The sequence below is a fragment of the Myotis yumanensis genome, unplaced genomic scaffold (assembly GCF_028538775.1).
Source record: "Myotis yumanensis isolate MYYU_CA2020_CCGP unplaced genomic scaffold, mMyoYum1.0.hap1 SCAF_1, whole genome shotgun sequence".
NCBI classification, from domain to species: Eukaryota; Metazoa; Chordata; class Mammalia; order Chiroptera; family Vespertilionidae; genus Myotis; species Myotis yumanensis.
This window is the reverse complement of record NW_027223752.1, coordinates 147,522,779-147,666,957: the sequence shown is the minus strand read 5'-3', so window position 1 is coordinate 147,666,957 and position 144,179 is coordinate 147,522,779. Positions and strand designations below refer to the sequence as shown.

At 41.1% G+C, this 144,179-nt stretch overlaps 2 protein-coding genes and 3 pseudogenes across 3 annotated transcripts; 4 read left to right on the top strand and 1 right to left on the bottom strand.

The window, feature by feature from the left end:
• The first annotated feature begins 5,881 nt into the window (after nt 1–5,881).
• Nucleotides 5,882–6,813, top strand: LOC139019455 (small ribosomal subunit protein uS5 pseudogene; annotated as a pseudogene).
• A 45,718-nt stretch (nt 6,814–52,531) lies between these two features.
• LOC139005983 (tubulin alpha-1B chain-like) lies at nt 52,532–54,096 on the top strand (annotated as a pseudogene).
• Nucleotides 54,097–72,797: 18,701 nt separating this feature from the next.
• On the top strand, nt 72,798–101,149 carry LOC139019367 (polyadenylate-binding protein 4-like; annotated as a pseudogene).
• A 7,485-nt stretch (nt 101,150–108,634) lies between these two features.
• THNSL1 (threonine synthase like 1) lies at nt 108,635–117,070 on the bottom strand. Of its 2 annotated transcripts, XM_070432929.1 has the most exons (4): nt 116,916–117,070; nt 115,870–115,941; nt 112,345–112,405; nt 108,635–110,987 (listed from the first exon to the last, which is right to left on the bottom strand). In XM_070432929.1, the coding sequence occupies exon 4, from the start codon at nt 110,931–110,933 to the stop codon at nt 108,702–108,704; it is 2,232 nt and encodes a 743-aa protein (XP_070289030.1). In that variant the 5' UTR covers nt 110,934–110,987; nt 112,345–112,405; nt 115,870–115,941; nt 116,916–117,070; the 3' UTR covers nt 108,635–108,701. The 2 variants fall into 2 exon arrangements, with proteins under 2 accessions (XP_070289030.1, XP_070289021.1); XM_070432920.1 differs by lacking the exon at nt 115,870–115,941.
• A 334-nt stretch (nt 117,071–117,404) lies between these two features.
• ENKUR (enkurin, TRPC channel interacting protein) lies at nt 117,405–143,846 on the top strand. The gene is made up of 5 exons (XM_070408373.1): nt 117,405–117,852; nt 130,263–130,408; nt 132,008–132,231; nt 138,346–138,492; nt 142,789–143,846. The coding sequence occupies exons 1-5, from the start codon at nt 117,776–117,778 to the stop codon at nt 142,960–142,962; spliced, it is 768 nt and encodes a 255-aa protein (XP_070264474.1). The 5' UTR covers nt 117,405–117,775; the 3' UTR covers nt 142,963–143,846.
• Nucleotides 143,847–144,179: the final 333 nt, after the last annotated feature.

Below are 144,179 nucleotides of genomic sequence, written 5' to 3'. Positions count from 1 at the left end.
CAGCTGGTCGATGTTTCTCTCTCATCGATGTTTCTAACTCTCTATCTCTCTCCCTTCCTCTCTGTAAAAAATCAATAAAATATATTTTTTTAAAAAAGAACATTACCCATTAACACCCTCTGTATATTGGATGCAAATAAGATTTTTCTAGTGTCAGAATAATATCAATATATAAAATAATTTGTGCAACCTCCATTTGGGAGTAGAATCCCAAGTTTAGGTTAAAAGCTATTTTTATTTTTAGAAAAATCACTGTTCTTGCCTATCAGTGTAAAAGTGCGTATGTCCTAACTGGAAAATGAGCAGAATATATTAACAGAAATTTCAAAAGAGAAGAAACATATGTGGCATATGAAGAAAATGGTCAACCTCAATAGTGACTGTGGAAATGCAAATCAAAACATGAGATACAAGTTAAATCTATATGATTGGCAAAAATTAAAAAGTCCAATAATGCTAAGTTATTGTCACTAGATGTTGAAAGGATGAAAGAGATGTGGATCCACAAATTTTCTTATGCACTGTTGGTAAAATTGTAAATTAGTGTGATCATTTTGGAAAATAATCTAGCATTATCTTATAAAGTGAAACATTCACCTCGCCTATGATCCAGCTCTTCCACGCTTAATAGATACACAAAAGAAACTCTGGCACATGTATACCCTGTGATATGTACAAGACTTTTAATAACATCACAGTTTAAATAACAAAATCCTGGATAAACCTAAGTGTTCATCAACATGAGAACAGGTGAATACTCACACATATGAAAATGAAAGCAAGGAAATTATGAACACAAGATTCAGGGAGATGGCTGAGCTCCTTAGGTTGGGTGATGTCTGAGAACAGAATAGTGGTTACTAGGTGGCAGATTCACAAGTGGCTATTTTAAATAATTAAGTAGATGATCGGGCCTTCCATTGACTGAAGATATAAGGGTATTGAACAGAGGATTATGGTAGATCCTATGCTCTAATAAAGAAGCTGAAGAAAGGAAAGGGAAGGGGAGGGAAGAAAATAAATAACTATTAATTTTCATTATGTCTATGGCCTTGTCCCCAATTGAATGATCCTTGTGGGCTATAAACCCCCTCACCCTTTACAATTCACTGGGCTGACAAGTCTGACAAAGCAATGGTGCAAATGCTCCAGTAGTGCCAATATATTACTCAGAACACAGTCATCTTTTCTGGCTGACTTTCCCCAATGGTCAACAGTCCACTTGTGGGAAGTGCCAGTGCCCTGACAGGCTTCTGGAGGAGGTATTTGGGATCAGGAAAGGTTTTCAGTGCCTACCTTCAACCAAGTTTTTGTGATGATAATAACAAGCGTTATTCACGCTCTACTGACCCTTCATCTTTGATGGCAGCTCTTCAGGCTGAAGTTTGATTTCCCTGTAAGAGAGTCAAGTCTGTTTTCCCCTCCATATCAGTCTCTAAACTGTGTCACCTCAGAGACCAGCTGGCCCACTTTCCAGATGGAGCCAACATCATCTTCTATCTGATTCATAAATCATGAACAGAAGGTGAGGAAATGAGAAGCTGTGAACCCACTGGGAGAGGAGTTCAGCTTCCAGCATGGGGTGCACACCAAAACCACAGAGGCACAACATAATTCTCCAGAAAGCCAGCTTTAATTAGTGACAGAGCAGCCCGGTTCCAGATGAAATTATCCTGGATTTCAAACAAAAACAGTAATATTGAAATTCTAAGACTTATGACAAATTTAATTTGACATATTTCATGATGTGTGTTATGATAATGATGGCACCTGAAGATTAGATATAAGTAGTAAATAAGCCGTTCACATATTTGACAATAAGAGCAATTTCTTGGATTCCCTCAGACAAAGATGGGAAAGAGAAAAAAACAAAGTTTATGAGCTTCTCTCCTGCCGGAAGGGCACAGGACACTGCTTCAGTTCTCCTTCCCTAAAAAGGATGTAAGGTGTGAACTCAGGAAAGAAGGCTGACCTCCCACAGAACCTGGGTTAGAAAGCCTTCTTTTAGTCCTCTTGGGAGAAGAGAATAGCCAGATACCTCAAGGGCCTGATTTCTGTGTTCATTCTGTCTTCATTTAGAAGTCAAAAGTATCAGGTCACGTCCCTCTGACAATAGACAAGCAGAGATAAGCACAGATGGGGGCTTCTTTTAAACATCGAGAAACTTGAAACAAGTTGCTGTTTAGTAAGAGAAGGTGGGAAGGACAGCTAGATGTATTAAGCAACCCAGAGAAATAGCCATATTTTCAGTACAACATAATAGTGTTTAGATATAGTACAACATAATAATGTTTAGGCATTATTAATAATTTTTTACTACTTAACTCATTTCAAGTAAATTAGGAATTGAAGTGAGAAAGGCCAGATCACAGAATACCTCTTAAAAAATAGTAGAGCCCTAACTGGTTTGGCTCAGTGGATAGAGCGTCGGCCTGCGGACTGAAGGGTCCCAGGTTCGATTCCGGTCAAGGGCATGTACCTTGGTTGCAGGCACATTCCTAGTGGGAGGTGTGCAGGAGGCAGCTGATCGATGTTTCTCTCTCATCAATGTTTCCAACTCTCTATCCCTCTCCCTTTCTCTCTGTAAAAAAAAATCAATAAAATATTTTTTAAAATAGTAGAGGACTTTAGACTTCATTCATTGATCATCATAAATTTGTCTCTAAACTTGACCTGCAGATCATGGGATCAAGTCATTCACAGAGAAAAAATGCCCAGGAATAGTCTCTACATTGCCAATTGATTTCTGAATTGGCATAATCTTAAAAATCAGAACAGAGCTTTCTGCAAATTATGATGTTGTTTTCCCCTCCAGTTTATTGGCTTTGTATTACAGTTTTTATCGGGGGAGTTGAGTTTCTCCTATCCTCATGCCCATTCCCTCCTGGGATGAAGGTAGATTTGGGACAAGGATCAGGAGAGAACTGAGCCACAGTGCTAAGGGGTAGATTTTTTAAAATAATTCTTTACTGTTGAAAGTATTACATATGTCCCCTGTTTTTGCCCATTGACCCCCTCCAGCCCTCCCCGACCCCAGCCCCCTGCCCCAGGCCCTCACCACCTCATTGTCTGTGTCCATAGGCCAAGCATATATGCACTCAAGGTCCTTGGTTGATAACCACCCACCCACCCTTCCCCACCTTCCCTCCAAGGTACTGCACTCTGTTCCATGCTTTCATGTCGATGGATCTACTCCATTCATCATTTTGTTTTGTTACTTAGATTCTACGTATAAGTGAGATCATGTGATACTTGTCTTTCTCTGACTGACTTATTTCACTTAGCATGATACTCTCCAGGTCCCTCCATGCTGTCTCAACGAGTAAGAGATTCTTCTTTTTTATGCTGCATAGTATTCCATGATATAAATGTACCACAGCTTTTGTATCCCCTCATCTACTGATGGACTCTTGGGCTATTTCCAGGTCTTAGCTATTGTAAATTGTGCTGCAATGAACATAGGGGTGCATATAGTCTTTCTGATTGTTGTTTTGGGTTTCTTAGGATATATTCCTAGAAGTGGGATCCCTGGGTCAAATAGTAGTTCCATATTTAATTTTTTGAGGAAACTTCATACTGTTTTCCATAATGGCTGCACCAGCCTGCATTCCCACCAGCAGTGTACTAGGCTTCCTTTTTCTCCACATCCTCACCAGCACTTGTCATTTGTTGATTTGTTGATGGTAGCCATTCTGACAGGTGTGAGGAAATACCTCGTTGTCATTTTAATTTGCATTTCTCTGATGATCAGTGACTTTGAGCATTTTTTCATATGTCTCTTGGCCATCTGTATATCCACTTTGTAGAAGTGTCTATTTAGGTCTTCCTTTTGTTAAGTTGTATGAGTTCCTTATATATTTTGGATATTACCCTTTATCAGATGTATCATTGCCAAATATGTTCTCCCATACAGTGGGTTCCATTTTTGTTTTGTTGATGGTTTCTTTTGCTGTGCAGAAGCTTTTTATTTTGATGTAGTCCCATTTGTTTATTTTCTCCTTAGTTTCCTTTGCCCTAGGAGATGTATCTATAAACATATTGCTATGAGAGATGTCTGAGATTTTGCTGCCTACGGTTGATTTTTGAAGTGAGAAGAGTGAAGAGGATTTAAAGAAATCTGTCTCTGCACAATGTACCCCCTAAATTCATTTTTTAATATATATGTATATTTTAATCCTGACCTGAGAACATGTTTTTATTGATTTTTAGAGTGTGAGGAAGAGAGAGAGAGAGAAAAACATCTATGTGAGAAAGAAACATGTGAGAGAGAAACATTGATCAGTTGCCATCTGTTCATGTCTGGACTGGGATCAAACCCACAAGCTAGGTATGTGCCCTGACTGGGAATTGAACCCACAAACTTTTGGTGCACGGGATGACACTTAAATCAACTGAGCCATTTGGTGAGGACTAAATTATTTTTTTAAGATCCTTTTTCCTTATTTAAACTTGTCACTTGAGTAACTGAAGTAGAAATATGAGCTCAGGATCTCCCTCTCAGTGAGAGAAGCACCTCCTCCTACACAACATCCTCACCAAAACAAATCTATTAAAACCATCTCCAATCAAAAGTCTAGAGGAAATCAGATGGGAGGTAAGGAAAAAGTGGTATTGAGTAGGCTTGTCAGCCTAGTCATTCTAGATCTTTCTAAGATCTCAAAGTCATCTCTCATAAGCTGTCTTTTCCTGGTTGGGTTTCACTTTTGTGGAATTTTTTTTTTACTATAGGAGTGGTAAGGCATTAAAGTTTAGGGTATGAGCCAAGAAGAAAATGGCTAAGAAAACAACCTGGCTACCTTTAGGCTAGGTTTCTAAAACATTGGAACAAAAGAAATCTTTGCAACAGCTTGTGGTCCAGCTGAACTCACCAGGATCAGAAGAGCTGCATGCAGGATGAGTGAAATTCTGTAGTAATAAATACTATTTACGACTAGAGGTTGCTTTTCACCTCCTACACAGATGGCTCCCTGGGGAACCTCATTCGGTTGGGCTGAATTTGCAGATCCTGATCATTCGTTAGGACCAAGACTGACTAATATCTCCTATTGCCATCACACAGCTCTGAGGTGGCGGGGAGAAGGGATACTTGTGACTAAGCAGGGTAAGCCAGGGTCCATGCCCTGTGAGTCTGAGCTGGGCAGATCTCTCCCTCTGTGATTCAGAAGCAACTCAGGGGAAAACCTCGGGTTCTCAGAGGAGCCACATGAGGACATATTCAGACGCAGTAGTAGGCAGCTGTCACCATGCCTCCATCCTCAATCCTTAGTTTTGCTCCTGTCTTACACAAACAGCCTCTTCCTGAGGTCTGACCACTGGGAAACAGGAGTCAAGAAGCTAATCACCCACATTTTGAAACCCCAAACTTTTTTGTTTTTATAGTATCACAAGGTAAGAATCTTAGTGTATACACTCAGATGTAAATAGAATATGGCTTTTAAATATTCTAGGGAAAAAATAATTTCTACTTTAATATTTTACCTCATAAGCAAATCAGAAATTCACCCTCAGACATTCTGGAAAGATCTACCTCTCTCACACCAGATTGGATTTGAGTATCAGGGCTTCACACAGTGACGGAGTGTGGGTACTTAATCCTCAGTCATCTGTTTATTCTACTTACCACCCAAATTCCCACTGTTCCCGATTATATGGACCCAATGGCTCTCTGATACTTGCCAGGCATCCATGGGCCACAGGACTCTGTGCTCCACGCAAAGCTGAACTCAGAGGTGCCTGTGATCTAGGGTTCCCAGATGGAACAAAAACAAACAAACAGAATTCAGATAAACAAATAATTTTGTAGTGTAAGTATGCTCCATGAAATATTTAGAACACGTACCAAAAAAATTAGTCATTGGCTTCTTTTCAGAGGAAACACCAAATGGATGACGCCGGTGCTGCCGGAGGGCCCAGAGGTGTGTGTGTGGGGAGGGGGGGGCGGGCGGGGGGAAGCGGGGTGTTGGAATAGGAGGTCGAGGTGGCTTCTGTGGAGGATTTGGCAGCGGCATTCAGGGCCTGGGTCGAGGCTGGGGTCGGGGCAGGGGCCGAGGCCGCGGAGCTGGCAGAAGGACAAGGACAAGGAGTGGATCCCCGTCACCAAGCTGAGCCGCCTGGTCAAGGACATGAAGATCAGATCCCTAGAGGAGATCTATCTATTCTCCTTGCCCATCAAGGAGTCTGAGATCATTGACTTCTTCTTGGGGGCATCCCTCAAGGATGAGGTCTTGAAGATTATGCCTGTGCAAAAGCAGACACGTGCTGGCCAGAGGACCCAGTTCAAGGCTTTTGTCACCATTGGGTACTAAAATGGACATGTTGGTCTGGGTGCTCAGTGCTCAAAGGAAATAGCCACTGCCATCTCTGGAGCCATTATCCTGGCCAAGTTCTCTATTGTCCATGGGCCACGAGGCTACTGGGGAAACAAGCTCGGCAAGCCCCACACCGTGCCTTGCAAGGTGGCAGGCACTGTGGCTCTGTACTGGGGCGCCTCATCCCTGCCCCCGGGGTTAAGGGCATTGTCTCGGTCCCTGTGCCCAAGAAGCTGCTGCTGATGGCAGTATTGACAACTGCTACACTGCGGCCAGGGGCTGCACTGCCACCCTGGGCAACTTTGCCAAGGCCACCTTTGATGCCATCTCTAAGACCTGTGCCTATCTCACCCCTGACCTCTGGAAAGAGACCCTGCTCACCAAGTCTCCCTTTCAGGAATTCACTGACCCTCTTGTAAAGACCCGCACCGGAGTTTCTGTGCAGAGAGCCCAGGCTCCAGCTGGAGCCTCCATAATTTTATGCAAGAAAAAGAAAGTGAATTAAGTCTGCTTTTAAAAAAGTGAGTCATTGTCTGTGTGAATTTCAGAGTTAACTGGATGTCCTATGTTTTAAAATCTGACAACCCTTCTGTGAACGTCCTGCCAATGTTCCTCTCAGATCTTGTTGCCAATGTGGGGCATCTCCAAACACAGGACCTGGGTCAGGTTTGCTCTGGGATTAGAAACCTCTTCTAATACTAGACCAGGGAAACTTTAGTTTCTGGGAAATTATTGTTCTCATTGGGATTACATTTTTTAAACTAAACCGAGACCGTCCTGCAGATGATACTGCTTTCCACCTGCCACATACCTGCCCTGAGGCTGTGAATTATAGGCCGTTACCTTGAAATGGAGGAGGGGGATGGGATGAAAGTCTCAATGTTTATGTACATTTTTTATTTAGTTCTCTCTCTCTCTCTCTCTCTCTCTCTCTCTCTCTCTCTCTCTCTCTCTCTCTCCTTTTCTCTTTATCTTCTCTTTCTGCTTTCTTTTTGCAATATCAAAAAAAAGTGTTGGAAAAAACATATTTTTATTTAGGTCAAGAGATCAGAAAATTCTTACACTATAAAAGAGATTTATAAAAATACAATAAGATTCTTAGAATCCCAGGAAGTCAGTGTCCCTTAGAACACAAATACAAAGAAGTAAATATGCCCACATCTTTTTTTCTAAATTTACCTTTCAAGACTTTAGACTTTCAAGACCTTAGACTTTTTTCCATAAAAGTGTGATCTCATTGTAACTCAAATGAAAAGTCTCTGACAACAACATATACTTGCTTTAAAAATATTTTTAATTTACTCTTTATGCATTTAATTTCATTGTTGACTGGATTATTCCAAATACATTCAAATGAATGAATGAGATGGCTGCACCAAAATGTGTGAAAAAAAAGATACTCATAGCAGCATTATTTATAAAAAAAAAAAAAAGACCAATGTAAGTGTCCTTCAATCGAATATTAATTAAGTAAATTGTGCTATAATTACCTACTCTGGTTATTAAACCTGATATTCATCATTATATCAGAGTTTCTAAAAAAAGAAGTTAAATGATATAAAGAGTGGAAAAGAAGATACAAAACTGTCATTTTCAATGACAAAATAATTATGCATGTATGAAATCCAAAATAATCTAGATTAATTATTTGAATTATAATAAATAAATTTCACAAGCTTGCCAGATACAAGGGCAATAAAAACTCTGTTCTATTTTATGCCAACTTAAATAGCTTGAAAACAAATTTGCTTTTCATTTATAGCAGCAAATGGAAGAGAAAGATTTTCAAGGACTCTATATAGAAAATTGCAAAATATTACTCATATTAAACCTTGATATTTAAAACATTAAATATTAGACCTTCTGTATATCAAAGGATACAATTACGAGTAAAAAGGCAAGGAATACATCAGTGAAATTAAAGGAGACCAAATAGGAGGAGGGATATATCAAGTTTCTGAATTACAAGAGTCAATATTTCTTAAATGTCAATTCTCCTCTAATTGTCCCCAGATATCAAAACCTATGATAAAGCTGCATTAATTGACACTGTGGTAATAGCTCAAGGATTGACAAAGAGACCAATGAAACAGAATAGAGTTCAAAATCAGAGCCACACATATGGTCGCTTAATGTATGACAAAGGTGGCACTGCAAAACAATAAATTGTGTCAACTGGTTTACACAGAGCCACCTTTAGGACTGAGATTCTCACTCTCCAGCTGCTGGGAAAGTTGGCTATGGTGGTTGACAGCTGCATCTCTCTCAGGAATTTCACTTAGCCAATGAAGCTGCTTCATCTAAGATGACACTCTCCCTCTGAGGCTATCCCAAAACCAATGACTGACTTATGCAAGGGTCCAAAATCCTGACCCTAGCCTACATTGGTCTCTGAAGGATCATTCCAGCTCAAGGATGTTTCTTGGGAATAATTGAGGTCACTAATGCAACTGTATCGTCCCTACTGAGTATCTCCCTCCACCCAACCCTGCTTCCTCTGCTCCCTCTCAGGTTGTCCCTAAGAGTTTTACCCCAGCAAAACTCCTGCATACAAATCTCAATGCCTTTAATTCTGTTTCCTAGGGACCTCAACCTGGAGCACATTGGAAAAAATTAACCTTGACCCTTCCTCATACCTTATATACAATCATTTCCATGGGAGAGTATATCTAAATGTGAGTGGTAAAACATAACATTTCTAAGAAGGTTTCTAATATAACAGAGCCTCCACTATTTTGGAGTTGAGAAAGATTTTTTTAAACATGATACAAAGCATTGACCATAAAGAAAAAGACTATAAATTGGACAACATTAAATATTAGACCTTCTGCATATTAAAGGATACAATTAAGAGTAAAAAGGCAAGAAATACAGCCGGAAAAAATATATATTATGTATAATTCACAAAGAGTTTATATTCAAAATATATAAAGACAAAACTTAATAATAATGTAGGCAACCCCAAAGAAAAAAGAGCAAGAGACTAAAATAGGTACTTCTTTCCCCCTCCTCACCCCCCTGCAACAAGATATAAAAATGGCTAGCAAACATATAAAAGGGAATTCAAACTTGTTGAGACTTAAGGAAATGCAAATTAAAACCACAATAAAATACTCACCTCAACTTCACAGGAATGGCAGGACTGACAATACCAAGTATTAGTAAGAATGTAGAGCAACTTGAATTCTGAGACACAGCTCGAGGAAACTTGTATTAGATAGGCTCACAAAATTGAGCATGTGTATATACCATGTATGTCTCTTTTAGGAATATCTCCAAAGGCATAGTGTACACATATACAAACAATTTGTACATAAATTTTCATAGCAGCATTATTCATAATAACCAAAAATTAAAATCGTTCAAATCACTGTTAATTTTTATAGGAAATAAAGAGAGAAATAACGCAGGGAAAATAGAATAAAAACAAATGAAGAGTAATATGAAATGCCTAAAAGTCATCAGATTGTAGTGAGGCAGAAGATCTAGAAATTGGGACAGTCTTAAGTGAGAGAATAGTAGGGGAAAATAAATTTAAAATTTTAGATATGGTGTCTCAGACAATCCTATATAATAAAAGAGAAACATGCAAATTAACCATCCCTCCACTACACTCAAGCCACGCCCACAAGCCACACCAACCAGCCAATCAGAAGCAAGTATGCAAATTAACCCAACTAAGATGGTGGCAGCCACAGAGCAAGCAGGAGCCTTGGGTTGCCCCCTGCAATGGAGGAAGCCAAGCTTCCTGCCTGCCCTGGCCGGCCCTCGGCTCCACTCAAGGCTACAAAGTTTCAATTATAGAAAATAAATAAATCCCAGATACCTGCTTCCACCTGGCCGGGCCTCCGCTCAAGAAGGGGCTGGAAGCCTGGGTTGCCAGGGGCTCCACTCAGCCAGACCTAGGCTCCGCTCAAGGCTACAAAGTTTCAATTATAGAAGATAAATAAATCCCAGAAAAAAAAGGAAAAAAGGAGAGTCTGGGAACTTGGGTCGCCAGAGGCGTGGCCAGCTTGAAAATGGCCATCAGCCCCTCACCCAGGCTGGCCAGGCACCCCAGTGGGACTCCCCCACCCTGAATGGGCTGTGGGCGGCCTGAGAATGGCCTTCAGTCCCTCACCCAGGCTGGCCACACCCCCATGGGGTGAGGGTCCCCACTGGGGAGCTTGATCAGCCTGCAAACAGCCATCAGCCCCTCACCCAGGCTGGCCAAGCACCCCAGTGGGGATCCCTACCCTGAAGAGGGTGTGGCCAGCCTGAAAATGGCCCTCAACCCCTCACCCAGGCTGGCCAGGCACCCCAGTGGGACCCCCACCCTGATCTGGGACACCCTTCAGGGCAAACCAGCGGGCCCTCACCCATGCACCAGGCCTCTATCCTATATAATAAAAGGGTAATATGCAAATTGACCCTATCAGCAAAATGACTGGTCACTATGACACACACTGACCACTAGGGGGCAAACACTCAATGCAGGAGCTGCCCCCTGGTTGTCAGTGCGCTCCCACAGGGGGAGCTCTGCTCAGCCACAAACCAGGTTGTCAGCCGCCAGCATAGCGGTGGTGGCGGGAGCCTCTCCTGCCTCCTCAGCAGCGCTAAAGATGTCCGACTGCAGCTTAGGCCTGCTCTCCACTGACAAGTGGACATCCCCCAAGGGCTCCCGGGCTTCCAGAGGGCTATCTGACTGCCAGCTTAGGCCCGATCCCCCGGGGAACAGGTGGACATCCCCCGAGGGGTCCCAGACTGCGAGAGGGCACAGGCCGGGCTGAGGGCCCCTCCCCCCCAGTGCACAAATTTTTGTGCACCAGGCCTCTAGTTAAGAAATAATCCTTGATTTGTTTGTAGACATTCATATATTTCATTCCTTTTCTCTAATGTACTAGATAGCTTATTATTAGAAATGAGAGAACACAAATAAAGTAGTTTACCCTTTTCATGAAGAGCTCCCTGGCAGATCTCTGCTCCCCTCAGTTGTCCCATGCAATAGTAGCATTCCCTACCATTAGCACCACTGCCACCAGCCTGGAATCAGGCAGCTTTTCTGGTGCAAGCCTGTGATAGTTAATTTTATGTGTCAACTTGGCTGGGCCATGGTGCCCATATATTTGGTTAAATATCCTGGATGTTGCTGTATTGTGTTATTTGGATGAGATCAACGTTTTAACATCTAAATTGGTGAACTTTGAGTAAAGCAGATTGCCCTCCATGTGGGTGGTCCTCATCCAATCAGTAGAAGGCCTGAATAGAACAGACTGATCTCCCCTGACCAAGAAAGAATTCTGCCAACAGATGGCCTTTGATCTCCAACTGCAACTCTACAACTCTTCCCTAAGTCTTCAGCCTGCCAGCCTATTCCATTAGATTCTGGGCTTATCAAGGCTCTGTAATCAGTGAGCCAAATTCTTACAATAAATCTCTCTCTCTCTCTCTCTCTCTCTCTCACACACACACACACACACACACACACACACACACACCCTTGGTTCTATCTCTGTGGAGAAGCCTAATACAAGGCCTAATATCTGTGAAAAGTCAATTCCCCAACTTGGGCACTTGGGTGAACCTGGCATGAATATAACTGGCTTCATTACATCCTAGTCCTAAGTGAAGCCTGCCATGTAAGTTCCTCTATTCTCTCTTGAAACTCACAGTTCTTCCCTTCCAGTCTTTCCAACCCCATTTCTTCCGTATCTTTACAGGGACCAAATTGAAGACTATCAGCATTTTATGCACATGTTGTATATCTGTGCAAAGTGCTGGCCCCTGCTTTGCTTTTGTGTCAGCTATAACATCTGGCTGTCCTCTGAGGAGGCTGTGCCATCTTGAGTGTTTCTTGACATTCCAATTTCTTCAGGATTCTTATTTCTTTGAGTTTCTATTCAACAGATTGAAACCCTCTATAAACTAAGCCCTTCTCTTTAATGTCAAAAGTATCTTAGATTTCAATTTTTTTCTTTAATAGAACCACATTCCCCAAGGTCAGTCTTGCTCAGCTCTGCTACTGAACAAGGCATATCCTAAGGTTACAGTTTCTTCCCTCTGGCTAACTCCAAGAAATCCTTCCCAGACCTAAGGTTGATTCACTAACTGATTATTCTCTAGCTGAGAATCTTGCCAGGGCTTTAAAAAAATATAGATTGCTGGGCCTCTCTCCCAGACTTTTTGCCTCAGTAGGTCTGGGGAGGGGCCTGGGAATTTGCACTTCTAGCATGTTCCCAGGTAAAACTGATGCTGTAGGTCCAGGGACCACACTGCCTAGTTCTTGTTCCTGACTTGCTGTCTCCTACACCAACTTCCTTTAGTCCCTAAATCTTTTGTAGATATTCTCTCTTCTAGTTTAGGATGGAACTCAAAGTGGGGAAATGGAATTATAGATCTTATACAGCCTTCCACTACAGGGATATGCCAAGGATAGCAGGAATTTAATTCAACATCACAACCATTTTTTCAGTGTCTGGTATGTTAAAAAGCACTGGTGGGAAGTGGTTCGAAAGATAAGTTTCTGCTCTCAGGCAACTTAACATAACAAGGGGGAAAGCCCAGCACAACACTAACTATAGGAACCTCAGGCAGAGTAAAGTGGTCCTGTCAATAATTAGATAGCAAAGGCTCCTCTCAGGCCTTAAAGTCTTGTACTATAGATATTCAACTTTAAGCCACCTTTTCTATTGAAGGAAAAACTGAAGCTTTGAACAAATATGTGACTGTTCTAGATTAGCATAACATATTAGTTACAGATCCTCAATTAAGGCTTAAATATTTTTATGACAGCAGTCAGGCAATTAGGAAAGTTTAACAGGCAGCTGAAGATATGCAACTGTTTGCACAGGACAAGATCAATGCTCTGTAGTTGTCCCATCAATGTGGCATTTACAGCCATGAAAGTGGACATAATCTAGAAAAAAGAAAAGAATGGGACTCTGTGTCAAGCCTTGATAAATGCGCCCACTTAAATACAATGAAAACATATCAGAAAAGGAGCTGGATTTTCATTCACCACATTTATATCGACAAATACATAGCCCCAGATTGCCACCACCTCAACATATTCAAAATCCATCTCAGAGAGGCGGGCACAGTGATGGAAAGCAAGCGCTCTTCCTTCATATCCCATCTCCACTATGCATAAGCCGGATGACCAGAGCAGGGCACTGAACCCCTCTCTGTGCTTCAGTTTCCTCCTTTGTAAAATGGGGGAAATGACAAGACTGACTTCAGAGGCTGTTGAGAAGATTAAGTGAGGTGGTACATAATACGCATCCTTTAAATTTTATATAAAAAAAAGAAAACATATCTTGTCTCCAATCTGGTTCTTCTTCCTTGGTCCCTGATCTGGACCAATAACATTGCCCTGCATCTAGTCAATCTTCCTAGAAACCTGAGTCATTTTTTATTCCTTCTTCTTTCTCATTCCCCACATCCAGTAATTCACCAAATGTTATTGATTCTAGCTCCACAGTGTCCTTCAAATACAGCCACCTCTCTCTGTGGCCTCTATGACTGCTCTCAGTACAGTCCTTAGCACTTTCACTTGGACCACGGTCATGCTGGAATTTCTGTCAAAAGTGTCTGCACTTCCAATATGTTAGCTATACCCACCCATTCTCTACACTGCCTCGAGGGTGGTGTTTGTAAACCCCAGGTCATTTTGCAGCCTTCCCTGGCAGTTTCTTTTAGCAGGCAGCATGAAGTTGATGTTCTTCAGCATGCCACTCTAGGCCCTTCACAATATGCCCTGATCTACCTCTCCATTTGGAGTAAAAATATTTCACCATTTACTTTGAACCAAGAATATATCAATATGGATCAGTGCGTTTTAAAAATTCAAATGAGTAATTGTCTTGCAACTGTGTATTGACTTGGAAGGAGGAAGCAGTGGTTTTTATTTGACTCCTAGTGGAAAATGCAAAATGCCTCAGCAAACCTTGCAGAGATTCCTCACCACTGCCTCCCGTAACTAGGGGGACCCATGTGTCCTCGTTTGGCCAGAACAATCCTTGTTTACAGCTATGGATCCTGTATAATTCTTATTAAGACTTCCCCTGTTTTCTTCTAAAAAGTGTCCTAGTTTGGGCAATAAGTTATGTGGCCACCTAGAACCCGCCTTGCCAAAATCAGTCAGTCTGAGATGAAGGGCAACAATGGAATGATCACCCCCCATTCTCCCCACCCATCTTATTAGGCAGTTGGCTTTGAAGTCACTCTTCACCTCTGTCAGCATCTCCTACTTCCTTTTGGAAGCACTTCAAGGCTGCTTAATCCTTGCTGAAGCATCTCTTCCAAAGCATTGCTTCATACTTCCCAACCACTTTATTACAAGTCACCTCATAGCCCTACACTCTGGACCTAGTTGATGATAAAAACTAATAACTAAACAGTGGCTAGATGTACCACCTTCCCAGAGAGCATTTATGAATTTTAGAAGGACCTTAAGAGCCCTGACCAAAGGAATGACCAATGGAGGGAATATAGGAGAATTGTGTAGGTGTTGGCAATGTCATTAGAGTGATGCATCAGAGGCCAGGGATGGCATGAGGGACCAGGGATGACGTGAGCCATTGCTCACACCCCAGAATGAGGAAGAATAGGTGGGGGGAGGGGCAGGGAAGTGCATAATAATGAATGATCTTGGAAACTAAGAGAAATGTGAAAATTAAAGAAAGGAATGACTCAGGGAAATTACAGATGGGGACTCTCTGGCCATGTATTTGGAAATTGAACATGAGAAAACATTTTCAGAAGTGGGAATATCCAAGCTATTACAAAGAACTAGTAGTATTCCAGCCAATCCAAGGCAGGCAGACAAAAGGCAGGATGCATAGGATGACAAGGGTTCTGGCTCTTTGGGGTTCCCAAGCTCCCCTATGTCTGCTCAGTACTAAGGGATACTCAAGCACCAGCTTCCCAAACATTGCTGTTCAGGAGGCAAAGGTAAGAAAAATCTAACATGGAAAAGGGAAGAACTGACTTTAATCAAGAGTATTTATAAGGTTCTACAAAGGGAGATGAAAAGGCAGAACAGATCCTGTCTTGGGAAGAGTTTACAGACTAAGACAAGAGAACAAAGGCATTTCAGAGTATTTTCAGCCATCTTTTTCTTTCCTCCCATCTTTCCCCTGTTCTTCATTGTCTCCTTCCTTCCTTTCTTTACTTCCTTGTTTTCTGGGTGTGGGTGTGGATTTTGGGCTGGTGTGCCTCAGTCTGCAAACTGACTTGGGACATACCATAGATGCAGGGACCTCCAAGGAGGTGGAACCCTCTCAGGGAAAGGGGGCAGATAATGGGGGAGGCTGCTATAAGCTGAGCTCAGTACCAAATATGACCTTATTCACCTTTTAATTTAAAAGTTTGTTATATCTTTTTGAGGACTATATAGAAATTGGCCAAAACCTGGGTCAACATCTGTGAAGAAGACCCTGAGAGGCTGGGCTTTTTCAGTCTGGGAAGACTGTTCTCGAACTATTCAAGTGCTAATTCATGGCTGGTAACTTTATGGGAGACAGAAGATAATAATCTGACATTATTAGTATTAATATTAAAAATAAATATAGCTTATGAGTCAAACAATTTTAAAGTTTTGAAAAAGTATTCTATAAATAAAAGAAATACTATGTAAGGGGGAAAAAGCGTTGGTGAGGATGTGGAGAAAAGGGAACCCTTGTACACTGTTGGTGGAAATGGCACTATGGAAAACAATTTGGAAGTTCCTCAAAAAGTTAAAAATAGATCTACCATATGATCCACTGTGTACTGACTTGGAAGGAGGAAGCAGTGGTCTTTATTTGACTCTACCAATTCCACTTCTGGGTATATACCTGAAGGATTTATTAAATAAATCATAGGGTATATACTAGATTATTCTATTAAAAATCATAAGAAATATGAACAAGATGAATGTTCATATTACAATTAATTTTTAAAAGCATTTTTATAGAACAATATGACATATAATTTCTATTCATGTCATATTGGTATATGGCACCAAAAGCACAGGTGACAAAAAAAAAATAGATAAATTGGATTTTACCAAAATAAAAATTTTGTGCATCAAATGACACTATCAAGAGAGTGAAAAGGCAACCTACAGAATGGGAAAAATATTTACAAATCATGTATCTGATGAGATTAATATCTACAGTATATAAAGAACTACAGCTCAACAACAAAACAGACAACCAAATTCAAAAAGTGAGAAAAGGACTTGAGTAGACATTTCTCCAAAGAAGATATACAAATAAGCACATTAAAAAAGACGCTCAAAATAAATAATTATTATGAAAATGCAAATGAAAACCACAATGAGATACTACTTTACACTCATTAGGATGGCTATTATTTAAAAAGAAAAATAAGGAAAGGAAGGAACAGGTCTTGGCAAGGATATGGAGAAATTGAAATCCTTGTACATTGCTAGTGGGAATATAAAGTGGTACAGTCATTATGGAAAAGAGTATGGCAGTTCCTCAAAAAATTAAGCATAGAATTACCATATGACTCAGCATTTCACTCATAGGCATATACCCCAAAGAACAAAGCAAGGTCTTGAATAAATATTTGTATACCAACATTCTAACATTATTCATAATAGCCAAAAGATGGAAACAGCCAAAATATCCAACATATACATGGACAAACAAAATGTGCTATATTATTCATCTTAAAAAATGAAATTATTCTAGATGCTACAACATGGATGAACCTGGAAACAGTATATTGAATAAGATAAGCCATACACAAATATCGTATGATTCCACTTATGTAAAATACCCAGAATAATCAAATTCATAGACATAGAAAGTACAATAGTGGTTACCAGAGGCTGTGGGGAAGAGGAAAATCGAGAGTTACTGATTAATGGGTACAGAGTTTTAGTTTGGGATTATGAAAAATTCCGGAAGTGGATAGTGGTGATGGTTACACAATAATGTGAATACATTTAATGCCACTGAGTTTTCCACTTCAAATTTATTAAAGTGGTAAATTTTATGTTTGTACATCTTACTTCAATTTCAAAGCCAAATTAAAAGGTATTGAAGAGCTTTAAACAGGAATTCTTGCTATTTTAATTACTATATTTTTTTAGAGATCATTTCGTTTGCTTTATGAAGGACAGATTTTCTAAGGGTGGGGAAACAAGATAGAAACAGATGTGAGAGTTGAAGGGTTAGTGACAGCAGTGATAGAGTTAAAAGGGCAGGTTTGAGACTTTGGAGAGAGAACCACACTGTGCTCCAGTTACATTGCTCTTCCTACACCAACCCACATGTGTTCCACCTCGGAGTCTTTATACTTGCTATTCCATCTGCCAGGTTGTTCTTGTCACAAATCTTAATATGGCTTTTCTTTATTAGTCAGATCCCTGTTTAAATATTAGTTCTTCAAAGAGACATTCCTTGACTACCCCAGATAACCGCCCCCCCCCCACACACACACACCCCTTTTCCTATCTGGTCCCTACCCCAATATATTTTCTTCATAGTACATAATCACTAACTGAACATGTATTTACCATTTGTTTATTTAACTATTTGTATCCACTTTCCCTTTAGAATATACATGGAAGACATTTGATCTATAGTTTTTGCCTCTGAATCCACTGGGCCTGGCTATTGTAAATGTTCAATAAATATCTGTTACATGGATGAATAAATGAGTGTAGATGGAAGGAGGTGTAAAGATTTGATGGTAGAAATACAAAGGAGGTTCACTCTTTTTTTGTGTGTCACTTTTGTCTCAAAGTTATTGGCTGAGAATTAGTTTGTAAGAAAGATATGTTTAGAGAAAAAAAGGTTAAGGCATAAAATCGGAGTTTGAAGACATGGAAAAGTAGAATTGTTCAAAATTGTTAAGTGACCGGTTCAGTCTGTGGTTACAAAGTCAAAGCAAATTCACTCAACCAATATTTGACTGCCTGCTCTGGGCCAGACCCTGTGGGAGTTGCTGGTAATTTAAAAGGGGAGGAGTCTGGCCAAGGACAATTTCTTTATATTCCAAAACTTGACAATGGGAGTGTCCGTTCTTCCCAATTTCTAAAAGTTGTACTGATTACAGTGACAGAAGCTGAATTTACTAGAGTTCATCTCTCATTTTCTGAGCACTTTCGTGATGCAAAACATTTTATTCAGCACTGAAGGATTACATCCTAGTTACAAAATACATTGCCCCTGCCCTCACAGATACTACAAACTACTTAGAAAAGCTCACTATTTAGACAGGCCAACAATACACGTAACCTACAACTTGAGGCCTTGAGTCCCAGGTTAAATTGAGCTGAAAGTATTGGGTAAAAATCCATTGAGCTAGCCTTTTGACTTCTTCTTGGTAAGGGTTTTATTTCCCATTTGAAACTGGTCTTCCTTATGAAGGTCCAGATTAGGACTGCATAGTAGAGGGGCCTGTGTACAGAATGGGCCTCTATAGGAAGCATATCAAGGGACATGTGTTTGATTGCAAGAAACAGAAAACCCAATTCAAACTACACAGGAAATGATATAATATATATCACATGTGTCATTGAAAACTCCAGAGATAGAGTGAAATCCACTTGCTGTTTGTCAAAACTCTGGCACCGTCCTAGTGGTTGTCTCCCCTGTGCCTTCTTGTGTGTTGACTTCATCCTCAAGCCTCCAATTTCCGCATCACCCCATTTTGGAAGAGAAGGAACTTTTAGTTCTCCAACCACCAAAAGTCTTCCACTCTAACTGACCCAACTTAGTTCTCATTCTCATACCCCTTGGAACTAATCACTGAGACGAGGGCAATGTCAGGGCCTGACTGCCATAGGTTTAGAAATAGGAAGGAGGTAATCTCCAAACCAGTCACCACGGCAACAGGAATGAGATTATGCTGATTGGTTTAGGTCAGCCAGAACCTCCTCCCACTTTGGCTGAGGTTGGGGTGGTCTGGAGTCAACCCCGCCCAGGAACATTGTGTTAGGAAGCAGGAAGAGGGGATTTTGCCTGAAAGGAAAGCAACAACATACACCACAGGGGGACCCTCCCTCCCAAAGTGGAAAGATTCCGACTCATTCACTAAAAGAAGGCAGCAATATGGTGAGTGATATCTGGGGAAATGAATTGGTGCCTGTAAAGCATTTGTAAAAATGATCACCAAACAACAAGAGTGTCGTCATTGGAATGCTCGGTACACATGCTAGCTGCGATTGCCTGGGCTCAGGACTGTTTCACTGCTGTGGGGCTGGCAGCAGCCTCCTTGCCAAGATTGTTATTGTGGGCCAGCTGAGCCATAGAAGCTTGGGGGGTTATTTAGCTCCTCGTTGATCTCTGTGATAGTCATTACCTATTTTATAACACAGCCCCCTCAGCATCAAAAGAAAAAAGGGAGAAGAAGGTCAGCAGCAATAAAATTAGCACATCTTCTTGCAGCCCCTCCTCAACACAAATACGAACACTTTTCCAGGAATGAACAGGCCCTTCGGTGATTCAGTATCTCTCATCACTCTCTTCTCTGAAGGGAGCAAGTCGATTGCCAATTGCTGATCAGCCACATCCCTCTCATCAGGGTGGCCACAGCATGTGGATAAGAACCCTGGTTTGGGAGTCATCTCAGCTGGGTTCCAGACCTGGCCATGCTGTGGTATCAACTGTGTGGCCTCAGTCCTTTCATCTCTCTGGGTCTAAGTTGCTCCTCTGTCAATTAGTTGCCCTGTCAAGTTTTAAGATCCTAAGTCTGTATGACCCCAGGTAAACTTCCCTGGCAGAAGAGTCCCAGTCCTAGTTCAAAACTTTTTAAATGTTCTTAGTTTGAGTGCTCCAGAAAACAGACTCTCAAGTGGAGATTTGTGTAAGGAAGTTTGTGGGGCATGCTCTCATGATGGAGGGAAGGAAGAGGGACAACAGGTAGAACTGTAGTTCAGTCTTAATGCTGGCTTCAGCCATGCTCATGCCCAGAGCAGCAGAGCTGCATGGCCCTTCATAGCCTGAAAAGGGGTCGGGTCTGGATTTCTGCCAACAAGGAGTTGGATGCACCTCCCCCCAGAGAGAGAGCCTGGCCTGGAGCAAGGCAGTTTTCTTAAGCTATTGGTGATTGCCTGGGAAGGGCTCAGTCATGAACTTTTAACAGCCAACACTCCTGGAGATCAGGGGACTGAATGCCTCAGTCCTGAGGAGGATTTGGGGATCTGAATGACGGACAATCGCACCCACTTCATGTCCTACCACCACACCTTCAGAATATGGGACCCGGGCAACCAGGGGCCACATCTCTTCCTTTCCAAGTCTCTGTCCCCATGTGATAACCCAAGGTACCTGCTTTTTTCCAAGCGATTTCCTGGAGGGAACACCGACCCTGGAATCCTCCTTACCTCATCCAATGATGTGACTGAGCATAACTCAATTATGCAAACAGCCCTCAGAAGAAAGCCAGTCTCCCTGGCATTACAACACATTGTTACTTTGGCACTTATGAACTAATGCACTGCTTTTTAAAGGGAATTTCAATTTATCCCCAGAAAAAAAGAATCTGATGCATTGAGTGTTTGAGAACAGCTATATACTTACATATCCTTGTGACAGTTGATAGCACCTGGTGTAACATCATTAACATTTCCTTAATTTATACCCAGGGAACTAGAGGCCAGCAGTCTTTTTCTGGAGGAGCCCTGCGTCTGAGGAGCTCTCTCCTTCCCCATGCTCAGAGTGAGGGGGGAAAAAAAACTTCTCTACACACTGAGATGGCCTAGCTAATTTTAACATTTCTTTTTCCTTTACCTGCTATATTTCTCTGACTTAACTATTTTAGAGTACCCTTTTCTTATATTTCTGTCCTTTGGTTTTGAACAAAAAGCATGTCTTAAATATATCTAATCAATAAGAAAGATGCAATTCCATTACGCATCACTTCCCTTAATAGGACCTATTTTAAACTTGGACTTCCTGGAACTAAGCTATCTAGTGGTTTATCAGAAATAATTATATAGTTTGAATAAAGTATATTTGCAGGTCCATATCTGCCTCTATGGATAGAAATTTATACAAAGCCACCACAAGAACTCTCTTGAAATGATATCGTCATTTAAGTAGAATCATCCTGATAGCTGTTTAGGAAGAAGGATATAGAGACAACCTCCTCCCCCCACCCCTTGCCCCCAAATAGTTGTTTGAATTCAACTTTCCAAACATAACTCTATGTGTTAGAAGACATTATTCTAGCTGAGGAAATTCTCACCATTATAAATCAATTGTAATTTTTTTTATTGAGAGTCTATGCCCAACACTGCTGGTCAGTGGTGTATCAAGAAGTATAAAAAATTCCCTGCCCTTGAGAAATCTCATTGGGGAGAACAGACTAGCACAAGAAATAATTAAAGCACAGTTAAATCTAAAATGCTCTAAGTTTAGTGGTGACTCAGGGAGGGGAGGGCTCAGTCCCTGCAGGCTGATGTAGATATGAAAGCTTTTACAAAAGGGTTAGGAGTGAAGCCTTTGAAAGCCCCAGTTGAACTGCAAATATATTTTCTGGGAGGGGCAGTGTTTTGAGTGTTCATTACTCTTTAATGCCTTATCTATAAATTATTGATTAGACTGCTGAACACTGAGTTATACTTGAAAGGAAGAGCTGACAGTGGGTCAGGTGAGCTTAGAGAAAGAAAGGACCCAGAGAAGGTCAGAGAGCTGGTGGTACCACTTGAGGAAGGGCAGGCCTGGCCGAGAATCCTAGGGATACTGACCTTTGGTCCGTGTGGACAGAAAGGCTCAAAGTAGGGAAGAAGAGGAAACCAGGAGAAAGTTTCCCCAAAACAATATCTGCCTACTTCAAAATTCAGGTCCAAGTGTAAAGGGGGATTGAGAAGTATTACAGCCTCTCTGGTCATTTAAACAACCCTGGTCAGGGACATAGTCCCTATCTGCAGAGGGGACTTGATCGTCCCTCCCTTCTTTGCTAATTCTCAGCCTTTAAACGTGGTAGAGATCAGAAAGAGGAAGATGTGAGTCACAGCTGCATGACTCAAGACTTCCAAGGAGAAACCTAGAAGAGTAGGCAGCAGGCAGCCGATAACAATAACTGGTATTAATGGAGCAACAGTGCTGCCTGGCACTGTTGTATACATTTATAATCAGAACCTCATGTAATCTTCAAAATCATACTTTGAGACAGTGGCTATCTCATTGCATAGATGAGGAAAATGACCCTCCTGTCGATTGTGTAATCTGCCTTAACAGAGCTCATTTCAATGAGCTCCATAATTCATTCGTTCAATGAATATTGAATGAACGAACCAGTTAAAAATATTCCATAAGAATGAAAATTACAAAAATTATCAAGATTTGTAAAATGCCTGAGTACTGGCAACGTACTTTCATCCTTATTATCTCCCTCGGTTCTCACAATTCTGCAAGGGAGACTTTACTCTTTTCTTCTGCAGAGAAGAAAATGGACAGCCAAAAAGGGTATGTGACTCGCCTGTGATTTCTCAGTTAATAGGAATAGCTTGAAACAGAATCCCAATCCAGGTGTTTGAACACCAAAGCCACCTTTGTTCCCATCAAAGGCTCCAAGTCCAGAAATAGAAAAATAATCTGAGGGCTGAAGGGAAAGGGTGCCCTCACATGGATGAATACAGTTACAACACATAAAATTGGTTTGACGTTCATGATTATTTTTCTTATAGTTCCCCTCTATCCCTATTATCTTGCATACAATACCTGCCTTTTTTCAAAGGGGAAATTTTGTGTGTGTGTGGAATTCTGGTAGGCAGCAGGGGAAGGTAAACATAGACAAAGACAGCATCCTACCCTGAAACCGGTCTTGAGCAGGGAAAGGGATAATCACAGAATTATCCCTTGGAGAGGAAAAGCCAGCAGAATCCCTGCGGCTTGTGAAAAAGAGGAAAGGGAGCAGAGAGGAGCAAGAACAAACTGGAAAGGTGACATTGAGGCTTAACTGGTGAGAGACCTTCCTGAGTTCATGCCACTGGGGAGGTGACCATGGCAGTGAGGTCCCTGGGAATAGGACGATTCAGCCAAACTCCCTGCCCATCCCCCAGTGGCCACCCCACAATGTCAAGCCTTCTCTTGGAAAAACTGCATTGAAACCATTAAGATAATGCATTCCTTGCTGACTTTGCCATTGGGAGCACCAGGCCGATCCCTTGAGCCAGACTTTCTTTGACTGGAAGAACTAGAGGAGTTGCTGCCATGAGAACACAGTTCCCCTGCCCATTTATACCATTGATGAGCTAGGGGAGATCCCTGGTATAAGTCACCCACCTACTTCAACAAGGCAGGGAAATCGCCAAGGACACACAGATGGAGAGGAGTCTTGGGGAATGTTCCTGCTAGCTTGAAATGGCAGCTAGAAGTTACCATGGCAACCAGATTCCTTGCCCACCAAGCTATGAAGGAGGGAGAGGCCTGCAGAAGGGCTGCAAGAGCCAGTGCAGGTCTGGGCTCCCACCCCCACTCTGTTGGGAGGGTCCTTCTTAGGTCAGAGGCATCCCTGGGAACCCAGCCCTTTCTCATGGTATCTGGAAGGACTACATGGGTATTAGTTCTTTTCCATGAAGGGATAGTGTTTATGGAGCAGGAAGACAAAAACATGAATAAAGAAAGCAAATGGGTGGCTGCTATCACTCTCAGCAGTGACTTTGTCATTGGGAGGCAGTTGATCTGCATGTGTCCTACATAACTTTCCTTATCACTGTCTCTCTTCTTGAGTTCCCTCCGGTAAATCCCTTAACTTGAAGTAATGTATCTGATACTCAAATACATGAGTTGTGCCTCTTGGGGGCAAAATGAGTGGACAGCGGAGCTGGGTAGTTAAGGAGAAAACAGGTTCAATCGGTTTAAATGTGAATATTCAAGTTATCCATGTGTGTGTGATTTATATGATTGAAATTTAGTCTGACCATGAAAGAGATGGAATATGAATAGAAACAAAACTGCTTTAGGAGCCAAAAGGCATGAGTTCAAGTCCCAACACTGTTGATAACAAAAAGTATGTGACTCAGTCAAAGCACAGCCTTTGGAGTCACAGGCATCTGGGTCTGTCTCCCCGTCCTTTGCAATATCTACTAGTAAAATGCAGAGACGAAGATGAGTGAAGGATGAACACATTCATGTATAATTGGCTGGGGTTTCTAAGACAGCTTTACTGAGATATAATTGACATACAGTATGTAGAGCATATTTAAAGTGTGTCATTGATGCAGAAAGTATATCATTTGATACATTGAATAGATGCATACTCCCTAGAAAGCATCAATCCAATAAAATGAGTATATCCATCACCCTCAGGACTCCTATGCCCCTTTTTAATTTCTTCCTACCATCCTCTCCTGCCCCCACACCTAAGCAACTGCTGTCAGCATCTACTTTCTGTCAGCATATATTAATTTGCATTTTCTGAAGTTTTATAGAAATGGAATTAGACAGTATTTTTTTTTATTGATTAAGGTATGACATGTGTCCTTATCCCCCCATTGCCTCCTCACCCCCCCCCCATGCCCTTACCCCCCGCCCCCCAGTGTCTGTGTCCATTGGTTAGGCTTATATGCATGCATACAAGTCTTTGGTTGATCTCTCCCCCTTACCCTCACCCTCCCCTACCTTCCCTCTGAGGTTTGACAGTCTGTTTGATGCTTCTCTGTCTCTGGATCTGTTTTTGTTCATCAGTTTGTGTTGTTCATTATAGTCCACAAATTAGTGAGATTATGTGATATTTATCTTTCTCTGACTGGCTTATTTCGCCTAGCATAATGCTCTCCAGTTCCATCCATGCTGTTGCAAATGGTAAGAATTCCTTCTTTTTTACTATAGCATAGTATTCCATTGTGTAGATGTACCACAGTTTTTTAATCCACTCATCTGCTCTATTCTAACAACTAGACAGTATATTCTTTTTTGAGAGTCTGATTTCTTTCATTCGGCATAATTATCATGAGAGTCATCCATGTTATTTTGTGTACCAATACTTCACTCCTTTTTACCGCTGAGTGTATGGATGTACTGAAATTTGTTTATCCACTCATCTGTTGATGGACATTTGGGTTGTGTCTTGTTTTAGGCTATTACCAAGAAACTGCTGTGTACAAGTCTTTGTATGAACATATATTTCCTTTGTTTGGGGGTAAAATTCTAGAAGTGGAATGATTAGCTCATATCATAGGTATATGTTTAACTTTTAAGTAGCTGCTGAATTATTTTCCAGAGTGAATCATTTCATCAGGAGGGTATACAAGTTTCATTTTCTCCATACCCTTATCAACATTTGGTATGGTCAGTCTTTTTTAATTTTAATCATTCTTATAGGTGTGTATGGTGTCTTGTTGGATTGGTCTTTTTTTTATTGCAATGCCTCTAGTTGGGTTATTTTTGTTGCTTTGTGGGTTCAGAAAAATAGCATCACTTGAAACATCATGGGTGTGTGTAGTGAGTTACACCAGCTAACATGTGTAAGAATGAATTAGATTTACTTCTATCACTTTACTGTCCAGGAATGACACTGAGACACTGAGATGATGCCACTAGCATCTTGTACTAGGTGATGACAGTTACAGCTGCTATTTATCAGCTTCCTAATGTATATCAGACATTGCGCTCAGGGCTTATGTAAATCCTTTCTTTTCATCTGCACCACCCAGATATTATTATTCTCATACAGAATTGAATGGCACTGAGGCTAAGAGAGGTTAAGCAATCTTTGCCTAAGGTCACTTGGGAATAAGTAGAAAATTCCTGGACCAAAGCCAGCCCTGGGTGCAAAGCCTGTACTCCTAACTGCTGTGTTCTAAGCTTCTGTGGTTAACTGCCTACCTCACCATGGCATCTGGATTCATTGGAATAGGATAATATAAATGAAATGGAGACAATTACTATTAATTTCCTTCTCACATTTGGCATTTAGTCTCGAGTGCTCTAATGACACCCTGATTTCTTTCCTTGCTTTAGGCCATCCTGCTCATGCTTCTCCTTCGGCTGCTCTGTGCTTTGCTTATAACGATCTGATTAGTTCTTAAATTTTACAATAGTTCTGTGATTTACATTTCTTCCCAGTATACATATAGAGTACCTACTGTTGTCTGTGCAAAGCTAGTTTTATATCAGCTGCTATAAGAAAACCCATAAAGACAAAATATATAAAATCTTGTCTTAACATCCTTACAAATCTGCTGGGAAAATGAAAATAATTCAGGTCAATATCTGATCATTTGATCTATCCAAATATCTATGTAAAAGTACTCAATATTACTAGTTGTAACATATGCAAGTTGATATCAGACACCATTGGTTCTATGTCAATAATATCTCAATAAAGCTGGGGAAATTCTTTTAATTAAAAAATCAGATATCAGATATTTTTATGTATCTCGTTTTATCTATTTGTATAAGTATGTTTACATACACACACACACACACACACACACACACTGGTGCAGTGGGACTATCATACACAACAGGAGGAATTTTTAAATTGTAATCACCTTTCTCAAAAGAAACAGGTAAATATATATGTATATATATCCAGAAGTGCTTCTATAACTTGGCCCAGTGCTTATCTTTCTAAAAATTTAACCTAAGGAATGAAACTGAGAGCGAACGATTTACCTAAAGACTATTAATTATTGCAATGGTAAAAATATAAAAACAACTGAAATACTGACCAGTAGAAGACCAGTTATAAATGAACCTTGGTACAGACATATATGGACTATTATACAGCTATTAAAAATTATGGTTTTGCTACATATTTAAAGACTTCAGGTAATGCCAACTTATGCCAAGTGAAAACAAAGCAGGGAACAAAATTGTATGTAGAATATGATTCCAATCTTGTAATAGAAATTACATGTATATGTATATACACATATACTTAAACTTTATCAAGTACTTATATTTTTGTTTTCAGAAAACAAGGTATGGGAGGAAAGGCACCAAAATTTACTAACAGTGATATTTTGTGGGATTTTAATTTCATTCTTTATGTTTCACCATATTTTTGACAATCAGAATCATTACTTTTACAAGCAGAAATAAAAATATGTTGTTGTTGCTGTTGTGGTTGGTTTTTTTTAAGCAAAAGAATAAATGAGCCAGGCTATGACAACTCACTGCCTGAATTTCTACCTAATCGCATGCACATAAATGGGGATGACTGAGGCTTGGAAGAGCCACCCAAGTTGGGAGCACCATCATTATTGTGTGACATGCAATGACTTTTCTACCTGGGCTTGGTGACATAGACTTGGCTCTCTAGAATCTGTGAAAGGAAGATCATTGGTGACTTGTATGGAAACACTCCAACTTAATAAGCTGTCTTGAATAAGGTTACAATCTCTTCAGAATAGGAGAATGCATTACCCTGAAGTGCCTCTATCTAGCACTGTCTTTTGTGTAAGTACAGCATGACTAGGTTATCAGCCAAAGAGTATGAGAAAAAGGCCTTACCAATAAGGAGTCACTCATGTGAAAGGGTCAGAGGAAGAAAGATCAAGGACTGTGTGGGAGGGACATCACAGACCTACGGCACAACAGACAGAAACAGGCATCCATTTATCAACTGCATTCCCCACCGTCATGGGGAGTAACTCATATCCTGTGACATTGCTTTCTGTCCTTGATTATCTCAAATACATGAAAATATTATCAATCAGCCTTTCTGAAAAATTCCAACTAATGAGCCACATTTCCTCTTCCTCCATTTGTCTGTGTTAGCAGAGTCATTGTAAACCTTCCTAAAATAGAAGCTAGCAAATTTCATAAAACATTTTTTGATGAGTGGCCCTCCCAACCTTCCGTTTCCTATTACTTTCCATGTCTCTCCTAAGAAAAATAAATGAATTAATCAAAATTATTTCTAATTGATTATGCTTTGGTTACATACTGTGGTTTTATTTTAAGCTACCTTTCCCAATTGGGATTATTTCTATAACAAACTAAAATAACTCTATTGCCAATATTAAGAACTTGGATACAAACATGCTCCATCCATTTTGATAACCTATTCACAGACATAAAGAAACATTCAAAGAGGTTCATCATTGTCACGAGAAGATCAGAAAAAAAAAAATCATTTTCAAATGCAGTATCTGTCAAATGCTCTTGTGCATCTAACCATCCCTTCAGCATTCCCCTTGGCCAGATTTAATTTGGTCAGTAGAAGCATTTGTGGAGCACCCCAGCAAAGCCTCTAGGAAGCAGAGAGGCCCTAGGGCAGTGGTTCTCAACCTTCCTAATGCTGCAACCCTTTAATACAGTTCCTCATGTTGTGGTGACCCCCCAACCATAAAATTATTTTCTTTGCTACTTCATAACTGTAATTTTGCTACTGTTAAGAATCGTAATGTGAATATCTAATATGCAGGATGTATTTTCATTGTAACAAATTGAACATAATTAAAGCATAGTGATTAATCACAAAAACAATATGTAATTATATATGTGTTTTCCAATGGTCTTAGGCCACCTCTATGAAAGGGTCGTTTGACCCCCAAAGGGGTCACCACCCACAGGTTGAGAACTGCTGAGATGCCAGCCCAGGCCTGCCAGTGGAAAGTCTGTAAAAGGATGTAGTGGGAAATTCCTAGGTGCAGAAATCCCAGCACAGGTAGTGTTTGCATAGCCTGCAGTGCAGGTGCACGATAAGGCAGGTTGCATAAGTAAAGCTAGAAGAATGTGCCTGTGCTGAGCAGCAAAAGTGAAGCCTCATGCGGTAGGGTAAAGTGTCTCTGGAGTCTGATGGAGCCTCTTAACACGTAGACAAATGTCGAGGGTCTCGTTGGGAGAGTCTCACTCTGGACTGGCAGCTGCCCACCTGAGCACAGCCATATGCAAAAGGGAGGACACCAGGAATTGTAGGCCGGTGTCTTTAGAAAGAAAAACATCATACACAGAGAGTCTGGGAAGCTTTTATTAAGCAACAGATCCACAGGTATTACTATCATCTAAAAGCCAAGCTTCGTTTAAAATCTACAACTGTAGGAAACCGTAGGTATGACTTCTAGATCCTCCCAAATCCAGCCATTTCAGAAATGACTCTAAAAATATGCCAGTTCTTTGGAAGAAATCTGGAAAAGCCCCTAATTACATTTTGGGATTTGGATGATGACGGGATGCAGAATAAAGAAAGACTCAGAGATCTTTGGGGTTGATCAGAGATGACCATATGGAGGAAGTGACTTAGGAATTTTATTGTGTCGGAAACATACTGGCAGTGAGAGATGAAGACAGAGTGGCTATCCATAGCAGGCATGGGCTGGAACAATCGCAAGCAGCTGGTGAGGCCACTTTATCCACAAATCAGCAAGGGAGCAGTTCTGCTCGGTCAGCCTTGTCATTGAAATTCTCGCTGCTCTGCGTCAGATGAGGGGCCCCAGGTTGTTCTGGGTCTGACTGAATTTCCTTTCTGAAGCAGGGTCTGCCCTTTTCCAGGAACCTAAGGCCTCTCAGAGATAACACTTGCTTAGGAGAGACCCACAGGCGCCTGGGATTCGAGCATTTGGTCCATGGGTCTCGATCTTTAAATTCATATTTGGATGGGGATTCAGTTTGTCAACAAGGTGGGGATCAGACTTGAAGAACAAAATGAATAATTTGCAATTCTCATAAAAGGATATGAGGGTGGGGAAGAAGCATATGACAGAGAAAAGCATCTGAAATGATAGAATAAATAGATTGAGGTAAAATAATAGGGTTTGGTTCACTCTTTAAATTGAAGTCAACCAATTAGAAATGAAAGGTAAATTCTCTAGTCCTTTCTACTCACATACCTTCATAAGAAACAGAGTAATCAAAAATGCATATGTTCTCCATTGCAGTTATCAGAGAGAACCACCCCCCACATGGTAAATATAAATGCTTTAAAATGCGGCCTGTAGGTGTAGATAGGGAAAAAGAGAAAAGGTCAGAGGCAAGCAGGACAGGGTGGCCTGCCTGTCCCAGAAGGGCAGCTTTATCAGGGCCCATAATTCAAGGAAGCTGGCACAGACTATAGGAGTGTAATGCTAATGGGCCCACATTGAGTGAGTACTTACTAAGCACAAGCGCTAGAGATGGGGAAATACCAAGATGAATAAAATGAGATTTCTCCCTGCTCCAGTTCACAATGTAGTGGGAGCCAGATCAGACTAGGAATAAGATAGAAGCAAACCCAGAGTTCAGGGTTGTAATAAACCAATGGTACAGATGCCAAACCATTTGTTCAGGAGGAAGCAATCTGCCCCAATGTAAGCCAAAGCTCAGCCCTGGCCAGTGTGCCAAGTAGGCATCACTTGTGAATTCTGGGTTCCCATTTTAAAAACATCAATCACAACCCCTCTTTGCCCTTCGGAAACCTGCAGTCCAGTGCTGAGCATCTCTGAAGCTTTCAGTATCTCAAGTAAAGTATAATGCCTAAGGGTACAGGCTCCAGGGTAAAAACCTCCCTGGATTCAAACTGTGGCTCCACCATCGATTAACTGTGTGGCCTTGGGCAAGTGTTTTCACCTTTCTGTGCCTCAACCGTCTTATCTATAAAATAGATATCTTAATCATAATATGCATAGCTGAGAGAAGCAAGAGGGCCAACACTTGAAAAACAGGTAGAAGAGTGCCTGGCACATACTAAGCACTGACTAACTGTTAGCTACTTTGACTGTAGAAGCCCCTGATTAGGACGTCCTCATTAATCCTTATCAAGCAATTAACAGGAATGAGCAAGATGAGATACAGGTTTAAGAGGATGGAGGTAAAAAGAAGTGGAGTGAGAGGTTAAAAGAATAAGAGAAAACAAGTAGCTGGCTGTTTCTCAGTGCTGCTCCCAGCATTGGCAACTGTGGGCTGGGACTAGGGGGCAGGAAAAGGTTGCCTGGGGCCCAAAATGACAGGAAGCATTTGCTTGCTCTCAGGCTGTGCCAGCACAGGGCTGCCTAGAGGCCTCACTTGCCTCACTCTAGTTCTGGCTCTGCTTAGCATTTCCACTGGTTTCCCCCTAGGGTCAGTTCCTCGAGTTTCCCTGCCATTATCTTTGATGAAACAGGACAGGATATGGACAAATATGTCAGAGAAATAAAGAAAAGTTAGCCAACTTGGTATTCACCAAACATCCTGTAAAGCTACATCCAGCGAAAGATCCCAAGAGTGATTGATGTCCACTCCCAGCACCTCTGCCCCATCGGTGACCCAGTCTACAACAAGCAGGGCCTAAGTCGGAACCCAAGCCTACCCACCCACACCAGCTAGAGAGCCGCCCACTCAAGGGTGAGTCTGAGGCTGGGATTGGGAGGGATTGTTAGGTTGGCAGCAGTGTGAGGAAAAGAGTTATTGAGTCTCTTGGAATGGTTCAAGCTGGCCTCACTTAATCCTGTAGGATTTCCTCCACATGGATGCTTAGCATAGCTAAAACCATAACCTCGAGCTTATAACCAGGAATCCATTCAATCAGAGAACAGGGCTCATGTGCGGAGAGGCCCCTTGCTTGAGAGCGATCTGAAATGTTTCGGCACCCCCTAGTGGGGAAGCCCAGAGGACTCACTACCTGGGATACAAGATCCAGAAAGGTGATGGGAAGAAGGTTTAGAAATGTGTCTTCTCCTTTCCCTGGCGCAAATGGACATGCCAAATGTTTGCTGTACCAAAGACCACGTCGCCTCATCTCTGATAGACAATATGGGGGCGGATGAGGTGTTTGCCAGGCAAAGAGACCACACTGATTTCCTGCTTGTTTTCTCAAGTAAACTTCTGCTCCTTAATCAAACCTTCTCTTAAGCAGTTTCTGGGTCAGGGTAACAGACACAACCTTTGCAGATGCTGAGCTGGAAACAACCTGGAACCTCCCTGGAAATGAAAGAGGCTTCCTTTCCATTTCCTGGTCCACGGGCTACTATGGGCCTGGAGGGAGAGAGAGCCTCAGGGCTGTCTCGAGCCCTGCAGGCTTCTCTGTGGATTGACCCATTGCAACTTGGTTTCCAGGATGAGAGTGAGTCATAGGTTTTACTCATATTCATACCTAATTGCAATTTACTATTATAGTAAATTTAGTTATAATAGTAAATATACTGATCACTTGAGGGAGTATTGCATTGCTGTTAAACTCACGGGCTCTGGTGCCAGATGGCCCAGAATCCAACCCCATCTTTATCAGTTACCAGCTCTGTGATCTGGGGAAAACTACACGTTTCTGTGCTTCTGTTTTCTAATCTATAAACAGGGATAATATTAGCAACTACTTAATAGAATATTCAGAGGATTAAACGAGTTAACATATGTAAAGCACTTAGAATAGAAGCTGACACATTGTAAGTGCTGTGGTGTTAGTTATTATTGTTGTTCTTGTTGTATGTGCTAGGCATAGAAATTATTATCATTATTAATATTATTATGCATTATTATGTGCATCACCTTCTTTAACGGCTTCCACAATCCTATTATGATCTCCTTTATACAGATGAGAAAACTGAGGCAGAAAGATGTCACACAAAGTGGCTGTGCCAGATAGGGCCCTAGTATATGCAAACACAGGAGCTCAGGGATTTGTCAGGTAGACTAGCCATCTAAATCAATCTATAATAATAAAAGCATAATATGCAAATTAGACCGGATGTCTTTCCAGACATCCTTCTGGACGACCTTCCAGACCAAGTGGGGGCTGCAAGGGAAGCCTAAGTCCCGGGTGTCAGAGGGAAGCCGGCAGCCAGGGGAAGGAAGGCCTACTCTTGAATGAATTTCATGCATTGGGCCTCTAGTATGTATATGAAAGTACTCAGAAATCTGAATAGGGTATTGTGTGGTTGATTAAAAGGGAAGATTAACAGGGCAAGGGGTGTCAGGAAATACTTCATTGAGGACGAAAAGCTCAATAAAACATGGACAAAAAGGGCAAGAAAAGTACAAACAGAAGCAACATCTTGAGTAAAGGCAAAGATGGGTGAGGCAGCAAGACAGGTTCTGGAACCACAGTGAGTGTGGGTTTGAGAGTTGGAGAAAAGAGGAGGCAGATGGCGGAGGGCCTCGCATGCCAGGCTGCACTCCTGAACCAATGGGCATGGAGGCATGGCGAACCATCCGAGGCTCTTTATTAGGGAATGGCCCAAGAGAACCAGAAAGTCCATTTGTCTGGTTTTTCTTTTTACAATAACTTTTTAAAATCTTGATGTGGGTGAGTAATTTTTATTTCCTTTTGGGGCTACACTGGCCGAGATTTAGAAGTGTGGGTGGTCAGCATCTCTGCATCACAGGTCATTTTGCTAGTTGTTTCTGACCGATTCTAGCCTGGTTGGTTGGAGATAAAAGTGGAAATGAAATAGAGAAGATGAACAAAATTATTCCTCCCCCAGCAGGCTGAATGAAAGCTACATAATGCACAGTTTCCCCTTAAAGTTACTAAGGTTCTAAGTTAACAATGGCTCGTAGCTTCTGTTATGTTTCTACTCAACACTAACTTGTCCACTGGTACACATGCATAGTACAATTTTAGGATCAAGGGATCTGCCCATAAGGACTTTACAAGCTTAACAGTCAAGGTCAAAATTAAAAATAGAAGAGATTGGACATCCATTGCTACCTGAAACTCAGCACGCCATCATCCCAAGGAAGGGAGCGTTCCCCTAGTTATCCTAAAAAGAGACCTGAGTGCCACTTAGATTTTCCATAACTGTGTCCAGTGGTCACCAGCAAAATAGTGGAGGTGCAGATGACGGAGGTACTTAGGATTCCAACCGAGCCTGGCATACCACACCACATTCCAGAGCCTTACGATTAGCCAGGGAGGTGACAGATTCAGGCGTCATTGCATTTCTCCACAAAGTAAAGATCCATGCAAAGATCGTGGTGAAAGGGTGAAAAGCACTGACCTGGTTTTAATTGTATGAGTATGGCTGATAGCAATAGTAGGATGGTGATGATGATAAGCTCCACCCAGGAACCCATGATCAGCTGGGATTCCAGAATAGTCATTGACAATAAGGTTTCTCCTGTCTTTAACATCCACAGTCGCCCGCAATCCTAGCTGAACATTAAAATTACCTGGAAAGCTTTAGACCTATTAAATCAAAATATCTGCAGGAGGGGGCCTGGACTTCAGTGTTTTTGTTCCAAAATATTCCTCTGTAAATAGATGGCAAATATGTGATAAGATATGTAGGCCATTCTGATAGTGACAGTATCTTTCTCTCCCGAACAGGAGTGTAACGTGATGGAAAGTAAGTGTGAAGACCATGAGCTCTCCAGCCTCTTCTATAAACCGAAGTCCCTGCTTTTTCACTTACCAGTTGCACAGACAAGTTACTTAACCTCACTGAGTGTGGCTCCTTCATTTTCAAAATGAGAACAATGTGACCCCTTTTAAGGATTGCGGTGGCAACTAAATGCATGTGTAGCACTGGGCATGTAGTAAGTACCAAAACTATCAGTAATAATAACCATCACTAGAAAATAAAGTACAGTGAAGAATCAAGATGTGTATAGAGGCCCAGGCACTGCTACTAACAAGATGTGAGAATTACAGCCTCACCAGCCAAATGGCTTAAACTCTCTGGGTCTAATTCCTACTAAAATTTCCACAAACAGGAAATTTTAGCTGGCTGTTCTCTGAGCTGACTGTCATCTCTAACATTCTGTTATATTCAAAGAGCAGCAACAGGCTGAAAGGACAAAAACCCCTCATCAGGAACTTAGTGATAGTGTTGTGTGGGGACAGAGGAAAAGAACTGGAAGAAAAGATAACAGAGCTTGGCCCTTCCCTGACAACATCTGAAATAGTTGTCAACATCCCTTCTCCAGTTGCAACCAATGACTGCATCTATTTGCCCCACGTTCATCTGGTCTAGTTACGCACTTATCAAGCATCACCAAGTAGTAATCTAGCAGTGGGGATATAAAAAGTGCTTAACTAGAAATCAAAAAAGCAAATTCTACCTGTTGTTCCCAAAACCAACTGGATGGAGGTCACAACTTCTCTGTGATTTCTACAAAATGGGAATGACAATATCTATTGTTAAATAACAAAAATTTAACTGAGCAAATTTGAAGATGTATGTGACTGTCTTTATTTGACGATTCATGAATAAGGCAGCATCCTATCTAGCAGATAGAAAGGAGCCATAAGGAGCTGAAAAATGGAAGGCAGAGGGGACAAGGACAAAGAAAGAGTGGATTAGCTCATCTTCCCTTGGGGCTGTGATTCTCAACCTTCTGGCCCTTTAAATACAGTTCCTCATGTTGTGACCCAACCATAAAATTATTTTCGTTGCTACTTCATAACTGTAATGTTGCTACTGTTATGAATCATAATGTAAATATCTGATATGCAGGATGGTCTTAGGCGACCCCTGTGAAAGTGTCGTTCTACCGCCAAAGGGGTCACGACCCACAGGTTGAGAACCGCTGCCTTGGGGGATGGAAGAGGTCTATCAGACAGATTACCTCACTAGTCCTGACTGGGATATTCCAAATTGACTAGGTAAAGCTCACATTTCTGGGAGAGGCTGAAACTGCAATTAGGCTACTGTATAGATAGAACAAGAGCAAAGCAGACATACGGACACTTTTGACAACCCAATATGGAGTCACTGTCAGCATGACAGTTATGTCAGGTGCCATGTAAGGACTGAGGTGATCGGGTGTAGCACAGTGCCCTTAGGAGGGGCCAGGAACCACAAGCCTGAGCACTCCCATAAGGGACTCCATCTGGATATGGGTGGGACCTCCATCCCCTGTAGGCTATAAGAACTCAGAGCTCGACCACCAACGCTCAAGCTGGCTGTACCACTGTCATGCTCGGAGCCCTGCCAGACCTCCACTCCACAGGACATGCCACCATTGTAGCCACCTGGCTTGAGACTGATGACACCCGTCTCTCCACCTGAGATGCTGCCAGTGACTGGGACTTCATGCCCAATGCTTGCTCTGCTCACTTCTTTTGTGTAAGCACCCCTCTCTGTGTATAACCTGAGTATGACTCTATTGGCTTATTGAGGAGGTCTTTCCAAATAAACCTGGCATTGTGGAAACACACAAATGTGTGTGAGTGACTCCTTTCGGCTTGTCATATATTGGACAGTTATATATTAAGTCTTGGTTTGCTGATGTGTGGCTCAGCATAAGTGACTCCATTTGGGATCTGTTGTCTTTTGTTTTTCCCCCTTTAATACTACCTTCAACATAGTTCCAAGCAATCTTGGGAAGGTCACTGATTTCAACTTAGTAAAATGAACTTTAGGCTTTCTGGAATATCTGAGGAAAAGAAAATGGAGGCACCCTGAATCAACTTCAGACAGACGTTTAATGACCAGAAATGTACACAATTCCATTTAAATGAGATCTTCAATTTTTAAAAATACCATTATTAACTAGAAAGTTGATAGCTGTAATAGCAATTAAAAGAACTGAAAGATCAACATAGATAATCTACACTAATAAAAGACAAAGATGCTAATTGACTGTACCTTTGCTATGCCCCAAGCCATGCCCACCAGCCAATCAGAGCGACTATATGCAAATTAACCCAACCAAAATGGCGACCGGCAGCCACAGAGCTGGAGCAAGCTAGAGGCTTGGTTGCCCGGGCGATTGAGGAAGCCAAGATTCCCGCCGGCCCTGAGATGGCTGTGGCTCCGATCATGGCAACAAAGTTTCAATTATAGAAGACAAATAAATCCCAGATACCTGCTTTTAGCCAGCATCTACTGGGTGCTGGGGGCTGGGGGCTGTGGCCTGCCTGCAAATAGCCATCAGCCCCTCACTCAGGATGGCCACACCCGCATGGGGTGAGGGTGCCCTCTGGGGGGCCGTGGCAAGCCTGAAAATGGGGACCCAGTGGGGACCCCCACACTGAAGGGGCTGTGGCCAGCCTGCAAACAACCATCAGCCCCTTACCCAGGCTGGCCAGGCACTCCTATATAATAAAAGGGTAATATGCAAATTGACCCTAACAGCAGAATGACTGGGAATGACTGGTCACTATGACACACACTGACCACCATGCAGGAGTTGCCACCTGGTGGTCAGTGCACTCCCACAGGGGGAGCTCTGCTCAGCCACAAGCCAGGCTGATGGCTGCCAGTAAAGCAGTAGTGGTGGGAGCCTCTCCCACCTCCTCAGCAGTGCTAAGGATGTCCGACTGCAGCTTAGGCCTGCTCCCCACTGGCAAGTGGACATCCCCCAAGGGCTCCCAGGCTGCCAGAGGGATGTCTGACTGCCACCTTAGGCCCAATCCCCCAGGGAGCAAGCCTAGGCCAGCAGGTGGTCATCCCCCAAAGGGTCCCAGACTTCGAGAGGGCACAGGCCGGGCTGAGGGACCCGAGTGCACAAATTTTTGTGCACTGGGCCTCTAGTCTATCTAATAATAGAGGAATATGCAAATTGCCTGGGATGCTGTCACAGTAACAGTAATGACCAGCAGGCTGCCTGGGGCAACAAGACCAGCAGGGGGGTTAGTGAGGGACGACCAAATGACCAAACCACTCAATAGCAGGCTGTGTGGGGCAACCAGGCTAGCAGGAGGACAGTTGGGGGCAACCAGGCCAGCAGGGGGGGCAGTTAGGGGTGATCAGGCAGGCAGGCAGGCAGGTGAGCAGTTAGGAGCCAGTGATCCCAGATTGTGAGAGGGATGTCTGACAGCCCCCGAGGGGTCCCAGATTGGAGAGGGTATAGGCTGGGCTGAGGGGACCTCCTCCCCCACATGAATTTTGTGCACCAGGCCTCTAGTTTACAATAAAAAGAGAATGTATAAGCATCGTGAGCAGTCCCTCTGAGAGCTTCAGATTCCATTCCAGGGTTCTCCAGGTTCCCTTGTACTCAAAGCTAGCCCTCTTCTTCCACCACAGCCTAAGGAATGTATTACTGGTAAATTTACATGCATTATCAAGAATACAAAATGGTCCTATTATTATGTAAGCAGCCACAGTTTAAACAGGCTGTCAGTCAGCTGCCTCCAGGCTTGAGAGCATCTAATTTGTTGGCAGATAGAATATTCCAATCTGTTTTTTCCTGTCATGTTTTTGATAAACATTATCATAAGCCAGGTGCCTTTTTGAGTTGTCACCTTGTCTCGGGCACCTGCCTTATCCATCAAGTGGAGTACCTATTAAGAATTGGGAACATATTTTCCCGCAGCTGATTCGCCAAGCTAAATAAACATGTAAATTCATTTTAAGTTCAACTTTCCATTATTTTTTCCAGCTGCTAATAGAGGGAACAGAGTCAGTAATGTGTTATGAATGGATGATGTGTGAGGTTGTCTTAACGAAAACCACATGTCCATGGAGATTTTTCAGCCAACAATTATGAGAATTCTGACCATTTTAAAATATCCACAACATATCACCAAAAGTGCTAGATTGTACCTAATAATTCTGAGAGTTTATTTATAAATATAAAACATTGTTTTTTTGGAAGGAGATTCTTTTAATGCACCTGCAATCAGAGCCAAGTACCCTTGAGAGTCACAGGATGCCTCCCCGTGTGAATCTCAGCACCTGACCATGACCTCATCTCCCTTAAATGCCCCAAACCAGGGCATTCTCCCAGAGGAGGAACTGAGTGTCCTGTGCAAATACTTCTCAACATCCTTTATTTCAAAATGAATGGGAATGAGAATAATGTCTATAAGTTTGGACTTACTAGATTTTTTTAAAAGAAGAGAAATTAGTGCTTTCAATCTACCCAGCCATTCCCTTCCCCCTAAGTACAATCTAAACTTAAATCATGTGAACTATAGCATCATGCTTAAAACAAGTTTTCACTCTGAGCAAAATGAGCTCTGTGAAATGAGAACAACTCGCCAGAAAGGATGAGAGAGAGGAATTAAGGAATCAGACTAGGCTGAGGGGAAGTGTCCATGTCTACACCATTATAATGATTAGACAGCTTTCTGTCAATAGAAACTCTAAAAAACTTGGGTGGAGGGTTCCGTTGAATGATTAGGGGTTAACACTCCCCTCACCACACACACACACACACACACACACACACAATGCTGGAGCTGAATGTGATAGGATCCTGATAACTCCTCCTTTTTATAACAAGCTCCTCATTGAGTGCAGACTCATACTGAACACTGAGACAGGATCCGAGTGAACACCGTGATGTGGAAAGAAGAGCAAAGGTGCAGAGATTCCTGTCGAGGCAGAAGCCAAGTGTCATTTCCCAACATGCCTGCAAGGAGGCACCGGGTAGACACTTTGGCAGATATTCAAAGTGCTCTGGCTCTGCAGGTCCCTGCCAACTTATGTGCTGAAGAAGAATTGTGTTAATAAATAGAAAATGTGTGTAAAGGAAAAGAATATTACACCACAGTAAGTGCCACTCTGCTCTGAAGCCAACAGAGTTTGGTCTTCTGTAGGACTGGGTGGGGGACTGAACCTTAGGAATAAAGCACAGTTCCATGAGACACACTCAGTGCTGACTTCCTTGCCCTTTTCATTGGCCAGGTGACTTGAACTGACCAGTCATTCACTGCCTTCATCTACAAAAGCTTATGGAATATCTAAAATGCTGCAGACATAGTGTTCCTGGCCTGGTCCTAGACCCTAGGACTGCAGAAACAGCTGTAGGCCCAGTTCTCGGCCTCAGTGTCACCAGAGAGGACACTGTTCTGCCTGTGAGTAATTAGAGATGAGATCTGCCCAATGGCAGCAGGAATATGTAGAGGCTTCTTGGAGGAAAGGCTGTCTACACATCCTTCTCTGAAAACTGGCCGCTCCCCAAAAGCCCTGGGGAAGGGATGGAATGTCCTCTGGCCACAGGTGATGGGATCCAAGCTAGAAATGGGACCCATGGTGAGCTAAGAGATTCTTTGTCTTGAGAATTTGAATCATAATCCTGAGACATGATCCTGGGCCTTGTACTTAGAGATCCAAGGAGCTGGGGCTGGGACAGCCTTTTCCTACCAGATGCACCTTGATAGGTAGGCAGGGAATGTCTGGCTATGGAAAAAGAGCAGAAAGAATCAAATACCCAGAAGGAGGAAGAGATAAGAGATTACCTTTGGGTCCACCACAGGAACAGGGGAGCAACTTCAGGTTCTGACTTGTCTGGCCCCAGTAGAATCGGATGTACTTCCCACGGTGAGGTCCTTGTGTTATCGGAGAAATCGTGAATGGTCTTTCCCCATTGCTAGCGAGAGTGGGGTTTTGGAGGTACCACTGGAATAAGAATTTCCAGAGGCCCCCCTGGGAGAATGAGATGTAGTAGAAAGCTTTATTTGCATGGAATTACATCCCTCGGTTTCTAAAGTCCCATTTCCCTTAATCCAGTCCTGGAAGACATGCAGCTGGGGATTCAGCAGAGCTAAATGCAAACCCAGCATGGAAAGATTCTGTTCTGTGGTGGAGCTGGGTCCCGTACAGCATTAGGCCAGTTACAGTCCATCAGTCCATTGTGTGGGGGGTTCACATGGCTGTGGACTATGTGGGCGAATGCAGGGAAGCCAAGAGAGTATAGCCCCTGCAACAAGAGTCCAAAGAGTTTAAACCAAGAAAAAGAACTCCTTTGTTTGGGAGTTTAAGTACTTCAAATCTTCCCACTCTTGCAGTGGCCACGCCTACTCTGGCCAATGACCTATTCCCAGGTGTGACTGACAGAAAAGTACCTTCCCTATGTCCCCTAGACTTTACTGGGCATGCGTCTACTCTTCCCCGGTCTAGACCCTTCCCCACCAAGGATCTGCAGAGAATAGACTGGTGGCTTTGCAGCTTCCTGGCAAAGCTGCACAAACGGCATGCCGATAAAATTCAGCCTTCCCTTTGCTCCTTGCTGTTAATTAATAACTGGATTAATTTACAGCAGTATCAGTTTGACTTGGGCTAGACTGAGTGAGCCAAGGGGCCCTTTAAATGAGCTAAAGCTGATAGCGCTGTGGGGGTGGGGAGAGGAAGGCTGGTCCTGGGAGCAGGTGTTTAGGGCCAGGAGGCTGGGCACTGATCTGTCAACCTTGCAGTTTCATTCCATTCATCTCAACAAGCAGTCCTGGGGGGCCTCCCAATAGGCCTCTGGCATTCCCTCACCCCTGCCTTGGGCACAGAGGCTCTCTTCACTGCCCAGCATAGAGGACACAGTGTGTGGCTGAGAAACAATTTTTTAAATCCTTGCAATGAAGCATGGCTCTTATGACCTTGGCCTCATTTATTCCAGTTTCCAACTACTGTCACTTTCATTTTCTCTAAAGAGCTCTAGAATTGTTACCTGGTGGGAGCTTCCAGAGCAATGAATCAGCACACAGTAATCAGTCCCTCTGCGAATTCTAAGAAGCTGTTCTTTTGAACACTCTGCTGGTACTACTCCATATGATGCTGCCTTGGGAGTGTTCGGAAGCTGCTTTTAAATCTTGAATATTCGTTTTCCATTTGCTATATATATCAGTCTTGTTCTCACAGTTATAAACTCGTTGAGAGCAAGGACTATATATTGTTCTTTTTTATTAAAGCCTTAATATGTTGCAAGAATAATTCCTTCATGAACAAATGACAACAGGGTTCTCAGTGCTCATCAGCTTGTCAGAACATATACAGATGACTTCAGCTGGCCCATTCTTTCCCCCACAAGCCCCTCCTGCTCTCCACCCCAGGGCAGGACTGAACTTTAAGGTCAGCTTCTCAGCACTGGAAGAGAGGCCTTAGGGATCAAAAAGACCAACCCATATTACAGAAGAGGAAACAAAGGCCCGGGAAATTTCACCCTCTCCACACCATCTGGCTAGTGAGAGGCATTCTCCCTTTCTACTGGCCCCTGTGGCTTTATCAAACAGGTGGTTCCCTTTTGCTTTATGATAAAGAGGTGGAAGCCAGTCTGATGGTTACCTTCCTCTACTTTTTGGAAGCTGTGGGGAGCCTGGCTTCTGATATGTGTCCTGCCTATGTTGTCAGATGCTTATTAGCCTGGCCCCTCCATGTTGGCTTGGCTCCTGGTCACAGAGTCCAGTTGAGCACTGACCTGAGATTACTGGGCACAGGACTTCTCAAGACTTTTCTGATTTAAACCCCTTCCCTCCGCATCTCTCTTCATCTCGCCCTCTAAGAAAACAGCTCCAAGATTCATAAAACAAGGTGAACTCCCTCACTCCAGCTTCCTTGTTAGAGTTTGTTCTGGCTCCCTGACATCAGCCAGGCACACACCACAGCTTAAACATCAGCTCCTGGGGGTGGGTGTCACAGAATCAATTGTTCTCCCAAGTCTGACCTCAGAAGAGGCACATTATGCAAACAGGTACACGATGAACAGTTTGGCAGGAGTTTAGTTAGCTCGGTTCATGGAAACTCCTGCCAGCCTCCATGCAGAGGAAGTAGTGTTTTAATTAATGGAAAATGTATGTGAGCCCCTCTCAGGAAACAGGGCTCAGAAGAGTCACGGTATGCGGCACCTTGGGGGTGTTTGTGAAGGAAGAGGTGAGGATAACACAATCTCTCTGTCCCTCCTCCCCACACTGTGAGACACTTTCCTTTTCGTTGTCTTCCTCCGAGGCGGAAATGAGTCCTTTTCAGAGTATTCAGCGCCAGCAGAACCCACCTCTGCAGTGATGTGTAGCCACTGTGACTGCAGACACGGGCTCTAAACACAGTGATCAGAGGCCTGGGCTTCCCGCCTCCGACCCTTCCTTCCCCAGGTGTTTCTCCTCTATTAGCTTCCCCTCCACTAGCCCCTCACAGAGCTGTGGCTTCTCTGTGAACAACCAACCAGACTCTGGCCCTGATCACACTGAATGAAAAGTGCGGCTTCATGTCTGTCTCTCCCACAAAACTGTGTTCCTTTAGGACACAGCCTGGCTATTCATTGGCCCATATTGTGGGATGATTCAACATGTTGAGTAAATAGATGAAAGAATGAATGAATTGAACTCTCAGATAAGTTCTGATAAACTCTGGTTAAAGTGAAAATGATCACTGGGTCCAAGTGATACTTAGGATATTTGCGTTCTAAAAGCCTTTCACCAAAGGAATTAGAGAATTTTAAGCATCAGGAAGTTAGGAGGGAGAGGAGTTTGGGGAAAATTCAGTGACACATCATGGGCAGAAGAACAAGAGGAGCCCTCAAGCCCAGGGTACAGATGAAAAGGTGACACATTGTCTGTAGAGAATATAAAAGCAGTAAGAAATCTGACCAAAATCAGTTTACTTTTATTATTACTTTTATTGTAAAATTACTTTTATTGTAAAATACCCCTCACCTAAAAAAAACCTTTAATTGGTTTAAGTTTCAAGCAATTGCTGCAGTTTATTGCTAATATTGATAATATGTGTGTCATATGATCACATTTTTGTAACTTATGCTTTAATACATATTGTATTCTATATATAATTTAATTCAGAGAAATCCCGGTTATATAACTGCCCTGTAATGCCAACATAGTTACACATGTTCCTTTGGAGAGTAAGTTTCTCCCAGTTCAGAATATCTTGTGTTTGCTTTGGGTAAAGTTCATGTCCGCAATCTCCAAGGTACTACATGTTCTTGCATTTAAACAGTATGTTATAAATAAACAGTGATAGCACAGTGATTTCAAAGATGGATTTGAATTTCAATCCTGTCACTCTATTTGACAACCTGTAGGAACTTTTTAAATTTTATTTAATATTTCAATTTTAAAACTGTGAAACAGTGAAAACTATGTAGTATAATTTTTTGTAGGTGAAAACTTTAATTCATACATGAAATATTTTACTGAATATTAATATTCTCTTTTAATATACAATTTATTCAGTTTAATTGATAATTGCTTTGAAGTTACACAATGAGTTCTGGAAAAACAATATTAGTGATATTATTTCATAGGTGCTTAAATTATACTTTTGTAGATCTTTCCATTTTGTTACTTTTTTTTTGTAGTGTAGTATTTCTTTTTAGGCCTTATTTATTTCCCTAGCCTGGATATATAAGCAATGTTCACGAAAAGAGAAATTTTATGACATTTCTTTTCCAGGCATTATTCTTCTTCTTTTAATTTTGTTGTATAAAGGAGGCAGTTAAAATATGATCCACTCCAAATGACAAATATAAGAGAATGAAGATGGCAGCATAGGTAAATGCCAGTACTCGCCACCTCACACAACCACATCAAAATTACAACTAAAATACAGAACAATTATCATTCAGAACTGCCTGAAAGCTGGCTGGATGGAAGTCCTGCAACTAGAGAAGTAAAGAAGAAAGTACATCGAGACTGGTAGGAAGGGTGGAGGCACTGAACAGGCTAGTTCAACACCCATGTGTGGCATACTTTTAATCAGGAGAGATATCTCAGCTGCAGTGGCCTCCCATGTGGAGCAAGGGGTCCCAGCCTCACACCAAACTCCCAGTCCAGGGTCCCAGAGCTGGGAAGAAAAGTCCCTATGACTTCAGGCTGTAAAAACCAGCGGAGATTGTGGCTGAGTGACACAGAGGATGCTGGAGATCCAGGCAGTTCCTTTTACAGGGCCGGTGCACAAAATTACATAGATATGCTCCCTCTGAGCTCCAGCACTGGGACAGGGCTCAGGGAGATTCAGGGACATATGAAAAGAAACTTAATTGCCTGGCATTGGAGCAAGAACTTAGGGGTGACTTTCGCCCAGATAGGGGTGTTTGCAGGGGTCATTGTTCCTGTGCTGAGACCTTCCCCATTGCAGAGCTGACTGACAATCATATCTGAGTTTTCATCAGCCTGGCTCACACTATTCGATCCACCCTGGTGATTCCCAGAGACCCTGCCCCATCCAATTTGCAGCCCAACCCAAGCTGTTTGCAGTGGCTTTTCCATATGAATTGACAGTCCTGGCTGAGGCTTCAGAATTTCCTTAAATCTCTCAAATGAACAGCAGTTAGCATCAGCATGCTTTGTATCTAGCAATAAGAGGTCCAAGAAGCTTGGCCTCACCTGAACACTTCCAACCCCAACACAAGTAGCAGCTATCTGAAGATTGCTCTGTAGTTCCTGCCAGGTGGCCCCAGGCAGTGGCTGACTTTGCACCTCTCAGGAGGCTCCAGAGCCAGTGCACCCAGTGGACAGATTCAGACCACACCAGATTACAACTCTACACATCAATGAGCAACACACTCAAGGGGCAGACTCAGTAAGCATCAAACCCCACTGAAGCAAGTCCTGCTCCAGAAGAGTGTCTCCTGCACAGCAGCTCTTCTACTATAGTCACAGCTGGTTCTCACAGCCAGTTTGGCCTGGAGGTAATTTCCTTTCAGTAATGACAACAGCAATTAAGACCCAACTACTGTGCACACAGCCCACACAGGGGCACACCTAGAGTACCCAGCTCAGGTGACTGGGGAGGCTGAGCCACTGGACTTTACAAGACACCTGCTACACAAGGCCACTCTACCAATTCCAGGAGACATAGCAGCTCTACCTAATACATAGAAACAAACACAGGGAAGCAGCCAAAATGCAGAGACAAAGAAACATGTCACAAATGAGAGAACAGAAGCAATCTCCAGAAAAAGAAGGAAATGAAATGGAAGCAAACAAACTACTAGATACAGAGTTCAAAACAATAATTATAAGGTTGCTCAAGGATCTTAATAAGAGCGTCAAGGGACTTAGTGAGACTTTCAGTGAGACTTTCTTAGTGAGAATTTCAAAGACATGAAAAAGGACCAGTCAGTAATTAAGCATACTAGTACACTAACTGAAATAAAGAATAATTTACAGGGATTAAACAGTAGAGGATTCTGAGAATCAAATCAATGATTTTGAATATGAGGAAGCAAAAAACACCCAATCAAAAGAGCAAAAAGAAAAAGAATCCAAAAATATCAAGATAGTGTAAGGAACCTCTGGGACAACTTTAAGCATACCAACATTCACATTATGGGGGTTCCAGAAGGAGAAGAGAGAGTAATATATTGAAAACCTATTAGAAGAAATAATGACAGAAAACTTCCCCTATCTGGTGAAAGAAATAGACTTACAAGTCCAGGAAGCACAGAGTCCCAAACAAGAGGAACCCAAAGAGTCTCACACCAAGACACATCATAACTAAAATGCCAAAGGTTAAAGACAAAGAGAGAACCTTAAAATCAGCAAGAAAAAAAGCAATTAGTAAGGGGGAAAAAACAATAAAAAAATATGAACAATAAAATGCAATGAATACATATCTATCAACAATCGAATCTAAAAATAAAAATAAACAAACAAGTAATCTGATGAATAAAATGGAACCAGAGGCATGGAAACATGGAACAGACTGCCAAATTTCAGTGGGAAGGGGGAAGCGGGGCCAGGAAGAGATTAACCAAAGAACTTATATGCCTATATGCATTACCTATGGACACAGACAATAGGGTTGTGAAGACTTGGGGTGGGATGGGAACCAGGTGGAGGGGGGCAGTGGGGAGAAATGGGGAGACATCTGTAATATTCTCAACAATTAAATTTTTTTAAAAAAGAACCCATGAATGAACTTAAGTCATTCATGCTTTAAAAAAAAAAAAAAGTCAAATATACCAATAATGTCACTGGGGAAATCCAGGGCACTAAAATCATCCATTAAGCAATGCTCCCACTCAGGCCACCAATCAGGGCCGACCTGTGGGGCAACTGGTGGGGCAATGGGGCGGAGGGGGCCACTGGCACCCACCTTGGCTGGCCTGGGGCCTGCAGGCTGAGGGCAGCTCCTGCATTGAGTGTCTGCCCCCTGGTGGTCAGTGTACATCATAGTGACCGGTTGTTCTGCCATTTGGTCGATTTGCATATTAGGCTTTTATTATATAGGATTTTTACTTTTTTCATAACATTTCTCACTATCTGAAATTCTCCTCCTCCTCCTCTTTCACCTCCTCGTCTTCTTCCTTTTCTCTCTCTCTCTCTCTCTCTCTTTCCTTCAATTCAAATATGACCTCAGAAGAACAGAAACTGCGTTTGTCTTTGTAATGTAAAGAACATTTTTTGAATTATTTATTAATTAAACAACCTATACCTAAGGCAAATTTCCATTCCAGTCTGGAAATGCAATGCTGACCCTCTTTATGGTACTTGGAGCCAGAGTGGGTCGACCTTCCCCTGTAGGCTGCCAATGTTCTGCACCCTTTAATTAAGTCACTATTTTTGGTCATGGTGCTATGATATTCCAAGTCACGTTGCTAAGGGCAACATACCTTTGCTTTTCCATCTTCATCTACTCCTTTCAAAAAGAGTACAGAAAAGATCTTTTAAAAGTTCAGGTGTGAAAAGTCCCCAGAGGAAGAAAAATGCCCCCAAAGTAATTATAAAGATCTAGTTCCACAATGTGAACAATTTTTTTTAACTAACACATTAGCAAGTGTTAAAGGTATTTAGTCATTTTAACAGTTTATTATGGGGTTCTTGGGAGGGAAAGAATCTTAAAGACATAAAGACATAGGAAGACAGAGTTCCAGGCTCTGTGATTTGTTACAAGCTATTTGGGAGAGTAGGAAGGACCGTGGGTAGCTTATCACAGCACTCTTAAGGTGAGGTTGGCAGCAAGAGCGTAGGTTTGACAATCACTGATTACTTCCTCTCCCACATGCCCGCATTCAATCTCCAATTCTTACAGATTAAACTCCAAACTCTTTCTCAAGTCTAACCCTTACTATCTATTTATTAACCAACAGACTTTTGGTTTCCCTGACTTTAATATTGTCCCCAGCCCTCAATCCATTCTACCTAAGGCCAACAATCAGACCATATCCTTCACTGTATAAAATGCTCCAATAGCTCCTCTTTGCCTAGAAAGGAAGGTTCAAACTCCTTAATGGGCCATAAAAAGGCTCTCCAGGATGCAACTGCCTATTTCTTGTCCCTCATGTTGCACTTAATAAACCCAACTCTTGTAGTTCTCTGAACACGTGGTGAGATTTTTCACCGCTGTGTCTGTATAGGTCAACTTTATGCTCATAATGCCTTTACCCAACCTTCTATTAACTGGCTAATTCCTACTCTCCTTTTAAAACTCAATTTAACTGTTCCCTCCTCCTTGGAAACACTCCTCACCCAGTCAGAATTAGGTTCTGCCTTTCTGTATTCCCAAAGACTCCTCTGTTATTCTCTGTATGCTGTCCAATTGCAATAATGTGTATTAGGACCTATTAACCTTATTAGACTGTGGAATTCCTAAGGTCAGGAACTATATCTTATTCATTTTTATCTTAATGCCTAGAACAGTGTCTGGCACATAGTATTTAATGAGTGCTTGCTGAATAAATTAATTAAGTAAATGAATATGTGAATGACAAAATAGTTTTTTCAACTTAAGTATACATTAGAAAAATCTAAAAGTAAGTTATATTTATTATGCATTTGAAGAAATGCTTTAATGTAAAAATGAAGTCATAGGAGCATGAGATCACCATGGTCATTTTAAGGAAAGTTGGCCCAACAGTAAGCCCAACCCCTCCTAGCCTGGCTTTCTCAAGTGCCAAGAAGAGACTCTTTTCCCCAACTTGTGCATGGAGGATGTTTTTCTCCAGCGTTGCTTATTTAGCACTTCTCATGGGCACTGAAATAACTTTTTACTGGGTCTGTTTATACCTAAGTTCAGAGCAAAAATAGAGACAAATGAGTTGCAGACAGGACATGCTTGTTTTGGAATTTACTGAAATCATAGTCTTGATCTGCAAACTTCTAGGAATATCTATGTGGTTCCAAGACATTAACATTATCTGTTTCTGGGGAGAGCTTTTTCAACCTATACACATCTCATGTCCTCCTTCAATCCCATTAGCTATCCACCTCCTTCCTGCCCCCCACTTCTACACTTACTTGACTCTGAGAGGTTCTCAGAGTTAAGAACATATATTTTCTTATATTGTTTTAATTGATTTCAGAGAGAGGAAAAGAGAGGGAGAGAGATACAGAAACATCAATGATGAGAGAAAATCATCAACTGGCTGCCTCCTACACGCCCCCTCCTGGGGATCAAGCCTGCAACCTGGGCAAGAACATATCTTTTGACAAAGCTTCCAATACTCAAATATGTTTCAGCCAAACATAACGCACCTGGGCAGCTGATCAGACTATCCCTCCACTCACGAAGTGCTGGTGCTATGGTCAGAGCAGAGGCAGCAAAATTTTTCTAGGACTGGATACCATACTTTTCCTCTTATACAGATCAGCCCAGCATTTCTGTAGTGTTTCCCTAAGAGAACAATAAGAATTAGGAAGAAATAATATCATGGATCTGTGGAAAGGACACTATCAGATGCTGCAAGAAAATGTGAATTAGAGCCCAGCTGGTGTTGCTCAGTGGTTGAGTGTTGACCCATGAACCAGGAGATCATGGTTCAATTCTCCGTCAGGGCACATGTCTGGGTTGTGGGTTTGATCCCCAGTAGGGGGCATGCAGGAGGCAACCAATCAATGATTCTCTTTCATCACTGTTGTTGCTATCTCTTTCTCCCTCTCCCTTCTCTCTCTGAAATCAATAGAAACGTTGATTTGGAGAATTCCGCACCAATGAGAACAGACTTGTCTTCTGAAATTGCATAGCCCCAAATAGGGTTTCTCCTGGCCAGGACCATGCCAAGAATATGCCTTGTAGCATCTAGCCTGCAGCCATGTGGTAAGGGCACATTTTTAATCTTTAATAAAGGTCCCCAAAGGCAGAGGGGAAGGGAGGGAAACAGAGAATAGTGATAGCAACTGCCACCCATACTCCTTTAATAAGGTTGGGATTAGAAGAAAATTGTGCAAACAGCGTAATAGAACAAAGCTATTGTAAACAGGTATTGCCCTCATAACACTCCTAGTGCCTCTGAATGTCTAGAAACTCAGCTAGCAAGATGTTTCAAGAATGTCCCAGACCTCTCATAAAAACAAACAAACAAACAAAACCTTTTATTTGTTAGTCATTTATTTATCTGACAAACATTTATTGAGTTCCCTACATGTCAAGCACCTGGCTAAAAGACTGTGTCCCTTTTGTTTACTACTAGATTCCTAACACTTAGTATAGCAACTGGCATACAGTAGATGCTCCATAAAATGTCCAAATAATTTTAAATGAAGAACTGAGGAGTTCTCCAGACATTTTACCAGTGAAACTTGTAAAAAATAGTTTTTTAAAGTCATTCAAGCCCCTGGGGATGGTCTTAAAGGCATATGTAAATGAGAGAACATCCTATCTAATAATAGACAAACATGGTAATTGACCATACCTTCACTATGCCTCCCATTGGCTAATTGGCACGATATGCAAATTGACTGCCAACAAAGATGGTGGCTAATTTGCATACTGCAGGCAGGGCAAGACAGCGCCATCCCACCTGCCCCGCCACCATCTGGGCCTGCTATTTGTCACCCAGGGCGGTGGGGCAGGACAGCGCCATCCTGCCTGCCCTGCCGCCATCTGGGCCTGCTATCTTCAACCCAGGGCTGCAGGCGTCTGTGTGCGACCTGACCTGGGGCGGCCGGGCGGCACAGCAGCGATAGGCAGCCTGCCCGGGCATCCCGTGGGTGACCTGCCCAGGTTGTCCCATGTGCGACCCGACCCGGGGCAGCGCCCCAACCCCCAGATCAGCCCTGCTGTGTGTGCGACCCGAGGCGGCGGGGCAGGCACCGAGGGATCGGGCCTGCCATCTGACACCAGAGGAACAGGCCTAAGCCAGCAGGTGGTTATCTCCCGAGGGGTCCCAGACTGTGAGAGGGCACACCCCCCACCCCCCCTCCCCTGCCAGTGCACAAATTTTTCTCTATGTAAGAAAATTCTATAAAAATTCCATAAGAAAAGGGAGTCTGTAGTATTTTAGCCAAGGCCACTCCCTGCCTGACCCCTCCCAATTCAGCAAGGCAGGGACTCTCCTCCACACTGGGAAGCCAAGAACACAGGGCTTCCTCTCCCCCAGCTCCAAAGTGGAGGGCTTGTTTCCTAGGAGGAGCTGGACATCAACATTTCTCATTCTGCCTCAACTTCCTGTTGCTGAGGCCAAGTTGTAGGCAAGGGCATTGGAGAGACTGGAGTTCCCTTAAGCTACCTGTGGAAGGCAGGCTTTACCTTCACTACAATACTTCTGAGAATACTGGGTCCTCCATCACTCCTAGCCTGGCTTGTGAGGCAGTGGTCCCACACTAGGAGAGGCACTCTAAGAACACCTCCGACTACTGCTCCTTAACCCCCTCAACTCCACCACCCCATCCACCCAGTGACCAACTCCCAAAATGGAGGGTCCCATTCATGAAAAAGGGTGTATTGTTCCTATTCCCAGCTCCAGAGCCCTGGCTCAGAGATTTTGTCTGGGGACAAACATGTCATAAAACAGCTCCTAATATCTTCCCAAATGAACTAGTAGCTTCATTTGCAACAGAGTGTAGAGAATTTTAAGCCTAAGGGAGCTCTAAAGAACAGTGGATGTTGTGGTTGGAAAATTAGGAGGAGGTTTGTGGATTTGGTGAAGATAGAGGTTAAACTGTAGGCTGACTAATTTTCTGAAGACAGCTGAGGTAGGAGATTTGGGCAGACTTCTCATAGGGTCAGAAGAAAGATTAAACAGTGACCAAAGGAACTTTTCCTTCAAGGGAACCTGAATGTAATTGGATTTTTCTATAGAGCACTTTATGTCTCTAGGATATTGTGGAAAACAATAGAGCAATTACTCAGTTAGCAACAGTGAAGTCTAACAGCTGGAAGTGGTCAGGGAAAAAGTAGACTAAAGCCCTACTCAATCCACTGTCATCCCAGGTGACTGTGGGCAAACCCAGAGCTGTGCTTCCCTGAGGAGCAACATCAGAAGCTTAACATTGTGTTTATATTTTGGTGGAGGGGGAAGTAAGAAGGTGGAGGTAAGAAGAAGGGGGGTGAGACTTCTAAATAATCCAACCAGTCACTAAAAAACTAAACAAGCAAATAATAATAACAAGCTCTGGGTGGGGGAGGGAAGAAGTATATCCAGTTTCCAAAAAAAAAATTACAAGACATAAAAGAGATAGAAAAGTATTACTCATATGCTGGACAGATAGTGGACACAGCCTGTGAGAGCAAACAGATGGTAGGAATAACAGAAAACGACTTCAAACTTGCCAGAATAAATCTGTTGAAAGTACAAAAGGAAGCCATGATTAAAAAAGTAAAAAAAGAAAGGCATGATGAATATAGAGAATACCAATAAAGAGAGAGACATCAAATAATATATGAATGAATAAATGAAAGAATAAAAATGTTTCACAGCAGGCCTACTCCTAATGTTTTCAGAGACCAGGGTAAAAGTAAAAATGGAGGACTGTCAACTATATGTCTAAATATTTAAAATTTTTAAATCAGGTTCTGTTACATCAACTGCCTAAGAGCCATGCTGTATGAAGCAACAGTCTCTCCACTTCCTCTCCGCCACCCTCTTGGCAGCCGCAAAACAGGAACCATGCATGAGTGCACCTCCATCCATATTGGCCAGGCTGGTGTCCAGATTGGCAATGCCTCCTGGAAGCTCTACTACCTGGAACATGACATCCAGCCTGATGGCCAGATGCCAAGTGACAAGACCACTGAAAGGAAATGACTCCTTTAACACCTTCTTCAGTAAGACAGGTGCTGGCAACAGGTGCCCAGGGCAGTGTCTGTAGACCTGGAACCCAGAGTCATTGATGAAGTTCACACTGGACCTACCGCCAGCTCTTCCACCCTGAACAGCTCATCACAGGCAAGGAAGATGCTGCCAATAATAATGCCCATGGACACTACACATCAGCGAGGAGATCACTGGCCTCATCTTGAACTGAATTCAGAAACTGGTTGCCTCGTACACAGGTCTTCACGGCTTCTTGGTTTTCCACAGCTTTGGTTGGGGAACTGGTTCTGGGCTCACCTCCTTTTTTTTTTTTTAATATATTTTATTGATTTTTTTACAGAGAGGAAGGGAGAGAGATAGAGAGCTAGAAACATCGATGAGAGAGAAACATCGATCAGCTGCCTCCTGCACATCTCCTACTGTGGATGTGCCCGAAACCCAGGTACATGCCCTTGACCGGAATCGAACCCGGGACCCCTCAGTCCACAGGCCGACGCTCTATCCACTGAGCCAAACCGGTTTCGGCTGGGCTCACCTCCTTGCTGATGGAATGTCTCCATGACACGAAGCCCAAGCTGGAGTTCTCCACTTACCCAGCCCTGCAGGTTTTGAAAGCTGTAGTTGATCCCTAAAACTCCATCCTCACCACCCTGGAACATTCTGATTGTATCTTCATGGTTGACAACAAGGCCATCTATGACATCTATTGTAGAAACCTCAATATTAAGTGCTCACCCTACACTACTCTGAATAGGTTAATAGATCAAATTGTGTCCTCCATCACTGCTTCCCTCAGGTTTGATGGAGCCTTGAATGCTAATCTGACTGAATCCCAGACCAACCTGGTGCCCTATCCCCGCATCCACTTCTCTCTGCTACATGTTCCCCTGTCATCTCTGCTGAGAAAGCTCACCATGAGCAGCTTTCTGTAGCAGAGATCACCAATGAGTGCTGTGAGCTAGCCAACCAGGTGGTAAAATGTGCCGCTCGCCACAGTAAATACCGGGTTTGCTGCCTATGGTAGCCTGGTGACATGGTTCCCAGAGATGTCAGTGCTGCCATTGCCACTATCAAGACTAAGTGCAGCATCCAGTTTCTGGACTTGCACCTTATTGGCTTCAAAGTTGGCACTAATTACCAGCCTCCCACTGTAGTACCTGGTGGAGATCTGGCCAAAGTACAGCGAGCTGTGTGCATCCTGGGCAACACCACAGCTGGAGCTGAGGCCTGGGCTCGCCTGGACCACGAGTTTGCCTTGAGGTGTGCCAAATTCCTGTGTCCCCTGGCACATGGGTGAGGGTATGGGAGAAGAAGAGTTTTCTGAGGCCTGTAGGGACATGGCTGCCCTTGAAAAGAATTATGAGGAGGTTGGTGTGGATTCTGTTGAAAGAGAGGGTGAGGAAGGAGAGGAATACTAAGGTTAAAATGTCACAACGGTGCTGCTTTTACAGGGAAGCTTATCTGTTTTAAACGTTGCAAATTACAGACCTATGCCACTGGCCACTGTGGTTCAGTTGTGTGAGCACCATCCTATGCACTGAAAGGGGTCACTCTTTTGATCCCAGATCAGGGCACAACCGATCAATGTTTCTCTTTCAGATCCATGTTTCTCTCTCTCTTTCTTACCCTCCTTTTCCTTCCTCTCTCTCTAAAATCAATTTAAAAAAACATATTTTTAAAAAAAATAAACCATGATGCTTTGTACAGATTCAAACTGTTCATTTCTCTAATGGGTTAACAAACTGTTTAAAAATGTTTTATCCTCACTCATTGAAAAATGTGCTTGATAATGGCATAGATATTTGAAGTGTAATTTTGAACAATGCAGCTCACCAAGCTCTATCTCCCAACTTCCTCCAAGAGCTGCTATGGGCCACTGGAAGTACATCAGTCCTCAGACCCAGGAAAGGGGCCTGTGCAAGCCCTGGGGATGAGCTCAGAGCCACTGGAGCAGGAATCTCTGGGTTTCAGGCACCCTGGAACCTGGTCTAGATGAGGACAGCCGTTCTGAAACTCGAGCCATCCTCAGCATCATCGAGAGGGCTGTTAAAACACGGATTGCTGGTCATATCCCTCAGAGGTTTTGATTCAGTCGTTCTGAGTTAGAGTCCAAGACTTTGCATTTCTACCAAACTCCTATGGGATGTGAAGCTGATGTTTTGGAAACCACATTCTGAGAACCACTGGTCTTGGAAGGAGAGGGACCACAGGCTCTGGATGGGCAGCTTCATTGTTCTTGGGGGAGAGCCTCAGCTGGAGGAGAGGCGGAGCAGGGTCTTCTTTAGCACAGGGCCACTTGGTGGCAGCAGAATGTATACCAGGCAGCCTGGGAGAGTGCAGGAGATAATGCATAAGTGGGTGCCGGCACCTCTGAATGCAGCATTCTTCAATCATTTGACCAGGACACATACTCCCTAGCAACAGATCAGCCACTTTACTCCACGTCTACGTGCGCCAGCGGCACTAGGATGCTCTCATTCCTTCTATCACCAGTCATGGGATGGCACAGCAGCAGGGTCAACTGAGGTTCCACAGAGAACAGAGATTGCTTTGTTCACTCTGAGAAATGCTAACTAAAGTCATTTGATCACCGAACCTTTTTCTAGAGTATCATCTATTAACATCACGTGCAAGTATTTTGGGAAACACAGTACTGCCCTGTTCTAACAGGAAGTTCAACCACCTCACTCATCACACAATGAAAAAGGTAACCAAGCGACCAAAGAAAAGATTGATTTCCTTTTAAGAGTTGTCAAAGGACTAAACTGTGATCAGCAGAAGAAAAAAACTAAAAACAAGATGACACTGTTAAGTCAGTGTCCATTGTCTTTACCTAAAGAGGCAGAAAACTGGTTCTGTCGGCATTCAAATAAACGCCATCCTGGCTAATTGCATTTTTTGTCCAACAGATTGATTTTATGATGTAATATACAGCTATAGCTTTACATTACATTGGGCACATCAGAGAAAGAGTAAGCTACTTTTAAAAATAAATGAATAAAGGTCATGCATTCTTTCTACAGGACTGCCATGACCAAGGTCAGAAAACACCAAGCCATGAACAAGCTGAAAATAAGCTAGTCAGCATCAATGGACCCCTACTTCGCCCACAACAGACTTTCCCATCTTGAATTTCTTTTCCTTCCGTGTTGGTCAGGAGGTCACCATTAGCCTTCTTATTTTCCGAAGCAAGAGCCAGCACACTAAGGAAGTGACTTTCTCAAGGTCACAGAGTATATCTCCACCTGGCCCCTGGATGACCATCTCTCCCAGGCAGCATGGGGGTTATGTGTGCCCGAAGGTGAAGGGTTAATGTGCAATTTAGCCTCTTGAAATAACCCCCCTGAATTCGCTCAAGGACATCTTTTGAATTCCTTTTCTCCAGCACTTTGTTTGCAAGCCCATAAATAGCTCCTCTTCAAACACATATGAAAGCCCAACCTAATAAAAGAGGCAAAACTGTTTCTGGGCTGAAGTGCTTATTGTATTTGCACAGGTCAGAGCTATGGTGTTCACTCTGATCTCAGTTTAAATAAGCGGCAAAGAATTCCAGTACAGCAGGCTCATTCTTGAGATTCCCACGAAATGGGGACATTTTCTCCCCCACTGCACACTGAATACTAGAAGGCTATCTGTTCTCCAGCAAGTACAGAGTAAGATGCTCAGATGCCCTGTTTGTAACAGCAATGGAACATTTAGGGGACACTTCAGCTACAATTTAGAAAAAGGAAATGTCTCCTGCTTCATAGTTGGAACTCTCCTTAGATCACTAGCAAACAGTGATGGTGGATGACAGAGGAAGGGAATCCTCCTTTAGGTTGCTCACTGAGAAGAGGCTAAATGCTGTTTTCATGCCAACTTAATACAGGAAGAGCTGCTTACAAGTCATCTGATTCAATCCTCTACTTTTACAAATAAGAAAATCTAGACCTGGGTATTTGAATAGCTTGCCTTAGGTAGGTAGGTAGTAGATAGATAGGTAGATTGGTGGGACGGTGTTAGGTGGTAGGTAGGTAGGAAGTAGGGAAGTAGGTAGGTAGGAGGTTGGCAGGTGGGTAGACAGGAGGTAGGGAGGTAAGAAGCAGGGAGGGAGGTACGTAGCTGGTAAGAAGCTGGGAGGAAGTAGGTAGGTGGGTAGTAGGTAGGTGGGCACTCTGTCAGGAACCAGGTCACCTCAGCTGGCTATAGACTTCTTTATATATGCACATAACAAGATCAATCAAGAATTAGACGATTCTTGTATGAAAGCTTCTCAATTTATTCTTAAAATAGCAATGTGGCTATCTGAGGTAATTGGATAACCTATGAAAAAGAATGTCATCAAGACTTTGGAGCCCCTAATAAGTAATTTGTCAGTAACTCTTGTAATAATCTCTTATTTTTCCTCAATGTTCCTAAACTTTTACATTTACAAAAAGAGCAAAACAAAGTAATTTTGTGACTTTTTCCAATAGTTTGTATGACTTTCTCAGGTTCCCTGCTGCTTTATTCTGGACTCTGCTCATATTAGCAATACCTTTTGCCCATGACACAGCATGACAAGTTGCTAACACTGGTGAAAAAACACACAACTCAGTAGATTACTGAATTAATTAAAAGAAAAAAAGCCTGGGACACTTCCCTGAAGGAAAAAAATATATATTCCCTGATGTCTTGTCTTGTGGCAGCAGCAGACACAGATGGCCTGTTAGAGACAATCACTTCTCCACAGTGGGACGAGTCGCCTTTGGAAACACAGCTCCCATTATTTCAGGAGGGCATTTAAGGACACGGATTCTTGGCTTGAGGACTTTGCCCAGCAGAATTAGCCTATTTGCCTAGTGCTGACATCCACTAGAGGGAGTCAGGGTCCTTCTTTGGAAAGCTATGGGGAGGGGAAAGCACATACACACACACACACACACACACACACACACACACACACACACACACCAAAATGGCCCAAACCTGCAGTCCTCTGAAATACAAACAGAAGGATGGGCTGGGAGAGGATGAAGGTGTCACTTCTGCCTCAAAAATGTCTCTCTTTGCAGAACACTTAGTTCCTGATTTAGCTCTTCCTTCAACACACAGTTATTGACTACATGATGTATGTCTAAAGTAGACAAAGGGAACACTCGCTCAACATCAACACACACAGAAAGGCCAGCCTTACATCCATTTTGGAGTGATGTGTGGGGAAGAAGAAGCTAGGAACCTGTGATTTTTATTTACTAGTGGACAACTGGTCAACTGTCACCTCACGTTCAACTGATCTCAGTGATAACCTCAGCATGTGTAACAAGTCAATGGCAGTTGCTTCATCTCTTGCTGACTTTGGCCAAATTCAAAGGTAGTTGAGTTTGTTAGCAAGCAAATCAAGCAAGATCCCCTTTTCCCTTAAAAATTATAAGTCTTCCCTATAACTAATTCCTGCAATTTAGTGTTAAAGAGACATTTCTTTGGGTCTTTCGTGATCCCCTATTAAAACACCACAGATATGTGGGCAAAAGGTATATTATGGTATTACTTACAATATTACATAAAAAAGAGCCTGGATGCTCCATACAAGGGAACAGTAGAATAAATCATGATGAAACCACATGAATGCAATGTGATGACTCCTTTAAAATCATGCTTTAATCATAGCTTTAATGACATGAGAAATGATTGCAAGTTTGTGCTAAGTAAAATATAGCACATTGTGGATGTGATATACAAAATTACCTTTACCTTTTTAATTTAAAAAACAAGTCTCCAAAATGCTATGACCCATATCTCTGAAAGAGAAAGTTACAAATGGACTTATAGCTTCTGACTTAATTTTTTGTATTTTCAAAAAACACTTGTTTATATGAATACTTACTAATTTTATAATCACAAAGAATTTATTTTACATTCCTGAGAAAAGTTATAGCTTACTTTTTGTAATCCTCAAAAGGGAGATTTAAGCTGCTAACCAAGAACAAGGAGAATGCCAGCCAACATGGAGAGGGGAGAGGGAGTGAATGGAAGATTGAGAAACAGGTGGTGTTAGGATATTAAGGACTCATTTCACTTGCCTCCCTGGTAGGAGGGCAGCACTGGGCCCAGCCAATCACTGTTCTCCAGGATCAGAAAAAAAGAAAAGACCACATTATTAAAGACATCGCCTAATGAACACAAGCCCTTTCAATAGAGACAGATGAATATACAGACTTTGAGATATTAGCTCGATGGCTTTGTGAGGCAGAGAAATCAGAAAAATTAATCGCCATTTAAAGTTTTATTCTGCTTAGCTCAATGCACATTGATTATGAATGTTCCAAATAATGTCTAATAAGCTCTAAATGGTTCTCTGTATTCCATAGTATTCATCTGGTCATTTTTAAATGTCTATTAATAGCTGTACTTTATACATAGAAAGACATATACCATGGAGTGGATATATTTGGCACGAAGAAAGGGAACATTACTTGGTAAAGTGATATTAGCAGGAAAATAGCACCTGGATGAGGGGGTATTTCAAACAGATGTTATGATTTGAAAGAAAGCTTAGAGGTGTCACTTTCAGGTGTAAGAAGTCCTTCTTTGAGCTCATTTCTTTTCAAGACCTTGGGTAGGGTATGGGCAATCCAGAGAGAAATGTCTGGAAGAAGAATGGTCTGAGAAGAGGCGAGAAAACTAGAATGGCTGACTAGGGATATCTGAAAACATGCATATGATACCTAAGATTTTGCTATCGAATCACAGAAGTCTAAGTAACAATTATACCAGTTACTTTACCAGTCCTGTGGATCTCATCTGGCTGTGTGAAATGAGAAAGGGTTCTCAGGTTCTGAAATATGGTGAATGGGAAAAGAAAGATTATGAAAATTGGGGAAATAATTAAATATTTATCAATGGACAGACCTGTGAAGCTAATGAGATTAAGTATTCAAAGATTATCAGTAATGAGTAAAAAAAAATACATGGAGAAAGTTGTAGAAGACACAGAGTTCTATCATAAATGTCAGAAGGCCTGACAGTTTAGTAAGGATTGGTGCCATCCAAGGATGAATCCTGAAAGCCTTCTCCCCTGTTGTCCTCACATTGCCTCAAGCCACGGCCCACACTGTGGAGGAAATGGAAACCATAAAATTGGTCATTTTGGCCAGGTAGTTTAATCTCTAGACTTTGAACTTGTAAATGTTCCTATGTTGCTCTCCAACTTTCTTATCTCTTTGTGGTGGATCTTGTTTATCTGCGTATACTTGAAATTGTCAATGATTAACTGCTAGGAGCTAAATGTCTAATCCGTTTGGCAGTTTCCCAAAACAGATACTTTCCCTCAACAGCCAATATTCTGCAGGAATTTTTTTTTTTTTCAGAGAAAATTTTCTTTCAAATTATAAGAATGGTCCCTTTGGAAAGTGCACTTTTATTTTATTTATAATTTCTTTAGCTCAAAGAAGTGCTGTCTGTGTTGTTGCTTCAGGGTAACACATAACAGCCTCGCCACAGTGCCTCGGTGCAATTATCAGTCTCCTTGGAGGCTGACTGAGGAGCCAGTGTGCAGCCAGGTAAAGAGAGAGCCACCAGAAGGTGCTTTCCCCGGGGAAAGAAAAAAGACAATTCAGACACCGTGAGATGGGGAAAAACAACTATCCTTCATATGCCTGGCAACCCCAGGGAACTGGAGCTTTAGCAACCACAGTACACTAAATAGGAACTGTATGATGGGTTCTCTGAGAAGAGATCTCAATACTTTTGTAAACATATGGTAGAATCAGAGACCCAAATAGGTGGTATTAAGCCATTTTCTATGTCTATGTCCATACTCAGACAGCAGGAATAACCTCTTCCCAGAGACTCCTAGATTACTGCAAATATTCCTGGCAGCACACCTTCAAACTAAGATGACCCCAAGGCAATGGAAAAGGCAGAAACTGGGATTAGTTCCAAACAACAAAATCAACATAAATAAGACCATAAAGAAATTCTATTTAAATGAAGGCTTCGGAGGCTTAGAATTCCTTAAATAAGAAGTAAAGAGTATGAGAGAAAAACTGAAAAATGCAGAACTAGCTCAGGTTTTTCTAGCAGAGCCAAAATGGGGATTCTTACTCCAGTGATTTATGATCGCTGTGCTCTCCAGACAGGGGGCTGTGGGAAAGAACAGGTCTGGGGATGGGAAGCTAAGCAAGAATCCAGTCTTAACAGGAGCCCAGCTTCATATGGTTCCCATGGGACACCCTGGAGCACAAGTTGCACCACCTTGAGCTGAAGGGGCTGCTCTGTGCCCATCGGTCATCTGCCAGGGTCTATTAGTAGGCCTCATGAGGATCCCAGGGTGGGGAGGGTAATGGGGAGATTCTCCAGAATGGGGCAGCTGTGAGTTGTTAGCAGCTACAAGGTGGGTATGCTGGCTGGTAAAGATGATCTGGGTGGGGCACCAATGGCACCTACTATACCAAGCAAGTATTATAAGTACAGCATCCGGCCAGGACCTGCTTCACCGAGCAAGACCTTGGCTGGGCGGAGCAGTGACTGGACATGATAGGAAGCTACTGTGGCCATTCACTACAATTTATTCCCATCTCACCAGAATGAAAGTCTCTCTCTCTCTCTCTCTCTCTCTCTCTCTCTCTCTCTCTCTCTCTCCCTCCCCCTCTCCCTCTCTCTCTTTCTCTTTTGAAATGCAGAAGATAAAGCAATAGTAAGATTCCAAGTTAATGAATCAGACAAATATGGGCCAGATGCCTACTAGCTCTTCCAAGCTTTATTAACATAGAGCAAGTTACTCACTTTCTCTAAACCTCAGTTTTTTGTTTATAACTTAACTAGAGGCCCGGTGCACAAAAATTTGTGCACTGGGGGGGGGGGTGGGAGGGGGGGGGTCCCTCAGCCCGGCCTGTGCCCTCTCGCAGTCTGGGACCCCTAGGGAGATAACGACCTGCTGGCTTAGGCCTGCTCCTGGGTGGCAGAGGGCAGGCCCAATCCCTAGGTGCAGCCCCTGGTCGGGCTCAGAGCAGGGTTGATTGGGGAGTTGGGGCGCTGCCCCCTGTCATGCATAGAGCAGGGCGGATCGGGAGGTTGCGATGCCACCCTCAGTCACGCTCAGGGTAGGGCTGATTGGGGGGTTGGGGCACCGCCCCCTGTCACACTCAAGGCAGGGTCAATGGGGAGGTTGAGGCACCACCCCCTGTGATGCACAGAGCAGGGCCAATCAGGGGGTTGGGGCGCTGCCCCCTGTCACTCACAGAGCAGGGCCAATCAGGGGGTTGGGGCACTGCCCCCCCCCCATCACGCACAGAGCAGGGCCCATCAGGGGGTTGGGGAGCTCCCCCCCTCATGCACAGAGCAGGGCCCATCAGGGGGTTGGGGAGCTCCCCCATCACGCACAGAGTAGGGCCGATAGGGGAGTTAGGGCACCACCCCCTCTCACACACAGAGCAGGGCGGATCAGGGGGTTGGGGCGCCACCACTGTCACACTCAGGGCAGGGCCGATGGGGAGGTTATGGCTCTACCCTGTCACACACAGAGCAGGGCCCGTGGGGGAGGGGGGGTTGTGGCCCCGCCCCCTGTCACACACAGAGCTGCAGGGCGATCAGGGGGTTGGGCGCTGCCCCCTGTCACGCTGATCCGGTGCCAGGAGGCCTCGCGGCTCCGCTGATCCCGGTGCTGGGAGGCACATTACCCTTTTACTATATAGGACAGAGGCCTGGGGGCCGGCTGGTTTGCCCTGAAGGGTGTCCTGGATCAGGGTGGGGGTCCCCACTGGGGTGCCTGGCCAGCCTGGATGAGGGGATGATGGCTATTTGCAGCTGGTCACACACCCTTCAGGGTGGGGGTCCCCACTGGGGTGCCTGGCCAGTCTGGGTGAGGGGCTGAGGGCTGCTTTCAGGCTGGCGGTTTTGACTGAAGCTCCCAACCACTCCTTTTTTTTCTCTTTTTTTTTTTTATTCTGGGCCAGCTTTAGCTCTGGCTCTAGCTCTGAGGCTTCCGCTGCTGAGCGTTCTATAATAGAAACAATGTATAACTTCAGCTCTGAGATCCCGGCCTATATTTGTTAGAATGTTTCAAACTGCCAGCTCAGAGGCCGGCAACTCAGGCGGGGAACTTGGAGTCCGCAGTCACGGGAGCAAGCAAGCCTCATGTTCGCTTCCAGCTGCCTGGCTGCCGGCCGCCATCTCGGCTGACAGTTAATTTGCATAAGGATATGCTGATTAGCCAATGGGAAGGGTAGTGGTCGTACGCTAATTACCATGTTTCTCTTTTAGTAGTGTAGATAATAGATATAAATAAATTTATTATTAGAGATAATAATACTACTTTAGTTTGGGGGTAAGTATTAAACGAGATTTTGTATTTTAAAGAACTTAGTCCAGTACCTGGCATACAGTAAAGGTGCCATAATTAGGAGTTAATTATTATTAATTTGGAAGGCAATTCTCCAGCAATATGTATTTGATTGGAAATGTAAAACAATGCCACATAATGGGAAATCCCATAACTATACCAGCACCTAGCATTGATCCGATTTTACAGCTGAAGAAACAGAGAGCACATTAGGAAAAGGCTCTGAACCGCTACCACTAGTGGTAGAACCTTCTGCACATCTCACTTTCTTTGCTCACAAGTTCCAACAACTCCTAGGGGGAAGATCTGTCAGCTTTTCCAAAGGCTTGGGTGACATCCATATTTCATGCTGGAAAGTATTCCTTAGTGTTTTACCCATCCATCCTGCAATAAAAGAATCATCAAATCAGTAAGGGAACATCACATATTCAATGGCTTCCCAAAGGTTTAAATGTTGATTTGTCTGTGTTGCTGGCAAGAGGCAGACTCATTGCTGACCCTAACGCACATGGGCTTAGCACATGACTGGAGAGATTCATACCTTTTAGTCTGAAAACTGGGATCCATAATCCAAAAGCAGCAAGAGGCGCAGGAGACAACCCAAATAACCTCTACTTCGTCTTCCAACTCAGAAATTGGCTAACAACAGTGAAAAAAACTAAAATGTGAACACGCATTGCTCTGCAACGTGCCACTGACGTCACAGCACAGTCATTAGGAAAAAGTGAGATGGGTCTTAGTTTTCAAATAACTAGTTCAAAAGTAAAAATAATTTTTAAAAATTTTTTGAATTACATGATAGTAAAAAACAATTTACCTGCTTTTTCCCCCCTACTGAATTTTTTTGGCTATCATGTAGCCATTCCTGTAGTCAAAGCACAAATTAGTTCACAGAGGTTAGTAATGTTTTTTAAGTCCCAATTTTCCTTGGTAATCTATTCCTAAACTTTACAGTGTTCTCGTCCAGGAATTTATTCTGCATCTTGGACCCAGACAATCTCTCTCAAATTTGTCTCTTATTTTGTCCACAGATAAAATAAAGAACATTACTAAATACAATGAACAGAATGTCTTTGCCTATGTGAAATATTGATCTCTCAATTTTTTCCATATAATTTAAATAATCATAAATTCCTAATATTTTCATTTCCTCCTTATACATTACTATTAATACATAGATGCTATTCATTATTTCCAAGGTTTTAAATAGTTCGGAGATTGTGTGATCTGGGATTGGTGCTCTATTTTCAAGTTCTTGGTCATTGGTCAACGATCCTCCACAGAGAGCCTGATCCAGGGCCACCTGGGAATCAGTCACCCAGGATGTCTGGGAGGCCCAGTCTCCTCTGAGCACAGTGGTTAAGACAGTGGGAGTGAAGACAGACAGATCTGGGTTCAAATTCCAGCTATGTCATTTACTGGTTATTCATACTTGGGAAGTAATTAACACCTCTGTATTCATGAAACAGTGTTAATAATTGTACTTATTTCATAAAATTTTTATAAAGATGGAACGAGACAAAACTCTGAAATAACAGACACTTCAACAATAATATTAGTGATTATTAGAATAAACTTTAGTTCTTATTATCATTACGTACTCTTCTGCCACTTCTGAGTTCTATTGATGAATGAAACAATATAACATTTTGAGTTCACAGATATTTCTTCCTCATTGTTAATTTTCCCTTTTGAATGCGTTGCTATAATAAATGTCATTGACATCGCTGGACCAAAAAATATATCTTGTCTCCTTTGAGTCATTTAGAGGATCTCTGGCTTGGTCACCTCTAGTCTGGAGTACCTAGTTACTGAATAGCACACTCAAGGCTTTAAGATGTGCAGGAGAAAAAGTAAATCTTCCCAGAAGCCACTCTTCTAATAGCCACATACTTAATATCTGGCTCAAGTTCTAAAAGAAAATTCATTCACACAAAATTCAACAGAGCAAGTATTCTTTAGATTTAGAATAATAGAATCCTCCAACATTATGGTGGGAAATCTTAGAGGCCATCTCCCCCGGATACATACATAAATTCTCTTTACAAGATCCTTGCAAAGTCATCATTCAGTTGAATCAACTTCGGGCAGCTTGACTTGGTAGAAATTTCTTCCATATTTTTAACTAAATATTCTTCACTATGATAAAGCCTATTCTGCCCTTAACATCCCTATATCTCTGAAGGAGAGTCAAATCCCTCTGCAATGGGACAGATCTTTCCCATTGAAAACAGCCATCTAATCCCTCCTACATCCTCCCCACCATCCTTTAGATCTTCATTGTCTTCAAAGTAAATATCCCCAATTCTTTCATTAAAATGAAAAAAAATTACCTCACACTTAAAGTAATCAATGTATCACTGTAAGTAAAGAAAGGATTATTAAAAATCTAATTACATAGACACACACAGTTTAACCCTACCCCAGCCACCATTTTGTACCCAAGAGTCTATAGTGGTTTTCCCAAACAAATCCTTTTGTTTTCTTACCCAGCAGGACTGAAAGAGAACTCAGATATTTGGTACAAAAAATATAAGAGGATGCACTGAATCTTACAATTCTATGGGTAACTTCATATGTATTGTGTTTCATATAGAACAGTCATGTTCATGGGTATGCTCAGAGTACCCAGAATCAGTGGAAGTCGCCAAACTATGTTCAAAGATTTCCCATTCTAACCTCCTTTCCCCCAACCCTATCCTATATAATGAAAGCATAATATGCAAATCAATCAAATGGCCGAACAGCATAACAACCATCTGGGACCACACTATGACACCCACTGGTGCCAGGCCAGCCAAGGCGGGTGCGATGTGCCCAGACATCGCTCCATGATCACTCCGCAGAGAGAGGCCCAGGCCACCGACCAGCAGGCTTGCGGCAGGTGGGCGGGGCCTCCCTCTGTGAGGGAAGCCATGCTGGCAGCCAGGGAAAGGAAGGCCTACCCTTGCACAAATTTCGTGCATCGAGCCTCTAGTTTAAAGAATATAACCACATAGGTGACTTAAGAAGCCATTATGGTTTTCTACAGCTACAGAGACATTTTAGCTTGCACCTTCCCTAGCTTGAAAAATGTTTCTGGTTTTAGGGGTGAAATTATTCTGTGAAAAGAATTTACTGAGGTGTCTATTTTAAATATTTTGACACTAATAAGCATGTCTAAGAAACAGTTAAAAGTAAAGAGGAAGCCCTGGCCCACTAGTTCAGTTGGTTAGAGCATCATCCTGATATGACAAAGTTGTGGGTTCAATCCCCGGTCAGGTCAGGGCACATATAAGAAGCAACCAGTGAATGCATGAATAAGTGAAACGACAAGTCTCTCTCTCTCCTCCTCCTCCTCTCTCTCTAATATCAATTTTAAAAATGTAAAAAGGATACTACTATAGCCATAGTGGAGATTGGTAATAAGACACAAAGAATTACTACAGAGTAAGGTGTTTCTAAGTAGTGGAGTGAGGTTCCTTACTTAGTATTCAACTTAAGATATTTTCAAGGAACAGTAAATAAACTGGGAAGACCTAGATGGCTTGTATGGTCACTATCCTAGTGTCCTGAATGAGCAGAGCACGTAACTCATACATTGTGGGATGGTGCCCAGCAGCAGACATTTTGGATATGTCTCTGCTTAAAGATACACTGATATGCTTTTTTCCCAAAATGTTTTGCTATGTAGAATATCTTCTTAAATGCCAAGGCTATTTTGATTTCGGTATTTAGGAGAGGTGACAGGTAATTGGATACTTAACTTTCTCACAGGATTGCTTAATCTAAGAAAATTCTAACATCTGAAGCATTACCCTCAGGTAACTTTTTAAATTCAAAGACATACATTATTCCTCATATAGAATTATATCAGATCTTAAGGTAAATTTTCAGCCAGACTTTGACTATTGGTATTCTTCTCCTACTACTAATTTTATAAATAAGGAAACTTTTAGACAACAAATGAATTTCTAAGTCTATACAATGCTAAAAAAGCAAGAATTGATAAAATACAGTTGTGGCTTCTTTCTATAGTTCATGCTACTTCTCTGGTTAAAAAATATTGTGAGCCTGATATTCACTTAAAATTGCTTGAAATTATTCCATTAAAAAAGTATACACATAGTTGTGAGTGAGGCATCCTTATAAGATTAATTACATTATCTAGATGTTGGGATGTTTGATGTCATTTTATTCACTCTATTTTTGACATGGCGTATTAGAAAAGGAAAATGGAATCTCAGTATAATGAGATTGAGAATGTTATTATTTTATCAACCTTATACCGTATTCCCACCCTCCTTACCTATGAAGGATATATTCCAAGACCCTCCGTGGATGCCTGAAACTGTAGATAGTACCAACTTTTTAAATACTATGTGTTTTTCCTATACATACATGTATATTTAAAATAAAGTTTAATTGATAAATTAAGCAGTTTCTCAGATAGATGTGTTCCTACTACAGAGTTTAGCAACTTCAACCTACAATTTTTTTCTTTCATTATTAAGAACTTTTACCTTTTCACATAAAGGAAGCATTTTAGGGCTTCTCTTTGGCCTATCAATTTGCCAGCCAGCATCACTACTCTTGTGCTTTGAGGTCATTATTAAATAAAATAAGGGTGACTTGAACACAGGCACTATAATACCAGACACTATATCTGATAACCAAGGGGCTACTCAGTGACTAATGGTTGGGGAGTGTCTGCAATGTGGATACACTGGACAAAGGGATGATTTACATCTGGTGGAGGTGGGGCTACACGGTGAAGAAGCGAGATTTCATCCTGCTGCTCAGAATGGCTTGCAATTTAAAACTTATGACTTGTTATTTCTAAAATGTTCCATTTAATATTTTCAGTCCTTGGTTGACTGAGGGTAACTGAAACTGTGGAAAGCAAATAAGGAGACACTCATGTACATGATATGTTTTTAAAAATACGTTTTTATTGATTTCAGAGAGAGGAAGAGAGATACAAACATCAATGATGAGAGAGAACCTCCTGCACGCTCCCTACTGGGGATCAAGCCCAAAACCCAGGTATGTGCCCTGACTTAGAATCAAACCTCAACTTCCTGGTTCATGGTTGACCCTCAACCACTGTGGCACACTGGCCAGGCCAACGTGATATTTCTTAAAGAACTTAGCAGAGTTTATCGTGAGTCTGTCCTAAGCACCATATGGTACATATTTTCAAATAATGAAATACCTGCAGAAACCCTATATGGCTTATTTTGCCTGGCTACAAAGCCTCTTAGTTACTTATAGGTTTGCCAAGAATTTCAGTCTTCCTAATGTGATCTACAAGGTGTAACCAGTTATCACATTCATCACAAAGAACAATAGCAGACTTATATGTTGTTAAAGCCAAGGAGACTTCTTAGTAAACCTTATCTACAGGTCCGTAAGTGGAGTCAAGATACAGCCAACGTTCTGTTCATCTGACCAAAGCAGGGAGCTAAACTGGGTAATTCTCAAGCCTAGTCAAACCTATTTTACTGAAAGGGTCATATTTCAGCTGCTTATTTTTGTCTTCATTCTACTTGGTGCTGAAAAGACTCTTCTTAATCCTAAGGCATAGTTTTCATCCTATCTTAGATACTTGCCCAATTGATGCAGAGAAAAACCATGAAGTAATGAAGAAAAAATGCTGATAGGATATAAATACTTAGAATGATGTAGTTCTTTCCTAAGGCAATATGAGTTTCTCTGCTTTTCCAAAGTAGAATCAGAAAAAAATTGCTAAATGTTTAATCCAGTGTTGCCAACTAATAAAAATGACAGGATCATTCTTGATGAGGAGATTAGATTTTTTTAAATCTATTCACAAAATCTCTGCTTAGTGCAAAGCTCCCTTCTGTGTTCCTCCCTGAGTTGAAAGACTTGCCCAGAGGCAACATGGGAATTTCCTGGTTACATGAAGTTTGTACACAAGCTATGACTGAGTATTCAATGATTGATTGGTTACTGCAAATTGGAAAAAGTAGTTTGGGCTCTGGATTTATTTTGGGTTTGACTATTCTCTGAAGTTTTTAATGTTTTTTGTTGTTTTTTTGTTGTTTGTTTGTTTGTTTGTTTTTAGCATTCAGTGACACTGTGTGAATTTAGAGGTTTAGTTCAGCTCAAAATTTACCTGATTTTTATTTTAAAGCCATTTTTTGTTAAAGGTCTTTCTGGTTTTAAAGCCCAAATGGCCTCCTAAGCCATCCCTGTGTTTTCAGTAAATGGACCCAAATTCGAACTATTCAATATAAGCAATTTAAAATCATTTGTAATTTTTTCCCAACAGCCAAGCAAAAGTCTCACAGAATATATCATTTTATCAATAAAACTAGAGGCCCAGTGCACAAAAATTTGTGCAGTCTTGGGCGGGGGAAGGGGCCTTCAGCCTGCCCTGTGCCCTCTTGCAGTCTGTGACCCCTCGGGGGATGTCCACCTGCTGGCTTAGGCCTGCTCCCCAGGGGATCGGGCCTAAGCTGGCAGTCAGACATCCCTCTGGCAGCCCGGGAGCCCTCGGGGGATGTCCACTTGCCAGCAGGGAGCAGGCCTAAGCTGCAGTTGGACATCCTTAGCACTGCTGAGGAGTCGGGAGAGGCTCCCACCACCACCACTGTGCTGGCAGTCATCAGCCTGGCTTGTGGCTGAGCAGAGCTCCCCCTGTGGGAGTGCACTGACCACCAGGGGGCAGCTCCTGCATTGAGCATCTGCCCCCTGGTGGTCAGTGTGTGTCATAGTGACCAGTCATTCCCAGTCGTTCTGCTGTTAGGGTCAGTTTGCATATTACCCTTTTATTATATAGGATAGAGGCCTGGTGCATAGGTGGGGGCCAGCTGGTTTGCCCTGAAGGGTGTCCTGGATCAGGGTGGGGATCCCACTGGGGTGCCTGGCCAGCCTGGGTGAGGGGCTGAGGGCTGTTTTCAGACTGGCCAAGCCCCCCAGCAGGGACCCTCACCCCATGGGGATGTGGCCAGCCTGGGTGAGGGGCTGATGGCCATTTTCAGGCTGGCCACGCCCCCTGGCAACCCAAGCTCCCAGCCTCTCCTTTTTTTCTATTTTTTTTTTTTTTTTTGGAAGCAGGTATCTGGGATTTATTTATCTTCTATAATTGAAACTTTGTAGCTTTGAGCATAGCCCAGGCTGGCCAGGGCAGGCAGGAAGCTTGGCTTCCTCCATCGCCAAGGGCAACCCAAGCCTCCTGCTTGCTCCAACTCTGTGGCTGCCACCATCTTTGTTGGGTTAATTTGCATACTCGCTCCTGATTGGCTGGTGGGTGTAGCGGAGTGTAGCGGAGTGATGGAGTGATGGTTAATTTGCATGTTTCTCTTTTATTAGTGTAGATTGTCCAATGTTAGCTACATATAAGGTAAGTACAGAGCCATATTTGCTGGTTCGCCCAAATGGTCAACAACAAAAAATGTGTGGTAGCTTTGCAGATGCTGGGGACTCCGGGTGTGTGGGGGTTGGGGGATGGGAGAGGGGTAGCCTTGCCTCTGCCTGGCCCCATCGCCGCTGCTGTTGCACCTGTGTACCTGGCCACTAGGGGTTGTCTTACAAACTGAACTTGACAGCGCATCTGCCTGCCACCTCCTTCTGCACCGCTGGGAGCGTCCACCTGCCTTCCACCCATATTGCAACATCCTCACAGTATCACCAGCTGCTGAGTGCCTACTGACCACCATCTCTAGGCTACACACTGGGAACAGCCAGCTGTCCTAGAGAAAATATGCCAAGCTGCTGGCCATCCTGGAAGACTTGAGGAAAGAGATCCTACCCACGTTCACTGCAGCAAGAAGCACCATCCACGCTAGAGGAGAACAGAACGCCAGATCCCAGCTGCCTCTCAGCCTAGAAGGCTTTCCATCTCTTCCATGAAGTTCCAGTTCATCTCCCCTGTTTAGATGAAACTTGTTTTCAAAATGGAAACAGGTTGGTTTCTCTCCCCTTCCTCCTCCCTGGTTCATTAGGTTATGAACCTACAGTCACTAAGATGGAGAAGAGATTTTGCAATTGAGTAGGGTTTACATATTAGTTAGGTAGGTGTTTTTTTAAAAGCATTGATTGAAAAGATGAACAACAGAGTTACCTATCTTACAGCAAACTGTAGTTTGCCCCCAACATACCAGTGTTTCTCTTTTGAATAAATTGATATGACTCGAATTGTTCTTTATCTTTATAAAATAATACAACTTTAAGGGTTTTGTTTTTAGTGCATACTGACTGCAGCTTGCTTTACTAGTAGCCATTTGCCATACAGTATAATTCTGCTTAATGGTTTTTGCTTAAGCATTTACATGACTGCTAGTGTTTTGAAATGTAATGTAAACATTATAAATACTACAGAAGAAAGAGCAACTTATCAAACCTCACCTAACAAGGACCCCTGAAAATTTCCCCCAAGACTGTATGTAGATTTCAATTCTGCCTTTCCTGTAAGTTGATCCAGACATCTGGGGAAAAAAAAGTGACTAACACTGTTTGCATTTATTGCTTGATGTAATAAAGTTTATTTTCATTACCAATTTTTAAAAAGATAAATGCATGTATACATACTATAATCGATCAAAAATAGATACAGATTATCTGAAAACTAAAAAATGTTCTTAGGAGAAGAGTTAAAGACATTAAGATACAGAAACAACATGCCATAATGACTAACTATTCATCTGAGAATGTTTCACAAAGCTTTACTTCTATGGAATTGGCATGGAATGTCACAGAATGTTAGATGGCATCTTATAGGCAAATCTCTTATCCCGTGGGTAAATCTAATTCACCATGTTGCTAACCTCTGCTGAAATAACGTCGGAGAAAGCAATACCATTGAGCAACTCATTCTATTTTTGAACAGGCACATTAGTGCTTCCCTATATTGAGCTGAATCCTATCTTCTCTTCTACAAACTTCTCTTCTACATGACTATCATTTGCCTCTTGGATTCTCAAAGACCCCTTCCAGATGTATCTTCATGGAGCCACACATCCCTAATTAGTTCTTGCATTTGTTCATTCATTTATTAAACATTTATTGAGTATCTAGTATATACTAGGCACTGGGGACATAAGAAGAGGGGAGGGGGCATAGTTTCTGCCCTCAAGGAGCTAATGACTTATAGGTGGAGATAAACACAGAAGATATTTAGTATAGAGTATGTACTTCCGTAAAGGTTGGCCAGACTTTGGGAGAGCCTAGAACAGGGAAATGTTATCTTGGTTTCAGGTTAGGATGTGACCAGAGGATCCCACTGGAAAAGAAGACACTTAAGCTGAGTTTTGATGATCAAGTTGGAGTTAGCAGGTTGGACTAACAATAAAAACAGTGATTACATTTGCCATGTGCCAGGCACTGATCTACATTTCTTACAGATATAATCTTATTAATCCTTAGTAATTTAGTAGAGCATGATTTTTCCCTCATTTTAGATGAGAAATTGGAGACTTGGAAATAAATGCCTGACACAAGGTCACACACCGAGTAGCAGAGCTCTACCTAAGAAAGTTTCCAGCCAAGAAAATAGTATATAAGGTCTTAGGAAGGGAAATAGCCAGACCTGCTTGAGCCATGCCGGTGGGACTGTGTACCGGAAGCAAAACCAGATGAGCGGAAGTGGAAGTTGCTGATGTTACATAAGTAACCACAGCCAAGCAATGCAGAATTGCCAAATTTTGGATTTAACTCCATAGCTATGAAAACTCTCGAAGGATCCTACACAGGGCAGGAAAAACTTGAGTGTAATCATGCAGGCTTTAGTTTATTTTTTATTTTATTTGAAACCTGGTGTTGCCGAGTTGCATGACTTGAATTATCACCAATGAAAATCTAACATCCCTTATGCTAATGAACACACCTTTTGTGGTGGAGATTTCAGGAATAGTCTTTGAAGCGGTATGTAAACCCCTCTGAAGTGTTGATCCCTAATTAGTGTATTTCAAATGCTAACTAACCACCTTCAGAATGTCCATGTATGATTAGGGCTCTTCAAATGCCTCCTCACTACTCTCTGGATGTATGTGATACCAAAATAGTTTAAAGTAAATCGATACAGATAACATGTAACTCCTAGAAAGGGCTTGCTACTGAAAACAAGAGAGAAAAGTGTCCCTTTGTGTATGTTTGAGGTCATCGTCACAAGGACAAGTGGAGACGCGCTCTGAGTGATGTGGCCCCAGTCATTTCCTTTTCCTGGACGGGTGTGCAGATGATGAGTGAGGAATGTGTGAGCCTCTGTTCCCCTTTGTCTGGAAACCCTCGTGACACACTCTGAAGCTACAAACAGGCCCATTATCCCTCATGCCTTTTCCATAGCTGGGTGTTGCTGACGTGGAGAAGTCACGGCACAGACAGGCTGACACATCTGAGAGGTGAGAGCATACCTGAAACAAAGGCCTGATCGCATCATGTTTCCACCTGGCTGGCCTTCAGGCAGATTGCATATTCCCCGGGCTCTTCTTGGGGAAAGGACAAAATCAGTTAACAAAAAAACGCTGATAACTTCCCTGAGTGTATGTTGGAACTTTGAATTAACTCCCAGGTGGCTATTTCCACAATTATCTAGAGAGAGTAGCTGAAAAGACCACCAGGCACCACCACATCTGCTTCCCCATGAACTTTCCAGACTACTGACCACAACTAATCCAAAAAACAGCTCTTCCTCCCTACAGACTATGCACTATCCCAGAACCCACTTCATTCCCCCCACCCCCTCTATCTATAGCCAGTGAAAATTCTTTCAAAACAGCTTATATCTCTCTTCTCCCTGCTTAATGTATAGAAGAGCGGTTAACACAGGACAGCCGACGTGTTGTCTTCTCCATCTAGCCTGCTGCTGCTGGTTTAGATTGAGCACATGGCTCAATAACCCTGTCTTTTAGAAAGCCCTTCAGCCTTGAAGGTTTTTTTAACAGCACAGTGCCCTACACATGGACCTTTCAACTCTTATGAGTCTATAACTTCCATTTTTAAGGTACCTTTGTCATCCCAGGGAAGGAGAGGCTGGAAAAACTCCAGGAGCCACAGAGCATTCATCTCCCCACAGGTGGGCCAAAGGTTAGGTCTTGACACAAGATCAATTCTAACATATCGAGTTCAGTAGCCTCTTCCCATCAAGTCTAATCATTCCCAACACTCCTGTAACCTGCAGATTAGGGACTGAGCGATGGGACCCAGGGGTGGGGAAGATCAAGAAGCAGGCAGCAGGCATAGGGATCTAATTTCCTCCAGGACTAAGAAGACAGAGATGAGTAGTAGGGTTATTTGAGGTCTAGAGGTCTACTTTTAGAAGTAGAAGTTCAGTCTTCCTGTGGTTTCCTCCTCACCTCCTCCCACACATACTCCCAACCCCCTGCAAAGAGAGAGGGTTAAAAGATTCTTATTTGGGGGAAAAAAATGCAGATATATAAAACATTAGACAACACTAAATGAGACAATAAAATGTTAGTAATTACTTCTGGGTTGTGAGTTTAGAGGCAATTTTGGTATATGTATTTATACCCATCTTTGCAGAATTGTCTATGTTTTCTGCAATGAACGTTATGGCTATTATTTAAAAAGCAATAATATTAAAAATATTATAAGTTTCTATTTAGAAATACACTCATCGTTGTTGTTAGATTCAGGCCTGGGAGGATTACTCAAGATCAGATTGGGGCTCTTGGTTTCTTTGGATGCCTTGAGATAATCACCAATGCCATGAAACATAAGCAATTTAACATTCAACAAATTAAATTTTGCCAGGGAGAGTCTAAACACAATGTGAGTACATTATACCCTACATTCAAATACAACAGCAGCTTCAGTGATAGACAATCCCCATTTTGCTTGGGGTTCCATCTCTTTGGATACCCTCTCTTTATCCTGGCACAATTCTAGTCTTCCCTCCTTCTGCAAGAGTTGTTAGTAGCTTTAGGAGAGGTTGACAACAGCCAAACTGTCTCTCCCCGCCCCCCGCCCTCCCCTCCCCCCGCTCCCCTTCTATTTTATTCTTGCTGCAGCAGTCCTGTCTGATTGCTATGACCTCTTGCCTCAACTATTCCAAGAATCTCTTAACCATTCTGTGCCTCTGTTTCATCCTTCCCACGCTGCCAAAACCAGTTTCCATCACGTGATTCCACCTTGCCCCAGGAATCAACACCTCAATCTGAAATTCAAGAACAGGTGCTCTTAACTGCAAGCACTGATTTTCAGTCAAGCTGTTTCTAACATGAGTAACTTTATATAGAAAGATCCAGAGAAATTAGAACAGGGAATTTTTTATCTGAAGAATTTTAATGATCCTCCCAAGCAATCGCACTGTGGATTTATATGTCTCTCAGCCATGCTGCCTTTGGGATTAGGCTTTATGGTCCATAGGAGTAGAGATGACATCTTCTACCTTTTGGGAATCTCCATTTGTTGTAAAACTGAGCACTGAGTAGATACTTTATACATTCTTATTGACACGGTGCAGGCATGGCAGCTGAGGAAATCTGCTGCCCTGCTAATAGCGTACTCTCCAGACAACAACTGTGCTTGGAAGAGTGAATGGATTTGGAAGACCTCTGAGGATGGAAACCTTCCAAATTACAGACTTTGGACTCAAATCATCTGTGTGCATACATCCACCTATTGAGCTGGGGCCATGTGTCCCTTGCATAGTATTCTGCTTCCTTCCACAATTGGCTCATGGACCCTCAGTGAGCGTCTGTTATACGTTAGCCCCTGGTTAGGGAAAGTAGATCCAAAGATGAACAAGTAGTCCAAGTCCACTGGAAACTGAGATACACAAAAGCAACTGTGACACAATATGACAATTGCCTTACAGAGTGTGGATTCGCACAAAGGGCTTCCCAGTCACAAAGGGGAGCTGGGAAAGTTTCAAAGGAGAGAAAACATTTGAATTGGGCTTTGAAACTAAGTAAGACAAAACCAAAATAGTCTTGGAGGAAGAGCATTCGAGGCAGAGGCAATGACATACGAAAGCACAGAGGAGCGGAAAGCAAGTTACATACAGAGAAAGACACATCTCCCATGTGGTCGGAGCATGTGGTGAGGAGGGAGAGGGGCGCTGGCTTCAGGAAGAGAGGGCCTGTCAGGAGGTGGGCTATTGGGCAGACTGGGGTAGGGTGCAGGGTGCAGGTGGTGGGATGGTGGGGGGATGGAGAGAGAGGATGCTTCCTGTCCCGGCTCCTTGTTTCGTGTCATTTTCCTGCAGTCAAGGTGCTGGGCTCTCTTCTGCCGCGATGTGAGGAACTGCCTGTCTTCTCTGTCCAGGCCAGAGAGTGGTCTGATGAAGGTGAGTCACTAACATATTCCTTCGTGCACAAGTGTCAACAAATTAGTAATGGATGAGGCCAGGCCCGCTGGGTCACCAGCTACCAGAAAGCCAGTTCCAGAGGTGCCATCACTGCCCGACCTTGCTTGCAGACAGGTTCCTGCCTCAGGAAACAGGACAACACACTCAGAAGGGACACACCAAGAGGAAAAATAGAAGGAAAAAAACTGCAACAGGCTGGCTCAAGACTTTCCAGACAGGGAGTGGCTGTGTGAACATTCCAGAGCAGTCTATTAAAAAAAACACAACAGGCTTAGTTACTTTTTCTGTCCCTTCATGAAAGGACCTCTGTGGGAATGTGAGGAAAGAGCAAAAAGGCCCATTTGCTCAAGAGGAGAGTGATTAGATTTGCAGGAATAGGCTCATTTGTAAGCAGCGAAGGAATTTCTCAAAATGGCATCATTTGTGAGGTTCTTTGGGTCCAAGAACACATCAAACATGAGACCACTGAGCTGTTGGAAATGCAGAGATTCTGTCCTTTGAGCATGTAAAAATGACTTACAAACAGCAGTTAAGGGTGGTAGTTATTGTTATTCCTCTGTGCAAATATCCCCTAGAGCAGTGGTTCCCAACCTTTTTTTGGCCATGCCCCACCTAAGCATCTCTAAAATCCTGATGCCTCCCCACCCCCCCCACCCCCCCATGACATATAATACTTATTATTCAAAAAGTGAACTCCTATTCACATGAAAGAAGCCTAAAAGGCCATTATGTCTAGACAAGCTTCCAAAGAACATGGCATCCATGAAAGAGAAAAATAAAAGAACGAAAGGACAAGTTGAAGTACTGAGGAAGAAATCACTAAGGAATTGTTTTAAAAAAAAAAATTATTATATGAAGTGTTATGAAAAAATAGCAAATAAAGTTTCAAAACATATAATAGAGAGTTGAAATGCATAAATATGTCACAATATGTATTTATATACTGTATATGAGGCCCCTAGAATCTTAAGAAATGCAAAAAAATTCACTGTTAATAACTCATTCTCGAATTGACCCCCTTCATAATCAAATTGCCCCCCTGTGGGAACCACAGGCCCCATGTTGGGAGCCACTGCCCTAGAGAGTTGACAGAACTCTTGGTATTTTGCACATTTGCAGTCTTTTACTCAGCAAATACTTATGGAGTGGTTACCATGTGACAGGCACTATTCTAAATATTGGGACCATAGCAGTGAACAGCTGGTTTATAATCCAGGGGTGTGAATTCATCTAACCACACCTTATACTAACTTTCTCATCCTGCAGAGATAAGAAGGGAGGGTGGCAAGAGTATGCAGACAGGTTATTGCAGTCAGAAGTCACTGGCTACCTGGATGACAGGTGAAGGGAAGGCTGCAGGTAGGAGAGAGAATAAAGAGTTGTTGGAGAATCTGAAGAGATACTTGTTGATATTACCATTTTGTCTGAGACTCATTTAATCCAAAGCCAGGACTTGGAAAAGGACCTAGCTGCTCAGGTCCTCCTAACCCGAAGGAAAGTTCACCCAAAGCTTGCAGATCACCAAAGCTTTTTCCTTTCCTCTGTGACATTGGAAATGTGGGAGGGAGCATGAGACTTGGCCTGACAGTGAGGAACAGAAGGGGGAACAGAATGCTAATTCCTGGGAGGATTTAGTGTTGCTCGCTGCTGCCTTCTTCCTTCTGCATCCAGAGCTCAGGTATGGAGAAAGCAAAAAGGGACAGAATCCCTACCCCCAACAGGGAAGGCGGCTGCAGGAGAGGAGCAGGCTGAGGAAGCCTGACATGGCTCTTGGTGTTGACCCAGGAATAAGGTTGATTTTCCTCACCTGAATGTGTCTGGCAGCTGTCCACCACACATCTGCAAACAAGAGCTGATCTCAGACTCAGGGCCTTGTTGCACAATCTGGCATCTGTGAGCTTCCCATGGTGCTTGGTTGTCATGTAGCATGAAGACAGCAGGTGGCTGGGTGGCTCCCCAGGTAATACTGATATTCTTGAGCTCAAAGATTTTGCATCTAAGCAGCCAGCCTATCAGGGGACATGAGAGACTTTCTTGTCTCATTGAAAGAAACATGAAAGTTTGGCATCATTGTACTGCATCCTTTGTAATGCTGTCTTCTCTGCCAACTACCTTCCATCAGTTTGAGTTCGACCACCAGTCAAGCTGTTTGAAAATTTGGAAAAAAATTTGTCACAAAATTTGGAAAAATTCCTTCTGAGAAAATGGCATCATATTTTTGATGTGGTGAGTACAAGGGAAGGAGGGCAATGGGGTTTTCAATTCATTCAGTTCTTTCAAATGTTATTTTTCTCATTACTCGACTTTACTTGTTGAGGATGAGCACTGTGTTTCTGCTGATGATCTATTTTTAGAAATTGGACAGCCTCGATCAATTTCTGGTTGGGGTATACTGGACTCCTGATGGAGTGTGTGTTGAGAATGGAGACCAGCATTCCTCACCTGGAGCTTTTTCCAGCCCAAATTACCCAGGAGACTGGCACCCAGTCTGTATACACCATATCCTTTTAATATTTTTATTGATTTTTTTAGAGAGAGAGGAAGGGAGAGGGATATAGAGATAGAAACATCTATAAGAGAGAAATATCATGGATTGGCTCCTCTTGCATGCCTTCCCCCACTCCCCACACTGGGGATTGAGCCCAAAACCCGTGCATGTGCCCTGACAGTGAATTGAACTGGTGACCTCTTGGTTCCTCAGCACTTAACTGCTGACCCACACTGGCCGGGCTGCACCATACATTTTAAAAATATATATTTTTTATTGATTTCAGAGAGGAAGGGAGAGGAAGAGAGAGACAGACACATCAATGATGACAGAATCATTGATCAACTGCCTCCTGCACGCCCCACACTGGGAACTGAGCTCATAACCCCGGCATGTGCCCTGACCAGGAATTGAACCATGCCCTCCTGGTTCATAGGTCAATGTTCAACCACTGAGCTGCACCGGCTGGGGTACACCATAGACTCTGAGTCACCTTAGGTTCTCTTCTTGGTAACACTTTGGATTAAACGCAACAGAATCCTAGGCTTTGGCTTCTCCATGTAGACAAATTGGCTTTGCAGGCTTCCCAGGCAACCCACCTTCAGGAGGCAGAGAGGCCCCAGCAGATAAAAGGTTGTGTATATTAAAGACCCACTCACCTAGGACAGCCAGATATTGGTAACAGGGTTTTATCTGTTTCAGCCCAATAAAACTCACTCAAGGCTGCCTGAGACAAAAGGGTGAAACAGGCCAATTCCATCCAATCCAGGCTTTTTCCATCTCTCCTGTGTCAACACTAGCTAGTATATCCTTCCATTCCCACTGAAATATAGCTTCACGCAGTCAGTGTTCATTGACATTTATTTTGCCAAGTGGTATGTGTGATCTAGGCATCGGAGATGCAGCTGTGAACGAAATAGACAAAGCTCCTTACTAGGGAAGGGTTGAAAGCTGGCAAATCCTCAATAAAAATACCTCTTTATACTTGTACAGATCTGCTGTACAGATTATAAACCTATACTGAGAAAACCAGGACAAAATGAACCTCACACAACTGGCTTCACACTGGAACTCTTTCTGTGTGTGACTTTCTCTTCTCATTGAACTGGGAACTCCTGGGGTCCAAGGCAGGTCAGGTGTCATTTCTGTTTAGCTAACGGCACCTAAGTGACAGAGTGCCTCACAAACATATTCCTCCTTGCATAGCACAGGCTTTGATTCAAATCCTGACTGTTCCTTACTAACAAGGTGAACTCAGACTAGCTGATTAACTGCCCTGAGCCTCCGTTACCTCATTTCTAAAATGGAGATAATATTTATCTTGAAGAAGTCTAAAGATAATGCCAGGAATATGGTAATTATCCTGTATGACTCGTATGATGATGATGATGATGATGACATATCCTCATCAACTTCTATGTATAAACTATATAATACAACTGACACCAACAAAAAGCAACTATTCCATAAGAATTTCTAGAGTTGTCCTCCACCTGACATGCTGGAGTTCTTCAGTTGAAGTTCTCTAATGGAACAGTAGAAGATTGGTAGCGCTGCAGGAATAGATGAATCACAATGTTTTGAGACATCTCTAATGAAACCAAAAAGAAGAACAGCTGCAAAGGTGCATAAAAATCTTCACTGTGTCCTTATATAAGCCAGTTAAAAAGGAATATTAATGAATTTTAAAAATACAATTTTTTTATCATGGGTATTTTTGTAGAATCTTCTGACAAAGTTACTATTTCAGCTTACACCAAATCTAGAATCATCTTAATGAAAATCTCTTTTTTGCCAATTTATTTGCTCCCTGGAGTTCATTTCTGTGGAGAGAGATTCTACTATATAAGAGCAATTTCTGCACATTTTGTAAGAGTAGACCTTTCTGGCAGCATCTGGCTAAAGCTATGCCTAGACCCAGAATACAGGCCTCAGCTAAGAAGGGCAGGGGTCGTGGCAGTAAAGGCTAAGACCCAGGATTATTTTTTAAATTAAAGTATAGTTGACATACAGTATTATATTAATTTTGGGTGTACAACATAGTGATTTGACATTTATATACCTTATCATGTGATCACCATGATAAGTCTAATAACCATACAAAGTGATTATGATATTGTTAACTGTATTCCCTCTGTTATACATTACATTCTTGTGACTTATTTTGTTTATAACTGGAAGTTTGCACCTCTTATTCCCCTTCACCCATTTTGCCCCATCCTCCCTCCTCTTTGGTAACCAACAGTTTGTTCTCTGTATCTATGAGTCTATTTTGCTTTGTTTGTCATTTGTTTTGCTTTTTGAGATTCCACATGTAAGTGTAATCATACAGTATAGGGTTTTTCTCATCTGACTTATCTTACTTAGCATAGTACCCTCTAGGTCACGACTTTTTTATTTTATTTTTATTTTTGAGTTGTAAGATCTAAGGTAAATCACACTATCCTTTCTTCCTACTGAACTTTTGCACATATGCAACCTCTATTTAAAATAAACATGAAAGTTGGCATTTAAATTGACAAGAAGTGACAGGGGGGAAGGAGAAGGAATCACTGTCATTGATTCTTGGGGAATTTAATGAGGGAAAATGGTGATGACTTGGACTTGAAAGTCCCACAAATGTGTTCCAGTTCTTCATTTGGTAGCCAACAGATGTTGAGATATTAACTCATCTCTCAGAACTTCTGTTCTTCATCTCTAGAACTGAGGTAAAAATAAATTACCCAAAAATATCACCTGACTCACAGAGATACTCAGGAATTAAGATGGGAAACAAAGCATCTTATAAATGAAAAGGCACCATTCAATTTAAAGTAATTGTTTTGAACCCAATTGATTTTTCAAAGTATCTATTAAGAGAAGCCAAGTAGATCAAAATACTAACAATGGATAATATTCCATGATGTTGTATTTGGGGCAATGCTTTTGTTGGTATTTTTATTTATACTTTGCTATATTGCCAACCTTTCTACAATGAACATGCATTACATTCGCAATCAGAGAAATTTATATTGAGTAGTTAATATAAGTGCTGCTTAGTGATACACACCATGTAGTGAAAGCATAAAGGAATGAAGAAGGACCATACATAGTGATGCTAGAGTACAGCTACCACTGGGAATAAGAAATGAGATGGAATGAAAAAGAATGCATGGGGATACTAACTATATCAGTAAAAGTTAATTTCTTAACTTGAGTGGTAGGTACAAGAGTGTTTTTAATTATGATATACTAGAGGCCCAGTGCACGAAATTTGTGCATGGGGGGCAGGGAGGAGGTCCCTCAGCCGGACCTGCACCCTCTACAATCCGGGAGCCCACAGGGGATGTCCTACTGATGGCTTAGGCCTGCTCCCCATGGTTCTCTGCTATCTGCAGGGCCCGCTTGGCCGCTCCTGGGTCGCCGCTGGCAATGGCCAAGCAGGCCCTGCTGTGCGCTGTCTGTGGGGCCCGCTTGGCTGCTCCCAGGTCGCCGCAGTGACAGCCAAGCAGGCTCTGCTCTCAGTGGCCGCCCCCCAGGACTGGAGGACTCCAGTGGGGCTGAGAAGACTGGGTGCTGCCATCTTGTGGCTATGGCGCTGCCATCTTTGTGTCAGAGTGACAGTTAATTTGCATATTACTCTTTTATTAAATAGGCTGCTTTTGTGTGTGTTTTAATCTATATATAAAACCCTAATATGTAAATAGACTGAACAGCTGAAAAACCGGTCTCTATGATGTGCGCTGACCACCAGGGGGTGCACGCAGAACATGGCGGGCATCGGCAGCAGGCGGCAGAGTGCAGAACATGGTGGGCATTGGCTGCGGCGGGATGGTGGAGCAGGTGAGTGGGGGTGCCAGACCAAGGTGGGGCACTGGTCACTATCAGGGCGAGCCTCTGGTGGTTACTGAAAATTCTTTGCTCCTGCACACCACGGTCCTGCCAGGCACTCACACCTGCTGCTGGCCCAGGTCGCTCGGTGCCATCAGTGGGTGCAAGCGGCGGCTGCCAGCCCCGATCGCCCTTGAGGGCTTCTCCACCTCCCCCTGCTCCTGAGGGGCAATCAGGGGAGCAGCCGCTACTCCCACCCACTGACAGTGCCAGCCCCACTTGCACCTGCTGCTGGCGCCGGCCCCAATTGCTCCCTGCCATCAGTGGGTGCCAGCGGGGCTGGCACCATCAGCATGTGGGAGCGGCGGTGGCAGGAGCGGGGCTGCTGGCAGACAGGGGACCGGGGGCCACGGTGGGAGGGGCCGGGTGGGGGCCAGGAGGATGGGCCAAGACCCACCCCTGTACCTATCACAGCCTCACAGCCCACAGGTCCTTTCAAGGTGCACGAATTCGTGCACTGGGCCCCTACTTTCATTATAATTTTAAAACAAAATATCAGTTCTGGGTACAAAGGTTCATGTGCAAGGATGCTCCTTGCAGAATTATTTGCAATAATCAAAATATTTTAGATAAAGTGTCTAACAATAGGAAATTGGTTAAATAAATTATGGTGTAGTAAAATAAAGCAAGATAATATTGTTAATATTACTACTCTTGTTCTATGAACCTTAAGTCACCTAGCTTCACAGAGCTGTCTGCTGAATCTACCTATTGTGGGTGGAAGATGATAAAAAAATTACTGCTGAATTGCAGTTTTGATTCCTCCCATTTTATTTTCTCCAGTACTTTATTAAGCCCATGATTGGTATAAATGTATTTACTAAGTGAGTATTCCTAATTATTTAAAAATGTTCAGTTAGCATTGTACACCTCTATATAACAAATAAGAATATTTAGTACTTGAACAAGAAGATATGACAAAGGAAACATTTGAAAGGCCCAAGTGAGTCCACCTACCATCACAATCTACAAACCTCAGCCTGTGGCATACTGGCCTCTACTTTGCAGATGAAAAGGGTTGATTTCAGTTGACTTTTTGTTTCTTTCCTCTTATTAAATTATTAAACCAAGGGAACCATTTCTCACTTGTTCATTAGACTCTCTGATGGATGTTATATAGCAATGGACCTCGTCAAGGATTTGATCATTCTGTCCATCCCCCTTTGCACAACCTACTCAAGAATTCTAAGGAATGTTCCCTAACTGGTTTGGCTAAGTGGATAGAGCCTGTGGACTGAAGGGTCTCAGGTTCGATTCTAGTCAAGGACATATGCCTGGGTTGCTGGCTCAATCCCCAATGGGGGGTGTTCAGGAGGCAGCCAATCAATGATTCTCTCTCATCGTCGATGTTTTGATCTCTCTTTCCCTCTCCCTTTCTCTCTGAAATAAATAAATATATATATGTATATGTATATATGTATATATGTATATGTATATATGTATATATTTTAAAAAATTCTAAGGAATGTAGCTTTCAAATAAATGACAAAAGACAGTGGTTTTCTGCTCTGTTCTCAGTGATTAAAGTGTGATTTTTCAGCTCAAAGTAATTTTTTTCCATTTTTAAATATCAAAAATAATGTTATTTTAGAAATGTGTATGTTGCTGATGCAGATATGGCTACAGCCGCTAGGTGTCATAAGAGTGAGTTATAGAATCCATTCAGTGGATCTGCGGGTTTTAAACAGAAAGATGAGCTGGATTTGTCTCCAGCACCTTGACACCCCTGCTTCTGCCCTGCTTGCTTCAACAGCGTGGCAGTCTTTCCCAAACTTTTAGGAAAGGACCCAACAGGGCTTTGTGGGAATATAAACATACATACTGCTTCTCCTAGGAGTATTCGCATTTCAAATTTTATCTGAAATTGTTGACATGTTTATTCTCCATTAATAATCCAGGAGCCAAAGGAAGAGATAGATTTCAGAAGTTGGAAGAACTATAAAATATTTAAATCATTCATCCTTCAGGCAAGACTTGCAATTATATTTAACTTCATACTTTTGTTTATGTAGCCTTAGTATGATGTTGTAGTGTAGAAGCTTATAAATTCAGTTTATAAATAAAATGCCTAGTTTTCAAAATCTGTATCTACAAGGTATATATAGGACTATATAAATCATAAAAGGTGTGTACAAAATTTGAACTAAATTAGAAATAATTTTATTATATCACAATGATCACTTAATTTTAATAAGACAACCTTTATCATAAAATGCCCTTCAACCATCACACTATTGAAGTGCTTGGTTCAAGTCACCATTATTTTACTTAATAATGGCCCCAAAGTGCAAAAATAGTCATGCTAGCAATTTGGATATAACAAAGAGAAGCCATAAAATGCTTCCTTCCTTTATGTGAAAAGGTGAGTAAATACCTGGCTGGCCTGGCTCAGTGGATATAGCATTGGCCCAGGGACTGATGGGTCCTGGGTTTAATTCCCATCAAGGGCATGTATCTCAGTTGCAGGCTGGATCCTTGGCCCTGGTCAGGGCATGTGCAGGAGGCAACCAATGTGTGTCTCTCTCACATGGCTGTTTCTGTCTCTCCCACACCCTTCCACTCTCTCTAAAAATCAATGAAAAAATATCCTCGGGTGAGGATTAACAGAACAAAACAAAACAAAACAAAAAACAGTACCTAGTAAATAACAAATAAATCTCTTTGAAAAAAGAAAGAAAAGGTGAGTATAGTACAATAAGATATTTTGAGACAGAGACAGACTATATTCTAATTACTTTTTCATATTGTTATAATTGTTCTATTTTATTAATAGTTATTGTTGATCTCCTACTGCCTAATTTATAAATTAAACTTTGTCATAAGTATGTATGTATAGGAAAAAACATAGTACACATAGAGTTCAGTACTATCTGCGATTTCAGGCATCTGCTGGGGGTCTTGGATTGTATCCCCCATGGATAAGGGGGACTGCTGTACATAATATGGTTCTCATAATGACACAGCTCTCTCCAAGATACTCTTACTCTTTTCTATTTTCATGATGTAACTAATGGGAAAAATAATTTCTGGACATCTTGTATCACTCAGATCAACATTTTTTATCTTCCATAATTTTTTTATTTACAGACTCTTACCTAGATTTTCAAACTCTGTTCATTTATTAACTGCTGAGATTATGTGCATTTTGTTTACCACAGTTTTTCCAGTGCCTAGCAAAGTGCACAGCCCATCGTAGATAATCAATAACTATCTTCTGAGAATACACCTGAAGAACAAAACAGCAGCTAACATGTATTGAGCACCTACTCTGTGTAGGGCACTCTTCTAAGCAATTTATGGTTCATCTTCCCAACAACCTTATGAGGAACAATAATCTATTATCCTCACTTCACAGGTGGGACATAAAAAGGTTCAATAACTTGCCCAGGTTTTTATGAGTTAGGATCCAACTTTGGCTAGCAAATGGTGGAGTTCGGATTTAAATATAATTACTGTAACTCCAAGCCAGCCTTCTCTTTTCCCCCTGCTTTACTGAGATATTAACATATAATATGTATGTTTTCCATGTACACTATAACAATGTGATTTATGTACATATTACAAAATGATTACCACAAATTTACTTAGCACATCTATCACCCCAGGAAGCCAGACTTCTTAACGACCTCTTAGAAAACACTGAGTGCCTCCTCACTCCTCCTCCCTTCCTATTTCCATTTCCATGTCCTCCCTTTCTCCTATGACACTGGACATTTCCAAGTGGGTCTGTATCTTCATGATAAAAAATTGATGTTTAACCCTTACTCAAGTCACTGGTGCCAGCAAGACCATAAGAGGTCCTACAGCTGGGAACAACTTTGTCAGAATCCCTTGCCTCTCCTGGGCTCCCACCATGCCCTGCCCTGGCCTGCTCCCAGTTATAAAGGCAGGGCTGAGAAGAGTGGTCTCAGACCTTGGCTCATGGGTCTCCTTTGGTTTTGCTGCTGCTTTGGGCCTTTGCCTGTGCAGGACTCTGCTTCTCATCAGCATCTCCTGCCTCCTGTGAACCCCCTGCCTAGGGCCTTGCTTAGTTTTCCTTCTGCTTGATCGTTCTTCCTCATGTAGACCCCAGTCTGGTCACCTGTTGCATGTCCCTTCATGCGTTGAAATGCTCAGGTTCAGAATTTGGCCTTGCTTCCGATAGCTAAGACTATGTACCCTTCTTATGTTTGTGGACATCCTGGCCTTGAGCCCATATATCCTCTCCAGGCCATGTGGAGAAGTTAGATTCTCAGTTCTTATCAGTTAACATAGTACCTCTTGGGCTGTCCCTGAGTGGAATTTCTCATTTTCCCACTTATATTCCCTTAACTCATTCCTTTATTCCTCTTCTTGCTAATATTTCTTGGCTCATTTCCACCCTATGACCTCTGGTTTTATGAGAGAACCAGATGCAGATGTGGGGAATTTTCCTAATTTTTTTCCACAGACCCTCTGCAGAGTTGCTGTGGTGAAGCCATTTGTATTAACAATATGACACCACTTTTCCGTGGTGTAGACGTAGGGATAAAAAGGACACATGATGCCGGCCAGCGTGGCTCAGTGGTCAAGAGTTGACCTATGAACCAGGACGTCAAGGTTCGATGCCCAGTCAGGGTACATGCCCGGGTTGTGGGCTTGATCCCCCACGTGGGGCACACAGTGTGGGGCAAGCAGGAGGCAGCTGATCAATGATTCTCTCTCATCATTGATGTTTCTCTCTCTCTCCCTCTCCCTTCCTCTCTGAAATCAATAAAAGTGTATTTTTTTTAAAAAAAGGACACAGAGTGTTGACCTTGAAAAATGCTTCAAAAACTGTATGCAAGGGACCACAGAGATAAAAGACAGAAACAATAACAAAAATATGTGATTAGGTGAATATTCTGAGGGAAATAGAATCAATTAAAATAAGATATAATTGCCTCCATTGGCTACGCTTTTCTTGTGTACTATGTGTGTATGTCAGGGAAACCGCTGGGACCATCTGTTAAATGTTTATTTCCATTGTTACTTCTGAGGTGCCAAAAAAAGCCTGTAATGGGAAGAAAGAGGAAAATAGCCTTTAACATGGTTGGAGACTGATCAAGAAAAGGAAAAGCCAGATGCCAAATTCAGGCTCAAATTCTGTCTTCCTTTTTATAATCAGAAAGTTCTAGAATAACCAAGTCTATCTTTTCAAGGATCTCTGCTTTTTTCTCGATTTAAAAATACTCCTTTATGGCAGGGGGAATAAAGATTTGGGATGGAGACATTTTGTCATTTGTTGATACTTTTTTGAAAGGACAAAGGAAATAGAGACAAGACAGGAAATTAACCACTCTACTTGTTAGCTCTTCTGGAAAAAAGTTTGACAAGAGTGAAGCCTTCAGCCAAAATAAGGTACAAGAACTTGTCTGTACAATTTAATTATTCATGTTTCCCCTGCCCATTATTAGTCTAGATAATCAAATACTGAGTGACCCAGAAAGACTGAAAAACAAAAAAGCATTTTCCCTTTGGCCTCACATGCTCCTAAAGTTTAATCTTGCTTGCTGACATCCAAGAATAGCTTCATCATGGAAAAATAGAAGAAGAAAGTAATTAGCATCTCTGAACAACCCTTGAAAGTTTGTGTTTACAATGGATTAAATTTATAAGAAGAAAAATGGGGGTTTCTGTTCCCTAAACTATAAGAATTTGTATAGACAATACCTAAACTGCCGGCAGCTTCAGAGACAATTACCCAAATCCTGTTGCCAAAAACTAATTTTATTTGGTAAAAAGCAAAGGGAGTCTTCTTGTTTGGCCCAAACCTCAAATTAGCCGGCAAATAACAAATTCTCACTTTTTCTCCACCTAAATAAAAAAATCACCTACTTAAACACTGAATTTTCAGAGATTGAAACTAACATATAGGACTGAATTTCAAGTATAGTAACCATTTAACAAAGATCATTAGGTACTTCAGTAAGTAAACTCTTTGGCTAGACTGCAACAGAGAAAAATTAGGTGAAAAGTCAATTTGTTTAAAGGAATTTATAGTGAGATTTAAGTACTTTATGGAATAAATTATCTTAGGCTCATCCTAGGGAAGGGCCATGTTTTTGGTGACAGTAAAGAATTATGGTGCTTAATAGGTACTAGCTCATGTGATCCTCACATCCCAACAAGGCAGGTATTTTTATCCCTATGTGTTATCTCTGTTTTTTTCAGAGTGAATTTTTTTGAAACATCTCAGAGTAAATCACAGATATGATGCCTCTTTCTTCTAAAAAAATCAGTGTGGATTTTTCTATTATCAACTATTTTTCTTATATAAACACAGCACAATGATCAACCTCAGAAAATTAACCTTGACATAATATTCTTATCTAATTTATAGACAATCGAATTTTGTCAGTCAGCCCACTAGTGTTTTGTCTTATTATTTTTTTAATCAAAAGAAAAATATTATCTGGTTCAGGATCCAATCTATGATTACAGGCTGCATTCAGTTGTCACATCTTTTTAGTGTCCTTTAACTTGGAACAATTCCACAGGCTTCTGTGTCTTTCATGATATTAGCATTTTTGAATAGCATCATATAAAATGTTCCTCGAAAAATGGGAAATCTCAGCAGATAAATAAAAACAACAAAAAGAAGCAAAGAGAAGATTTAGAATTGAAAAATACAATAACTGATATAAGAAAATCACTGGATGAGCTCATAAGAAAAATGGTGGCACATTGTTATTTAAATAACTCATACTGTTTTTGACAACTACGGAATCTTTTTCATCTCAAGTTCTTAGCAAGCAATGTAAGTTCAGGTCATTCCACATAGTAGACATTATTAGAAACAGATACCATTCATTAACTACAAAAACAAAAACCACATAGTTTGAAACGAAGTGTGCATTTAAAATTTATTCTCCCAATTCCATTCCAGTGTCAATAACTGGCATTCATTTTATAAATCAACTTAATATAAGGATTCTTCTTGAATATATTAAAATCATTCTCCAAAAAGGAAACTACTACTAGAGACCACTATTCTTTTAAAATATGTTCCTCAAAATTTAAGACAGTAAAAGTAACAGCACTCATAAGTATAATGTAATGTATTCTTTCGAAAGTCACTCAAACACATTATTTTATTTGATCCTAATAACAGGAATATATCCATTTTACAGATTTAAAAACAAGAGGCCTGTATAGATGAGGAAGGTGCTCACTGTCCCTGTAGTAACAGTATATTTTACATTGTAAACCCAAGTTCCCTAAGATTTAAGCAAATGTCTAATGCCTGATTCATGTATTATTATAAATGGACATCACAACAGGTAGGCCCAATCAGCATGATAACACAGGGGAGTAGGGACAAAACACTGCTCTATGTCGATTGAAGCATATATTTCATGGGAATCTTTCAGACAACTACCAGATTTCTTTCATTTTTCCTGATAACCAAAAATGTAAAACAACATCTTTTTTTAAGGGAAACCATCATTTCCTATGATACCTTGCTCTATAAAATAATTGAAGTATATATTGAACAAAAATAGAATCTATAATATAGACTTCTAGTCAAGATAGGTACTCTAGGTAAATTTAGTATTCAAATCATCCCACAATCATATCAAAATTACAGCTAAACTACAGAACAACCATCATTCACAATGGCCTAAAATCTAGCTGAACAGAAGTCCTACAACTAAGAATATAAAGAAGTAAAATCAAGACTGGCAGAAGGGGTGGAGACATGAATGAACCTGTCCACATTCAAGTGTGTTGATAAAAGCCAGGAGGAATATCTTAGATGCAGAATTCCCCCCTGAGGAGCAGGGTTCCATTGCCAGGAAGAGAAGTACCTCATAACTTCTGGCTGTGAAAACCAGCAGGGATTATGGCTGAGTGAGACATGGCTGCTGGAATCCCAGGTAGTTCCTCTTAAAGGGCCCATGCACAGACTTACTCCCTCTGAGCTCCAGCACTGGGGCAGCGGTTCTCAACCTGTGGGTCGCGACCCCTTTGGTGGTTGAACGACCCTTTCACAGGGGTCACCTAAGACCATCCTGCATATCAGATATTTACATTACGATTCATAACAGTGGCAACATTACAGTTATGAAGTAGCAACGAAAATAATTTTATGGTTGGGGGTCACAATATGAGGAACTGTTTTAAAGGGCCAGAAGGTTGAGAACCACTGACTGGGGCAAAAGCTTGAAAGGAACTAGGAACATATGAGAATACATTGAATTATCTGGCATCAGGGCAAGAGCTGGGATGGCAGCTTTCTGCCAGGAAAAAGAGTGCTGGCAGAAGCCATTGTTCCTTTTCTGTAACCCTTACCCCATCCCCCAGAGCTAGCAAGCGGGTGCCATATCTGAGTCTACATCAACCTGGCCCACACTGTTTGTCCCTCCCTGGTGATTCCCTGAGACACCCACCCCAACCCAATTTGCAGGCCCACCCAAGCTGTTTCCATATGAATGGCTTGTGTTGGCTCATGCTTCAGACTTTCTTAACCCTTTGAGTGCCAACCAATATCCTAGGAACTATGCTAAAATTGCCAAGGCATTTTTGCTGATTTTACAGCAGTTTAGAAAAAAATTATGAATTGCAAGTAAATGAAGTTACATATTCAAAAACTTAAGGAAAGATTTATTACATTTGTTTTCATCTTTGACATATATTGTTTGCTGATTGTATTATAAAATACTAGTAGAAAAAAAATTGCCGATAGCACTCCCGGCACTTTTGGTGAAAGACAGGAGGAATGCGATCACGCTCCCTGGCACTCAAAGGGTTATAATCTCTTAAACAAGAAGCATCTGGCCTCTCATTAAGTGTCCCTAGCCCTGGCACTAGCAACAGCTGGTCTTTGTTCAAAACTTGGCCTCACCTGGGCACCTACAAACCCAACACAAGAAGCAGCCATCTATAGATCAGTTTGTAGCTCATGCTGAGAGGCCGAGGTGGCCCCAGGCAGAACACAGGCAGTGGCTGATCTTACCTGTACCTCCTGGGAGGCCCCAGAGTCAGTGCACCTGGTGGGTAGATTCAGACCATGTCAAAGCATCACCAAACCACCTCTTTAAACAACACACTCAAGGGGTGGACTCAATGGACATCAGAGCCCAGATGAAGTAAGTTCACCACCACCAAACCAGTATTACATGAAATGTTAAAAGGTTTTGTGAGTGTGAGGATAAGAAAAAGGCCTCTTTTTTACTTGCTATAGCCTTCCACAACTTATGAGAATCACCTGGTAATTAACCCCCAAGATTCAAACAGCCCTCTGTTCAAATGCTGGCAAGACAAGATAAGCTACTTTCAAGGCTACATTCTTGCATACCCCTCCTCCCTGACATTTTTATAACTCAGGGATAATTCGCACAAAGAAGTTTCTAGTTAAAAAGTTCCCTTCCCGTCTCCTCTTCAAACAAGCCACTTTGGAACTCTTCATAATTTTTACTCTAAACATGTTTTACTGCTTGGGAAAAAAACTGATAAGACACCTTCCTAGGACATCTGCAGACTATCTCAGCCCCAAATCTCCCTCCCTTCCTTATCACCTAGCAACAGTAGCCATTACCCTTTAAAGAGCAGGCCACTGTTTATCACCTGCCCTCGTATTAATTAGCAATGCACCGGCCCTTTCCCTTCAGGAAAAGTAAAATAAACTTCCTCCCTAACCAGTTCGGCTCAGTGGATAGAGCATAGGCCTGCAAACTGAAAGGTCCCAGGTTCGATTCCAGTCAAGAGCATGTACCCTGGTTGCAGGCACATCCCCAGTAGGAGGTGTGCAGGAGGCAGCTGATCGATGTTTCTCTCTCATCGATGTTTCTAACTCTCTGCATCTCTTCTTTTAGTTGTGAATTCTAACAGGTCTTCTTGAAGAAGAAGAAGAAGAAGAAGAAGAAGAAGACCAAAAATATGAACAATAAAATGAAAATAAACTCATATTATCAACAATTGAATCTAAAAAGCAAAATATACAAGGAGAACAGAAACAGACTCATAGATATAGAGAATATTTTGACAGTTGCCAGATGGAAGGGGGTTTAGGATATGGGTGAGAAAGGTAAAGGAGTTAAGAACTACAAATTTGTTGGTGCAGAATAGTCATGGGAATGTAAAGTACAGCATAGAGAAAAATAAAAATAAATAAAATATCCTGTAATATTCTGTACCTTAGAAAGTGACTGTTAAGTTAAAATGTCCCTACATAAAGAAGGCTGTCCAATAAGCTTAATATTCAATAATTTATTCTGGGACCTAGTTTATTGCCAATGATCAGAATGAAGTATACCAAGAAGTCAATTAATTAAGAATTTATCTTTTAGACAACAAAATATTGATACCTTGGCAGGTATCAAATAATTTGAACTTCTAAGGAAATTTATAATTAAGTTTTAAAATGATAAACATTTGTAGGAAAGAAAGTCAGGATTTTAACCAGTTAACTATAGAAGATTATAAATAGTACATAAATACTATGAATAAATAGGTGGTTTCTCAGGGAACAATGAAACAAAGTAAATCCTGATTGCAATGTGGTAATGTTGACAAATAGATGGGCAAGACTGAGGAAATTATTTTTGTAGGACATGATAAGGAAAGACATGAGGAAAGAAGAGCAAGACAATAAATTAGGGAGGAAATAAAAAAGCATTTGTTTAGAGGTAAAAGTTCTCAGAATCCCCAGATGCTTTCACATATAATTGAGTCATTTTACTTTCTCTTCTTTGAAGAGGGTTTAGAGATTATTTTAAGATGTGATGGCAAATTAAAGTGAAAATTATATGTCCAAAGAATTAGGCATAAAAACAATCACCATCTCCTCTCCATTTTATTTATCACCAAATCTACACCTCCTTCTATATTCTTGATCTTTGTGAATGGTAAAACCACCCATCTAGTTTCTAACCCAGAATCCTTCTTCACACCCTTCTCATATAATCTGTCATCAAATCTTAAAAGCAACTTTCTAAATATTTCTTGAAACTGCCCACTCTTCTAGTTTCACCCCTTCAGTCCATGCTGTGGCCTCCTAAAAGGTTTTGGCTCCAAGAGTCTAATGCCTCCACCCCCACCTACTTGCCACCGTGATCTTTTTAAAGTAAAACATTGATCATGGCACTCTACTTAAAATCTCTCAGTGCCACCTCATAGCTTTAGAAAAGTTTAGACTCATGGATCCTGCCTGGTTTTTTAGCTTCATCTTGACAACCCCATACCTACACATTTTGTTCCTGGCACACTGAACAATACATACTATACTCCATGCCATATTATTCCCTCTGCCAACCAATTTACCTATGTACTTATCACTTGTCTTTTAAACTTTGGTTCACATGCAATCATCTCCTCTAGAATGCCTTCTTTAATCCCTCAGCATGATTTCCATATCTATCTTTTTGGCTCCCATCTTATAGCTTCAGGTCTAAAACATAATCCTGGCCCAGCCCAAGAGGTCATGGTTCAATTCCTGGTCAGGGCATATGCCCAGGTTGTGGGCTTGATCCCCAGTGTGGGGTGCTCAGGAGGCAGACAATCAATGATTCTCTCTCATCATTGATTTCTCTCTCTCTCTCTCTCTCTCTCTCTCTCTCTCTCTCTCTGAAATCAATAAGAATAAAAAAATAAAATAAATTTTAAAAAACCATAATCCTGGTGGATTAGGAGAAAGCCACCCAGGCAATTGTCCTGGAGACCAATCTTTAAGAAAGCATATGTCATTAGGAGCATTGCAAAGAGAAAAAATTGTGTTTATCAGTACTGTATGTGGTTAGAAGGACTGCTTTGACAAGCTCTAGAAATCAGGAATATGCTTGAATAGTAATAAATGATTTCTAAACCGCCTTGGAAAGAGCATGTTTGGGTAGCTTCTGTGTCTTTGTTTTGCTGGTTAGGGTTTGCAAGTTCATAGTCAGAGCTGAGCTGCTTAGGACAACACAGGAGAGGGTATCATTTGCCCTCAGAGGTCCCTCTCCATTGCTTCCCCTCACTGTGCTAATGGTGTGGTGATCTTTGCAAAACTGTGTTCTCCCCTCTCACCCAAAACAGAAAAAATGCTTAAAGAACATCATTTTGAAGTGGAACCAAGTATCTAGTTATCTTTCTCGAAGGTACACCATGTTTCTGTCTGGTTCTGATTAGTATATTTATCACATGATCTTGTAACAAGTCAAATTCCTTATCTAGATTCTCCATATGCTTCCCAAGGACCAAGACTGAGACCTTTTTAAAAAATTTTTTGTAACAAGTCTGAAAAAGGGGCATGCTTAGTAAAGTGTGTGATCTTGAAGTATAATGAACTGACACCCAAAGTTCAATATTTATCTAGCACTGTCCAGAGAATAATGACTCAAGTCAAATAGATAAGAATATTCTGTTCACTAAAGAGGCATTCTTTTTTGTGGAATAAGTACAGATAATTTTGAGTGAAAGAGCCTTTAAAACTACCCTCCTCTCTTTGGTTTGACTTCATGTTTACCAAGTAAACTATAGATTGTTCATTTCTTAGATATTAAGAAATAAAGAGTCCTAGATGGAAAAGACAAAATCTGTAGTCACTGGAAAAATATATCAGCCATTGTAAGTCAATACATTTACATTCTAGTTTATATATTGCTCTCTTTACATGTGATTAGCAGGAGATAGGATCTCTGAAACTGATCAATTATGTGTACATGAACAAAATTTAACATCTGGACCTCTTACTCTGGTGACTTCATTAAGGTACTATCACTCTTTCAGAGATCTTGGGAAAATAAAATAATACATATGTTATCATTTTCAAAATTATAAGGCTCCTACACATATTTTTATTCCTTTTTGACAAGAATGACCTGTATATTTCAAAGGATGTTTTAGCTTTGATTTTCTCTCTAAAATATCATTTCATTTTGGCACTACTTCTGGCCAGTAGAAAGTTCATGGTCTTGTCCTGATTTAAACTAATATTTTCCTTCTCTCTGCTGCCAGTAAAATATTATTATACTCAACTTTTCTCAAGAGAAATATGTTCTGTATTTCTTCATAGTAGCCTACAACACTGAAGGGGGGAAGGGGTACCTTTGACCTGATGAGTCTTTTTTCTGGAAAATATACAAAGTACTATTAAAAATGCTATTAAGGTCTTTCAGGATCAAGTTGCATTACTTTAATAGAGAAGAACCCTACACAGATGTGCCATTACAAGAAATGATGTATTTTCTGAAAATGACCCATGTTGACTTGGCAGTTGTTTAAATATTACGTCAATCAATTATATTTAAAATCTCAAGCAGATTGGAAAGTTCAGAAAAAAGGTAATATCAAGGGCAAGTAAAATTATTTTCTGGAAACTTCTGCTACTTGACTTGAGCTTTGTAAAATTCAAAACAAATATAAATTATCTTAAATTTTGTTAAATGGCAATATTGAGTCATGCTCCTTAGCCCATGTTGGAATTCAAGAATTTTCAGATTTTAGAAAGGTAATATCATGTATTGCCATATATTTAGTGTAATAGCAGTAAATGGTTCTTTGAAAAAAAAAGTTGTGTGTATACATAAGTTTATGACTTTTGATGATTAAACAATGTATCACAAAATTATAAATAATAATAAAAATACAATACTCTCTTGTAATTTTATATAGCCAATTGATTTTCACAGAATGCATTAATTTTGCCTCTTACATCCATAGCCAACCTATGGTTATGATTTATGAAGGAATGCATTTCAATCATGAATTTTGATTGCTATTTCCCTTAACTTAATATTGTGGGTGGAGATAATTGTTCTTTTTCTAGCTTCTTTAACTGTTCATTTCTTTTCATATATATCCATAGATACATAAATATAGACATAAGTAGACATATAAACACATATTAAATATATTTCAGGCCTTACATTTCTAATTTTTACTGTAGCTGTAAATTTTATGTTGTACTCTCTTATTGTTTAGCTTTTATTTGTCTCTCAAATAGGTTGGATTAAATTATAAATTATTGATTTATAGAAAAAAAAATGGTATAGAGGCACTACTTTTGGACCCATTAAACCTCTCCAAATTCCCCAGCCTATATTTACCTATTTCAACAATTTTGAAGCATAGCCAGCAAAATATTTACAAGTTTTACTTCAATTGAAAAGTAAGTTTGGGAAGACAGGGTTAAACAAAGTTGAACAAATTTCCTTAAAGCAGGATTAATATGCTAATATGCATTGTAAATCTATAAAAAGGAGACATGGGATGTGACATTTTCTAAAACTATTTGACTACATTTTTTTTTCTTATCTAAAATACTTAGGTCTTATGAAACAATTTTGAGCAGGGGTGGAGAATGTCCGGCCTGAGGGCTATATAAGGCCCAAGAAATCATTTGGTCTGGCCTTGCCAAGATATTAGGGTTGAGTTAATTAAATGTTTGACCAAATATAGCAGGCTAATTTTTAAGTTGATAATTTTGTATGGCCTGAGAATAATGTTATAAATATCCAATTGGCACTGGGCAGTAAAAGGTTTCCCACCCCTGATTTAGAGAGATATTAACTACACTATAGCACTTGGTATCAATAACGCAAATTCTACCTATATTCATCACTTAATATTAGGCGAAGTTGTTCATTGCAAATAATAGAAGTCACTGCTGAACAAGTTTAAGCTTAAAATAAATTTATTAAAAGGTAATTAGACAAAAAATTCTCCAAAAAAAAGCCAGAGAATCAACTTTAGAGACTAGCAGGAACAATACCCAAGTCACATCAGTAGGTTGCTTTTTGGCACCACTAAAATGGCAGCGTTGTTGTTTTTTTAAGTCACAAACTGACAAAACGGCAGATTAAAAAGACCACCAGCAGCAGTACAGTTTGAAACCCAGAAACCAAGTGAGTTACTGCTTACTACTTTAAGAGATTAGGGAACATTGAACATGTGTTTCAGGCTGACTAGCACATAAGGACCCCCAAACAGTTCAAAAGTTAGAAGCACCATTTATCTCTGAAACTGGGAGTAGGTTTGGGGGGAAGTAATATGGAGCTAAAAACAAGATAATTCACTAAAAAATCTGTATAAAAAGCAATTTGGTCTTAAAAACTGTCATTCATACCATATAGCAGTGTGACTGCTGGTTAAAACTATAAATTTATTCTAGGGAGTCTTCAAATGCTGGCATACCAGGCCCAGGTGATGGCAGAAATACGATACTAAAAATAGGGAGAGTTTCCTAAATAAAAAAATCTACATTTTGAGCAACAACCCATAGCCTCTTTCTTTCTGATCTGATTACGGTATTCTTTTTTTTTTAATGGAGTTTTTTCTTTATTGAGAAACTTAAAGACTTGGATAAATAAAACCAGTTTCTGGGGGAGCGGGGAAGATCAAAACCCACAAGAGGGGGGAAAAAAAGTTAACACTGTCTGAGCCGTAGCAGAACCCAGAGAATATATTCTTTTAATTGAATAATTCTAGGTGCTTCATAATTGAACATTTGATACAAAATGCCCTATTAAATTTGCAATTTGTGGTTCTTAGCATTGAGATCCATAGGACAAGCTACGAAGTCTTCAAACATTGAGCTGAATTTCATGAGGGGTTATTTGGCTTTTGAATTGTTATTCCCTTGCCTAAGAGGTAGCAGCAGCAACGAGACCCAAGAGGCTGCAGACAAGGCCATTGAGAAGATGAATGGCATGCTCCTCAATGACTGCAGAGTATTTGTGGGCAGATTCAAGTCTCAAAAAGAGAGGGAAGCTGAGCTTGGGGCCAAAGCCAAGGAGTTCACTAATGTGTATATCAAAAACTTTGGGAAGAGGTGGATGATCATGAGTCTGAAAGAGCTGTTCAGCCAGTTTGGTAAGACCTTAAGTGTCAAGGTGATGAGAGATCCCATTGGGAAATCCAAAGGCTTTGGCTTTGTGAGTTACGGAAAACATGAGGATGCCAATAAGGCTGTGGAAGAGATGAATGGAAAAGAAATCAGTGGGAAAGTCATTTTTGTAGGCGTGCACAGAAGAAAGTGGAACGGCAGGCCGACTTAAAACGGAAATTTGAAAAGCTGAAGCAAGAGAGAATTAGTCGATATCAGGAGGTGAATCTCTACATTAAGAACTTGGATGACACCATTGGCGATGAGAAGTTAAGGAAAGAGTTTTCTCCTTTCGGATCCATCACCAGGGCTAAGGTAATGCTGGAGGATGGGAGAAGCAAAGGGTTTGGCTTTGTCTGCTTCTCATCTCCTGAAGAGACCACCAAGGCAGTCACTGAGATGAATGGATGCATCGTGGGCTCCAAGCCACTGTATGTCACCCTGGCCCAGAGGAAGCAAGAGGGAAAGGCTCACCTGACCAACCAGTATAGGCAGCAGGTGGCTGGAATGAGAGCACTCCCTGCCAATGTCATCTTAAATCAGTTCCAGCCTGCAGCTGGTAGCTACTTTGTGCCAGTAGTTCCACAGGCTCAGGAAAGGCCTCCATATTACACACCTAAATAGTTAACACAAATGAGACCTAATCCACACTGGCAGCAAGGTGGGAGACCTCAAGGCTTCCAAGAAATGCCAAGTGCTATCCACCAGTCTGGGCCTCATCCAACTCTTTGCCATCTGGTTCCAACTGGTAATGCTCCGGCCTCTTGTGGCCTCCCTACTACTGCTCAGAGAGTTGGGTCTGAGTGCCCAGACCACTTGGCTATGGACTTTGGTGGGGCTGACTGACAGCTGCCAGTCTGGAGGTGTTCCCACAGCTGTGCAGAACTTAGCACCTGGCGCTGCTGTGGCTGCTGCTGCTCCTCGGGCTGTTGCACCTTACAAGTATGCCTCCAGTGTCCGCAGCCCTCACCCTGCCATACCACCTCTGCAGGCACCCCAGCCTGCCGTCCGTGTGCAGGGGCAGGAGCCCCTGTCCGCCTCCATGTTGGCCTCAGCACCCCCCCTTCCCTCCGCCTGCCCCCTCCCCCCGCCCCCCCCACAGGAACAGAAGCAGATGCTGGGCGAACATTTGTTTTCTCTCATCCAAACCATGCATTCAAACCTGGCTGGCAAGATTACGGGAAAGCTTCTAGAGTACGGTATTCTTCCCTCCAGGATTCCTTTCCAGGAAATCTAATCAGGCTCAAAGAAGAGCCCTATAGACAGAGTTGAGTGTATCCACTAAAACGACCCAATCAGATTGTCTTATAGTGAAGTCCAATAATTGACAATTTTCATCAAGGAAATAATTTTCAGTTTCTTACTACTTGAAAATTAAACATAAAAGGATCACCAAACACTTACGAAATGTATCAATGGAAAAGACAGAAACCAAAACAAAAAGTGGACTTCAAGAGAAACAAAAACAAATTTCAAAAGAACTTTTAAACTGTAATTAAATTTTTTAAAAATATAAAAGATGTTTACATCCTTGAAATAAGACTAGAAAGCTATTAAAATTTTCCAGAGAAAAAAGAGTTGTTAAATATTAAAAACATGATAATGCAAATTAAACTTTCAATAGAAGAATTAAAAGAGAAATAAAACCCAGAAAGTGGAATCCTCCTATAAAGAATGTATGGATAAATTTAAATAATAGGAAAGAAATGGGAAATGGGAAAGAAGGTATTAGAGAATTAGAGGATGTATCAGTTATTTACTATTTAATAACAAATCACCCCCAAACAATGAGTTAAAACAATTTATTATTTTTCATAAATTTGTTGGTTGACTGGGCTCAGCATATAGGTATTCTCCTCTTTTGCTTAGGGCAGTCACATAAATACATTCTGACTTAAAACCGCTTGCGGCTCTGTAGTCCAAGATGCCCTCTCACTCTCCAGGCCTCTCTCCACATCACCTCTCACTATTGAGTAATCTACTCTAAGCTTATTTACAGAAGAAAAATAATAAAGAGGAAGTGTCCAATCCTCTTATAGCCTGGGCCTAGATGTCTCAGACATCACCTCTGCCACTTTCTATTGGAAAAGCAACTCATAAGACCAAACCAGATTCCATGAGAAAGATAATAGAGCTCACCTGTTAATGTGAGGCTCAGAATGTGAATAGTGTTTGGAGGGGTTATTGGCCATTGTCTTTATGATCAATCTTCCATACCACATAAGATGACTTCAGGATTTCCAACATCCCCAAAATAGGAGTTTGAGGAAAAAAGAACAGAAACAGTGAGGAAAGAATAAAAAAATTAGAAAATAATATATTTTTAAGTTATCAGAACTGAAGGATGTGAATTTCCAGATTGAAAAGGCTTATCAGAGCTCCAATAGCAAAATAAACAAGCAAAAAGACCCATACTAATAAACATTGTCATGAAATGTTAGACCATAAAGAGAATATCCTAAAAGCTTCTTTTAAAAGGTTGTATTTTAAAAATTAAGAATCAAATAACAGTAGACTTATCAAAAACAAAAATAGAACCTAAAATATGGTGAAACAATAGCTTCAAAATCCCAAGAGGGAAAAATGACTTCTAACCCATAATTCTATACCTAGAAAAACTATCAATCTTGTTTGAAATGGAATATATTTTTAGACAAGCAATTTCTCAAATAATAACAATCCCATGCATACTATCTCAGAACTACTGGAGGATAGATTCTACCAAAATTAGTAAATAAACAAAGAAAGAGTAAGAAATTGGATCTAACTCAGGAGAAAAATGAAAAGACAATGTGAACAAAAAGGAGATATGCCAGAAGCCAATTCCAGCATGTCATAATTGCAAGAGTTTCATCAAAAGGTTGATGGAACTTGGGGGCTCAACAAGGGCTGAGTCACATATGTTGTCACCTGTTGGGAATGGCTGAAGGCATTTCCCCAAACCTGAAAAGGGATGATTGCTTGGCTGCCAGACAGCTCAGGGCATCTTAATCTATATGTTATTGCCTCCTACTGGCCAAACACCTGAACAGCCGTAGGCTAATTCTCCCCATTCTGACAATGGACTCTGTATACGAAGCCCTGACCCTTTGAAGTGTATAGCTCTGCCTGGCCTCAGGACAAATTGTGTTAATAAGAAAGCATGGGGTCCTGAGACGAGGAGATCTTAGTTTCCTTTAAACTAGGCTCCTCTGACCCCAAATGCCTTTCAAAATTATATTTCGTCTCTGGACTGTTTAATCTACGCACAGCTTTCTCCAGATTCCAGAACTCTTCTAGATGCCAGATCAAGAACCCCGGCAGAGATAACTAGAGATCCACGGTTAATAGTTGTGTAACAGCTCTAGAGATCAACCAATTTGCTTTGGAATAGGAAAACAGATGGCTCCAAAAGGGTATCTTTAAGAAGCTAAGCAAATGAAATAAATATAATTATGAACTCCAAAAATAAAACAAAATCAAAAATTATAATACATAATATAATTTAGCTGTGAATAATATTTATAGTTGTAATAATGCAAACACTAATACTGATCTAACCCAAAATGATAATATATCCATATTGAGAGGCTAGATGGTAAGGAAATGAATGGTTAGTGGAGCAGGACAGTGGAAGTAGGAGAAATATCTTTTATACAAGAATGTAAACAGATAATATCTAAAGCTAAAGTTCAGATTAGCAGTTAAGCATGTTATCAAGAAATAAGAAAAAATTCCAGAGCAAACAGCTGATTTGAAAGTGGGTATGAGGAGGATACTCTGGGAAGTGGGTATGAGAAAGATAAATACAGGGGATCACTGATTCATTGTAGCTTTTTAAAACTATTGTATTTTAAAAACTAGGTGTATATATAACTTTTTTAAAACATAATTTTAAAATAACACAAATTTCCATTGATGGGAATATTAAATGGTGCAGTTGCTATGGAGAACAAAGTTAAAATAGAATTATATAATCCAGCAACTCCACTTCTGAGTATATATTCAAAATAATTAAAAGCAGGATCCTGAGGAGATATTTGTACACCCAAGTTTATAGCAATAGACAAAATGTAGAGCCAACCCAAATGACCATCAATGGATGAATGCATAAACAAAATGTGGTACAACATGAATGGTAACTTGAGGACACTGTGCTGAGAGTCACAAAAAGTTAAATACTGTATGATTCCACTAATATGAGGTATCTAGATTAGTCAAACTCATAAGAACAGTAATAAGAAAAAAACACTCACAAAGCCCTGGCTAGGTAGCTCATTTAGTTAGAGCATCATCCTGGTACACCAAGGTTATGAGTTTTATCCCAGTCAGGGCACATACAGAAAACAATCAATGAATGCATAAATAAGTGGAACAAGTCAATGTTTCTCTCTCAAATAAAAAACAAATACTCTCACAAGGATACCATTAAATTTATTAGATGATATTAAATTGACTACTTTTAGGACTTAACAAATATGAGGAATTAATAACAATTCATGATGAATTATGTAATTTAAAATTATAATTTCCCCTAATATTTACATAATTTAACCCGTATTAGTAATTCTGCATTTTATAGCCACTAAAGCATCTAATTGAAGTCTAAAATGATAACTGAAAAAGTAATGCCACATCTGCATAATTTCAGTGCAGTGACATCTCTAGACAATTGTTATTGCCAGTTAGATGAAGAAAGTCCAAGAACTCAGAACGAGAGCTTAAAAAGAAAAATAGCTAACTTGAGCAATGCAACCTTCTCTAGGAAACAAACTCAAATTTTGTATGTAGGGCTTCAGTCAAAATATTACCAATTGATCAGAGTATTGCTATACATTATACAATTTGATTTCTTGTTTTTGACAGGTACCTTTCCCAAGACACTGGCAACTTTCTTGACTTTGTGTTATTGTTTTTTTTAATCAGAGGAGCTTATTCTAACTTTGATTTTGAAAGAGGCTATTTGTTTTCAAAGTTTCAAAGAGTTAAAACTAACAATTTTATGATTGTGGAGTACACAGATGGGGCTCACACAAATAGTTATTCTGTAGGTTCTATTCATGTTCCTTGATTGAGACAAAAACTATTATTTATGTTTCTATGGATTGAGGTTCACATGAAAACAGCTCTTTTTCACTACCATTAAATAGTCTGAATTATAAAATTTTTATAAAGAATTTCATGGCTTTTAACAGTATTTGCTCCAACTATTTTTGAAAGTGAATTGCTATAAAAACCTCATATGAAACAATTTACCTATTTCAAAACTTTATTTTGATGGAAACATATATTACAATTTTCATTAATAATTTAAAAATCTAATTTCTTCTTAAAAATCTTACAAATTCACTATATTTGTAATATTTAAGAATAATTTAAAAGATAGTAAAAGCTAGAAATTATAACCATAGCCTAAAAATTGATCATTTTCATATCATAAACCATAAATTTTTATTTTAATAATAAATTATGAAATCCATTCTTACATGTCATTAGAATGACAAATGTTTGGAAGTCCATATTCATTAGCCTTCAAGACAAATTTTAAAAAAAACAGTATGCCTATTGGATATAAGAACAGATAAAAATCAGACAATCTAAATGTCCATTAACTGTTAAATGGATAGATTGTGCTACTCATACAATAGAATATTATCTACACTAATAAAAGAGAAACATGGTAATTAGCGTACGACCGCTACCCTTCCCATTGGCTAATCAGCATATTCTTATGCAAATTAACTGTCAGCCAAGATGGCGGCCAGCAGCCATGCACTGAAGTGAACAGGGAGGCTTGCTTGCTCCAGTGATGGTGGACTCCAACATTCTCCGCCTAACTTGCCGGCCTCTCAGCTGCAACTCTAAGCAACTATGTTGCAAATATAGAAGCTAAACAAAACCCCAGAAACCGGTTTTCAGACACCTGGGTTTCAGCCAGCCGGACCGCAACATTGTATTAATGTTTTCAGCAGCGAGGCCTCAGAGCTAAAGCTGGCCCAGAATAAAAAAGAAAAAAAAGGAGCGGTTGGGAGCTTCAGTCACCCGCCAGCCGGAAAACGTCCCTCAGCCCCTCAGCCAGCCCGGCCAGGCACCCCAGTGGGGACCTCCACCCTGATCCAGGACACCCTTCAGGGCAAACCAGCCAGCCCCCACCCATGCACCAGGCCTCTATTCTATATAGTACAAGGGTAATATGCCTCCCGGCACCGGGATCAGCAGAGCAGCGAGGCTCCCGGCACCGGGATCAGCGTGACAGGGGGCAGCGCCCAAACCCCCTGATCTCCCTGCGGCTCTGTGTGTGACAGGGTGCGGTGCCCCAACCCCCTGACCCGCCGTGCTCTGTTCGTGACACAGCCCTGCTCTCTGCCTGAGAGGGGGTAGCTCCCCAACCCCCTGATCACCCTGCGGCTCTGTGTTTGACAGGGTGCGGTGCCCCAACCCCCTGATCGGCCCTGCTCTGTGTGTGACAGGGTGCGGCGCCCCACCCCTCCCGCCCCCACGGGTCCTGTTTTGTGTGTGACAGGGTAGAGCCATAACCTCTCCATCGGCCCTGCCCTGAGTGTGACAGTGGTGGCGCCCCAACCTGCTGATCAGCGCTGCTCTGTGGGTGATAGAGGGTGGCGCCCCAACCCCCCTCCATGGCCTTGCTCTGTGTGTGACAGGGTAGAGCCATAACCTCCCCATTGGCCCTGCCCTGAGTGTGACAGGGTGCAGCGTCGCAGCACACCAACCCCCTGATCCGCCCTGCTCTGTGTGTGACAGGGGGCGGTGCCCCAACACCCCTATCGGCCCTACTCTGTGCGTGACGGGGGGAGCTCCTCAACCCGCTGATCGGCCCTGCTCTGTGCATGACAGGGGGGAGCTCCTCAACCCCCTGATGGGCCCTGCTCTGTGAGTGACAGGGTACGGAGCCCCAACCCCCCTTATCGGCCCTGCTCTGTGAGTGACAGGGGGCAGAGCCCCAACCCCCTGATCGGCCCTGCTCTGTGTGTGACGGGGTGGCGCTGCAACCTCCCCATTGACCCTGCCTTGAGTGTGACAGGGGGCGGTGCCCCAACCCCCCAATCGGCTGTACCCTGAGCGTGACTGAGGGTGGCATCGCACCCTCCCGATCCGCCCTGCTCTGTGCATGACAGGGGGCGGCGCCCCAACTCCCCAATCGGCCCTGCTCTGAGCCTGACCAGGGGCTACACCTAGGGATTGGGCCTGCCCTCTGCCACCCGGGAGCGGGCCTAAGCCAGCAGGTCGTTATCTCCCGAGGGGTCCCAGACTTCGAGAGGGCACAGGCTGGGCTGGGGGACCCCCCCTCGTGCACAAATTTTTGTGCACTGGGCCTCTAGTATAGTAATAAAAATTCATGAACTGTGGCTTCATTCATCTGGATGGATGAATTTCAAAGTTTTTCAGCAAAAGGTGATGGAAGCTTACATATAGTATGACTCCATTTATATAACACTTAAAAGGATGCAAAACTAAGCAGTGCAAAACTACAAATACAAACAAGGGAATGATGAACAGAAAATCTAGGATAGTGGTACCTCTGGGGGAGGGAAGTGAATGTAACAAAGAGGAGCTATAGTGGGTATCAAAATTATGAGTAATGTTTATTCTTAAAGAAAGGCAGTAACTACATGGGTATTAATTATTCATCTATACATATAAAGAGGTAATATGCAAATTAGGCCAGGAAACCATAACGGGTCACGACCAGATAGGAGGAGGTTGTGCATGCAGGTGAGGCCCAAAGCAGAGACTGAGAGGGACACAGAGGGCCTTGCCTGAGCCTGTGCGGTGGCTCCGGCGGCTCAGAGTGGACACAGGCAGGGGGGCCAGGGAGGCCTGGGGTGGAAGTCAGGCATGGGTCCAAGCTGCCTGTGGCACCAGTCAGGCCTGACTCCCGTGGCTGCTGGCACTGCATGAGTCAGGCGCAGGTCCTGGCTGTCTGCAGCGCGGGTCCAGTCTGACTCCCGTGGCAGCCCGTGGGGTGCCTCCTGGCGCGATTTCAATCGTGCGCTGGGCCTCTAGTCCTTAAATACATACTTTGTACATACTCTGGAGAAAATTGGAGTAAAGAAAGTAGAAAACTGTATGTAGACAATTCTTTTTGAAGAGGCTTGACCTTGATTGGGACATAAATAAAAAATAGGGAAAATATGTGAAAGTTTAGATTTTGTTTTGCTCTTATGCTTTTCAAGGTAGGAAAAGAGAGCTAAATGGCATAGAAAGTTTACATTAGAGAGAAGTTGAAAAAATGGGAAAGGAGAAAACTGATGTAACAAGTTAAAACTGATGTTACTTAAGTATTCTGAAGGACAGAGTCCAAGGCACACCTGAAGAGGTCAACCTTTGAAAGAAGGTGGGACTCTGCCTAATTTCAATCGAAGTGGAGTAGAAAAGGATAGAAACAGGTGAGCAGATTTATACATTTGGTGATGGAAAATCAAGGTATTTCATATCTGATGGCTTGTTCTTCCTCTTGAGGTAAGATCATTAGCTGAGAGGAAAGGATCAAAGTTGGTTTTGAGAAAAAGTGAAAGTATCTGAGAACAAACTGACCACAGGTAAATGCAGATGCTTTCTTGGACATTTTTACCTTACCTATTTCCCTTGTCTCTGCCTACAATGTATTTCCTCTTCCTTTTCTTCCAGAAAGTCTTCCCATCCTTCAAGACTCACCACATCTTCTATGTCCTCTGAAACCTTTTCTATCCCATGGTAATCCTTTCCTTAAATCTTACAACAGTTGACTATACCACTCATGTTTCACTTACTCATGGACTGTCTTGCAATAACTCTTTTGTGTTGTACATGATTTAATTTTTATGTTGTCTCCTTAACTACAGTTCCTGAGGGCAGAAATTGTCTTTCATTAAACACTGTCCCTCCCTCTTTCAGAAAAAGTGTATTCTCATACACATAGTGAACATCTGGATGTATTTTCTAAATATGCCATCTACTGAAACAAATATCCTTAAAGGCAAATGATAAAATAACTAAGAGTAAACTTTGAAACCTCTATTATTTTCTTATAACTGCTCCTGGTTTCAGTTTTTGGTTTTAGAACTTTGTTTTATTGTTGACAGTATTACAGATGTCCCTAATTTCCACACCCCTTTGCCCAGCTCCAACAAACCTCTGCCTTTTTAGAAGTTAAGGCAGAGAGCCAAGATTAACACATAATTGGTTTGCATGTTTAAAAAAATTATTCATGCTCATTAAGCTATTACTTTTTCTTACAATTTTTATGTTGTTTTTTTCATGGAGCTAGCTCTACCAAGAGATGAGGTAAAACGTTCATCAGCAAAGACAAATTATGTTAGGAATGCCATCTTGTGGTTGAGAGCAGTTCCTTACACTAACAGTTCCTTTCAGTGACCATCTTTAATTCAGAAATCAAACATCCAGCAAATTCACAAATGTATGGTTAAAACGTATTATTACTACAAAGAAAGAAAAAGTAAATATGTGCATCAATTGTGTGTGGTTTTAGTTGTCAAAAAAAGCAATGTTCATTGAAAAGGGAGACAATAGGTATAGAAGAATGGACTCCAAATATAGGGAAACTGGTACCTACAACTATAAACATACTTCTAATAAAACTATCCAAATACACTGAATTTTGGAAAAAATTTCTCTTGAAATAGGTAAGTCATTTTATTTCTGAATCCACTTCGAAGTAGTTTTGTTGATTATTACATCCTGGATTTAAATCATGTGTTCTGATTTTCAAACTACGTCACTCTAACTATAAACATCCAAAGGAGAATGGAAAACAGAACACTTATCTAATTTGGATGGTGTCACATACACATAATTATTTGTAGCCCAAACGGATTCTGAGCAGAGTTAAAAACACTGGCTCTATCTTAGCAGATAACCTACTTCCTCCATACAAATTAGCCATTTGAGCGGCAAATTATCTTTCTCATCAGAAGAGAACTAGTAATGGTTACAAATGTAGTAGTTATTAACAACTGTGTTTAAATATTTTAATTTCCAAATTAAATACCAGGCATTTTGGTCCACCTAAAAGTGGGGGTAGGGAGTGGAAACTGATGCATCCCTCATGAGTAAAGAGTACAGCACAATAGCACAAGGGTCCATGCACTATGCTACCTTTTTGTCACTTCTAGATTAAGGATCCAAAGAGCATGTAGAGGTACAAAGTTCAGTCCTAGAGGTTAGGCTATTGAAATTCCAAAAGATAATAATATAGACATAGCTAAATAAAAAGACTATTGTACTCCAAATCAATTCTTGTGATTTATTACTGCATGGTTATTAACAAAAAAATTATTTTACTCAGAAAACTTATATGAATTGATTTTGTATTAGTTTTTCCACATGACTCTTCAGGACATTCACATCAGCTGCACAGACCTGGTACTCCATCTTCTCTTGCTGTTTTGTTCTCTCTAATAAAGCCTCATGTAGTGGAGGTAATGCATTGTATGAACTCAATAAATAAAGCCGACTTGACGACGTTTGATTGATTTCTTGAATCTTTAAGGCCTGCATGATAGTAGGTGCAAACTTTGAGTAATGAGCTGTAGATGTGACAATCACTGGGCAAGTTTTGTCTTGCATTCTATCTGCAACCACTTTTGCGACAGCGGTGTGTGGATCCAAAATATACCCAGAATTATTGTAGGTGGAGTGAATAGCTGCGAGGCACTCTCCCTCAGAGCACCAGTCGGCTACAAAATCCTGCTGAAGTTTCTCAACTAGATTCTTTTCTATCTGAAAGTGATGCTGCTCTTCCAATTGATTAAATAATTTTGTCATTAATTGTCCATCTTTATTAGCCAGCAAGTGTAAATGTCGTTCCAGGTTTGAAGATTTAAGAATATCTATTGCTGGTGAAAAAGTTTGTGCTAATTTCCTTTCTCTTAGGTCATAATGTCCTGTTTTTATAAAATCAGTCAAAACGTGGTTCTGATTAGAGGCACAAATAAATTTTCGAATAGGGATTCCCATCATTTTGGCATACACTGCAGCTAAAATGTTACCGAAGTTTCCTGTGGGAATACAGACATCCACTGGGCTTCCAAAGGAAATAAAGCCTTGACTAACAAGATCAAGATATGCAGAAGCATGATAAACTACTTGGGGAAGCAATCGGCCCCAGTTTATGGAATTAGCTGAACTTAAGATTGTTCCATATTCCACAGTAAGAAAGCCAGTAAAATCAGAATCTTTAAAAATTCTTTTTATAGCTGTCTGGCAAAAATCAAAATCTGACTTGACACCCATTGCCCATCCATTTTCTTCCTGACTGCCAATTATCTGTGCTTTTTGAAAATCACTTATTCCATTCTCAGGAAAAAACGTGGCCACAGCTATTCTTTGCTTGTCATTTTTATTAAGATTACTAAAACCATTTAAGACAGCGCTCCCTGTGTCTCCTGAAGTTGCTACAAGTATCATATAATTGCAACTTGGTGGAATACAGTGTGCAAAAAGATGAGGCATAAGCTGTAAAGACAAATCTTTAAATGATCCTGTTGGTCCATAAAACAACTCCAAGATGAACTGGTTGCCTGAAAGATGCCTGACAGGGGCAATTTTTGAGCAGACAAAGTTTTCCCCATAAGCAGTTTCAATCATTTTTCCCAATCTGGCAGCAGGTATGTCAGCAGGATGTATACATTTTTCCAACAGTATTTGTGCTCTTTCTATGTAGGTTGCTCCTACTAATCTTTTCCACTCCCCACAGTTTAATTTTGGAAATTCCTTCTCAGGAACAAAGAGTCCACCATCAGAAGCCAATCCCTCAATCACAGCTTCACTGAAGAATTTTGTCGAAACCTTCTGCTCACCGTCTTTAGGCCAAATGTGTCTTGTTGAAATGAATGTTTCTGAGTCCACATCTTGGTATCTTTTAACTTCATTAAGCACTTTGTCAGCTATCTCCTCTGGGGAAGCCCCACTTTCACAAAAAACACGGGTATCATACCACTTCTTATAATACTGTCTTCTAAATTTAAGTAAGTCTATCATAGCTGTCCCAGAATTCTGACCTACAATCCTATCTATTTTCATTAATTTTAGACGGTTAACTATATCTATTAGAGGTACATCCAGGTATACGATTATTCCATTTTTCTTCAGATGCCACATGCTAGTATCATGCATTGGGTTAGACCCAGTAAGGGAAATCACACTTCCAGATGTAGAGAAGTTTAACACAGCTTTTCCTTCCTCTTCTAAAAATTGTTCATTACCAACATCCTGTAATTTTTCAGACACACTCATATTCCAGGTTTTTTCAAGGATATCATCATCCACATCTATGACACAACAACCTAGTTTCAGCCCTATTATTCTGCCTACTGTTGTTTTCCCAGCTCCAGGCAGTCCCATCAGGATAATATTTTTGTCTCCAACAAGAGAGTGAGTTGAGTGACATGACTTCCTTAATTCTGCAAGTGCAAAGGTTCTTGAAAGATATAGCTGTGCATGTTTATCCGTTTTAACATGTATAAAAGAAAAACATTTCTGGGTTATTTGTTTCAGATGTTGACATCGGTTAAAGTGGAGCATTCTCTTTTCACTTTTTTTTTTTTGCCAAAGCCAACCTAAAAACTGGCTTTAATCCTTTTCAAAACATAAAAACAAAAAAGGATATTTGGTTACTAATTTCAAAAGACTTAAAATCCTCACAGGAGTGAATATAACCATGTCCACAGTACATAAACTATTTTAAAATCTTCCAAATTTATGGGATATTTAAAAAAGTATTTGAATCCAAATTTCCATATACTGCATATTACATCTTTATAAATCTTTTCAAGTCTCAAGACACTGAATAATCAAAACTTTAATAATTTGTAGCAATTAAGCAACAGAAACTTTATTCAGAAAATACCATTATCATAGGTGCCTTTTGAAAAAATATACTAAATCAAATTAGTATTTCTTTTTCCTGTAATGAAAATTGTTTTATGGTTTATAACCCATATGATAAGGGTTATTTAAAGTTGAAATGCTGGTTGCTTAGACTTCACAAAAAGATTATTATTTTTATATTTAATTTCTCTTTAGTTATATGAACATGTTTATAGACAATTATGTTACTCATACATTTCTTAGATACAGTACTCACAACAGGAAACCAGAATAAAATAGTTGCTTATAAAATGCTTAAATAATTTTCCGAACTATAGGGCACAGATATGATATTTTATTTCTATGTGCCTTTTCTATGCATACTATTAAGAATCTTTCTTACATAGTCTTCATAGTGAAGACCTTTTAAAATAAGCTAGAATGAAAGGTATAACATTATGCAAATAGTTAAAGTGATGATCAGCAGCAAGGTCAAAGGCCACATATCTATAACCTTATCTGCATGAGACCATCACTTTGGTCTCTGTCCCATAAACATCATCAGTGAAGAGACTTAATTCAAATTCCAGACTCCAGCGTGATAGGAAAAAAACCTCAAGAATGTTATCAATGACAAGAGGGAAAAATTATTCTGGAATCCAAAGCAGCTTTGGATACTGGTCAAATTCCTGTTTTTAGAAATATACTCACCATTAAACACAAATGTATGCCAGACAACTCAAAAATTTAGTCACGTGTAAAATGCAAGTTAATAACTTCTGCAACATTCATTTAAATTGACGAAGATAATTTGACCACTACACAGTGGGGCTTTTCACACATTCCACAGTAGAACCAAAATGCAACTAAGCCATATTAAATGTTAGATGATACGCTTAAATATGTTCTGAAAACTTTCAATCATTTACTATTCTGGTTATCAATTCTACTCAAACTTTGTTCTGTAATTAACCATTTAAGTCATTTTAAACTAACACTGAATTTAATTTACAAGTTAAATTGCAACTGTCAAGAGAAGGAATACATTTCCTTATTTGGCTTTGCAACTTGTACTATGTGCTGTGCTAAACTCCCAGTGACTTGTAAACATATGATACACACGTACCAATCTTGAAGAAGAGTTTGTAGGTGCTGAGACAAAGTCAATCTTTGCAAAAAAGTGGAGTCTATAATGGAAGAAATCTCAAGTTAATCATAACTGCATACAGTATCACAAAATTCCACACAGACTATTCTATTATTACAATGCTCAATTGAAATATTTAAAGTGCAGAAAAATAATTGGCCTGCGGACTGAAGGGTCCCAAGTTCGATTTCGGTCAAGGGCACATGCTGGGGTTGTGGGCTCGATCCCCAGTGGGGGCGTGCAGAAGGCAGCCAATCAATGGTTCTTTCTCATCAATGATGTTTCTATCTCTCTCTCTCCCCCTCCCTTCCTCTCTGAAATCAATAAAAGTATATAAATAAATAAATAAATAAATAAAATAGAAAATTACGGTCCTGGCTGGGTGGCTCTGCTGGTTGGAGTGTTGTCCTATAAACCAAAAGGTAGCAGGTTCAATTACCAGTCAGGCACATACCTAAGGAGGTGCATACAAGAGGCAATGATGGTTCTTTCTCCCTCCCCTCTCTCTAAAGATCAACAGAAAAAAGGCATGTCCTCGGGTGAGGATTAGAGAAAAGGAAAAAAGAATCATGACAGTTTAATTTATTAATTCTGTATCAATATTCTTTCACCATAAAAATCTTCCTGACTCTAGAAAAATTGCAGTTAAGCCCTAACCGGTTTGGCTCAGTGGATAGAGTGTCGGCCTGCAGACTGAAGGGTCCCAGGTTCGATTCCGGTCAAGGGCATGTACCTTGGTTGCAGGCACAATCCCAGTATGGAGTGTGCAGGAGGCAGCTGAATCGATGTTTCTCTCTCATCGATGTTTCTAACTCTCTATCCCTCTCCCTTCCTCTCTGTAAAAAAATCAATAAAAAATATTAAAGAAAAAGAAAAAAAATTGCTGTTAAGTGTTAGAACATGTAACAAATATTATCTTTTTAAAGCAAAATAAAGAAGATGAATTCTTAAGCTACATACGAATTTTGCTTTTGAAACATTTAGCCGCAAACTAATTTTAGGACTTCAACATCCATTGCAAGCAATCCAGATGACAAGAGAAGATGGATGTAACTTTTATCTAGAAACAGAATTTTACTTAAGTCATACAGTCAATTCTTGTTATTCATGGTACTTGTGTTCTATAAAGTCACCAGGAATATTGAATTAGTGAATATTAAACCACTGCTTCTGAGAAATACTGGATTAGGTCCCTGTGAGCCTTTGGTCATAACATTTTTTGCCAAGTGATTAATACATAACCTTGTTTTATATGTGTTTCTGTTTAAAGACATCTTATTGAACATTAAGTTGATTCATTACCAATGAACTTACAGCCAACAGCACTCTTAACTCATGCCTGAATGAAGCTAATCTAACGCATTTTCTCTGTAAGGCACTGATAGCACTGTTGCCTGGGGAACACTAGGCAGCACATCAGCACTGGGCTTGGGGGTCATTTTAAACAGGAAAATCACCAACGAGAAGCACAAAAATGTGAAAAATGTGGCACTAAATAGAACATGAAAAGGACACTTGTCTACAGTATGAGAGCTGAAGCAAGAAGGCAGAGGGTCACCTTGTTTGACTCCAGCATGGAACATGCACATCAGACAACTCAAATTTTTCACCACTGTGTGCATGTCTGAGAATGACTACAAAAGCGCTGCATGTATTAATTTGGGGTTATAAATAAAATTTAGCCAGAATCCACAAATATGGAACCTGTGAAAAGTGAGGATCAACTGTATATCATTCTTTTATGATTGAAAGCCATGGTATTAGACATTTTTTTCATTTACTTACGTTAGTGTGTTTTTTAGTATAATGGTCATGAATAGGACATTTTTCCTTAGCCAAAGGACAAAACTATTTGAAATTAAATGAAAGTCAATCACATAGGAGTCAGAAAGCAAAAACATTTAAAGACCAAATCTCTTGGCCATTATAAAATTACCTAGTTTTCAATTCCTCTGGGAAACTGTCAGAATCCTACTTAGTCAAAAGGATTCAACACTTTTCACCCATTTAAAACATTTGCTATTATATTCTCCTCCATAATAAAATAAGACATAGTACTTCAAAAATTACCTCCTGATGAGAACTGGCTATATAGTTCAATGAACTTGTCATCCTGTATTAATGCAATCTCTGTTTAAATTTCTCAGATGACTAAAACTAGTCCACTATCTTATGAAGAAAGATATTGAGGTTTTTAAAAATTATTTAAAATTACTGCATTTTATAGCATTGAATTATTCTCCAAGTAATAAGAACAAATGAAAATATACTAGGAAATAAACTAATGGTGGGTGGGGGTAAAGCTCTGCTGCTTCTGAACAAAAATCCTCTCAACAAGCTCCCACTTCCATAGACACTGTGAGGTGGAGGGGGTGAAGGGAGCCCACAGCCAATGCCATGCTGTAAACACAGGGATTTTACAAGGTCCCTACTCACCATTGCGTTTATCTTAGTAGCAAGGCTGACTAAGCATTTCCTATTTGTTTCCTTTTGCTGCTAGATATCCTCTTAATGGTCTTGAGTATTTAATTCAAGACTTTTTACAGTCCACTTTTCCACTTTATAACTTGGAAAATTATTTTAAAGTATATTTGTCTTTATAAAGCGTTTATTTTCCTCCCAATTATCATATTCGTATTCCCACCTACACCTATTTTATTCATCTAAGTAGATTAAAATAATCTTTAGGAAAAAACAAAAAACACCTACTTTGTATGTGAAACCATTTATAACAAGGGTCTGTGCCAACTACAACCCACAGGCCAAATTCGCAGCACAACTTTGCTTTCGTTTGTTCCTTTGTTTAGTATTGCCTTTGGCTGCTGACGAGCTACCATGGTAGAGTTGAGTAGTTGCAACAGAAACCATCTGACCTGCAAAGGCCTAAATATTGATTAATCGGCCCTTTTACAGAAAAAGTGCATGATCTCTGATGGTATACCAACACTAATTTCCTGTGGACATATTGGACATGGGCATTTCCTTGAACAGTACTGCCGTTTTGAGGGAAATATAGAAATTAAAAATATATTCTTTGTAAACATACTTTCAAAAAAAAACCCAAGCAGCCCTAACTGGTTTGGCTCAGTGGCTAGAGCATCGGCCTGCGGAATGAAAGGTCCCAGGTTCGATTCCGGTCAAAGGCATGTACCTTGGTTGCAGGCACATCCCCAGTAGGAGGTGTGCAGGAGGCAGCTGATCGATGTTTCTCTCTCATCGATGTTTCTAACTCTCTAACCCTCTCCCTTCCTCTCTGTAAAAAATAAATAATATATATATTTTTTTTAAAAAGCAAGAATTACAGATCAAGCATCTAAGAAAAAAAAAGTTCCTTCCCAAATGATTTAACAACTTCCATCATGATTGTAAACTAAATATACTATAGTGAGGAGATCTTAAACTCTGTTTAGTAATTTTAAAGGCGCAGTAAGTATACTGACAGTGAAAATACTGTATTCAGGAACTCCAGGAAGTTGGGATTAGCTAAGGCCAGTCGATACTTACTCACTGAAGAAACGCTTTTCTTTGCCCTTCCTGGCTCCTAAAGGAACTGGTTACCATCCAAGGGTCCTCAAACTACGGCCCGCGGGCCACATGCAAATACAAATATTGTATTTGTTCCCGTTTTGTTTTTTTTACTTCAAAATAAGATATGTGCAGTGTGCATAGGAATTTGTTCATAGTTTTTTTTTAAACTATAGTCCGGCCCTCCGACGGTCTGAGGGACAGTGAACTGGCCCCCTGTTTAAAAAGTTTGAGGACTCCTGCAAACCATCCCAAGTGTCCCTTCTAATTAGAAAATTTGTAAGTTTGGGCCAGTGACTATCCATTGGGCTAATGGTATTATCACTCTGAGGCCTTCGTTCAAATCTTAACATGTATAGAGAACAAAACTTTTCTATATGCATGCCAAGCAAAAAACAAACAAACAAAAAACTGAGACGGCCCAAGCTGGCGCGCTCTCCATCCCGGAGCATCTAACTCTCTTCGGGCAGAGCGGCCGCTGTCAGGCTGTCTTCCTTCCCACATCCACTGCCAACCTGTCTTTTAGAGACTGGGATGGCAAAAGCTTTTAAATGAGTTTCTCCCGGCGGCCACACGTGTATGAGCTGGTTTCTGGAAGACCAAATGGGTTGAGAATGGACAAAAACCGCTTCTCACAAAGACGATTTTCAAAAAAGGACACCAAAAAAAAAAGGGTAAAAATTACAGGGCCCATATGCAAGGCTTCCTCTCGTTTAAAAAACAAGCCCACACACTGGTGGAGAAAGACCGGAGAGGAGGGCCGATCACGGGGGAGACGGGGCGAAGAGCAGAGAACCCGGGAGGCGCAGGCCCGGGGAGAGGCGGGGCGCGACGGGGGGGGGGGGACGCAGGCCTGGCGGCCCGGGGCGCACAGCGAGCACCGCCGGCCGAGCACCCGGGCCGCCGAGAAAGGAGCTGTGATGACAGGAGAGGAGCGGGAAGGGGAGGGCGCGAGAGGAGAAAGGCCTGCGATGGGAGCGGACCCGTGGCTATGGCCTCCCTCTCTTTCTCCTCTCATAACTCACCCAGAAAATCACACTGAGAAGACGGGGAAAGAGAAAGAAGTGGGAAGGCGTGTCCAGGAGCAGCCAGTGTCGCCGGGACCGAACCCCACACCTCCGGCCCCGGCCCCCAGACCACAGCCCAGGCCCAGGACCTCGCCAGGACCGCCCCCACGCCGCGGCCCCCGCGCCTGCGCCTGCGCCGGTGCAGCCTGGCGCTCCCGCGCGCCACACCCACCTCCGGAGCCGCCCAGCATGAGGCACGTGACTCTCGTCAGGCTCCACCTACGAGCCAACCCCGGCCCCGCCCCTACCTGGTCTGCTTTCCACGTGGGCCGTGCGTCAGCGTGGCCTCGGCCGCTGGCCCCGCCCCTGCCGGAATTGGGACCTGCGCACAAGAGCCTTATTGTGTGACCTCAGCGCGCCCGCTGGGCTTTTGTGTCTGAATCTTTCTCCACATATACAGAGACAGAAAAAATCAACATTTTTATGGGGACGCCGTTTTTCACCCCATTACTCCCAAAGGCACATATAAACGGTGGTTTCCACATTGAGCTTTCCAGTTAGAAGAATTGAGCTGCGGTGACGGAAGAGAGGAAGCATGGTTTGCAGTGGGGCCGCCCACTTCCCCGTCGCCTAGTAACTGTTTCCATGGCAAGCACGCGGTCTAGACGCTCAGCAACCCCAAGAGGAATAGAAAGGGTATCCTCTTCCCAAGAGAGGACGGCAAAAAGGGGTCAAAGGGGAACTGTGTGAGAGAAACCTTAGTTCCTTGAGAAGGCAAGAGAGTAGGAAAGGAAAGGGGATGCAGTGAAGAAAGGGACGGAGATACTGGTATTTTGATTGGAAAAAAAAAAGTAGTTTTGAGGAGCCGTTTGGTGGCCATGGATCCAACATGCCCTTCTGAGAGCATTTACAACCTCATACCGAGTGACTGGAAGGAGCCTCCCCCGCCTCCTAGGTATGTGAGCAGTACAAGATTATCGCTTGAAACAAGAATGCGGAATAATTCTTCTATTTCAGGATTAATCAAAGCATCATATGACTTTTAAAAAGAAATAAAAAATACTTTTGTCTCAATGAAGTAACCTTGAATGATAACTTCTTAAAGAAAAGGTTGCAAAATCTAGCTACTCAGTATCTCAAAATTCAGAGAGGGCGATCCAGTGCCATTTTATGTTAGTCTCCTGTAATAAATAGGACATATGACTTTTATAATTTATCTGATTGTTCACACATGATATGTGGTATATAATAGTGTGAAATTTCTTGTTGAAAAATATCACAATTTTATTATCCTGTGTTAGGATATTTCATATTTGGTTTCAGGAGTTCCTTGTTTTATTTTTGACTGCTCTTTTTCTAAGCGTGTAGTACTTATTTTTCCCCCAAGATTATTGTCAAATATAAATTTGTTTCTGAGCCTCAATGTTTTGATCGGTGAAACAAAATAGACAGACTGGATAGTTTCTAAGGTCTTTTACGGGTCTTATAGATGGAAGGAAGAGTGGATGGAGAACCAAAAATATGTAACTCAGTTAAAAATTTTACATAGGTGATAGGACCTCTTAAATTCCCCAGTTTCAAAAAGTTCATCACAAACTAAACATCCATTTACACTCCTGTGTAGGGACTTAGAACTTATTTAAATCTATGGGGAGAAAAGAAGTAGGTAATAGAGAAAATCTCATTTCTCCTAGTACTTGGCTGTCTTTTACCTTTCTCCTTTTCCTGATTTAAGTGAAAATCACATTGAAAGAGCACTGGGCTAGGAGAAAAAACAAACAGGGGCTTCAACTAATTGGTTTTGGGATCATGAATAAATTTTCACTTCTTATCTGTAAGACAAATGAGTCTTTATGGCCCCTTTCAGTCTAATGGTCAATTATTTTTACTAATATTTACATCTCCAATAAGAAGTTTCATTTTTTAATTTTTATATTTTTGTTATTCCTCACCCAAGGATATTTTTTCCATTTATTTTTTAGAGAGTGGAAGGGAGGGGAGGAGGGAGGGAGGAAGGGAAAGAGAGAGAGAGAGAAGAGAGAAGAGAGGAGAGAGAAACATCCATGTGAGAACGATACATCACCTCCCTAACGTGCCATGACCTGGGCTGGGGATTGAACTGGAAACCCTTTGGTGCACCTACGAGACTCTAATCATTGAGCAACACCAGCCTGAGTTTCTTTGTTTTAACCAGAGCAGTACCTACATTAACTTCCGTTAGTTTTTCAAAATCTAGTAGAAATTGGAAAGGGGAATATAAAGTAAGAAGATATGATACCGGTGCACAGTTTATGAGGAGTGTTCAAATTAACTATTGGTAAATGGACTTTTGGTCCAAAATTCCTATATATTGTACAAGACAAAGCTCCTCCTCTCTGTAACCCACTGGTAGGTTGTGTTTTCTATAGAGGACTGAATTTGAATGGTAAGATACTGTATTAGACAGGTGTTCTGTCCTTTGGTAAATTTAAAAGCTTTACTATGCATCTAGGTGATTTTTTCAAGAAATTTTATAGGAACAATCATTCTTAATTTGGCAAGCATTAACTGAGCCCCTATTAGGTATATAATATTGCCCTTGGGGAGTGTTGCAGTGACAGCACACACTTTGGTTTGCTCTGAAGGAGTGTGTAGGAAAAAGGAACTTATGGTGAAGGGACTAGAAGGCATCTAAATGTGATGCCACACAACTTTCTCTGTTAAGTCAGCCTACACTGTCAGCAACAACGATGAGGAGTTTTTAATTTGATGGCATGCACGAAAACCGCTAATTCATAAAAAAAAAAACCAGAGCATAATTAATCACACTTTTTTCTCACCACACTAACAGAAACTTGTCTGAATCTCCTTATTGATAGTAAAATTACATAATCATAAGAAATGTATTAAGCTATAAGGCTTATCTGTATTACTGAGTTATAAATCCAGCTTCAAGAAAACTCTCGGTGGCTCTTTGCAAGACTGGCAGCCCGGGAGCACTCGGGGGATGTCCACTTGCCAGCGGGGAGCAGGCCTAAGCTGCAGTCGGACATCCTTATCGCTGCTGAAGCAGCGGAAGAGGCTCGCACCACCACCACTGTACTGGCAGCTCCTGCATTGAGCATCTGCCCCCCGGTGGTCAGTGTGGGTCATAGTGACCAGTCATTCCCAGTCATTCTGCAGTTAGGGTCAATTTGCATATTACCCTTTTATTATATAGGAGTGCCTGGCCAGCCTGGGTGAGGGGCTGATGGCTGTTTGCAGGCTGGCCACAGACCCTTCAGGGTGGGGGTCCCCCCTGGGGTACCTGGCCAGCCTGAGTGAAGGGCTGATAACTGTTTGCAGGCTGGCCACAGCCCCTTCAGGGTGGGGGTCCCCCCTGGAGTACCTGGCCAGCCTGGGTGAGGGGGTGATGGCTGTTTGCAGGCTGGCCACAGACCCTTCAGGGTGGGGGTCCCCCCTGGGGTACCTGGCCAGCCTGAGTGAAGGGCTGATAACTGTTTGCAGGCTGGCCACAGCCCCTTCAGGGTGGGGGTCCCCCCTGGAGTACCTGGCCAGCCTGGGTGAGGGGGTGATGGCTGTTTGTAGGCTGGCCACAGCCCCCAGCCACCCAAGCTTCCAGTGGAGGCTGGCTGGAAGCAGGTATCTGGGATTTATTTATCTTCTATAATTGAAACTTTGTTGCCTTGAGCGGAGGCCACAGCTGGCTCAGGGCAGGCGGGAAGCTTGGCTTCCTCCATTGCCCAGGCAAACAAGCCTCCTGCTTGCTCCAGCTCAGTGGCTTCCGGCCGCCATCTTGTTGGTTGGGTTAATTTGCATATAGTCACTCTGATTGGCTGGTGGGCATGGCTTAGGGCATAGCGAAGGTATGGTCAGTTAGCATCTTTGTCTTTTATCAGTGTAGATACTCATTCACAGTTCATATAGATTTCAAAACCAGGAAAAGCAAACACACATATTAAGTTGTGATGTAATTAATAGAATCACCTAAAGAATGCAGAAGAGCCCTGGCTAGTGTTCTCAGTGGTTAGCGCATCCGCCTGCAGACCCAAAGGTTGAAGGTTCGATTCCTAGTCAAGGACATGTACCTGAGTGGTGGGTTCGCTCCTGTCCCATTTGGGGTGCATGTGGAAAGCAACTAATCAGTGTGTCTCTCTCACATCTCTCTCTCTCTCTCTCTCTCTCTCTCTCTCTCTCTCTCTCTCTCTCTTTCTTCCCCCTCCATCCCCATCCCCTCCCTCCTGTCCATTCTATTTAAAAGCAATACAAAAATATCCTCGGGTGAGGATTTTTTTAAAATGTAGAAGAAATGAAGACCTGGGAACCAGTAGCAAAAGGGATAGTGGGAGAAGACACCTTTTTTCTTCAGACATGTGGATGAGGCTAAGGACATTCACAAACAGGATTTTGTCAGCAAGGAGGATGGCAGCTTCCATCTGCATTTACTGGCTTAATTTTTTTTCATTATGGGTTACTGCCTCTCATTTAGATTTCTATAGATTATATATAATATGTGTTATATTAGCACATATCTCTGACATTCACATGTACCTAAAAAATGTTGAGAAGAAAATATGCCAAAAATATTTCTTAAAATTAATTGTCAGGAAAGTTTGTGAATAAGTGAACTTTTGTGAGTGATTCATTTTTTTAGAAGTTTATTACATTCTAGAATAGGGGTCCTCAAACTTTTTAAACAGGGGGCCAGTTCACTGTCCCTCAGACCGTTGGAGGGCCGGACTATAGTTTAAAAAAAAACTATGAACAAATTCCTATGCACACTGCACATATCTTATTTTGAAGTAAAAAAACAAAACTTCAAAAAAAAAAAGGCTCTCCTAACTTCAAAATAAAAGGCCCTACTAACTGCAAAAAAAAAAAAAAAAATAGACCTCCTAACTTCAAAAAAAAAATAAATCCTAACTTGTTCTTACCTCGGTCCTCGGGTAGCAGCAGGCTCTGCACAGGCAAGTTCATGACTCATCAGATCACACCCGAGACTGAGAGGAGGAGTCTAGAGACAGAGAGAAGGAGGGGAGTCGGAGAGTGCGGCGCACATTCCACACATGTGCACCGCACTGTGAGCCCCTAAGCAACAGGCAGCGGCGGCAAAAACACCCAGCAGGCCGGATAAATGTTTTCGGCGGGCCGCATGTGGCCCGCGGGCCGTAGTTTGAGGACCCCTGTTCTAGAACAAGATTCAAGTTCTTAAACATAGTATACATATACATCTAGTATGAGAATTTGTTTATTCTCATGCCACGATGTATATGTATACAAGTCAGGAAAGTATGTCAATCTATCTGTGTTTGTCTCTTGTAATAACCATTTATATACCATGATTCAGCTTTTTAGAGAATAAGACTTTCTATTAGGATACAGGTAAAATCATGAAAAAGGTCCAACAGGTGTGTTTTTTTATTTAAGCAAGATGAATATCCAGTAATAATAGTAACAATAAGAATACTACTAATAAAAATAATGATAATATGTTCAATGTATTAGTGTTTATAATGTGCCAGGAACTGGTCTGTTTTATACAATCATTATTTAATTTTTACAAGAACTCTATGAGATGAGTAATATTAGCTCACTTGTAGGAAAGGAGAAATGCAGGCCCAGAACATTAGGGCAGCTAGGATGAAAAAGAGCTAAGATTGAATGATAAGTCTGACATCAAAGCATATAACTTTAATCAGTTTGCACACTGCTTTTAATCTGAGTAACTAATTGAAACAAACCTAATGAATACCTATTGCTTCAATAGCATCTATATTTTAGTCTTCAGATAATTTAACATGTATTAGATACTGTTTAGTATTTATTTACACATTTCCACATTATAATGTAATAAGATTTTTAAAATAAGGATATCAAAGCAAATAAAAAAGAATGATAGAAAAATAAAATAATACTACAAATGAGCATGAAATTCCTTGTACATGAAATGTATGCTTTAAAATATTGTAAGTTTGCTTGAAGTCTGGTATAAATTTGATTCAGTGCTAACTAGAAACCGGGCAACCCACAAAGGAAAAACATGCTTCCCATGATCCTCTAAAGGTCACTTACAGTGTAAGTCACATTTTCCATAAGATGAAAGCAAAGCAGTAGCTGAGAAGTAATCTTGGTATGAAGCCAGGATTATACGTCCTCCTTGGTTCATAGAGAGGAGAAACAATGTGTATAATGTAATAAAGATTTTAGCCGCACTTTTACATTAAATACACTGAGTTTCATAGGTCTAATATTGCTCTCATTATTGACCAGTGGCCACATGCCAAAACATAACAAAAGCAACGTAGAGGCATGGATATGATGTGTCTGGATATGATATATGCAATTTTATCACTATATTGTTTGATTCAGTGAATAATTTTTCTGATCTCTACATGAGTACTATCCAATAAAATGTGAGTCACATGTGTAATTTTTTATTTCCTAATAGCCACATTTAAAAGATAGAAAAAAACATGTAAAATTAATTTTAATGACATATTTAACCCAATACATCTAAAATACTATGACTTAAGAATATAACATAACCACAATTCAAGTGTTCAATATCCACATGTGGTTGGTAGCTACTGTATTGTACAGCACAGATCTAAATGAAAACATTAACTACATATCCTTTTGATAATCTACCATATTTATTATTTCTCTCATCAGCTTGCAATAAGTATTGAGCAGCAGTGAGATCAAAATTATATTCAATGACACATATATGTGTTGTCAACTAAGCATAGCTTTGACAACCCACCAAGTTAGGAGTAGACTTGACATCCGTTTGTGGAAATTGAATTACTTGATATAGTCATGAGGCTGAACTGAAGACTATCACTTCAGTGCCTTTAATAGGCTTAAGATGTTTTTATGTATATTGACAAAATTATCTTCAAGAAATAATTTGAAGGATTTTCTAATGTAGTCTAGGTTGTAAAGTTCTATGCAACAGAGAAACATTGCAATACTATTGGCCCAAATTTAAAAAAAGAAAGAAAAGAAAAGTAGTTAACCATTAATACACAAACTAATGTATTAGGAAAATATCTCAATCAAGCTTTATCAAACTGTCCCAATTTTTTAAAATATATTTTATTGGTTTTTTACAGAGAGGAAGGGAGAGGGATAGAGAGTTAGAAACATTGATCAGCTGCTTCCTGCACACTCCACACTGGAGATGTGCCCACAACCAAGGTACATGCCCTTGACTGGAATCGAACCTGGGACCCTTCAGTCCGCAGGCCGATGCTCTATCCACTGAGCCAAACCGGTTAGGGCCTGTCCCAATTTTTGGTCAGTGTTTATCTGAGTGGTAATTAAGATAAATTGCCTTAAAATGTATATCTAGAAAGTTGATATGACTCACTAAGTGGTGATTATTAGCAATAAAATAAATGCAATTATGGTATGTTTTTTGGAGATGATCATTTTTGTTTTAGAATAATCTATAGCTCACATCTAATAAAAGGTAGACTATATGGCCAATTATCTAATAAAGTCATTTTCTAGATCTTTATAATAAAACCACACCATCCAGAAAATTGAATAAAATGTAGTTATTGAAAAGGAAGTATAAGCTTTACATGTACTAATATGGGAAAAGATCACATTATGTTAAATTTTTAAAATTAAGTTACAATTTCTACATAAATAGAAATACAGAAAACAAAATTTATTCTGGAAATGGATTGAGGAGAAGGAGGAACCTAGGTTTTTATTAATTTTTTAAATTGAGATGTAATTGACATTCTATTAGTTTCACTTTTTTATAGTTTAGAAAAATAAAGATGTATCATTAATATCTTGTTTTCTGTAACAGATGGGTAAACTTTGAGCTCACACAAACTAATGTATTGAATTACAAGATTGCAAATTGGAAAAAGTAGTGAAAGTACACCTACTTCTTTTTTCCCCCAAAGGAATATTTTATTAACCAAAAGATTATATCTGACAATTCCAACTTTTGTGGAAATTTTAACACACAGGTTTGGATTGAACCTTATCTATCTAATGAGTTTGTTCAGTGTGGACCATATTGATTCCTAGGCATTGAGTTCAAGATTGATGAAAGGCCCCTAAAAGAAAGAAACCACTTCATGTTTCTTCAAACAAACTTATCCACATAAGCACGAAGAAAATACAAGCTGCTAAATGTGGTGAACTTCTGTTTCCAATCAAGGATGGAATTTACTTTCTCACCTTAAACAACTAAAACAACAGAAAATATATATAAAACAATGGTTTTCAGATACTGGACAACAGGCAGCACAGAGCAGTCATCCCTAAGAAAAGGGAAAGAAGCCCTACAATTGCCCCAACATATTCTCTGGAGAGAATTTATAGGGCAAAGCCCAGGGAAGAGGAATTGAAACAAAATCTAGCAGTTTTCCTGAATTAAGAAGACAGAGTTTAGGGTTCAGGAAGGCCAAGACAAGGCATGTAGAATTCACAGCAAAGCACTGCAGAGAGTGTGTGTGTGTGTGGGGGGGGGGGGGGGGGGGGGGGGTGAGGGGGGGGGGTGAGAAAGAGAGAGGTAGAGAGGTATGGAAGTATGTGATGAAACTACTGAGGCCAAGGAAATAACTAACAGAAGGCAACAGAGCCAAATAAAATTCATATTCCCACCAGCCAGAGTGGAAACACCTAAGACACAGGGCATTGAGTAGTGTACTCAAAAGTATATTGCCTCAGTAGTGGAGCCAAACTAGAACTAGACCAAAGCTCTTCTGGATGCAGAAATATAATGCATAACCAAGAGAAAAGTCAGTAAATACAAACAGACAAAGAATTGGTATCGATGCGAGAATTAGTAGAGAAGGATATGACAACCACTATTTTAAATATTCTCTGTGTGTTTAAAGAGTTATAGGAAAACATGAGCAAAATGCAGGGAAAAATGAAAGGATTTTGAAAAAGACCCAAATATAACTTATAGAATAAAGAATACTATGTCTAAAATGAAAATAGAACACTGATTAACAGCATCCAAGAAACTGAAGAAAATATTGTTGAATGTGAAGACATAATAATAGAACAATACAAAATAAAACAGAAAAAAAATGGAAAAGGAAAATGAATCAATGACCTGTAAAAAGTATCAGCTGCCTAACATAAGTGTAAATAGAATGGCAGAAAGGGAGGAGAGAGGTGGGTAAACAGAATAAATATTTTACTAATGGCAAAAAATCTTGGCAGACTTAATGAAATCCCTAAATCCAGGAATCATAATAAAGAAAGAGCAGGAAGAAAAAAAAGAAAAGGAGAAGAAGAACATTACCATACCAAGGGACATTACAATCAAATTTCTTAAAACCAATAATAAAGAAACAAAATCTTAAAAGTAGCCAAAGGAAAGGAAAACCCACTGCATAAAGAGGAAGAAAGAAGGACAGCAAATATCTCATCAGAAACAATAGAAGTCGGAAGTTAAAATGTTCTTAATGCACATGAAAGGGTATGAGTCAGAAATGTGAATTTACACAATGAAATGTGAATTTACACAATGAAATAACACTGAAAACGGGAAATACAGAGTGTCCCCCCAAAAATGTATACACACTTTAACAGCTGATAGCTCAGACATTTCTTTCTTTTCAAATTTAATTCATTGGAATGAATAATTATCAAAGTGTGTATACATTTTGGGGACATCCTGTATATGTATAAATATTTTTTCTTTTAAAATTTCTTTAAAATATGATTAAAGAGATTCTTAAAGGAAAATTATCACAGTGATTGTGGGTTTTATAACATATATAGAAGTAAAATATATTACCACATTAGGACAAAGATTGGGAGAGGGATAAATGCAAGTATTCTTTTATAAGGTTCTTATACCACATGTGAAGTGGTATAACATTATTTGAATGTAGCCTGTAATTAGTTAAACATATATATTTGGAGTCGACCAAGATGGCGGCATAGGTAAACACCGGAGACTGCCACCGCAAACAACCACTTCAAAAATACAACTAAAAGACGGAACGGACATCACCCAGAACCACAGGAAGGCTGGCTGAGGAGAGACTCTTCAACTAGAAGGAAAGACAACAGCATACTGAGGCTCAGAGGAGGCGCAGTGTGGAAAAATTTAAAGGTGCGGAGGTGCGCGCGTAAAGCGGGCTGGTGGCTGAGGGCACGGTTGTCATTTTCAATCAGGAGGGAGTCTCAGGCTCTGAGCTCCAGATCCAGGTGAGTCTCTAGGGACTCAGACTCAAACGGGAGAAGCGGGATTGTCTAGCATCAGTTGGAACGTGAGGGCAGCTTTCTCTCCGAGGTTTGCAGCGGTTGCCGGGGTTCTGAGAAGCAGAGCCTCTGGGAACAGGACTGAGAGCAGCCATAACTGCTCCTTCCACCCGCCCTGTTGATCCCGCCCCGCCCAAGCCCTGCACAGAGCCATTTGCCGGATCGCCTCAGGCAAAGGCTAGATTAGCACCTCCCTAGAGGACAGAAGTTTTCCACACAGCTGATTCCCACAGCCAGTCGGCCTGGTGGTCAAATCCCTCTAGTATTAACTACAACAATCAAGGCTTAACTAGAACAAGACTGCGCACAAAGACCACAAGGGGGTGCACCAAGAAAGCATAAAATATGCGGAGACAAAAAAAATGACAGAAATGGAGGATATAGAGCTAAAAAACGCAATTTTGAGGGCTTGCAATAAACTTGATGAGAGCCTCACGAATACTAATGAGACCCTCGGTGCTATGATAAAGAACCAACTAGAAATTAAGCATACACAGACTGAAATAAAGAATATTATACCCAATAGCAGACCAGAGGAGCGCAAGAATCAAGTCAAAGATTTGAAATGCGAAGAAGCAAAAAACACCCAACCGGAAGAGCAAAATGAAAAAAGAATCCGAAAATACGAAGATAGTGTAAGGAGCCTCTGGGACAGCTTCAAGCGCACTAATATCAGAATTATAGGGGTGCCAGAGAATGAGAGATAGCAAGACATTGAAAACCTATTTGAAGAAATAATGGCAGAAAACTTCCCCCACCTGGTGAAAGAAATGGACTTACAGGTCCAAGAAGTGCAGAGAACCCCAAACAAAAGGAATCCAAAGAGGACCACACCAAGACACATCATAATTAAAATGCCAAGAGCAAAAGACAAAGAGAGAATCTTAAAAGCAGCAAGAGAAAGAGACTCAATTACCTACAAGGGAATACCCATACGACTGTCAGCTGATTTCTCAACAGAAACTTTGCAGGCCAGAAGGGAATGGCAAGAAATATTCAAAGTGCTGAATACCAAGAACCTACAACCAAGATTACTTTATCCAGCAAAGCTATCATTAAGAATTGAAGGTCAGATAAAGAGCTTCACAGATAAGGAAAAGCTAAAGGAGTTCATCCCCACTAAACCAGTATTAGACGAAATGCTGAAAGGTATCCTTTAAGAAGAGGAAGAAGAAAAAGGTAAAGATACAAATTGTGAACAACAAACATGCATCTATCAACAAATGAATCTAAGAATCAAGTGAATAAATAATCTGATGTACAGAATGAACTGGTGATTACAATGAATCAGGGACATAGAAAGGGAATGGACTGACTATTCTTGGGGGGGAAAGGGGAATGGGAGATGCAGGAAGAGACTGGACAAAAATCGTGCACCTATGGATGAGATCAGTGGGTGGAAAGTGAGGGCGGAGGGTGGGGCGGGAACTGGGAGGAGGGGAGTTATGGGGGGGGGCGGGAAGAGGAACAAATGTAATCTGAACAATAAAGATTTAATAAAAAAACAAAAAAATAAAAAAATAAAAAACAAAACAAAAAAAACATATATATTTATAGTAAACCTTAGAATTTTCCCAAAAGAAAAACAAAATTCAAACATAAATAAAAATAAGGCAGGATTTTTTAAAAGGATGAATGAACAATGCGATATATAGAAAACAAATAGCAAGGTGGAAAACTTAAATGTGAATATTTAAAAAATCATATTAAATGTGAATGGTCTAAGCATGTCATGTAAAAGAGATGGTTAGAAAGAATAAAAATTCTTTGCTCTCCATTAAAAAAAAACTTTAAAAATAAAGACACAAATAAGTAAAAAGTTGAAGAATGGAAAAATACTATGTCACCACAAATCAAAGGAATGCTGGAGCGGTTATATTCATATCAGACAGAGGAGATTTTAGAATACAAAATTTTTGTAGGTTTAAAAAGCATTAAAAAGCAATGATGAAGTGGTTAGTTATTCAAGAAGATATGGTAATTCTAAATACTACGCACCTATTAACAGTGTCAAAATATATAAAACAAAAACTAATCTATATATATAAAAGTCTAATATGCAAAGTGTCGCCTTGGGAGTTCAACCTGGCAACCGGGATTTGATTGCTTGCTATGACATGCGCTGACCACCACGGGGTGGTGTGGAATGAAGGAAGCCTGGCCAGCAACCAGGGAAGGAAGGCCCTGGCTGGCAGCCAGAAGGCTCCAACCTAGGGACCCTACCTATGCATGAATTTCATGCACCGGGCCTCTAGTAGAACTATAAGAAGAAACAGACAAATCCACAATTATAGTCAGAGATTTCAGTAATTAATAGAACGCTACCAACCAGTTTGACCTAATTGTCATTTATTGAACACTCCAGCCAACAATAGCAGAGTATACTTTTTTTATAATTAGGAATCATTAAGATATCTGAAAAAATCCCAAAATATTTGAAAATCAAAAAATCTAAACAAACTCCTAAGTCAAAGATGTCAGAAGGCAATTAAAAAGGTATTCTGAGCTTAATAAAAATGAAAGCATTGCATGTCAAAATTTGTGGGATGCAGCTAAAAACTATACCTAGAGGGAATTTTATAGCTTTAAATACTTGTAATAGAAACATATAAAGGTTTAAAGTCAAATATCTAAAGTTGCACCTTAAAAACTTAACAAAAAAAAGCAAATTAAATCCAAAATAAGAAGAAATAGTAAAGATCAGTGCAGAAATTATTGAAATGGAAAATATGTAAACGTTAGAGAAAATCAATGAAAAGCTGGTTCTTCGAGGAGAGCAATAAAATTAATAAACCCCTCCCCAGACTGATCAGAAAAAAAAGGGGGGTGGAGGGAGAGAGGAGGTCACACACACACACACACACACGCACACACACAGATGAAAATCACTATTGTTGCCTCATATGTTCAAAGAATAATAAGGAAATACTATGAACCTCTTAGCCCAGCACCTCTTCCTTAAGGCAAAGCCTCTCTCTAGCTTTGACTAAACCTGAAGACAGGGCTCAGATAATTATGCTTTTTGGCTATTTTCCAATGAATATAGACTTACCTAAATTAGAAATGTATATCCTATGTTAAACTTTAAATACTTTTTACTAGACATATAAATGCTGAAATGTCTTTTAATTCTAGGTACACATCAGTTTTTAAGACAGCTGTGAAAGAGGACATGAAAAAAGTTAAAACTGCAATGAAGACTATGGGGCCACCAAAAGTTGAATTACCTTGTCCAAAGGATTTCCTGAAGAAACATTCGAAGGAAAAAGCTGCGCCGCCCAGTAGGTTTTATCACTCTTTTTCATAGTAACAGAAGTTTATTTTGCCACAATTCTGACGGCTGGACCCAAGATCAAGGTGCTGTCAGGGTGGGTTTTTTTTCTAAGGTGTCTCTTCTCTTGTAGGTGGCAGTCTTTTCCTGTCCCTCCACATGGCCTTCCCTCTGACTGTGTCTTGGATTAGGGCCCACCCTAAAGACCTCATTTTAACTTGAGTACCGCTTTAAAGATCCTGTGTCCAGCCCTGGCTGGTTTGTCTCAGTGGATAGAGCATCAGCCTTTGGACTGAAGGGTCCTGGGTTCCATTCCGGTCAAGGGCATGTACCTTGGTTGCCGGCACATCCCCAGTGGGGAGTGTGCAGGAGGCAGCTGATCGATGTTTCTAACTCTATCCCTCTCCCTTCCTCTCTGTAAAAAATCAATAAAATGTATCTTTTTAAAGAAAGATCCTGTGTCCAAACACAGTCCTAATGTGAGATACTGGAGGTTAGGTCTTCAATGTATGAATATTGGGAGAACACAATTCAGCCCACAACAAAAGGTAAATCTAGTCCATAGGTTTGTTTTTAATAATAAGTAGAGGGTGGGGCCAAGGAGGTTTACAGTTGTGAATACATGAAGCTGAGAGATTATTCCTGTATTATTATTTATTAATGATTGTATTATTTATTTGTATTACAACTGTAAACCTACTTTTGCCCCACCCTGTATGGATTTTTTTAATAAATAATAAAAGTTATATAAGCTCATAAAATGCTCCAACAATGCAGAGATAAATAAAGTCAAAGTCCCTAGTAATTGTGATGGGGTTAAGATTTGAGTAAGGTTTTTCAAGAGAGTTGTTGCCTTTGGCCCTTAGGGGGGGGAAAAGTAATTATTTTACATTTTAATATTTTTACAAGCCATTTTGATGTGGCTCTGTCAAAAAAGATGAGTTGGATTGGTCAGGTTGAAGAAACTATGTAAAAATGGACAGTTTCACCTGCAGCTAATGAAGAGAATTTGGTATAGAGAAATAAAATAAATGTGCATAGCAGTTATTTTAGGTGAGCTGCAACCAGGGAGGAGTGAATAGGAAACTTCAATTATATTGGTAATGCTTTATTTGGTAAGCTATATGTTAGGTACCTTATATTAATAGTAGTTTTAGTGGAAAAAAATAGATTCTTGGGCTTTCAATACATCAAGTTTTTTTTACTTATGTGGTGATTTTACAGTAACTTTCCTCTGAAGAAACAATTATAATACTGACAATACTCATAAAAAAAGTTTTAAAGTTTGAACTTTTTTCAATGGGAAAGCTGAACTTTTGTTGTTGAAATCTTTATAAGAAAATATTTTCACAATAGCTAGTTAAAATAGTTTGCTAACATATATTTGGGGTGCTTATCTTCTTCCTTAGACTTTTATACTGTTCTTCGAGATATTAATTAAGTTGCACTTAATTTTTACACTTATAATTACTGATTTTTTATCTTAAACATTTGAATGTATTGTAATAAAACTTCAATATACTAGTGGTAAAATATCTAGATGTTACAGATAGCACTAAGTAGCAATGTTTATAGTTTAATATTAACAAGGATATATTATATTTAACAGAAAAGAAATTTGATTGGTTTGGGACCAGAAAGCCTCCTGTGCCACTGAGGACTGATCATCCAGTCATGGGCGTACAGAGTGGAAAAAATTTTATCAATACAAACGCAGCCGATGTCATTATGGGAGTGGCTAAAAAGCCTAAACCAATTTACGTTGACAAAAGAACTGGAGACAAGCATGATCTTGAAAGTTCTGGACTAGTTCCAAAGTACATCAATAAAAAGGTAACCTTGTGATATATTAATTTTAGACCTGAGGTTCAAATAATTTAAATATAATGTTCATAACAATTGTCCATATTATCAGTAATTGTGCTCTCACTGGACAAGTTATCTAGGTTACCAGTTCTCATTCTCCTGAAATCTGTGTTTGGTGCAAATCTTGAAATGAATACCATATAGTTCAGTAGAGAAAAACTAATTATTTTTCTTTAATTTTAATTTTTAATATATTTAATAATTATAACAAACATTCTCTAAAATATAATAATTTTAGGTGGACAGTCATTAAAAGCACAGTCATTACTATAAATCTAAAAAGAATAACCTTTCAGAAGAGCCTAAGATTTAGTTATTAGGTTTCAGTGTCTTGTAGCAGAATGAGAGAAATGAAGAGTAAAACAACTTTAGAGCCATCCATCCTATTAGCTTAATGTAGCTAATTCACATTATTTCAACATGAATTTGCTTTTAGTTTGAAATAAAGCAGACCTTGAAAGTACTGGACAGTAATCTAGTCCTCTGGGACCTTCATTTCTATTTGAAAAGGCATTAATCATATGAACATATAATTTCATCAGTAAAAATTATAGAAGCTTGGGTTTAATTGTTTAAATATAGACGATCTTTAAAATTAAAAAAGCTTACCAAAAAATACCTTATACAAAACCTATTTTACTTTGTATACTTCCTATATAATAAAAGCCTAATATGCAAATTGACCAAATGGTGGAATGACTGGTCAGTAGGGGGCAGGGCTGGTGAGCAGGTGGCACCAGGCCAGCCAAAGTGGGTATCAGCGGGCAGAGGGAGGGGACCGCAATCAGGAGGTGGCGGTGACCAGCGGTCAGAGGGGTGATTGGGGTGATGGGGCCATCCGCTCACCAGCCAGCACCATTCCCCCCCCCCCCATTGGTCCATGGGTCACTCCCCACAGAGGGAGGCCAGACTGCAGCTTAGGCCCACTCCCCGCAGGAAGTGGTCCTACACCGCAGTTGGACATCCCCTGAGGGCTCCTGATCTGTGAGAGGGCACAGGCCAAACTGAGGGACCCTACCTGCCAGAAGGACCCCGCTCACTCCACAGATGCCAGGGAGGAACCAAGGGAGGTTGACTCCAGGGTGTGTCTGGCCCATCTCACCCAGTCCTGCCCCACCGGCCACCTTCTAATTAATTTCCTTTCAATGTGCATGAATCTGTGCACTGGGTCACTAGTGCATAATAATAATAAGGTGTGGCAAAAAAGAAAGAAGGAAGAAAGGAAGGGAGAGAAAAAAGAGAAACAAAATTGTGTTGACGTATGAGGGGGCTTGTGTTGAGGTAATCCAGTGATCTACCATGAGAAATCCTGTGCCTGTTCAAAATCAACAGGAATTTTAAGGCTGATGTCAGAGGACACTGCTTGTTCCCTGAGAAATTGTCACGCCATAGGCTAAGGCACCTTTGGAAGATGTTAGCAGGAATCTAGGAGTTAGTAGCACGTGCTGATTCAGTTATTTTAGGCTTCTCCGGATACTTCCTCCTCCTATGGCCCCTGGAGCCTGCACATAGCCCTTGTCCCATCGGGTGTGGAAAACAGAAATTTCACTCTCCTGGCCCTTCAAAGCTATTTCCAGTCCATTATTTCTCCACCATCACGTAAAAACTCTTCTCCTTTGATAGTCATACCACCAATTGCCATATAGTCTGCCCCTCCTTCTGGCACCTTCTGTGTAAGTTGTCCACTTCAGTGTATTTTCTGCCTTGAACAGAAAATTAGAAGTAAAAATACATTACAGAGACAGAAAAATATTAAGTATGTCTACCTGTGCTTGTTTACCAAGCCATACAAACACCACAATATTATTGTCCCCTTGTTGTTGCTGGCTGAGCAATCAGGGCTCATGATGGACTTACTCAACTTACTTTCCACTTATCAGTTATGTTTTTTAAAAATCTATTATTGGTGAGTGAGATCATAAGTCCTTTTGAAGGGCAATGTCATTTGTAAAAAGTGAATAAATCTCATGTTTTAGTTCCAAATAAAATATTTGCCCATTTGTGCCATGAGGCATGGATGATTGCCTGAGGCACATAGCAATAGTAGTAAAGGGATCATTTCAAATTTTACCTCTGCCACTTACTTAACTCTATGATCTTAAACAAGTTATTAATTTATCACAAGGTTAGAGTGAAGATTAAGTGATATAAAATATATTAAGCACTTGACGTAAGACCTGGCCATTAATAAAAATTCAGTAAAGGGTAGATATTATAATATATGCAATTATTATTATCAATAGTGTGCATTATTCTTTAATGATTCAACACATAGGAATATTTCAGATCACTGAAGCTTTTAGCTATTTGTGAGATAGTTGACTTTCCTAAAATGTATCATATGATTCCCTTTATTAAACAGAGTATGCCAAATATAACTTAATCTTTTTGATGGCACAAAATCATTATTATGACCCTCAGTAACTGTACTGAACTATAATGAGGTGTTTCCCTCAGTGTTTTCTGGGATGGATTGGACTGTTTACCACTGCATTAACAAGAATACTGTGCTCTTAGAGTTTATTTGTCGAGTGCTTTGCAACTTTCCAGAACACAAACACAACTAGGATTTCTATCCCTTATTCAGGCAGAATTGGTTGGGTTATGCTGTGGTAACAACTCCCACATTTCAGTAACTAAAAGAAACTAAGTTTTATAGTTTCTTTGTGCCACATGTCCACAGAGGGTTGTTGAAAGCTCTGCTTCTTATTCTCACTTCACAACCCAGGCAACCCCAAACATCTCCCATCACTATTCCAGAGAAAGAGAACGTGGCAAGTTATCCATTAATTCTTCAGGCTTCTGCCCAAAAGGTACTGAGGTCACTTCCACTCACATTGGGCAAGTCAGGTAACATGACTGTCTTACTTCAAAGGGAGCAGGAAAGTGTTGTCCTACCAAATGCCCAAAGGGAGAAGAACCAGAATATTTCTGAATAGTTTTAATGACTATCTTCTCTCTCAACAACTGTTTCCTGAGAGAGGTCTTTCCTAATTTTTGTTATTTATCTAAAATAGCTCCTATTCTTTCTTTCCCCTTTTTAACTTTTATTTTACCTTGGAATATGAATATATATATATATATTCATGATCCACCCCCAGTGCACATATTAGATAGAATATGTATATATATTCTATCTAATAAAGAGGGAATATGCTAATTGACCCTCACACCATTGCAAAAATGGCAGAGCGCACAGCCAATAAGGAGGAAATATGCTAATTGACTGCCCTACCCTCAAAGATGGCGGCACCCATAGCCACAAGCTGGCCAACAGGGGAGGGCAATTGTGGACAATCAGGCCAGCAGAGGAGGGCAGTTAGGGGTGACCAGGCCAGCAGGGGAGGGCAGTTGGGGGTGACCAGGCCAGCAGGGGAGGCAGTTGGGGGAGACTGGGCTGGCAGGGGAGGGCAGTTGGGGGCAACCAGTTTGGCAGGGGAGAGCAATTGGGGGTGATTGGGATGGTAGGGGAAAAGTTAGGCATTGATCAGTCTGGCAGGTGAGTGGTTAGGGGGTGATCAGGCTAGCAGGCAGAAGCAGTTAGGGGCAATCAGGCAGGCAAGTGGTTGGGAGCCAGCAGTCCCAGATTGTTTAGGCCCAATCCCTGTGGTATCGGGCCTAAATCGACAATTGAACATCCCCTTAGGGGTCTCAGATTGGAGAGGATGCAGGCTGAACTGAGGGACACCCACCCCAACCCCACCCCCAGTGCACAATTTTGGGCCTCTAGTCTACACTAATAAAAGAGAAACATGGTAATTAGCGTACGACCGCTACCCTTCCCATTTACTAATCAGCATATCCTTATGCAAATTAACTGTCAGCCAAGATGGCGGCCAGCAGCCAGCCCCGAAGCGAACAGGGAGACTTGCTTGCTCCAGTGACTGTGGACTCCAACGTTCCCCACCTCACTTGCCAGCCTCTCAGCTGCAACTCTAAGCAACTATGTTGCAAATATAGAAGCTAAACAAAACCCCAGAAACCTGCGTTAGTCAGCCAGGCTTCAGCCAGTCTGACCGAATCATTGTATCAAATACAGAAGGAAAAACAAAGGCCAGAAACTGGCTTTCAGCAGCCGAGGCCTCGGAGCTAAAGCTGGTCCAGAATAAAAAAAAAAGAAAAAGAGGAGCGGTTGGGAGCTTCAGTCAACCCACCAGCCTGAAAACAGCCCTCAGCCCCTCAGCCAGACTGGCCAGGCACCCCAGTGGGGACCCCCACCCTGATCCAGGACACCCTTCAGGGCAAACCAGCTGGCCCCCCACCCATGCACCAGGCCTCTATTCTATATAGTAAAAGGGTAATATGCCTCCCAGCACCAGGATCAGCGTGACAGGGGGCAGCGCCCAAACCCCCTGATCACCCTGCGGCTCTGTGTGTGACAGGGGGTGGGGCCACAACCTTCCTATCTGTCCTGCTCTGTTCGTGACAGGGGAAGGCGCCCCAACCCCCTGATCAGCCCTGCTCTGTGCCTGATAGGGGGGAGCTCCCCAATCCCCTGATCGCCCTGCAGCTCTGTGTGTGACAGGGTGCGGCACCCCCACCCCCCACCCCCCACGGGCCCTGCTCTGTGTGTGACAGGGTAGAGCCATAACCTCTCCATCGGCCCTGCCCTGAGTGTGACAGTGGTGGCGCCCAACCCCCTGATCGGCCCTGCTCTGTGGGTGATAGAGGGTGGTGCCCCAACCCCCCTCCACGGGCCTTGCTCTGTGTGTAACGGGGTAGAGCCATAACCTCCCCATTGGCCCTGCCCTGAGTGTGACAAGGTGCAGCTCCCCAACCCCCTGATCGGCCCTGCTCTGTGTGTGACAGGGGGCGGTGCCCCAACTCCCCTATCAGCCCTACTCTGTGCATGACAGGGGGGAGCTCCTCAATCCCCTGATGGGCCCTGCTCTGTGTGTGACAGGGGGGAGCTCCCCAACCCCCTGATTGACCCTGCTCTGTATGTGACAGGGTACGGAGCCCCAACCCCCCTGATGGGCCCTGCTCTGTGCGTGACAGGGGGTGGCGCTGCAACCTCCCCATCGACCCTGCCTTGAGTGTGACAGGGGGCGGTGCCCCAACCCCCCAATCGGCCCTACCCTGAGCGTGACTGAGGGTGGCATCGCAACCTCCCGATCCGCCCTGCTCTGTGCATGACGGGGCGGCGCCCCAACTCCCCAATCGGCCCTGCTCTGAGCCTGACCAGAGGCTGTACCTAGGGATTGGGCGTGCCCTCTGCCACCCCGGAGCAGGCCTAAGCCAGCAGGTTGTTATCTCCCGAGGGGTCCCAGACTGTGAGAGGGCACAGGCCGGGCTGGGAGACCCCCCCCTGTACCCCCCCCCCCCGAGTGCACAAATTTTTGTGCACCGGGCCTCTAGTATATATATATAATCTCCTATTTTATACCCTGTTTTTGGTGAGTTTCTTTCACCATAGAATGCACATTTCATGAGGACAGAAACATTGCCTTTCTTATTCACTAATATATCTAGCATCAAGTACAAATAATTTTTTGAAGAATAAACAAGGAGTAGTTCCGTTTCTCAAAATAGTGATATCTATCATACATATTCACTCATCTGGGAGAATCACAGCTGATTAGTTCACCGTCAGTCTTTGTAAGCAGCCCAGGATTTTGCATTTCCCCAAACAGGTCCCAAGTCAATTTTCTCGCAAAGCAGATGTGCTTTGTATCTTTCATGAGTTGGTTTTGATGACGCCTTGGGAGTAAGTATCTTATTTAACAAAACCTTGTGAAGGAGACTCAAGATATTTAAGATCTTTCAAGGTAAAAGCTGAAGTAGTACAAGCAATAAAGAAAAGCCAGCTCTTAGGGGTAAAGTAAGGGCTGAGTCATCAGCCAAGAGCAGGGTCTCGAAACATTCAGAAGAGGGAAAACAAGCTGCCACAAATAACAGCTCAAATGGTTTTAAAAGATCAGAATCAGCTAGTTCCCAATAGAGGGAAAGTCACCGAATTTTGTCAGTTTGCGGTGTTGTAAGTAAAGGCTTTAAGTCTGTACCATTTCATTGGTTGGTATGTACACGTGTATGAGTACATTCAGGATACTGATTTTTTTTCCCCTGAAAAATTCTTGTAAGGATTATGGTGTCACACCAGAATACATATGTAAGCGAAATGAGGAAGTGAAAAACGCCCAGGAAGAGTATGATAACTACGTCCAGGAAAGCCTCCGGAAAGCAGCCATGAAAAGGCTCTCCGATGAAGAGAGGGAAGGAGTGCTGCAGGTAAGGGTCCTGTAACTTCTGGCTCCATGTAACTCTTGAGAACACCTCTTAAAGAAAGGTCTGCCGCCAGTGAGTAATAATGATTAACGAAGCAGGCACTTTGACTTTCAAATTCGATGGCTCTCTTTTAGTTATGGTGACAACTCCATGCAGCAAAGATGACTCTTCAGGGAAAACAAAGAATTGAAATATAGGGATTATTATTTGTTTCCAAGTTGGTGAGCTTCTGTTTTTTCCAGAAGTAGTTAGTGTTGTAAGGCGGCCCACCTTCTTCTTCAACAAACATGCCTACAGAGAAGAAAAAGCGTTTTTATTTTTATTCTCATGTCCCTGAATTATTAAAAATAATACCCACAAAATAGACATTTCTCACTAGATGGAGCTCTAGAATAATTGAAACTCTCCCTAGACCAACATTTTGTTTTCTATAAGACAAATGTTGAGATTTTAACGTATCCAGATGTTAGATTTTACATGTATTTTTCTTACTTTGAAAAAATGCTTAAAGATAATATTTACATCAGAGGGTTTGATACAAGATTTTATCTGAAGCACTTAAAATATTAGGGATGTGAGCATGGTTGTATTTATTAACTATGTACCTACTTGTATTCTTCTATAGTCGTCCCATCTCTTATAGAAGTAAAAATAGTACTTTACCTATTATTTTTGAAAGCTTTCTACAAAGCCATTTCTAGTAACCTTTTAAAAACAGAAAAAAAATGTTTTCTTACCACATTAATTTCTGTTGAGAAATGGATTCATATGCACTATAAATTCTTAACATTTAACAATTCCTTCATAATCATCAATAGACATTTATAAAATGTCTATTTCACATATAGTATCATGCTAAGCCCCGAAGATATTAAGAAGGGTAGGTGAAAATTCCTGCTGTAGGAATATTGTCATTTAATTGATGGATAAATTAAATCATTTGTCTGTGTGTATAGAGCCTACGTTTTATAAGGTTCCAAGGTTACAGGTAGGTCATTAGCTGGGCCTGAAACTCAGAGTAAGAGTGGATTCAAGGAGTGGCGTAAGGGCAGAGACTATACTCCTGTGTCCCTTGCATGAGAGCAGGCTTCTGGGTGCCTAACCCACTGCCCAGTATGTACACGGCTGTTTCATGATGGTGTCCTGGAAAGAAGAAAGGACGATGGCTGGCAGGACACTTCCAGACCTGGAGGGAGGGCTTTCACGTCACATTCAGGAAGAGCACTAGCTTTGGCCCATCTCTCTCTCTATCTCTTTCTGCTGCATCTACCATTTTTAGAAAATAGTGCTTTTATGGAAGCCAGATTTTTATATCTAAATGATACTGAAAAATAGGGAAAGAGAAAAAGAACTTCCCTCAGAAGGAAAAGGCTCTTCCGCCCTGCATCTTTTTGGCTGTAACGTATAAACTGCCCTCAGCTTCCTCATATAGTCACTACAGAATATCTTTGCTTATCCTTTAAGTGACAAATCCTCCATCAGATACCTTATTAGTCAGGTAGTGTAGTAATGTAGCTACTGTGATAACAAAGCCACTAGCTATGCTCGTGACAAGCCCTGAACCATGCTTCCTTCCCTGGTTGAGTTGCACATAATTCTATGACAATGTGGTTGTATGTCCCTGAGCCATCACACTCTCCTGCTAATTTTTTATAAAATAACAGTCTCATTATACCTGGAAGAGATCATCTGGCCTAACGATCCCAAACTTCTCATTTTTAACATAAGGGTATACAATGCAAATATGTTAAGTGGGCTAATTTGTTAATTCATCCATGGATTCATTTATTGAACATCTACTGTGTTCCAGGCACTGTACCCAAACTGTAGTGAGCAAAACAAATGTAGTCCTTAGCTGAACAGGGACTGAAGTCCAGATTGGCCAATTCCCAGGCCAGTATTTTCCCACTGCCTGATGTACACGTGCATAGGAAGTAACCAAAGGCGGCTCTACCAGTCAGGGCTGCCGCAGGAAATAGAAGGCACGCTCCGCTGGGATTCTGCAGAGTTTTGAAGGAACTATTTACAGATGTGAAGCAAGGCTAAGGGAACCAACAAGGAACACTGAGGCCCCCCAGACTAAGGACAGTGGGAATCCACCACCACCTGAGGACCGAAGGGCAGAGCAAGGAGCTGTACTACCAGAGCCCAGTGACAACTGGAACCTGGAAGATGGGCCCCTTGACAGGTGCTGTTACAGATGGATGAGCCAGAACTAGTGTCAGGTGATGTTAAGAAAGAAGCAAAAGAAAGGCCCTACCTGTCTCTCCCTCCAGTGCCACCTTTGGCTGAACTGGGCAGAGACTGGAGGACAAAAGGGCTGCAGGCTGGGGGATAGTCTACAAAAATCAACCCACGCCACCACCCCTCTAGTCACAGTGCAAGACAAGAAGGTGAGGAATGGGTGGGGTGGGGGAGGGGTACAAAAGGAGCATAAAACTGAACGAAAGCACTATTTTATGACTGCTTCAGCCCATTTGAAGGCTTTCCAAAATTAATCATATTTCAGCATAAAAATAAAGGAGAGAAAGTTTCAAAAATAAAAATAAGGAAAAATCACTGTTGTTGCAATGAATAAAAGATTTTTTTAGATGAGATAAGAAAAGTCTTAAAAAACAGCTAAGAGATTATTTCAATAATATAAAATATTAGTTGCCTTCACTGGCCATTCTTGGCTATTGACTTTGATCCAAAGGTTATTGTACACAATGGAAGATAAAGAAAATTATCCTTTAAAAGAAAATATAGAGGAAAAAATGTAGCTGCTGTAACCACAAATAATATGGAACTATCACCCGACTAAAAACTTAATAAAATTTTTAAAAAATAATATCATCCAACTAGAAATAAACAACCTTTGATATTTGTAGTGTATAAATTTCCTCTCTGCAATAGATACCCCTGTGGAGCATTGTGGAAATATATTTCCCATTTGGATTATAGCTCATGTACTATTAAGAATTGTACTAAACCACCCCCCTCTTAAAAATTTAACCTGGATACTTTTCCTTCTATCTTCCTCCTTTCCCAAAGCCTTGATATAACCTCACTCAAGGGTTCAAAATTTTTTATCCTTTTTTTTTTTCAACCAATCTATTCTATACAGTATGCCCTATCCTATCATTACTTTATTTCTTACCTAGGCATGAAAATAAGTCATTGAAATTTTATTATCCCTGGAAACTTTCTACAAGATTAAATTTTTACTATATGGGTTTATTATGAAGGCATTATTATATAAGACACTTCTAATCTTCTCATAAACCTAAATGCAAACCTAAATGTATGGTCACGATTTTCAAGGACCATATTATCAAGACAATACTTTTATTGTAGTTTCAGTTTTACTTTTTTGTTTGTAAAAAAAAAAAAATAACATGCATCCAGAGTGAATAAAATAAAGTGTTAATTTACAAAATTTTATTGCATGAATTCAATTAGTAGTTGAATACCATTTTGTCAGTGGGGCCTCAGTGTACTGTGATAAGAAATTGTAACAACACCGAGATAGAAATAACTGTTATTGCTCCTAAGAGATCCCTAATTTTGAATTTGTTGGTTACTGAGAATATAAAAATTAACTACATTATTAAATTAGCATGTGTGTTACATTTAATGACATTTCAGTAATTTCTAAAATACATTACTAGAAAGTATAGATCCCTTGGCTCTATGGAGGAGAAATTCTAATTCATTGAAAGAGACATAAAATATAATATCTTGTGAAATTGAATTTTGGTATTTTGTACAATTCCATTTAGTCAGGTGTAAGAAAATAAGACCATGCAAGTCAGAATCAAATCTTTTGTAATTTTTCTGTTGAAGAATGAGGATGGTGGTTTGAAGAGAAAATTCTAAAGAAAAAAATTAAAAATGTTTAAGAAATAATTTTCTGTTCAAAAATGTTTTTTTGATGTCTGAGGGTATCAATTCTAAGTTGTTGTTTTTACCAAAAAGCATTTCCTGTGAGCTTAGTTTTATACTATTCATAACTCGGCATGTGCATATTTGTTGGTAAGACAAGTACAGTAACATTAGAAACAGAGCAAATAAATACTCCCACTGGGATCTGAGCACACAATCAGGACAGGGTTTGGCCTCTGTACAGTATTTGTTGTTACTGTGGCCAAGTACTTGATAAATACATATCATTTTAAAAGTCACTTTTGTCAATTTGGTTTTTTAACCTACTTATATTTTGCTTACCAGTGTAGTCTTCTTTATCATTTAGTTTACTTTACAATGTACTTTACTTTGGCAGTTGACGGTAGTAGTTACAGTTTCCCTTACCATTTGCAGGGGCTAAAAAAGAACTGGGAAGAGGTGCATAAGGAGTTCCAGTCCCTCTCTGTCTTCATCGATTCCTTACCAAAGAAGATGCGCAAGCAGAGGCTGGAAGAAGAAATGAAGCAACTGGAACATGACATTGGTGTCATTGAAAAGCACAAAATTATTTATATTGCCAATAAGTAACAATGGATTTTTAAAGGATAGTCATTTTAATATAGAAAAAGAAAACATGGAAAACATACAAATGAAACTAAGTTTTTCAAAGAGGAAAAGGCTATGAAGAGAATAAAAATAGTCTTTACCAAAATGTGTAGGCAATGTTTAAAAATTAATGGGATTTTTTCTTACACAAGAAAACATTTTTTTATCAATTTCAGGATTTTCATGTATAAACTAAGATTTAATGTTATCTGTTCCAGTTCTTTCGTGTATTATTATTATGTACTTGTTTCCCACAACCATTCATTTCTGAGCCCTGAAAAATAAACTCAGCACTCAGAACTTTACATTTTTCTACACTACATGATTCAAGGAACACAACATTAAACTCTGTTAAATATTTTGAATTGGAAATAGTGGCATATCCTTTCTTACTACACTAAAGTGTTTTCTGCATATTGTTTCAGAGTTCCACAAACTTAACAGCATATATTCATTCTCTGGTAGCTCTGTCATTTGCAGCTATTCCCAACTATAAATATTTTCGATATCCAAAGTGCATACTGCAAAGCTTATATTTGGAGGAAGAAATATTAAGAAGATAACATAAAATCAAGGAGACAACTTATAGAATGCATCATTAAAGAGAACCGCCTCCTTCCTAACATCCAACTTTGAAAAACTTTACTCCTCCAGAGAGTGGAGGGAGGTGGGTGGGATAAGTAATAAACAGACAAGCAAACAAAAAACAACTTTGCTACTCTAGGTGCTTTATTCTATAATTCACTGTATGTATTTAATTAAAATGGGATGTTACTTTTTCTTTTTGGTCCTTCCAATCTACGAACATGGGATGTATTTCCATTTATTTTTGTCTTCTTTGATATTTCTCAGCAATGTTTTGAAATTTTCATTGTACAAGCCTTTCATCTACTTGGTTAAGTTAATTTCTAAGTATATTTGATGCTATTCTAAAGAGAGTTGTTTTGTGATTTTCAGACTGTTCATTGTTAGTGTATAGAAATGCAACTGGATTTTTAAATTGACTTTAGAGAGGAAGGAAGGGAGGGAGGGAGGGAGAGGAGCATCGATGTGAGAAACATCAATTAGTTGCCTTCCACACAGTCCCCAAGTGGAGATGGAACCCACAACCTGGTATGTGCCCTGATTGGAAATTGAACCTGCCACTTCTGGTGTAAGGATGACACCCCAACCAACTGAGCCATATCGGCCAGGGCAAA

Coding starts and splice junctions, on each gene's coding strand:
- ENKUR (XM_070408373.1), top strand. CDS start 117,776: ATGGATCCAACATGCCCTTCTGAGAGCATTTACAACCTCATACCGAGT. Junction 130,409..132,007: donor GGAAAAAGCTGCGCCGCCCA/GTAGGTTTTATC, acceptor TATATTTAACAG/AAAAGAAATTTGATTGGTTT. Junction 132,232..138,345: donor CAAAGTACATCAATAAAAAG/GTAACCTTGTGA, acceptor AATTCTTGTAAG/GATTATGGTGTCACACCAGA.
- THNSL1 (XM_070432929.1), bottom strand. CDS start 110,933: ATGCTCCACTTTAACCGATGTCAACATCTGAAACAAATAACCCAGAAA.